The sequence below is a fragment of the Bufo gargarizans genome, chromosome 10, assembly GCF_014858855.1.
Source record: "Bufo gargarizans isolate SCDJY-AF-19 chromosome 10, ASM1485885v1, whole genome shotgun sequence".
Lineage (NCBI taxonomy): Eukaryota > Metazoa > Chordata > Amphibia > Anura > Bufonidae > Bufo > Bufo gargarizans.
Genome location: NC_058089.1, coordinates 117,049,479 through 117,193,657, shown reverse-complemented (window position 1 = coordinate 117,193,657; position 144,179 = coordinate 117,049,479). Strand labels below are relative to the sequence as shown.

The window sequence follows — 144,179 nt, the reverse complement described above, 5'->3', positions numbered from 1 at the left end:
AACAGCTCCTCATATCTCAGCTTTCTAGACACCTGTGAGCATGGATTTTGGGATGTATGGAAATTAATATATATTTTTTTTTATCATAGTTTTTATTAAACAGCTTTTCCAAAATTATACAAACAATAAGGACTCCTTTACAGATAGTAGTGCAGCCGATCAAAGGAATGACATGCGGAGCCATTATTTAAACCCACACAAAACAAAAAGAAATAAACCCTCCAAACGCCCCCCCCCCCCCCCCCCCCCCCCCCCCCAGCGAAGAGATGGTCCGCCATTTGTAATAACCATATCACCTCTCAACATACTGTCCAACAGACATATCCCTCCCATGTACGTGCGTAGGGCCCATCAATAATCATACCTAACCACCTAGGGTCCATTCACACGTCCACAAAATGGGTCCACATCCGTTCCGCAATTCTGCGGAACGGGTGCAGACCAATTCATTTTCAATGGGGCCGGAATGTGCTGTCCACACTTGCGCATCCGTGCTTCCGTTTCCGCAAAAAAATAGAACATGCAATTGCAGACAAGATTAGGCATTTTCTATTATAGTGCCGGCGATGTGCGGTCCGCAAATTGCGGAATGCACATTGCCAGTGTCCGTGTTTTGCGGATCCGCAGAACAATTACAGACGTGTGAATGGACCCCTAGTCAGGACTCTGGAATCGCTGATTAGTCCAACCTGGTTCGTTTCTTGTCATATCAGACTCCTAGATTTCCAGTCACTCATCCCGGTCTGCCCCCCACCAGCATAAGTGGAGTCTAGACCGGACCCGGCCCCAACGGAGAACCACTTATCACAGATTGCTGGAAATTTGGCCTCGCGCTTCCTCTTAACATGTACTCCATTTAGAAAGGGGGGTGTATCATTCATCCTGTTAAGGAATTCAGCTATCAGTTTTCGGGCTTGAAATAGGCGTTGCACCCCAAGACACACCTCATGATGCGCAATGTTCACCACCCCTGGATTTTTTCATTCCAGCCAGGCACCGCTTTTCTGGTTCACGCACTGTCAGAAGATGTGACAAATTTATTTTGGGGCCTGTGTCTCTTAGTTAAAGGGATTGTCTCATCTAGGATATGCTCCCATTGTCTGATTAGGTGCGGGTCCCATTATATCGAGAACAGAGCCCCGAAAGTGGTGGAGGGTGCACTGCGCATGCGCAGCCGCCCTCTATTCATTTTCTATGGAGCCGCCGAAAATAGCCGAGCACTGGCTCAGCTATTTCCTTCGAGCCCATAGAAGTGAATGGGTGCGGTGGCCGGTCATGCGCGGTGCGCTGCCATTCACTCCCATGGTCAGAGCGCTTGGAGGTGGCCGGACCGTAGTCCTCCAGCGACCACTTTGCAGGGCTCCGTCGCTGGGACCCGAACCTATAAGACAATGGGGGCATTTCCTGGCGATATGCCCTCCTTGAGATGAGACAACTCCTTTTATTTGGCTCGTCTTACGCCAATGCACTTCTGCCATATGAATCGCCAGTCTTAGTAAATTCCCCCCATAATATCACCGTCCTTTATCATCTTGTAAGTGACATCCATGACTGTCGCGTCCTCCATTGTTAAAAGGCTTTTCCCATTACAACAACGTATCCCCTACCCACAGGATAGGGCATAAGTGTCTGATCTTCAGGGGTCCAAGCGCTAGGGCCCCCTCCGATCATGAGAACAGGGGCCCATGCTTCTCCATTTGAATGACGCTGTGGACAAGCGCCATGTGGGGCTGCCAGAAACAGCTGGGTTGGCCATCTCCAGTAGCTGCACTTAAATGGAGGAACGAGGCCTCCTTTCTGTTGATAGGCGGTCGGACCCCTGCCGATCAGACACATCCCCTGTCCTGTTGTTGTAATGGGACAACCTCTATAACCCCCTGTTCATACTGTGCAGTTATGTCAGGTTTGTGTTCATGTCTTGATTCCTACAGGTTTCTGTATACGTCTTCTAAGATGTTATAATGTCCGTGTGTGGTCATTGTGTATACGTGATACGATCTTCCTTAATGGTCAGCGAGATGTGACAGCGGGGGGCGCTCCTCTGTGTTTTATGTGATTTCTGCGGGTCTAGCTAATGAGCTGCAACTTCCGACACTCCACGTGTTATAAAACTACAACCCCTAGCATGCACACTCGCTCAGCTGTTTTCAGGACCTTCACGACCATGCATTTCACAAACGGCCCATTCATCTCAGTGACGACGGCGTCATGCTTCATTGCGGCGCCACCACAGTGACCTCTTGCTGACGGCTTCTCCACAGGTGCCTGTTTCTTGGCGTTTAAATGACTGCTTATGAAATCTTTTTCATTTCTTTTCTTTTTTTCTTATAGAGAAACAGGAGAAGGAGGTGGACATGTACGCCAACCTCTCGGATGAAAAGGCTTTTGTGTTTTCTGTGGCGCTGGCAGAGATTAACAGAAAAATTATCAATCAGAGGCTCATCCTATGACCGTGGGGGAGGACCGCCGACCACCGCTAATGAATCCACGTGACTGTCTATACCAAAATCCAGACCTCTGCGTCTCTAGGAAACTATACGAGGACGACCCTGCACTAAAGACTTTAATGTCCTGTTTTTTTTTGTAAAGCAATATTCTAATATTTTACACGTCGGTTTTATTGTTTCCGTTTCTTTACAACATGGTGATTTTATTCTGTTTTAAGAGGCGGAATCATCCTGGCCAGCAGCCAGACTCCATATATTTAAATGCTTGATATAAATAAAGAAAATATATATTGCAATTTTATAAATTAAAACAAATATTGACAAATGTACAGTTTATATACTCTTTTTATATATTAAACAGGTGTTATCACAGCAAAGCCTCGTATTTTATTTAATATCTAATAATGTAATACGGCCCCCAATTTACAAGAATGACTACTATAATACTGCTCCTATGTACACAAATATAACTACTATAATACTGCCTCCTATGTACAAGGATATAACTACTATAATACTGCTCCTATGTACACAAATATAACTACTATAATACTGCCTCCTATGTACAAGGATATAACTACTATAATACTGCTCCTATGTACACAAATATAACTACTATAATACTGCCTCCTATGTACAAGGATATAACTGCTATAATACTGCTCCTATGTGCAAGAATATAACTACTATAATACTGCCTCCTATGTACAAGAATATAACTACTATAATACTGCTCCTATGTACAAGAATATAACTACTATAATACTGCTCCTATGTACAATAATATAACTACTATAATACTGCTCCTATGTACAAGAATATAACTACTATAATACTGTTCCTATGTACAAGAATATAACTACTATAATACTGCTCCTATGTACAAGAATATAACTACTATAATACTGCCTCCTATGTACAAGAATATGACTACTATAATACTGCTCCTATGTACAAGAATATAACTGCTATAATACTGCTCCTATGTACAAGGATATAACTACTATAATACTGCTCCTATATACAAGAATATAACTACTATAATACTGCTCCTATGAACAACAATATAACTACTATAATACTGCTCCTATGTACAAGAATATAACTACTATAATACTGCTCCTATGTACAATAATATAACTACTATAATACTGCTCCTATGTACAAGAATATAACTACTATAATACTGCTCCTATGTACAAGAATATAACTACTATAATACTGCCTCCTATGAACAACAATATAACTACTATAATACTGCCTCATATGTACAAGAATATAACTACTATAATACTGCCTCTTATGTACAAGAATATAACTACTATAATACTGCTTCCTATGTACAAGAATATAACTACTATAATACTGCTCCTCTGTACAAGAATATAACTACTATAATACTGCTCCTATGTACAAGATTATAACTGCTATAATACTGCTCCTATGTACAAGAATATAACTACTATAATACTGCTCCTATGTACAAGAATATAACTGCTATAATACTGCTCCTATGTACAAGGATATACAGTGGCGGAAATAATTATTTGACCCCTCACTGATTTTGTAAGTTTGTCCAATGACAAAGAAATGAAAAGTCTCAGAACAGTATCATTTCAATGGAAGGTTTATTGTAACAGTGGCAGATAGCACATCAAAAGGAAAATCGAAAAAATAACTTTAAATAAAAGATAGCAACTGATTTGCATTTCATTGAGTGAAATAAGTATTTGAACCCCTACCAACCATTAAGAGTTCTGGCTCCCACAGAGTGGTTAGACACTTCTACTCAATTAGTCACCCTCATTAAGGACACCTGTCTTAACTAGTCACCTGTATAAAAGACACCTGTCCACAGAATCAATCAATCAAGCAGACTCCAAACTCTCCAACATGGGAAAGACCAAAGAGCTGTCCAAGGATGTCAGAGACAAAATTGTAGACCTGCACAAGGCTGGAATGGGCTACAAAACCATTAGCAAGAAGCTGGGAGAGAAGGTGACAACTGTTGGTGCGATTGTTCGAAAATGGAAGGAGCACAAAATGACCATCAATCGACCTCGCTCTGGGGCTCCACGCAAGATCTCACCTCGTGGGGTGTCAATGGTTCTGAGAAAGGTGAAAAAGCATCCTAGAACTACACGGGAGGAGTTAGTTAATGACCTCAAATTAGCAGGGACCACAGTCACCAAGAAAACCATTGGAAACACATTACACCGCAATGGATTAAAATCCTGCAGGGCTCGCAAGGTCCCCCTGCTCAGGAAGGCACATGTGCAGGCCCGTCTGAAGTTTGCCAATGAACACCTGAATGATTCAGAGAGTGACTGGGAGAAGGTGCTGTGGTCTGATGAGACCAAAATAGAGCTCTTTGGCATTAACTCAACTCGCTGTGTTTGGAGGAAGAAAAATGCTGCCTATGACCCCCAAAACACCGTCCCCACCGTCAAGCATGGGGGTGGAAACATTTTGCTTTGGGGGTGTTTTTCTGCTAAGGGCACAGGACAACTTATTCGCATAAACGGGAAAATGGACGGAGCCATGTATCGTGAAATCCTGAGCGACAACCTCCTTCCCTCTGCCAGGAAACTGAAAATGGGTCGTGGATGGGTGTTCCAGCACGACAATGACCCAAAACATACAGCAAAGGCAACAAAGGAGTGGCTCAAGAAGAAGCACATTAAGGTCATGGAGTGGCCTAGTCAGTCTCCGGACCTTAATCCAATCGAAAACCTATGGAGGGAGCTCAAGCTCAGAGTTGCACAGAGACAGCCTCGAAACCTTAGGGATTTAGAGATGATCTGCAAAGAGGAGTGGACCAACATTCCTCCTAAAATGTGCGCAAACTTGGTCATCAATTACAAGAAACGTTTGACCTCTGTGCTTGCAAACAAGGGTTTTTCCACCAAGTATTAAGTCTTTTTTTGTTAGAGGGTTCAAATACTTATTTCACTCAATGAAATGCAAATCAGTTGCTATCTTTTATTTAAAGTTATTTTTTCGATTTTCCTTTTGATGTGCTATCTGCCACTGTTACAATAAACCTACCATTGAAATGATACTGTTCTGAGACTTTTCATTTCTTTGTCATTGGACAAACTTACAAAATCAGTGAGGGGTCAAATAATTATTTCCGCCACTGTAACTACTATAATACTGCTCCTATATACAAGAATATAACTACTATAATACTGCTCCTATGTACAAGAATATAGCTACTATAATACTGCTCCTATATACAAGAATATAACTACTATAATACTGCCACCTATGTACAAGAATATAACTACTATAATACTACTATAATACTGCCTCCTATGTACAAGAATATAACTACTATAATACTGCCTCCTATATACAAGAATATGACTACTATAATACTGCTCCTATGTACAAGAATATAACTACTATAATACTGCTCCTATGTACAAGAATATAACTACTATAATACTGCTACTGTGTACAAGAATATAACTACTATAATACTGCTCCTATGTACAAGAATATAACTACTATAATACTGCTACTGTGTACAAGAATATATCTACTATAATACTGCTCCTATATACAAGAATATGACTACTATAATACTGCTCCTATGTACAAGAATATAACTACTATAATACTGCTCCTATGAACAACAATATAACTACTATAATACTGCTCCTATGTACAAGAATATAACTACTATAATACAGCCTCCTATGAACAACAATATGACTACTATAATACTGCCTCCTATATACAAGAATATGACTACTATAATACTGCTCCTATGTACAAGAATATAACTACTATAATACTGCCTCCTATGTACAAGAATATGACTACTATAATACTGCTCCTATGTACAAGAATATAACTACTATAATACTGCTTCCTATGTACAAGAATATAACTACTATAATACTGCTTCCTATGTACAAGAATATAACTACTATAATACTGCCTCCTATGTGCAAGAATATAACTACTATAATACTGCTCCTATGTACAAGAATATAACTACTATAATACTGCTCCTATGTACAAGAATATAACTACTATAATACTGCTCCTATGTACAAGATTATAACTACTATAATACTGCTCCTATGTACAAGAATATAACTACTATAATACTGCTCCTATGTACAAGAATATAACTACTATAATACTGCCTCCTATGTACAAGAATATAACTACTATAATACTGCTGAAAAAGAGAGGAGTGTCCAGCATCAATGTCCTAAAATGAAACGTAGACTTTATTGGAACATATTTAAATATAAACGGGACAGATGTGTTTTTAGCACGAGTTTTGAGTGACAGCAGCAATGTTAGTCTTATCATAAAAACACACACAAATAGTGGATTTATATAGGAAAACTGTGACCCAATGAAGTTGTCCAGATGAAGTCATGTGACTTTTAAATTACAATTGCTTTCAGGTAGGCACAGTAGTTGTCCAGCAAATTACAACCTGTGAACAAATCTCAGCTCCGTAATGAGACGGAAGTTATTTCTTCTCCCCAGGAGAGGGCGCCAGTGTGTCAGTTAAGGCATGAAATCAAGTCCCTGCTGAACATTTGAAAAATGAGATCCCGGTTTAATAGTGAAGAATGAAGCCAGTTTTTCTACTTCTGCCATGTTTTAAAAAAAAAATAACCAATAGGTTTCATGATTAAGAGATTCCTGTTGAGTTCCCTTTTGTTTTAACCACGTAGACTAAGATCTGCCATCAGATAAAAGTAAACTCGGGGATAGAATGTGACCACAGGAGGGGGGGGCACCCGGAGAAACGCGTTAGTAGCCCGTAGATGGTACTTTGGAAAAATCAGGGTCTTGACGTAAAATAAGTAAATACTTGTGGAAAGCTGGCATATGCTGCTCTTCCTGGGGCTTGCTCTACTAAGTGGGCTTCTTATTAAGTGGAGTTAAAAAAACAAGGAGTTCTAGTGCTGTGTGTGGTTTTGTGGGAGTGATTGCAGGTGGCTGAGTGTGGATTGCAGCAGAGATCATTGAAAGCTAAGTGTTTGTATTCTAGTACTGCCATTTAAACCTTTTTTTTTTTTTTTCTCTCTGCTTAATTAAGGGGAGTGCCCTGGGCAACCAGGTGCTATAAATTAACCCACTAAAACTCTCTAGAGCCTGCTCTTCCTGGGGCTTGCTCTACTAAGTGGGCTTCTTATTAAGTGGAGTTAAAAAAACAAGGAGTTTAAGAAAAGGAGTTTGGAAACTAAGGTTGGATATAATTTCCTTGTGTGTTGTTGGCTTGGTTTTGCGTAGCCCTTCGGCTACAGCAGACAGGGTCTAGGTCTGAATCTCATATACTGTTTTACTTTTTTACTGTTGTAATCCCCATTTAGTATGTGTTGCACAATTTACAACGCAGTCCAGTGCACATCTTGCATGATGTATGCAGTCCTGGAACAGGAGTTCAAGGGTGCATATCTTTGTTCTAGATGTGAGCAAATTACCCGTTTGGAATCGCAAATCGAGTCTCTAAACGGGCAAGTTGCAACACTGAGAGGCATTGATAATTTGCAAAAGAGTTTGCTTCTCACCGAGCAAGCACTCTTTGGGGTAGATGAGGGGGAGGGTGACAGAGAGGAGGCTGAGGAAAGTGAGGTAGCTAGCTGGGTAACATTAAGAAAGCGGGGTAGAGGGAAGAGTGTCAGGGAGGCTAGCCCTGATCTGACACACCCCAACAAGTTTGCACGTTTGGCAGATGAGGGGGATGTCAGTCCGGGGACGGCACTGCTGCAGCCGGACACTTCCTCTGCCAGTCAGGGGAATGTCAGCTCCAGTAAGCAGGGAACCAGGAGAGCAGGGCAGGCCAGACAGGTGCTGGTAGTGGGCGACTCCATTATTAGGGGAACAGATAGGGAAATCTGTCACAAAGACCGTGATCGCCGAACAGTGTGCTGTCTTCCTGGCGCTAGAGTTCGACACATCGCGGATCGGGTTGACAGATTACTGGGAGGGGCTGGAGAAGATCCAGCGGTCATGGTCCATATCGGAACCAATGACAAAGTTAGAGGTAGGTGGAGAGTCCTTAAAAATGATTTCAGGGATTTAGGTCAAAAGCTGAGGGCAAGGACCTCAAAGGTAGTATTTTCCGAAATACTGCCTGTACCACGAGCCACACAAGAAAGGCAACGGGAGATTATGGAGATTAACAAGTGGCTCAAGAACTGGTGTAGGAAGGAGGGGTTTGGGTTCCTGGAGAACTGGGCCGACTTCTCTATCGGCTACAGGCTCTATCGTAGGGACGGGCTGCACCTCAATGGGGAAGGGGCAGCTGTGCTGGGGAGAAAGATGGCTAGAAGGTTGGAGGAGTGTTTAAACTAGGGACTGGGGGGGAGGGTAATTACGTTATAGGACGGGAAGATAGCGCAGATAGAGACCGGGGGCAAGGTAATGGGACTGGGGGAGGAATGGAAGGAGGGACTAGAACAGTTCAGAAGGAAAGGTGTAGGGTAAAAAATATACATAAACCTCTCAAATGTATGTATACTAATGCCAGAAGCCTGACTAATAAAACTGGTGAACTGGAATTAGTGATGTGTGAGGAGAACTATGACATAGTGGGAATAACTGAGACATGGCTGGATGATAGCTATGACTGGGCGGTTAATGTACAAGGTTACAGTCTGTTTAGAAAGGATCGTCAAAACCGGAGAGGGGGAGGGGTCTGCCTTTATGTAAAGTCCGGTCTAAAGCCCACACTCCGCGAAGATATAAGTGAGGGACATGAACATGTGGAGTCACTGTGGGTAGAGATACATGGAGCTAAAAACAACAATAAATTACTAATAGGAGTTTACTATAAACCACCTAATATACCAGAGTCCACAGAAAATCTACTACTAAACGAGATAGACGAGGCGGCAAATCATAATGAGGTGGTTATTATGGGGGACTTCAACTACCCAGATATAGACTGGGAAACTGAAACTTGTATATCTCATAAAGGAAACAGGTTCTTGGCAATAACCAAAGACAATTACCTCTCCCAACTGGTTCAGGACCCGACTAGAGGGACGGCCATACTGGACTTAGTATTAACCAATAGGCCGGACAGAACAACAGACGTGCAGGTTGGGGGACACCTGGGAAATAGTGACCACAAAGTAATAACCTTCCAATTATCATTCAAAAGAGCGTTTCTACAGGGAGGAACAAAAATACCAAACTTCAAAAAAGCTAAATTTAGCCAACTAAGAGAGGCCATAGGCCAAACTAACTGGGACAAAGTCCTCAAAAATAAAAATACAGCCACAAAATGGGATATCTTTAAAAACATCCTAAAATCTCATTGTGAGAGGTACATACCGTATGGTAATAAAAGGTTAAGGAACAAAAAGAAACCAATGTGGATAAATAGAACTGTAAAGAAAGCAATAAATGACAAAAAGAAAGCATATCATTCACTGAAACAGGAGGGGAGCACGGAAGCACTGAAAAACTATAAGGAAAAAAATAGAACATGTAAAAAACAAATAAAAGCGGCCAAACTAGAGACCGAGAGATTAATTGCCAAAGAGAGTAAAACTAACCCTAAAATGTTCTTCAATTATATAAATGTTAAAAAGTATAAATCTGAAGGTGTCGGCCCTTTAAAGAGTAATGAGGGGGAAGTCGCAGAGAGCGATGAGGAGAAAGCAAAGCTGTTAAATATTTTTTTCTCCAATGTATTCACTGAGGAAAATAAATTGTCAGATGACATGCAGAATGCAAAAATAAATTCCCCATTAAAAGTGTCCTGTCTGACCCAGGAAGAAGTACATCAGCGACTTAAAAAGATTAAAATAGACAAATCGCCAGGACCGGATGACATACACCCCCGTATCCTAAAGGAATTAAGTAATGTCATAGCCAGACCCTTATTTCTGATATTTGCAGACTCTATACTGACAGGGAATGTCCCACAGGATTGGCGCATGGCATATGTGGTGCCAATATTCAAAAAGGGGCCAAAAACAGAGCCTGGAAACTATAGGCCGGTAAGTTTAACATCTGTTGTGGGTAAACTGTTTGAAGGTTTTCTGAGAGATGCTATATTAGAGCATCTCAACAGAAATAAGCAAATAACGCCATATCAGCATGGCTTCGTGAGGGATCGGTCATGTCAGACTAATTTAATCAGTTTCTATGAGGAGGTAAGTTCTAGACTTGACAGCGGCGAATCAATGGATGTCGTATATCTGGACTTCTCCAAAGCATTTGACACTGTACCACATAAAAGGTTAGTATATAAAATGAGAATGCTCGGACTGGGAGAAAACATCTGTATGTGGGTAAGTAACTGGCTCAGTGATAGAAAACAGAGGGTGGTTATTAACGGTACACACTCAGATTGGGTCACTGTCACTAGTGGGGTACCTCAGGGGTCAGTATTGGGCCCTATTCTCTTCAATATATTTATTAATGATCTTGTAGAAGGCTTGCATAGTAAAGTATCAATTTTCGCAGATGACACTAAACTGTGTAAAGTAATTTACACTGATGAGGACAGTATACTACTACAGAGGGATCTGGATAGACTGGAGGCTTGGGCAGATAAGTGGCAGATGGGGTTTAACACTGATAAATGTAAAGTTATGCACATGGGAAGGAAAAATGCAAGTCAACCGTACATACTAAATGGTAAAACACTCGGTAACACTGACATGGAAAAGGATCTAGGAATTTTAATAAACAGCAAACTAAGCTGCAAAAACCAGTGTCAGGCAGCTGCTGCCAAGGCCAACAAGATAATGGGTTGCATCAGAAGGGGCATAGATTCCCGTGATAAGAACATAGTCCTACCACTTTACAAATCGCTAGTCAGACCACACATGGAGTACTGTGTACAGTTCTGGGCTCCTGTAAACAAGGCAGACATAGCAGAGCTGGAGAAGGTCCAGAGGAGGGCATCTAAAGTAATAACTGGAATGGGGCAACTACAGTACCCTGAAAGATTATCAAAATTAGGGTTATTCACTTTAGAAAAAAGACGACTGAGGGGAGATCTAATTAATATGTATAAATATATCAGGGGTCAGTACAGAGATCTCTCCCATCAGCTATTTATCCCCAGGACTGTGACTGTGACGAGGGGACATCCTCTGCGTCTGGAGGAAAGAAGGTTTGTACACAAACATAGAAAAGGATTCTTTACGGTAAGAGCAGTGAGACTATGGAACTCTCTGCCTGAGGAGGTGGTGATGGTGAGTACAATAAAGGAATTCAAGAGGGCCCTGGATGTATTTCTGGAGTGTAATAATATTACAGGCTATAGCTACTAGAGAGGAGTCTTCCTCTGGATCAACTTGCGGGATAACAGGCCGAACTGGATGGACAAATGTCTTTTTTCGGCCTTATGTACTATGTTACTATGTTACTATGGATGAATATTTAGCTTTATAGGTGGTGGAGAAAATGTAGGAGAATTATTTGATCTTAAAACAGTAGTATTTTTAGTTTGCGGAGGAGAAACTAATGACAAAGTGAGAACAGAATGTGTGAAATCTTCGTTACTTTATTGAAAAGGAAAAACTAAAATTCTGCATTGACATAAGTCTTCAGCCCCTATACTCAGGACATAGGCTACTTTCACATTAGCGTTTTTTTGCGGATCTGCAAAAACGCTTCCGTTACCATAATACAACCACATGCATCCGTCATGATCCGGTTGTATTATGTCTTCTATAGCTATGACGGACCCGTCTTGAACTCCATTGAAAGTCAATGGGGAACGGATCCGTTTTCTATTGTCAGAGAAAACGGATCCGTCCCCATTGACTACTCCTGCTAGTAGCCTTTGTAGAAGGAGATTCTTGCTTGGCTCCTGATATCTTCAATTCTGAACACGGTCTCCATAGCTAGCCTTCGTTATGACACCGCGTGCAGGATGTTTGTTGTGCACGACAGCTACTCTACCACCTTCTGCCACTGGGAGGCGCCGCTGTTACAAGAAAGCTCTTTGCTCTGCTGTTAGGACGTATTCAAGGTCAGCACTGAATGATTCAGAGGCCATTGTTGTGCTATGTAAATAGATCAAATCCATTGCTTTTCTCTCCCTCTAGTCAGCACGCCGCCTTCCTCTGAGGGCTGTCCATCCGGCGGCGCATAATGGATCCCGCTGCAAACTTTGAACAATATGTGCCATAGATTAGATTGACCTGGAGACGATTCAACCAATTCAAGATATACAGGAGAAACACTATGATCACCAGCAGGGGGCAGAAACTAGGGGAACCACTCCACTGGAGCAGTTTAAAAAAAATTAAGACAATTGCTTGAACTGCAATTCCCAAATTTCATCATTCCAGTGGTTGTCTATATCAGTGTTTCCCAACCAGTGTGCCTCCAGCTGTTGCAAAACTACAACTCCCAGCATGCCCGCACAGCCAAAGGCTGCCCAGGCATGCTGGGAGTTGTAGTTTTGCAACAGCTGGAGGCACACTGGTTGGGAAACACTGGTCTATATAAGCTGCCTATATTAAAGGGGTTGTCCTATGAAAAATATTCTACATTTTTAAAACCAGCACCTGGAACTGAATCCTTTTGTAATTGCATTTAATTAAGTACCTCCTGGTCTTTTAACCCCTTAGATGCTGCAGTCAATAGCGATTGTGGCATCTAAATGGATTGACAGAAGGGACTCCCCCTGTTCCTATCAGACTAGCCACCCAGGGTCTGTTGGTTGCCTTATCAGCTGGGGGGCCTAGGAGAGGCCCCTAGGCCTGCGGTGCTATGGATGTATGCCTATTGGGCTGTGCTAGAGGGGTGGCCTACGAATGCCTGTCAGTTTGAGTGACAGATAGCAATGCTATGCTATACTGAGTATACCAAAGTAGCATAGATTGTGAAGTCTCCTAGTATGGACTGAAAAATAAGTTAAAGGGGTTGTCTATCCATAGGATAAAGAGATAATGTGTCTGATCCCTGTGGGTATGACCGCCGGGTTCCATGCAGTCATTCGGGTTCCTCCGTTTGAATGGAGCTACGGTTGTGCATGTTCACTGAGGTTAATGGACAACCCCTTTAAATAAAGTTTCTTAAAAAACTGCTTACGTTAGGTTTATTAAAAGGAAATTACTGTTACCTTCTATATTCTGAGAGTCCAGCAACATAAAGGGTTTGGACCCTTTTCTTAGCCATCAGGCCCTGGCTCTTTTTGTAGTGCACTGTATGGTTCCTCTATTCCACACTCTTCTAAAAAAAATAATAGCTGCCTGTTGTCACCACTAGAGGGAGAGCTTTTCCTATATCAATAGCTATTTCACAGTTGTATGCAGATCGCCCCCTAATGGTGACAAGTGAATGCTGAGATTTGAGGGAGAACAAGGGAACAGTGCGCTATGCTGTCGAGTCTATTAGCAACACCACGTGGCAGGTTTCAAGTGTAGAAAACCCATATTAATGCACCCTATTACGAAATTTTACGTTGATTAGGCAGCGGGTTCTCTGCTCAGGATTCTCGTTACTTGGTGGGGAACGTATACAAAGAACGTCTCTATCTGGAGGACCCGTCCTGTATTACAGAGGCGACCCCATTGATTTGAATGGACATTGTGTAATACTTAATTTTCCTGTGTTGGCGCTGCAGGGAATCTGAACACTTACTGATAGGCCTTCCCACAGATAACAGCCGATCGCTGGGGGTCTAGGCATGGGGGCACTTTCTGATCAGTTTATTGTTGAAGACTAGAGATGAGTGAATAAAAAAAAATTCTATTCGGCCAGTTCGCCCAAAAAATTATATTTGCTTCCATCCGAATTTATTTGCGGCATATTACGTTAAAAAACGGCTATTTCCTGGCAGCAGAGAGTCTTTATAGTGGTGTAGAACACTGCGCCTTGCAGTAACACATAGGGAGTCTGCGGTATAATAATACTGTCAGTCCGTATGACATGCAGATGACAGGCGTCGCTCTTAGAATCACTGCACACTTCACTTATTTGGGCAGTCACGGGGCCAAAACTGACCAAATAACTGAAGTATCAACTCAGCCTTACAGGTCAATGTTAGCACCAAGAAGAAGCGCACTCCTTTTACACCGTCTGCAGCTGATTCCACATAGATGTCTACAGAACCTGTTCTAATAAACGCTTATACAAGTAGAGCCCCCCGACAGAGTGGAGAGGGTGTTAGCAGTAAGTTTGTGTTGACGTCACTGATTATTTTGCCCTTCCTCTGATCCGTCAGAACAATTACCCACAAAAAACGGATCCTGTCTGTGGAGCATACGCCTTCACTCGGTCAGCATTTAGTCAGTAATCCCTCAGTATTGCTAAAGCCAAAAAAACAGGAGTGGATCCAAAACAGAGATGACACGTGAATGGAATATTTGCATGTCTTCTGTGTTTTGTACCCACTCCTGCTTTTGGCTACCAAATCACAAGCCAATTCTGATGGGACCATACAGGCCTTACAGCTGCTACATAGAGAGGATCCGTTGTGCGTCTCATTTTCCCTTCCTTCTGACAGATCAGAAGAAAGGTCAAATAAATGATGATGTGAGCCAGGCCAAAAGCCAAAATAGTGGACCAGTCATGAAGTGGAGAGGGTGGGAACAGCATGAGAAGTCCACAGAGTGGACCTATGACATAGTGGTGAGGTGGAAGCAGCATGAGGAGGCCGCAGAGTGGCCCTATGACATAGTGGTAAGGTGGAAGCAGCATGAGGAGGCCACAGAGTGGCACAATGACAAAGTCTTTAGATGGCAGCAAGGTGACATAGTGTGGATATAGCAGCAGCAGCATCAGGATACCAAAGAGTGAAACCCCTATACACTTTCACCAGAAATAACGGCAACAGTGCAGTGCGTATATATTTTTCTTTTTTTACTGAAATATGCCCCTTTACGCTTTCGCCAGAAAAAAAACGATTCACTAAACTCTATTGAAAACCCTTCTAACAAAGAATGGTAAACCCCTGGAGAACGTCCCCAAGCCATGGCTCTACAGCTGTTGAAAAACTACAAGTCCCATTATGTCAGGGCATCATAGGAATTGTAGTTTTGTAACAGCTGGAGAGCCACAGGTTGTGGAACATTGGTCCAGCCATACTATTAGATGCTGGTGACAATATGTGACCGCATCTAGGCTCCAGCAACACCAGGTACCTGAAATAAGATGATGCACTGACTGGCGCTATTTATGCCATAGAGTTGATGTACACTTTTGGATGGGGCTTTGCAAGGAATGACCTTTAATACTAATCTTTGCAGCAGGCAGCCAGGACCTTCTCCCAGAGATGCACAGTTGGGTGTGGACCACGAGTGCCACCACTGGGATTACTGTTATATCCAGGATCAATTCTGGGGTTAGCAGATCGCGCGGCATTCCCTGCTGGGTGCTCAGTTCTCTCCACTGTGTCCCAGTGTAAGGACCGCTACTGGAAATCTCTGTGATTTATGCTGGTCTCAAACTCCAGATGTCTTCATGGCTGGTACCAAAGACCAAATGTAAGCGAAGGAGATGTTGGGTGAGATGCTGATTTCCCAGTTTTTATGTAATTATATTTAATTAATTGTCATACCTCAGCTTGCTGTCAGTGAATGGGAACATTGCTTCCATTGACAATCTGGATATGTCCTGCTCACACAACTGCTTTGAGTACGACGTGTTCTGCCTATGAAGTCAGGCTGTTTCTATGCACTGACAGCAAACAGAGATTTTAGAAAATGGCAAGGAATTGATACAAACGCAGGAAGTTGCAGAGGTTTTCAGTAAACAATGATTAGGCTTTACGTTAAAGTGAGGCTTTGGATATGATTGTCGCCCTGCTTTGTGCATGTCATCTGGATGAAGTCTAAAAATCTTACAACAGAGACAAAGACTTCCCCTAATATGACCATGATCTGTTATATGTCACAATGTCACACTTATAGCTTCTATCAGTAAGGACAAAGACTAATTTGAAATAAACTAGCACCATATTCATAACTACAATAATACTGCCTCCTATGTACAAGAATATAACTACAATAATACTGCCTCCTATGTACAATAATATAACTACTATAATACTGCCTCCTATGTACTAGAATATAACTACAATAATACTGCCTCCTATGTACAAGAATATAACTACAATAATACTGCTCCTATGTACAAGAATATAACTACTATAATACTGCTCCTATGTACAAGACTATAACTACTATAATACTGCTCCTATGTACAAGAATATAACTACTATAATACTGCTCCTATGTACAAGAATATAACTACTATAATACTGCTCCTGTGTACAAGAGTATAACTACTATAATACTGCCTCCTATGTACAAGAATATGACTACTATAACACTGCTCCTATATACAAGAATATAACTACTATAATACTGCTCCTATGTACAAGAATATATCTACTATAATACTGCTCCTATGTACAAGAATATAACTACTATAATACTGCTCCTATGTACAAGAATATAACTCCTATAATACTGCCTTCTATGTACAAGAATATAACTACTATAATACTGCCTCTATGTACAAGAATATAACTACTATAATACTGCCTCCTATGTACAAGAATATAACTACTATAATACTGCCTCCTATGTACAAGAATATACATAATAATAGAATATAACTACTATAATACTGCTCCTATGTACAAGAATATAACTACTATAATACTGCTCCTATGTACAAGAATATAACTACTATAATACTGCCTCCTATGTACAAGAATATAACTACTATAATACTGCCTCCTATGTACAAGAATATAACTACTATAATACTGCTTCTATGTACAAGAATATAACTACTATAATACTGCTCCTATGTACAAGAATATAACTACTATAATACTGCCTCCTATGTACAAGAATATAACTACTATAATACTGCTCCTATGTACAAGAATATAACTACTATAATACTGCTCCTATGTAACAGATATAACTACTATATCTGCTCGATGACAGAATATACTACTATAATACTGCTCCTATGTACAAGAATATAACTACTATAATACTGCTCCTATGTACAAGAATATAACTACTATAATACTGCTCCTATGTACAAGAATATAACTACTATAATACTGCCCCTATGTACAAGAATATAACTACTATAATACTGCCTCCTATGTACAAGAATATAACTACTATAATACTGCCTTCTATGTACAAGAATATAACTACTATAATACTGCCCCCTATGTACAAGAATATAACTACTATAATACTGCCTCCTATGTACAAGAATATAACTACTATAATACTGCCTCCTATGTACAAGAATATAACTACTATAATACTGCCTTCTATGTACAAGAATATAACTACTATAATACTGCTCCTATGTACAAGAATATAACTACTATAGGACCGGCGTCCTGATCGGCCGCATGTGAGAAGAGCTCTCCTCTCCATGACCCTATAAAGTGGTTTATTTCGCACCCTTTCTAAGCTATGATGGTGAAAATTGGCAGATACACCCCCAGAGAGAAGACTGATTCTCCTAAACAAGATAAAGGACCCTCCGACATGGAGAAATACTTTAACAAGAAGCCTACATCTACTGCACCGGAGCGGCCTAAGATGGCGCCGACAGACCCGGATGAGGGTATTGAAGACGCTGACAGAGCAGACAGCCCTTATGCAGAAAGCTCCCGGAGCTCACAGGCTGAAGCACCGGAGCCTATTTCCAAAAAGTTTCTACAGGAAGCGCTTACTTCGGCGTTATACCCTGTGCTGCAAGAGCTGACAGAGATCAAGGGAGATGTGAAGCATATCGGCCACAGAGTGGAGAAGCTAGAGCAGACGCAAAGCGCCATGTTGGAGCATGCCCGCGTGTTGGGTGATAACTCCTCCGCTTACCTGTCCTCCCTGGACCACGCATACTCCCTGATTGAAGACCAGGAGAATAGGAGCCGGCGGAAAAATATCCGGTTCCGAGGCATCCCGGAGACAGTGCCTCATGATGACCTGCCTGCGGCCGCGACCGCCATTTTTGAAATCCTGCTGGGCCCGGAGTCTGCTTCAACAGTCGCAATTGAGCGCATACATCGCTCGTTACGTCCCAGGCCTAAAGAAGGGGACCCCCCCCGAGATGTGGTTTGTGGCCTCCTGCGATACACAGATACAGCGGCTCTATTTAAGGCAGCTAGAGATAAAGGGGACATTAAATATGACGGTGCTAAAGTGCTACTGTTCCAGGACCTCGCACCCTCTACACTGAGCAAAAGGAGAGCCCTGCGCCCGGTTACAGAGATACTGAAGCTGAACAGAATCCCGTTCAAATGGCTCTTTCCTTTCGGCTTGACCTTTGCCAAAGAAGGAAGAAGGTGCACTGTACGAACCCCCAGTGACCTGCCGGCGGCGTGGGAGCTGCTGAATACTACGCCACAAGTGATACCATCATGGCTGCCATCGGCGGACACTGGGGTCCCACTACCGGAGCTGCCGGAATGTTCCAGATGGACCAGAGTCCCCTCAAGGAAAGGCCCGGGGGCTAAGCAAAGAACCACCTGAACTGTTGCGGCAGGTTGTATAACTCTCTCTTAATCAAAGGCCTCCTGGGTTCCGTTGGTAGAGGAGAGCCTTTGGTCTGGCGGGACTTCTGTTCCTTATCACATTTTTCGTTTGCTGCGTAATGGATGGGACCGGCCGAGACGACTGCCATTGTTGTTTACCCAATGATATCTGCCTCTCTAAGTGCATTAGGGGTTGTCAGGTTACTTTCATGATGTTTTGAACTATAATTATAGCGAATGTATGGTTATGTTGGGGCTAGTACATTTGAGGAAAGGATTAAAGGGATTACGTATGTAATTTACATTTGCACGCTTTATAGAGGTTGGGGTGCTAGACTGTGGTATTGGGAGCAGCACCGACTGTGGTTACACGTTGGGCTGCTTTCACATGGCTACGGGAGGCCCCTATGTCTTGTTCTGGTGTTTTCCCGCCTCGGGTGGGCTCCTCATATTTGGCGCTCTGCATGTTCTGTTTACACTGGCGGTGGGGCCCTGGGGAGCCGCGCCTGCCTCGGGAAAGCACCAGAGCCTCCTTTGGAGATTTTCTATTGGTTTTGTTCACCCAGTTTACCTATCCATGTCTTGTCCTATTAATGCATATGTGTTTCCATGTCACTTGAAGTACTGATGGCTACGGTTAATTGTACCACCTTTAATGTGCGAGGCTTTAACACCCCTCAGAAACGATCACAGGTGATCCGACTTCTGAAGAAACAACACACTGATATTTGTTTTTTTCAGGAATTGCATTTTAAATTAGGACATATTCCTAAGCTCTCTCAATCCTACTTTCAGCACTGGTTCATCAGCGCTCACGTCAAGGCTTCCAGGGGTGCGGGGGTCGCCATATCTAAAGGGACTCCTTTCTCCCTCATTGCTTCTTTAGCGGACCCAGATGGCCGATACATGTTTGTCAAAGGTAAGCTTGGGACGGTTCTGGTGACACTGGCGAGTTTATATAGCCCGAACAGGGGCCAGGGCCCATGGCTTAAAAAGACCTTGCAGGCGCTGACCTCTTTTGCTGAGGGTGTGTGGCTGGTGGGAGGTGATCTAAATGTTGCCCTAAACCCCTTAGTGGATGCATCGGACCACTCCTCACAACTAACCCATGTAGCTCTGAGTAGGATTAATAAACTCCTGGCTAGAACCCAGCTAATTGACACATGGAGGTTGATTCATCCCACAGAGCTGGATTATACATTTTTCTCGGCCCCACATAAGGTATATAACAGACTGGACTATATTTTCGTTTCTACTTGTCATGCTGGGCTAGTGAGTAATTCAACCATTGACCCTATGACTGTGTCTGACCATGCCCCAGTGACGACATCCGTGGTGTTCTCCGAATTGCCGCAACGCGCCAGGCAGTGGAGGCTCAATGAGACTCTGTTGGATGGTGAGGAGGACGTGAGGAATATTCGAACTAAACTTCAACAGTTCTTTCGGGAGAACATCACGGATGACGTTTCCATTGCCACTGTGTGGGAAACTCACAAGGCGGTCATTAGAGGCGAGCTGATAGCCCTGGGTAGCAGGAAGAAGAAAGAGAGGTTTGCAACCTTCCGTTCTTTGCTGGATAAAATCTCAACCCTAGAGTCCCTGCATAAAAAGTCAAAGTCCATTGAGACTCAAGAGGAACTCAGATTAACTAGAATAAAGCTGAAAGACCATCTCAATTATCACCACGCTAAGTCCTATCAACGTGCCCAATATCGCTTTTATGCGCACGGAGATAAAGGCACTAAGCTCATGGCTTCGCTTATCAAGCAGCGGAAAGATGCATCATATATTCATGGGATTAGGGATAATCAGGGACAGCTGAAGCATAAAACTTCGGACATTGCATTTGAATTTCAGCAGTTTTATAGCAATCTATATGGACTAAAATGTGCAGAAGGCGACTCAGAGGTAGATATAGCGCAGGCGGCAGATACGTTTCTAGCGGATCTGACCCTACCGACACTTAGGACGGAGGAGAAAGAACAGCTCCTTGCACCGGTGACTGGGGAGGAATTATCTAGCATTTTAGGGTCTATGCCTTTAGGGAAGAGCCCGGGTCCGGACGGGTTCTCCGCAGGATACTACAAAAAATTTGCACCTTTTTTAGTTCCACACATGACCACTTGGTGCAATGCCTTGTTAGAAGGAGCCATCCTACACAAACAGTCTCTGGAGGCGACAGTCACAATATTGCCCAAAGCAGGGAAGGATCCTAGTCAATGCGGTAGCTACAGACCGATTTCGCTCCTCAATGTAGATGTAAAAGTGTGGGCCAAAGTACTGGCGTCTCGCCTGGCCACGTTCTTACCTAGGTTGATCCATCCAGACCAGTCGGGGTTTGTGCCTGGGCGCGAGGGTTGTCAAAATTCATGCAGAGTAATCTCAGCAATGCAACTGGCCAAGAATAGAGGTACTCCATTGGTGCTGCTGGGTGTGGATGCGGAAAAGGCCTTTGACAGGGTGAGCTGGAGCTATATGAGAAAAACATTGCACAAATTCGGCATCCCCGAGAGGTTCCAGGATGCTATTATGTCCCTTTACAGCGATCCCAGTGCTCGTATCCGGGTAAATGGGACTCTGTCCCAGCCATTTCCAATCACGAATGGGACTCGCCAGGGCTGCCCTCTGTCCCCCACCTTGTATATTATGGTGATGGAGACTTTATTACAAGCTATTAGAGAACACCCCGGCATTAAGGGCATTAAGGTCACCGGTAGCTCAGAAGACTTTGTCACCGCTGCATATGCGGATGACCTCTTGGTAATGCTTTCCAACCCTGTCGAGGCCTTTCCGCATCTTCTATCCCTTTTTAAACAATATGGGAGAATCTCTAATTTCAAGGCCAACTACACAAAGTCGGAAGCTATGAACGTCTCGGCGCCCAAAAATACGGTGTCTATCTTAAAGGATACAACGCCGTTTATATGGCAGACTTCCCACCTTTCTTACCTAGGTGTCAAACTCCCGGCTGGTCTGGATCAGATTTTTCCTTTGAATTATAGCCCCCTATTGAAGGATATACAGACACAACTCCACTCACTCAAGGTTCCTTATGTGTCCTGGATGGGTAGGAAGAACCTTTTAAAAGCATTCATCATGCCCAGGCTCCTGTATGTTCTCCAAATGCTGCCCATTTTTCTCCCCATGTCCTTTTTTGGTACAGTAAGAAGACTGTTTAGAACGTTTTTATGGGGAGGGAAGACTGCCAGGATAGCCCATAGCAGACTGATTCAGAGGAGGAATACGGGGGGATTTGGACTACCGGACGCTCATCTTTATTACCAAGCAATACATTTGAAGAGGTGGATTCAGCTACATGCCACTAAGTACCGTATTTGGGGTAGCGACATGGAGCTTGCCCAACTTTCTCCGGTGCAGAGGGCGGGACTATGGGGACTTAATACTTCTAACCTTAGGTCGCAGGTCTTACTAGGGGGCACGGCTTCAGTGTTTCAGCAACTGAATAAGACGCTTGATCTGTTGAATAATCCCTCGCCTTCTATGCCAGCAGATTTACTCCCCTTTGCCGCACGCCCAAAAGCGAGACAGGTTGCGCCAGTTTGGTCTAAGCTACGTAAATATAAAACAGAAGAGTTCTTGAACCTGTCCTCAGGGGCTCTGACTGGGGATCATCCCCTACACTCATTACTGCAATCATGCAATTTCCTGGAGCAGATTGAGCTTAACTCTGTTTCCAAACCAATCATAGGGAATAACAGACATTGCCTGACGCAGTCGTGGTTTGAGAAACTCCTGGTGTCCGAGACCGTCCCTCGCAAGCTGATATCCTTGTGTTATTTGGCCTTGGTTAGTCCCCGCTCTCCTGGAATGCCGCAATATGCGAGGCACTGGGCCACTGAATTGAATCTGAAATTGAGCGAGACAGATGTGATGCGTATGCACGCACATTCACACGGGTTCTCTAGATGCACTAGGATTCAGGAGCATTCATACAAGGTCCTTACCCAGTGGTATCGGACTCCTAAGCAATTGTTCATTAGAGGGATGAGGCAGGATGATTTATGTTGGAGATGCTTGGAGGGCACTGGAACGTTGTCCCACATCTTATGGTCGTGCCCGAAGATTCGCCCTTATTGGGAAGGGATTTTGTCCACTATAAAGAATATTACAAAGGTTTCCACTGAAGTAACTCCCTCGCTTGTGCTTCTGTGGCTTCCAACTCCTGCTTTTTCGCCTTCTAGAAAATGCTTGATTACTCAACTGCTCCAAGCAGCCAGATTACTCATTCCGCAGATGTGGCTATGCACAGACCCTCCCACAGTAGAGGCGTGGCTAAATAAGGTGGATCATATCTGTCGGATGGAGGAGTTAGCGAGTTGGGAGAATAGGAGCCACAACAAATTTGTGAAAATGTGGACCCCTTGGTTCCTGTTCAGGGGAGTCGAGTAGTGTACATTAGATAGTGTCAAGAGATTTAGGGACACACCGATAGGTCTTTGATGGAGTCGGCTACGAGCTTTCTCTCTCCTGATAGATCGTTTTTATAAAAGTAGCGATCAGGATTTCTCTAAACGCTCCTAGTGATAGGACACCAAACTGGGAAACACTTTCAAGGCGCTAGATATACAGGGCACATGGATGGGTTTTTGTTCTCGTTCCCCTCCCTGCAGTTTCTTCCCTTCCCTGCTCTTCCTTTCCTCCTCTCCCTACACCCTGTTCCGGCCTTCCTATTTTTTCCACCCTCCCTCCTTCCTTAATCTCTAATGTTATTAAAGAAGTGGATCACTTTGCGATACTGATGATGCCTTGAACCATGTGCAGGTACTCCTGCAGGTCGGATCTAGAACTTATGTCATTACTGTGATTATTTACTTCCTGCTTGATCAATATTTTTGTGTGTACCATGGAGCTGTAATCCCGCTCTATTACAGCGGCTTATAGCGTTTATGCTGTATGTGGCGAACTGTGAGAACTGTTCACTTATGATCTGCTTTGATGTTCATATTTTCAATAAAAAGAAAATTGTCAAAGAATATAACTACTATAATACTGCCTCCTATGTACAAGAATATAACTACTATAATACTGCCTTCTATGTACAAGAATATAACTACTATAATACTGCCTCCTATGTACAAGAATATAACTACTATAATACTGCTCCTATGTACAAGAATATAACTACTATAATACTGCTCCTATGTACAAGAATATAACTACTATAATACTGCGCCCTATGTACAAGAATATAACTACTATAATACTGCTCCTATGTACAAGAATGTAACCTTATAATACTGCCCTTTATCTAGTGGACTATAGCTCTGAATAGGTAGCGGAGTAGTGGATATATTGCTGGAAATGTGGACCTATTATTTATAATGTCTGGTTCCTCTGTTATTAGTTTTGTTCTCTTCATTTTTCCACCGTCCTGATTGTTTTATGTCTATTATAACAGCAGTGTGTGACGCCTTTTCCTGCTGACATAGTGTGGGCAGGATTATGCCTTTTGTTCTATAATATAAAAAAAACTTATAAAAGATTTATATTATAAATCGGATTAGGCGGTGTTATTCATGTGCCTGGAGCCTACCCAAAATTATAAATGCATTCATATGTAAGCCTTAGGGCTCATGCACACGGCCGTGTGTGGTCTGCAATGCAAGGGCACCAAACCTGGGGCCGCCGTATGCGGATCGCGGACCCATTCACTTGAATGGGGTCCGCGATCCTCATCCGACTGTCCGCAACACAAAAAAGTAGTGCATGCACTATTTTTTTGCGGTGTGGAGGCACGGACAGAAAACCCACAGAAGCGCTCCGTAGTGCTTCCGATCCGTGCTTCTGTTCCGCACCGCATCTCCCGGATTGCGGACCCATTCAAGATTGACATCACGTGAAGTTCAACATCATATGTTTCATATATATTATAATATTTAATTTAATTAACATTACAGGTTGATTTAACCAGCATTGTCCTCACTTTATTCTTACAGTATAAGTTTTCTTGCCTTCTTTCTATCCGCCTTTCAGATCCCTAGCTCGATGGGGAAAATTGTCCCCCGCTGTTTGAGCCATTGTTACGATGCAGGAGCGTACAGCTCCGGTCATGTGATGCCTGGAGGGGCGTGGCCTCTAGCAGTATGGGGGGAGTAATAGGTTTAAATATCCGCTGCGCCGGCTGAGGCTATCTGCTTGTGTGTGTAGTATTCAGACTCTTATTTGATACATTATAGCTGATCTTGATGTTTTGTTAATCCGCTACATTAGGTGAACTCTGTGTCTGATGGCAAATGGTGCAGATTATAAATAAGGCTGCAGTTGAGGGGCATCAGGAGAGAGTAAGCAGTTGCTTCATTGTGGCTCCATCCTCATTCTGCACTATTGACCAGTTTATATACATATAATAAAATTATTGAGTGTATCCCCTCCCATTTTAATTCTAAAGATACTTAATAAATATTTTTTGTTTTGTCTTAGCGTCCCTCGTTTGTCGTTAGAATATAATTTGCAGGTGGCGCAAACCAGTTTTGGCCCTATCAGCCTTTTGTGAGCTGAAATGTGCTGCGCGCCCAAATGTTTGGTCTCCTGGAATGCACAGCACCGGACAGGCTGAGTCATGGGGAGAGGGCAACACTGCTGGCATCCTCCCGCCGGCTGCACCCCCCACGAGAGGGGATACATAACAGTGCAGAGAAGCCTCGTGGCAGAGGCAGGAGATACAGAGGAGTGCTGGAAGTTACATAGACGTTGTTGTTCCTGCTAGTAGTTAGCTAGCAAGTAGAGGTGAGTGGCACGTGTCAGTTGAGTGCACCACCTAAGGACCCAGACAAAACAAGGTATAGCTAGTGCAGCAGAGGAGTTCATGCCAAAGTGGATGAGCTGAAAAATGCCACCTAGCCAGTGCATCCAGGAGTTCATTATAAAGACCAGCCAGTCATTGTGATCCCTGCAAGGGGAAGGCTGCGATGTGCCTTACTGCGAGCCGAGAGGGACTGCTGCTCGAGGTGGTGCAGAGCGTTCCACCTATATTTCTGCCACTCTGAAGAGACTGTACCGATCCTGAAATATTCCCCAAAAATATATTAGTCAATAGAAGCTCGCAGGTCTTCAGTCTTGACATACGCACAGTATTACACCAGGTTTCCATAACAACTCAGCCATTTTACGTCACTGTTTTAGGTTACTGTCAAGGCGACGGGGTGCTGTGGAGGTCACTTTTAAAAGGGCGAGGTGCTGTGGAGGTCACATTTTAAGGGGGCGGGCTACTATGGGGGGGGGGGGGTCACTGTCAAGGGGGCGGGTGGCTGTGGAGGTCAGTGTTAAGGGAATGGGGCCCTGTGGTGGTCACTGTTTAGGAGGGTGTGGTGCTTCAGAGATCACTGTTAAGGGGGTTCTTATAACCATACACATAAACATTAATGACATAGACAAAATATACCCGTGTAAAGCCGGGTTAGGCTACTTTCACACTAGCGTTAGTCGTCGGAGCTGCCTGCCGGATCCGCCGATCAGTGTGACAACTGACAGCATTTGTAGACGGATCTGGGTGCGGATCTGTCTACAAATGCATTGCAAGAACGGATCCGTCTCTCCGCTTGTCATGCGGATGGACGGATCCGTCTTGCAGTCTTTTTCACAGTTTTCACAGGATCCGTCCTTTAGTTGTTTTGCAATGTCGGATCCGGCGCTAATGCAAGTCAATGGGAATTAATGCCGGCGACTGATCAGGCATTTTGGACGGACATAATACCGCAGCATGCTGCGGTATTATGTCCGGCCAAAACGAATGACAGTGACTGAATGGAAGGCATACTGATGCAAACTGAACGGATTTCTATCCATCCACAATGCATTGGGATACTCTATGCCGGAAAAGAATAACGCTAGTGTGAAAGTACCCTTATCCTGCAAGTATTATATAAGTTGCATAACTTTACATAAAATCGGAAAACTCCTTTTATAAGACATGTTGTGAAGGCAGCCCCTTTATGATGAGAGGAGGGGGGCTGCATGTTTTCTATACAATGCATAAATCTGTCTGTCTTTATGCACTGTATAGTATCGTTACCAGCTGTGCTACTATTTATGCACTGTATAGCAGTATTATTACCAGCAGTGTTACTATTTATGCACTGTATAGCAGTATTATTACAAGCTGTGCTACTATTTATGTACTATGTAGCGGTATTATTTCCAGCAGTGCTACTATTTATGCATTGTATAGCGGTATTATTACCCGTAGTGTTACTATTTATGCAACAGTTCTTCTTCCTTGGACCACTTTTGGTAGGTACTACCCACTACCTAGCGGGAATGCCCCACAGGAACGGTCATATTGGAGATGCTCCGTAGACATCATAATTTGGCCCTTGTCACTCTTGCTCAGATCCTTACGCTTGCCCACTTTTCCTGCTTCCACATCACCTTGAAGACCTGACCGTTCACTTGCTTCCTACTATATCGCACCCCTTGGCAGGCGCCACCAGATCCTCCACGGCTGCCCGGTGTATACACAAGTTCTTTTCTATGCCGCCCCCCATAAGGTTTCTCTGTTCCGCCATCTCCTGCTCTCCGGCTCGCGGTGACGGCATCTCCTCTGCAGGAAGCTGTATTCCGCCCGGCAGGAGATAAGGCCATGACAAGGTGGCGAAGCCTGGAGCGCAGTCTGATAAAGCGAAATTCCAAACACCCGATCCAATCAGACTGGAAGCTTCTGTGGATTTTTTTTTATCTTAAAACATTTGCAGAGATCTTTCGGCTACTTGGTCGGTTCCCGTAGGGAGAGCATGGGGACATTGTACCAGGACTCCCCGCTCCACAGATCTATCCGGCTGGCCACGGGGGGATTCAGCGTCTCCGATTACATCAAGAAGTTTGCGGTAACAGTTCAGTCTATGTCTGTGTGGTTGTAGCACTACAAGTCCCAGCCTCGGGCACACTGACCCCACCGTTACACTGTGTGAGATGTTATATTGTATACAGATGTAGCAGAGGTGAACTTGTCATCAGGCTCTATGTGGTTGAGATTATCTTGTAGTGTGTAGTAGCTGATACTACTTCAGTTCTGCTACATCAGACCAACTGAACTCTGCTACATATACCTATCCGTTCTAAATCAGCTTAGCAGATATGGCTGGACTACAACTCCCAGCAGATGCTATCATTAAATTCCAAGGGCAGATGATGAGATTTTGTGTTTGAAGAGCCTGATCCATTGCACGGTCCTCCTGCTTTGGCCTCGGTTATAAAGGGGTCCTCCAGGAGGAGAAGGTAAATGATGCTTACTTAAAGGGGCCCATCCAGTTTAATGAAGCTTAACTATTGTATAATCAAAAGTAAGACAACTTTTTAATTGACTACATGTTTCAATTCCTCGCCACTGTCAAGATTCCTGCCTGCTGTCAATGAATGGAAATCTACACTGTCCAATTGATGGGTGCGGGGCTACATCATATCAGTGCTGACTAACGTAATATGCCGATCACTCATATCTGTTAGATAAAAGGAAGGGTGGGTCTGAATGTTTTCATTCACTCTAGCAAGCAGAGATCTTGGAATCCGTAAGGAATTAAAACAGTATATTATATAACACTATAAAACCAGAAAACTGCATCTTCTTTATGCAGTCTATTCATGTACTTTATAGCGGTATTCTTACCAGCTGTTATACTTATGCACTATATAGCGGTATTATTACCAGCTGTGCTACTGTTTATGCACTGTATGTATTACCTGTTGTGCTACTATTTGTAAACTGTATAGCTGTAATATTAGCAGCTGTGCTACTATATATGAGCTGTATAGCAGTATTATTACCATCTGTGCCGCTATGTATGCACTGTATAGCACTATTATTACCATCTGTGTTACTATTTATGCACTGTATAGCAGTATTATTACCAGCTGTGCCGCTATGTATACACTGGTATTATTACCATCTGTGCCGCTATGTATTCACTGTATAGCAGTATTATTACCAGCTGTGCCACTATTCATGCACTGTATAGCAGTATTATTACCAGCTGTGTTACTATTTATGCACTGTATGGCAGTATTATTACCAGCTGTGTTACTATTTATGCACTGTATAGCGGTATTATTATCATATGTGCTGCTATGTATGCATTGTATAGCAGTATTATTACAATCTGTGTTACTATTTATGCACTGTATAGCGGCATTATTACCATCTGTGCTGCTATGTATGCATTGTAAAGCAATATTAACAGCTGTGCTTCTATTTATACACTGTATAGCAGTATTATTACCAGCTGTGTTACTATATGTGTTGTGTATAGCGGTATTATTAAAAGCTGTGCCATTTATGCACTGTATAATGGTATTATTACCAGCTGTGTTAATATTTGTGCACTGTATTGCAGTATTATTACCAGCTGTGTTACTATATGTGCACTGTATAGCTGTATTATTACCAGCTGTGCCATTTATGCACTGTATAGCTGTATTATTACCAGCTGTGCCATTTATGCACTGTATAGCAGTATTATTACCAGCAGTGTTACTATATGTGCACTGCATAGCAGTATTATTACCAGCAGTGTTACTATATGTGCACTGCATAGCAGTATTATTACCAGCTGTGTTACTATATATGCACTGCATAGCAGTATTATTACCAGCTGTGTTACTATATGTGCACTGCATAGCAGTATTATTACCAGCTGTGTTACTATATGTGCACTGCATAGCAGTATTATTACCAGCTGTGTTACTATATGTGCACTGTATAGCAGTATTATTACCAGCTGTGCTGCCATGTATATAATGTATGCAGTGGATAGCGCTATTATTGTAGCACTGTTTGGCACTATTATGTCGGTAATGTCTGATACTGTTTTATACCACTGATGAAGCCGCCCTAAATTAGGGCATTTAAGATACACTCTGGTGTGCCAAATCAATGTACCCTCAGGGGGTTAATATCCACGTGTGGTTGAGAGACTGGACACTGACACAGAAGTTGGTCAAAGCAATCTCTAACTTTTATTACATGGGGTAAGCGTATATGAATCTTCAGAAGAGGGCAGTCCTCTCTGAGGCTAAAACATTGTTTCATTGGTCAAAAAGGAAAAAGTGATAAGAGAAACAGAGATAACGCTTCAACATCTGCGCAGTGAGTACCACTTTGGAATGTGAACTAATGTAAACATCTAGGTGTTCGCCATTTTGTAATGGCGGACAATCTAACAATAATACTGCCTACGTCATATGTGACACTTCAAAGAGGTGCTTCTCTTTAGGCAGTGAATAATATATACATATCATCAAGCCATATGATTGGCCTACGCCTTCCACCACACTCTATGGGACACCTGTAGAAAGATCAGACACTTCCCACAGCACAGCTCTTTGCCCCCCTCTCTCTCTTCTCCAGCTTGAGACAAAGAGAGGGGTGGGAGGAAGGCACTTGGAAAAAGAAAAAGTTAACTCATTACAGTCCTAGATATACAAAAAATATAGAATAAAATTCACACATCTTTAACACCACCATATAGAATTATTATTTGGAGCTGAGAGCATTTCATGTTTGGAAGGAGCTGGGCGGAGGCCTGAGTCTCCGTGCGAGATTTAGAAGTGAAAGTTTTGTGTATTTTTTTATTTTGGTGGTTAAAGCATGTTACTAGTTATGCCATCACGTAATTGGTGGGGGTCCGACCTCTGGAAGCAGTCCAGGGAATGAAGTGCTGACTCCGCATCCGCAGCACGGCTCCATGCAGGTGAGTAGGGCCGGTTATAGCTGCTCCCTGTGCAGCTGGATGCCCCTTCATTCTCAGGATCAGAGGGCGTCCCAGAGGTCACACCCCCAACGACCGTAGTGTGATGGCATGTCCTAGCAATAAAGAGAGGCACCCCTTTAAGGAAATGTAATTGATTGAGCGAATGCTTAGGACGGAGGAGTCTATCAAGTCGTCCAGGAGTCTTTGTGGCGGCACAGTAATTATCCCTCCATCCAGGGGCGGGCTGGGCCGGGGGGCAGGGAGGCAATTGCCCCCCAGGCCGCCCTAAAAAAACGGCCAGGCTCCATCTCAGGACTTGAAGGGATAATAAATCCTTCTGATCACAGTCCGTTTATTCCTCGTCCTATGGACTCCTCACAAATAGACCACTCACATCGCTCAAATGGAGCATGCTGGGAGTTGTAGTTTCACAAGAGCTGGACTGCTGGAGGTTGCTGGGCCAAAGCAGAGTATACCTAAGACTCCGTTCTCACATAGTGAACAGAGCATGCTGGGAGTTGTAGTTTCACAACAGCCAGAGTGCTGGGAGGTTGCTGACTCCTTGCATAAGGTGAAGACCAGAGAATACCTAATACTCCGTTCTCATTTCTCCCATAAAAGTTAATGGAGCATGTTGGGAGTTGTAGTGTCTAGCACAGGGTAAAGACCAGAGAAGATCTAACACTCATGTTCCCCCACAGAAATGAATGGAGCATTCTGGGAGTTGTAGTGCTTAGCATAGGGTGAAGACCAGCGAATATCTAACACTGTTCCCCCACAGAAGTGACTGGAGCATGTTGGGAGTTGTAGTGCTTTGCAAAGAGTGAAGACCAGAGAATATCTAACATTCTGTTTTCCCATAGAAGTGAATGGGGCATGATGGGAGTTGTAGTGCCAGATGATGCTGACCACTGCCCTACAGAGTCTGACCCTGTCAACACTGATTGGAGGATGTCAGACAGGGACTCACCCCCAGCTGGTAACCCACTATTATCAATGTATTTGTAAAATTCTAGGAGGAACAACAGAGGAACAGTACAATGCAGAATAATAAGAATGGAAGTTCCAGAATTGTCATTACAAGTGGTTACTAAGGGTGACAGGTCCTCTTTAAGGTGGGAAGTAAGGAGAGATCTGACAACCCCACCCAAGCTTGAAATGCCCGGTCCCTGCTCTAATATAAGTAACGTCCTTTATACGGTGTAATCTCCATAGGGCGATATTTAGGAATAACAGGACATACTCTGTGCACTTAGTACAGGACGGCAGAGATGCCTGGTGGGGGGCTGACAACATGTTTACTTGCTAGGAGATAAGCCTTTCCACACATATGGGTGTCACAATGCTGATAGAGGGGTCAGGTACTCCTCACATTGAATTCCCTCCCAGCGTGTGATCTGGAGCTTCTGCCATCCGGCACAATGGCCGTGCTAGCTGTACATTGTAGTCCAGGGATCAGCAACCTTCGGAACTCCAGCTGCTGTGAAACTACAACTTCCAGCATGCACTATTACTTGTCTGTTCTCCCATAGAAGTAAAAGGTGAATTCTGGGATTTGTAGTTCCAGAACAGCTGGAGTGCCGAAGGTCGCTGATCCCTGTTTGTTTCTCGGTAGTCCACTTGTTTTATAATTCTGGACTTTGGTGCTGGATCTGTCCAGAAATTCTGGCAAAATCTAAAGTAGTACTCTGAGCAAGTACTCCGACCCACTCCTTGTATAGGACACAACTGTGAGAAGTGACTCCAGCTCTGCTGCCTTGTCTGTTGGAGCCTGTGGTAGTCTGACATCAGAGGCTCGGGCTGCTGTCCGTCCCCATACTCTGCCCAGGTTTTCATGGGGCAGTTCAGGTGGACATGAAGTTGCAGAATGAGAAATGCCCTTATTTCGGGGATAAAGTGTAATGGGAACTGTATGGGATTGTCTGCAGACGTCATTGTACCGGTCGCTGTGTCTTCCAGGAGGATATCATAAGCATTAGATGTGGTCTGATGTTGCTCACCTTGGCTGGTACCAGTGCTGTGCCCCAGTAATGGCCGCAGTCCCTGCTGGTGGCCATGTGTGATTGCTGGGCCCCTGGACACTTCCTCTTCTGACCCTCATCTTCCTCCTCAGCCCAGCTCTCCTGCACAGCCGTGGCAACAATTCTAAGGAATCTGGTGCCAGAAATTGGGGAACCATTCGGCCTCGCACTGAGCGTTGATGCTCTTGGCTCTGTCCTTGCTCTTCCTTGTGCCATTATTCCTGGTACTGATTGATCGATCTCTGCCTTGTTCCTGAATTTTGCCTCTGCATCACCCCTTGAATTCTGTGTCTGGTACCTGTTGCTCTACTCCTGGTTATGACCCTTGGCTCGGTTCCTGATTACACTTTTGTCTCATCCTCTGACCGCTTTCCTGGTGATGACACTTGTCTCTGTTCCTGACTATGCTCTGGTCTCATCCTCTGGACTGACGTGTTTTGGCCACTCTCCTTGTGATGACCCTTGAGTCCATTACTGTCTTTCTTCCCACCTCTGGTCTGTCTCATCCTTTGGCCTTACGTATCTTGACTACTTCCCTGGTGATGACCCTTGACCCTGTTCCTTATTACACTCCTGTCTCATCCTTTGGCTTTATGCATCTTGACCACGTCCCTGGTGGTGACCCTTGACTCTGTTCCTGACTACACTCCTGTCTTATCCTTTGGCTTTATGCATCTTGACCACTTCCCTGGTGGTGACCCTTGACTCTGTTCCTGACTACACTCCTGTCTTATCCTTTGGCTTTATGCATCTTGACCACTTCCCTGGTGGTGACCCTTGACTCTGTTCCTGACTACACTCCTGTCTTATCCTTTGGCTTTATGCATCTTGACCACTTCCCTGGTGGTGACCCTTGACTCTGTTCCTGACTACACTCCTGTCTCATTCTCTAGGCTGACACATTTTGACTGCTCACCTGGTGATGACCTTTGGCTCCATACCTGTCTTTCTTCCCACCTCTGACGACCCATCTGTAACTATTCTAGGGACTGACCTGGGGATCTTCCTTGAGCAAGTCCATACCAACTTGCATTGGCATAGGACCTGGGGGGTCAGCAACCAATGGCACTGTAGTTGTTCTGAAACTACAACTCTCAGCGGGATTTTTAGTTTCACAACAGCTGGAGGTTTCTGACCTCTGGTTTAGTGTGAATACCAGTGAATACCTAAGACCCCGCACCCCGATCCTGCCAGCAGCAGATTGCGGCTTAAAGGGCATCTGTCAGGAGATTTGTATCTCATTTGCATCTATTAAAACATCATGAACATAGGACCAACACAGATGCCTTCAGCTGCCAAGCGCACATGTAACAGGTCAGCCGGTGTCATAGGTACAGATCTTCTATGTCTGGTATGTGAAGGTACATCTACATCTGTAGAGGGAGATAATCAGCTACCAGACACACTTGGCTCCGCTTATCTCACGTGATACAAAGGATAAAAACAAGTTATAATCCACCTCGCTGAGTTGCATTTATTTCCATGGTCAGCTCCTTTTTTTGATTTTTTTTTTGCAATCAGTGAATTAATGTGAGGACTTGGCCAAACCCTAATTCTTGTTGACTAGATGTGATAAAAACAGGAACAAATTAATTGTCCTCTTGTATTTGTAGGAGAGCAGAGCGGGGTCTCTCGTCACATTCCCTTCCCGAAGAGAAGGTTATACATGAACCGGGTATACTTGTCATTGTTGTCTATTTATAGACACAAGTCACAGCCGAATCTTTCAGCTTTGTCATTCTCCAAATGTGCCGTGGACTGTTACTGTTCTTACTTCTTACTAAAACACTAAAACTTTCAGGTTGTTCTCCTGGTCCTCGAACAACTTTCTATTCCACGAGTTCCTCTCCTATTAAAGTTTGATATAGGTTGGGTTATGATGCTCCGTTGTCGTCCCTCTTGCATTGTCAGGCAGCAACCCTGCCGAATCTTAACGTGCTTATCCATCACCACCCTCTCAGGAAAGAATTTAAAATGTCCCTGTGACGTCAAAGGACCCCCGAAAAAAAAGTTCAGTGGCCAAGTTTAGACAGTTGTTTCGAGGCCTCACAATGCGAGGGCAGATAGCACCGGTTAAATCTGTTAGCACACAAGGAATTTGACGCCCATTCGCCCATCTAAAGTTACCGCTGTATAAACCTAAATCCTCCTCGTAGATGATAAATTAGGAGAAGGATTACCAGGGGACAACTAGATTAAGAGTGTTTGTCCAAGCCATAACAGAAAAATGAGCAAACAGGATTCAATAGCAACTTGCTTGGCCAAAATGTACGAGAGCAAATTCGACCATTCTACAGAGCCCGGAAAATCCCCGGTGAAGTCTCCCAGAGGAGTCAATTCCATGGATCGGAAACTGAGTCTTCTCAACGAGAAGATGGATAAACTCTTGAACTTTCAGGAAAGTGTCATGGGAAAATTGGAGATAGTTCATCACACGATGGACGTGCTGGAAAAAGGAATGGATAGATTATCAATTTCTCAAGGACCTTATCTAAGGAAGGTGGAAGGACAAGGTACTACCAGAGAAGGCAACGAGCAAGTCAAGGAGCAAGGTGGCTTCAACGAGTTAATCTATTTACTTAAAGTGCTGCATATGGATTCTGTCATCCAACAAGAAAAGCTTGACGGTCTTCAAAAAGTGGTTTCCACCATTGATAAGGTGGTGGAGTTTGTAGGGAACACGCTGAGAAACTCAAAAATTGTGGACTTCATTCTGAAAGGTACAGTGCCTTGGAGAAAAGAGACACATGAAAAGGTTGGTTATATTATTTTCTTGTTTATTTTTAATGCTGCATTGTATAACTATGAAGGCAAGGTTTCAATGCTGGCGACCTCTTAAGGACTCTAATCCTTTAATCTTAAATAGCTATGAATAGAAGTTTGGAATTGTTCTGACCTTTTATCAGTAAAGCAAAGGCCACCAACTCTAAAGTCATAAGAAGGAAAAAGTTCAATTCTGGTGACCTTATGGGACCACAAAATCTTAAAACAGAAATGGTCCAATTCAGGTGACCTTTTTAAGCTACCAAACCTGAAAATGTAATTCTAGTGACCTTATGGGCCCACCAAACCTTAATATGGAAAGGGACCAATTCTGGTGACCTCATGGGGCCACCAAATATTAAGATGTGTAAAGGGTGCAATTCTGGTGATCTTATAGGACCACCAAACCTTAATAAGGAAAGGGTCTAATTCTGGTGACCTCATGGAACCACCAAACCTTAATATGGAAGGGGACAATTCTAGTGACCTCATGGATCCATCAAACTTTAAGATGGAAAGGGTCCAGTTCTGGTGACCTCATGAGACCATCAAACCTTAATATGGAAAAGGACCAGTTCTAGTGACCTCGTGGGGCCATCAAACCTTTTTCTGGTTATCTCATGGGCCATCAAATATTAAGATAGAAAGGATCCAATTCTGGTGACCTCATAGGACCACCAAACCTCAATATACAGTAGAAAGGGTCCAATTCTAGTGACCTCATGGGACCATCAAACCTTAAGATGGAAAGGGGCCAACTCTAGTGACCTCATGGGGCCATCAAACCTTATTCTGGTGACCTCATGGGGGCATCAAACCTTAATATAGAAAGGGTCCAATTCTGGTAACCTCATGGGACCATCAAACTTTAATATGGAAAAGGGCCAATGCTAGTGACCTCATGGGGCCACCAAACTTTAAACTGGAAGGGTCCAATTCTAATGACCTTATGGAGTCAGCAAACCTGACAATGAAACAAGTATAATTCTAGTGACCTCTTGGGGCCACCAAACCTTTAAATGAAATAGGTCCAAATTCTGTTGACCTCACTGGGCCACTAAACCTTTAGTCTGGAATATCTATAAAGGCAAGGCTAAAATTCTGGTTCCCCTCATAAAGGGCTACTAAACCATTAAGAGGTATTCCCAATTTATATTTTATGGCTTATTTTCAGGATATTCCATAAATGTCTGTCATACAGTTCCCACCTCTGGAACCTGCACCTATCCTCAGAATGTGGACCCACTATCTAGTCCCATATGGTGAGGCAGACATGGGCTGCCACGTCTGGGTGAAGAATAATTGGATCTTTGGCCGCATGTGTCCCTGGCTCGCTCCATTTACTTCTATGGGAGTCACGGACACAATCATCCGCACTTACTTGGCTATCTCTGTAACTCCCATATAAGTGAATGGAGAGACTGCAACATCCATTGGGAAGAAGGTTGGCGGGAGCACTGTTTTAGAGATGGCGCAAGTCCAAGGATTGAGACCTGCATCTACCATCATCCCATAGATATGCCATCAACGTCTAAGATGGGAATACCCCATTAAGTCTTAAATATATTAGAAGAATCGAATGGAATTCTAAGAGCGATCACCAGTGAGATGACGGCCAGGAGGTCGACCATCTCCTATCTCCGGTACTGAGAACCTCCAGGAACATCCGTATATGTGACATGAGCTTCTTGTCCTCTACGTTGGCCCTTCAAGGAGTTTTGAAGCTACGTGAATGACTCTTCTTTTGAGGGCCGTTGTTTTTTGTGCCTTGCGGTTCTCATGTCTTCCTAAAAAATTACAACATAGAGACCTAATAATGAGGTATTCAGCCGAGAGCGCCCCTTCTCCTTTCTCGTGTGATTAAGGGGAGGCTCAGGGACCACTTGAGGTAAATGAGATTGATTTAGACAAGCTCAGTGGGAAGGACGCGTGCAAAACAGAATAATCGTACATATGACAGTAGACATTATCATCTAGATCAGGGGTGTCAAACTCTAATTCATCGGGGGCCGCATCAGCAGTTTGGTCACCCTCAAAGGGCCGGTTGTATCTGTAGGACTATGTGTCCACTCTTTATTATCATAAATTATTGTCACTGCATTCAATTATTACTGTTTTTTGTAATAATGTAGGTAATAACTAGCTCTGAAAGCTTGACCTGCAAGCGCTGACTGGGGTCACATAGCATTAGACTGATTTATGATGCTATGTAACCCTTACAGTTCTGGAATGTGTTGGATAACACTGACATAATGCTGTCAGTGTTATCCAACACATTCCAGAACTGTAAGGGTTACCGTATTTTTCGCCCTATAAGACGCACCGGCCCATAAGACGCACCTAGGTTTTTGAGGAGGAAAATAAGAAAGGTGTGCTTTTGGTGGGTTTTGAACTAATTGTGGTCTGTGGGTGGCACTTATGGGGGATCTGTGGGTGACACTTATGGGGGATCTGTGGGTGACACTTATGGGGGATCTGTGGGTGACACTTATGGGGGATCTGTGGGTGACACTTATGGGGGATCTGTGGGTGGCTCTTATGGGGGATCTGTAGGTGGCTCTTATGGGGGATCTGTGGGTGGCACTGTTATGGGGGATCTGTGGGTGACACTTATGGGGGATCTGTGGGTGGCTCTTATGGGGGATCTGTGGGTGGCTCTTATGGGGGATCTGTGGATGGCACTGTTATGGGGGATCTGTGGGTGGCACTGTTATGGGGGATCTGTGGGTGACACTTATGGGGGATCTGTGGGTGACACTTATGGGGGATCTGTGGGTGACACTTATGGGGGATCTGTGGGTGGCTCTTATGGGGGATCTGTGGGTGGCTCTTATGGGGGATCTGTGGGTGGCTCTTATGGGGGATCTGTGTATGACAGTTATGGGGAGGATCTGTGGGTGACACATATATAGCATCTTATGCTATGTGTCATCCACAGATCCCCTCCATAAGTGTCCCTGTAGTAGTGAATGACCCTCAATACACGGGCTGGGGGCCGGCATCTGCTTTTATAATGACAGCGGGGCCCGTGCAGTGACTATTCTACTACACGGGCCCCGCTCACTGTATAATCGTATCTCTAATAGTTAATGGTTACTGTATGTATATAATCGCATAAGGAGCGCTGTGTATTACCGGTACTTACAACTACAATCGCTCGCCGAGAGGAGGCAGGAGGCAGGCCGGGAGGACAGGCGCTGGCAGCGTGAGTCATACGTCATGCGCCCACGCTGCCTGCTTCATTCATAAAGTGGGCGGCGTGACGTATGACTCACACTGCCAGCGCCCATCCTCCCAGCCTGCCTCCTCCCTCCTCTCGGCGAGCGATTGTAGTTGTAAGTACCGGTAATACACAGCGCTCCTTATGCGATTTATTATCACTTCCTGCAGGGGCCGCCTGCAGGAAGTGATAATAAAAGGTGAAGGCTGGCGGCCGGCGGCGGCTACGCGGGCCACATGACGAGGTCTGGCGGGCCGGATTCGGCCCGCGGGCCTTGTGTTTGACACCCGTGATCTAGTGGATATCGGAGGGTCAGTTTAACCCCGCGCTGTGCAGCATCTCCTCTAATCCAAGGTGCCAATTTCCATGGTTGAAAGGACGTAAATTAGAAATAATAGTGTAAAAGATAAATCATTTAAATATTTTGCCCATAACCGCAACTATGGCTGCACCCGTGTACCCTAGACATCACAGTAGTCCTGACACTGTATTTATGAAATACAGGTTCCATCGATGATGGAATGCAAGCTTAAAGAGGTTGGCTGCTTTACTCCAAAAACAGCGCCACTCCTACCCATGGGTTATGCCTGGTATTGCAGCTCAGTTCCATTGAAGTGAATGGGGCTGAGCTGTAATACCACACACAACCTCTGGACAGGCGTCGTGCTTTTTCTGCAAGAAAGCCGCCATTTTTTTCTAGCTCTGGAGAACCTCTCTGGAGCGCCTGCAGACATGCTGTATGTTATCAGCCATTTCAGGCTGCGGAGACTTCAGAAAAGGTGAATGCAGTCTATGGCTCCCTGTTATCAGCCGCTGCAGGATGGGAAGAGACTGGGGTGTTTTTCAATGGAACAAGTAAAAATATTTCCCCCCCCGGCCATGATTACTGCTTTATGCCACATATCTACAGGCGTAGTCCCTGACCAGAAGCTCTCCAGCTGTTGCAAAACTACATCTCCCAGCATGCCCTGACAGCCTTGCGGGGAGCTGCTCCATCAGGTTGCAAAGCGCTAATCTACAGGGTTGTGAATTGTCAGAATATAGAAGCTTCATTCCACTACATCTCCCATCATCCGCTCAGAGTGACGGGGTCCTCCACAGTCCTCGCTTTAAAGAGATTTTCCACGATGCGTCTGTACGTTATCTAAGATGAAGGTGGCCCCCCTCTCCCCAGGACACCGGTGAAATGAGCTTTAAATGCGGCCTTCTAGAGAGAGCGTTCCCCGTGTCCTCCACCCTCCGCACTCTCCAAGATGAAGACAAGAAGCAGGGACAGACTTCTGAGGAATGTGAACCTGTTCCTTGTGAAGATGTCTGATGGCATCTGGCAGCGAGTGTAAATTAAAATGTCACTGAGCGCCGTGGTGCGCCACGCGGTTCTTCACTATTTCCTCAGATGGAGAATGTTGATTTTACAGCACCTGCTGCCTGAACGGATTGGGAATTGAAGGCTATGGATGCCTTGGACATGGATGAAATGACTTTTTTTTTTTTTATATTCACTTGATTTTCAGTTTACATCCTGTTTCAGACTTTTGTCATGTAGACATGCCACCCCAAAAACAAAAAAAACAAATCACTTGCTGGATCTGTGTGCCCAGGATGCTGTTGCCTTCCCTCTGCAGACTGCTTTGTGTGTGGTTTCCTACCTCAATACAGCCTGTATGATATGCCCTCCTTGGATGCTTTACCATCTCTCCACACTTTGGTCTGCAGTGTACTACCTCCTCCCCCTCCCTCCCTGCTGCTATCTGTATCACTGAGAGAAGGGAGGACGAGAGCACAGAGAGCCATCAGATACAGGAGCAGAGCCCTGGTGGATTTATATCACATTCAGCAGCTGGGTGGAGGACTTACACACACTCTGCTGCAGAAGCAAAATGGTAGGACATTTTTAATGAAGACTATTTAGAAAGTTGCTTCAGTTTGTAACTAGGAAGCAAATTAATAATAATAAAAAATCATTACAAAGGTGCCCATAGCCTTCAGGTCTTGTCAACATTAACTCAAAAGACCTAGGACAAATGACCTGAGGCAGTTCTCAGGTACAGTAACTCAGCCCTCTGTACCCCAAATGACACCAGTGCGATGACCAGTGGCATACCTTCAACGAAGCAAGACAAGGCAACTGCTACAGGGACCAGCACTGAACTCCTTCTCCTCCTTCAGACAAGAAAACACTATGTTATCATGCAACTACCACTAGGGGGAGCTCAATGCAAAAAGATCATTTTAGCTTCCAGTAAATGGTAACTGTATACATTCCGGTGCACTGAGCTCCCCCTAGTGGTGGCTGCAGGCAGCCAGCTTTGTACTAGAACAGAAACCGATTTATCAATGTATTTTTGCCAGTTGTCTGGTGTAATTACATAAAGAAGTATGGTTGTCACCATATTTATGAAGCACCTATTCCACCTTCTCCGACATAGAAGTTGGATAAAGTGGGGGCGACTTTTTTTCTTAGAATTTATTTATTTAAGATTTCTTCTGCTTAACTTAAAAAAAATATATAATAATAACTTTGTCAGAAATCTGGGGCATTGCGTTTTGCATTTCCTGGGAGTGATTATCGCATGAGTACTAGGGCAATGGGTGGAGCAGGGTGGCCCATAATAAGTTTTGCTATGGGACCCTGTGAGATCTGTGTTCGCCCGTGAGTGTGACCCTTATATTCCACGTGCTTACACATTGTATTCTGAAAAAGGTCTTTGTAAAATCTCTGATTGCTGACAGTGAATAGATATATTCTTCTTGACATCTGTTGGCTGGTAAGCCATCCAAATCACGTCCAACAGACTCAGGTGCAGGGTTTATTACATGAGAGAGCACTGACACATTGTAACGAGCCATGCTGTTGTGTCAATATGACATGACACGTGGAAGCAACAATGTTTTCCCAAGCAAGTGAGGAATGGAAATGCAATTTGTAAGCTTAGAAGATTACTGCATACAGTTGTATCATGGAGTTCAATAGATAAACTGTATGCGGTGAGCTCCCCCTAGTGGTGGACACAGGTAGCCAGACTGTTATGGAATATTATTATATAATTCTTTGTCACTTTAGGGGATTCAGGGCTTTGTATCAGGAAAATGGAGCTCTGACTACTATAAAGATGTATTAAAAATATAATAAGTACAGAAACTACATAAAACAAATCACTAGTTCCTATTTCGTCCTTTTTTAAGGCTAAAGAAAAATCTGAAGAAAAAGAGACAAAAGCAAAGCATGTGCTCCCCAACAGAGACTCCCAGGCTGAGATGCAGTGGGCCACTACAGGTAATCCTCTGTGTGTGTGAACAGCACTGGTTGCCAGTCTCTATACGGGCCCCTCAGGCGGCTTGCATGGATTATTGCACTAAACCCATTTATTTACCCATGATCCCCTTTTGTCTTCCCCACAGGTGCCCATCAAAGCAACCCATTGGCAGACAATAAGATCCCTCTAAAGACATCTCACTGCAGCAGCCCTCAGAACAAAGTGGACTGCTCGGGTGGACAACCTCTTCTAGATACAGTCCGATGTCCAGAAACATCTCCTACACCCAAACCATGGGCTCAGAAAGTGGCAGGCGAAAAGCCTCAAGAGAAAAACGTTCACGTCGACTCAAGTGTCCCTCACAGTCAATGTTCCCAGGATAAGAAGCTTGAGGAGCACAAGAAGATACCAGAAGAACCTGGGGGGGATCAAAGTGCCCTCAGTAGGACACCAGTATCCTTGATATCTCTTCCTTGTATAGAAATTCAGCTTCCAAGGTAAAGGAAAAAACTTGTATTGGGTTTTTATTAGGATTATGGCTCAGGTCAGACAACAGGGCAGGGTCTACTTCTAATGAAAGGCATTAAGAACCAACAAGTCATCCATGATGTAACTGCTAGGACTAGAGGTGACCTGACAAGAACCAAGTATTGAGCATCAGGAAGGTGGCCAATCGTGGCAATGCCTCTAGGCTACAAAATCTTAGGGCTATATTTTCATGTTTTGATGTGATGGGTCAGGCTGTGGTCTTACAGATCACGAAGGAAGATGATGGGTGTCATTACTTCTACTTGACCTTACGTAGGATATCTACATATAGATGATTGTATTATGTATTTGGTCCCCGTCAAAGGCGAACTGGCCATAGACTCTACAGTAAAATTTCTCGGTGGCCTGATGCCCCCATACGGTTGAATACTGCGGCAGGGCATGGGAGCTCATTACTGCCCCATCATTTACCTTCATGGGCCACTATATGAGGCAGTGTACAAATGGTGTAGAGACAAAGGTGTCTCAGGCTGGAGAAGACCTCTGGTCTGCACTAGAGTCGGCAACTTGGAATGGCGCTCTGGTATTTTATTACTTGCGTCTTTCCTTGGCCACTTGGCGAGCACCCTACTAGGGGCACTATAGGGGTCATTAGAGGGGAAGTCCAAGCAATATGCTGAAGGTAGGACTGGCTCGGTGCCATGGCCATCATCTCACCTCCTAAGCCCTCTGCTCCATATCTTAATGAAAGACAACTGGAGGACAGAACGTGGCAGCTGTTGATGGTCACCTCAGAGGAACAGCTATTGGGACATTATATTGTGCTGCACTGGAGTGTTTGGTTCTGCTGGGGCGGTATATTGTGCTGCAATAAGGTATTTCCTGACCCCTCCTACTTGTGCTGCCCTGCTTTCTGACAATTTGGGCCCACCTCCAACATGGAGCCACTTTTCTTTTTTTTTCCCCAGGACCTCTTTAAAAGGGTTTTCAAAGATTTTCATGTCCTCGGGATAGGTCATCAGTATCTGATCGGTGGGGGTCCGACACCCGGGAACCCCGCCGATCAGCTGTGTTTGTGCCGTGGCCTTCTCCATGCTCACCAAGCACAGCGCCGTACATTGTATAGTGGCTGTGTTTGGTATTGCAGCTCAGCCCCATTCACTTCTACGAGGCTGATCTGCTCCTGGTCAATGTAAATGTAGTCACTGGCCTAGGAAAAGCTGAGAGAAGGCCACGACGCTACTGCGAGCACTGGTGCCTCCTCATACAGCTGATTTATTGGGGTCCCGGGGGTCGGAACCCTACCAATCAGGATAGGTCATCAGTATTAAAATCTTGGAAAACCCCTTTAAAGGGGTTATCCCATCTTAGACAATAGGGGCATATCGCTAGGATATGCCCCCATTATCTGATAGGTGCGGGTCCTACCTCTGGGACCCGCACCTACAAGGAGAACGGAGCGGAGAAAGTTGAGGAGGGCGTACTGCGCATGCGCAGCCGCCCTCTATTCATTTCTATGGGGCCGCCGAAATATTTCCGTTGGCCCCATAGAAATGAATGGGAGCGGTGGCCACGCATGCACGGTGCGCTCCCACTCACTTCAATGGGAGAGTCGGGGAGCTGCGCCTGGCGGTGGACGGACCCCAGAAAACTCGGGGTCCTCCAGCCACCACTCTCCCCGGCTCCATTTTTGTAGGTGCGGGTCCCAGAGGTGGGACCCGCACCTATCGGACAATGGGGGCATATCCTAGCGATATGCCCCCATTGTCTAAAATGGGATAACCCCTTTAATTTCCCAGTCTGCCCCTGGTCCCCATATAGAAATCTACTTGAAGGGCTTCTCTGTTTTGGACAGTCCCTACTTGTTAGAAGGGCTTCTTGACAATAAGCTGATCATAAAGCTGATGGCACCCCTCGCTAGCTGTAATCTGTGAGGAAACTTGGTGGTAAGTGTTCAATTTCCCTGCAGCGCCACCACAGGGGAAATTAAGAATTACATAGTGTCCATTCAAATCAATGGGTTGTCTGTGTAATGCAGGACAGGAGGGTCCTCCAAAGTGAGACACGCCAAGAGATGAGGATCCTGAACAGGGTACCCGGCTTTATTAACTCCAAATTCCCTAAAAGAGTGTATGGAAGTGGGGTTTCTAATCTGGACGATCCCTTTAACTCTTATAGTCCTGCAAAAAAGAGCAAGAACAGCTGCGGCACGATGCCCCAAGTGGGCATTTCTGCGAGCTCTAGGCCGTCTATCTGCAGTAGCATTGTATTTAAAACATGTCTTTTTCAGGGAATCTTCTCAAATTCAAGTGGAAGAAGAACAGGTCCTCTGCCCAGGAATCAAGACTAATGCACACACAGAACAGATGAGCAGGCAGGAACTGGCATCTCATGGGGCAGCAGTCACCGGGAAGGACAAGCCGCTGCCCTCTGCCACCAAGAGTCCAGCAAAGAACAAAGGAGGAGAAGACGTAAGAAGTGATGTTAAAGAAACCCTCCAAGGAGGGAAAAGTGGGATGAAGCACCAAGAAGGAGTCCCGAAGGACGGTGATGCCACCCAGATGAGGGATCAGGCCCAGGCGTCCAGCTCTCCAGGAGATGCCACCAAAGTGCCAGAAGCCTCTTCCCTACATGTAATTGGTGGGTAGATCTGGCAAAGCTGGGTAACAATCAGTTGGGCTGACCAATTACAGATTAGCATCCAGCATTATATTGTGACAGCAGCACAGAGTATTTCAGTAGAGAATCTTGTGGGGAAGAGATCTGTCCAGTCATTGTATGGCTGCATGTGATGGGGGCAGTATCGTGATGTGATGAAGGGGGCACAAGTGGCAATCATGTGGAAGGAGCAGGTCCTCACAGCATCACAGAGTATTTAAGGACAGCAGTGTACTGGTCTTATGGGTGGCAGTGACCTGTCCAGTCATGTGATAATGTTCGTGAGAACAGGACTGCAAGTGACGGGGTAAAGTAAGGATGTGAGCAGGGCAGCACAGAGTATTTCAGGAGAGGAGTGTGCTGACCTGATGGGTGAAGTTTCATGGTGGAATGGAGGCAAGTGGGAGGTCACAGACTGAGAATGGATGGAGCGGGGGTCCTTCTGCAGCACAGAGTATTTCAGCAGAGGGATGGGCTGATCTTGTGTAGGGCAGTGACCTGTACCCGCATATGATGATGTTAGTGAGGACAGGGCTCCATGTGACGGGGGCAGTGTCCTGATATGAGGCAAGTGGAAGGTCACTGACTGAGAATGGATGGAGCGGGGGTCCTTCTGCAGCACAGAGTATTTCAGCAGAGGGATGGGCTGATCTTGTGTAGGGCAGTGACCTGTACCCGCATATGATGATGTTAGTGAGGACAGGGCTCCATGTGACGGGGGCAGTGTCCTGATATGAGGCAAGTGGAAGGTCACTGACTGAGAATGGATGGAGCGGGGGTCCTTCTGCAGCACAGAGTATTTCAGCAGAGGGATGGGCTGATCTTGTGTAGGGCAGTGACCTGTACCCGCATATGATGATGTTAGTGAGGACAGGGCTCCATGTGACGGGGGCAGTGTCCTGATATGAGGCAAGTGGAAGGTCACTGACTGAGAATGGATGGAGCGGGGGTCCTTCTGCAGCACAGAGTATTTCAGGAGAGTAGTGTGCTGAGCTGTCCATTCATGTATTGATATTAGTGAGGACCGGGATACATGTGACAGGGTCAGAGTTAAGATGTGAGGAGGGGAATAGAAACAAGGGAGCGATCACATGGAAGGAGCCAGCAGCAGCACAGAGTATTTCAGGGGGGAGACTGAACATATGGGTGGCGGTGACCTATTTACTCATGTGGTCATGTTAGTGAGGACAGGGATAATGACATGACATTGCCCCTGTCCTCACCTATTTGCAAGCTGCGTGATGTCCACCTTCAGACGTGTCGTTTTCTTACAGATGACTGTCCGCCCCCTCCTGCACCGTTCAACCACCGAATAGTGAGCATCAAGCAAGCCATCTTATCGTCCTGCTACACCGTGTGCCAGCATGAGGTCCTGGGAGGGTAAGCTGCGGCTCATGCACTCACATAGGGGCATGCAACCAGTGGCAGCGCTACAGCGGCCTCCATAACAAATCACACTCAGAAAGCAAAGCCGCCTGTCATAGGGCACTTGTCTCCTCTCCTGACTTGTCTGTTTAACTCAATAGTTGCATCTTACTATCGCCACCTTGTGGAAGTGGCCTATAAGTCATAGTCACAAGGTGGCGTTAGCGAGATGGTTCTCTTTCCTAGGGAGATACCTCCTTGTGGACCTCAGGAAGAGTTGTCAGATCTGGTGCTGCTAAAACCTTGTGGAAGGGAGCGCTGCGGAAACCAGCCCTCTGCTCCGGCACCACGCTGCCCCCTCAGGCGCGTCCAGACGTCAGGGTGCGGTAATGTGGGCGGTGCTCTGCTAGGATATACAGGGCAGCTGCGGTGGCAGAAACGTACTTTTTGTGCATAGGATGTAAGGGTCTGGAGTCTATACAGATATGAGGGTCTGGTCTGGAGTCTATACTGATAGGAGGGTCTGGTCTGGAGTCTATACCGATATGAGGGTCTGGTCTGGAGTCTATACTGATAGGAGGGTCTGGTCTGGAGTCTATACTGATAGGAGGGTCTGGTCTGGAGTCTATACTCATAGGAGGGTCTGGTCTGGAGTATATACTGGGAGGGGGGGGGGGTCTGGAGTCTATACTGATATGAGGGTCTGGTCTGGAGTCTATACTGATAGGAGGGTCTAGTCTGGAGTCTATACTGATAGGAGGGTCTGGTCTGGAGTCTATACTGATAGGAGGGTCTGGTCTGGAGTCTATACCGATAGAAGGGTCTGGTCTGGAGTCTATACCGATAGAAGGGTCTGGTCTGGAGTCTATACTGATAGGAGGGTCTGGTCTGGAGTCTATACCGATAGGAGGGTCTAGTCTGGAGTCTATACCGATAGGAGGGTCTGGTCTGGAGTCTATACTGGGAGGGGGGGGGGGGTCTGGAGTCTATACTGATAGGAGGGTCTGGTCTGGAGTCTATACTGGGAGGGGGGGTCTGGTCTGTAGTCTATACTGATAGGGGGGGGGGTCTGGTCTGTAGTCTATACCAATAGGGGGGGGGGTCTGGTCTGTAGTCTATACCAATAGGGGGTCTGATCCGTAGTCTATACTAATAAGGGGTCTGATCTGTAGTCTTTACTGATAGGAGGGTCTGGTCTGGAGTCTATACTGATATGAGGGTCTGGTCTGGAGTCTATACTGATAGGAGGGTCTGGTCTGGAGTATATACTGGGAGGGGGGGTCTGGAGTCTATACTGGGAGGGGGGGGGTCTGGTCTGGAGTCTATACAGATAGGAGGGTCTGGTCTGGAGTCTATACTGATATGAGGGTCTGGTCTGGAGTCTATACTGATAGGAGGGTCTGGTCTGGAGTATATACTGGGAGGGGGGGGGTCTGGAGTCTATACTGATAGGAGGGTCTGGTCTGGAGTCTATACCGATATGAGGGTCTGGTCTGGAGTCTATACTGATAGGAGGGTCTGGTCTGGAGTCTATACCGATAGAAGGGTCTGGTCTGGAGTCTATACCGATAGGAGGGTCTGGTCTGGAGTCTATACTGATAGGAGGGTCTGGTCTGGAGTCTATACTGATAGGGGGGGTCTGGTCTGGAGTCTATACTGGGAGGGGGGTCTGGTCTGGAGTCTATACTGATAGGGGGGTCTGGTCTGTAGTCTATACTGATAGGGGGGTTCTGGTCTGTAGTCTATACTAATAGGGGGTCTAATCTGGAATCTATACTGATAGTGGGGGTCTGGTCTGTAGTCTATACTAATAGGGGGTCTGGTCTGGAGTCTGTATTGATGGATCTGTGCTCTAGGGTTCTGTATAGATAGTAGGGGTCATTTACAAAGACGTAATTTACGCAGGTCTTTACATTGCCGGAGGATTTGCCTAGTTTATGATAAGGCGTGCACCAACAGTCCGACACCTGGAGTAAAAACTACTCCGCCACATGACTGATGCAGTTATTACTTGTTTTCAGGCATAAAATGGCCCCTGCCATGCGCGCTAAACTGCCAAGTGGTGAGGAAGTCATAAAAACACCCACGCGACAATGTTTAAAAAGTCGCAAAAAGGGGTCTTACGACATTTTCTTACTCCAATAACTGGTGTAAAAATGTTAGTAAATGACCCCAAGTATGTTGCGTCTGGGGTATATATAGATGGGGTCTTATCTGGGTTTTCTTAAGGTGTGGGGGTCGTAGGTTGTGTCTGGAGGTGGTGTCTGGGGTCTGTACTGATGGGGGTGGTGTCTGGTGTCTGTACTGATGGGGGGGGTGTCTGGGGTCTGTACTGATGGGGGGGTGTCTGGGGTCTGTACTGATGGGGGTGGTGTCTGGGGTCTGTACTGATGGGGGTGGTGTCTGGGGTCTGTACTGATGGGGGTGGTGTCTGGGGTCTGTACTGATAGGGGGGGTGTCTGGGGTCTGTACTGATAGGGGGGGTGTCTGGGGTCTGTACTGATGGGGTGGTGTCTGGGGTCTGTACTGATGGGGGTGGTGTCTGGGGTCTGTACTGATGGGAGTGGTGTCTGGGGTCTGTACTGATGGGGTGGTGTCTGGGGTCTGTACTGATGGGGGTGGTGTCTGGGGTCTGTACTGATGGGGTGGTGTCTGGGGTCTGTACTGATGGGGGGGTGTCTGGGGTCTGTACTGATAGGGGGGGTGTCTGGTGTCTGTACTGATGGGGTGGTGTCTGGGGTCTGTACTGATGGGGGTGGTGTCTGGGGTCTGTACTGATGGGGGTGGTGTCTGGGGTCTGTACTGATGGGGTGGTGTCTGGGGTCTGTACTGATGGGGTGGTGTCTGGGGTCTGTACTGATGGGGTGGTGTCTGGGGTCTGTACTGATGGGGTGGTGTCTGGGGTCTGTACTGATGGGGTGGTGTCTGGGGTCTGTACTGATGGGGTGGTGTCTGGGGTCTGTACTGATGGGGTGGTGTCTGGGGTCTGTACTGATGGGGGTGGTGTCTGGGGTCTGTACTGATGGGGTGGTGTCTGGGGTCTGTACTGATGGGGGGGGTGTCTGGTGTCTGTACTGATGGGGGGGGGGGTGTCTGGGGTCTGTACTGATGGGGGGGGTGTCTGGTGTCTGTACTGATGGGGGGGGGGGTGTCTGGGGTCTGTACTGATAGGGGTGGTGTCTGGGGTCTGTACTGATGGGGGGGTGTCTGGGGTCTGTACTGATGGGGGTGGTGTCTGGGGTCTGTACTGATGGGGGGGTGTCTGGGGTCTGTACTGATAGGAGGGGTGTCTGGGGTCTGTACTGATGGGGGGGTGTCTGTACTGATGGGGTGGTGTCTGGGGTCTGTACTGATGGGGTGGTGTCTGGTGTCTGTACTGATGGGGGTGGTGCCTGGGGTCTGTACTGATGGGGGGGTGTCTGGGGTCTGTACTGATGTGGGTGGTGTCTGGGGTCTGTACTGATGTGGGTGGTGTCTGGGGTCTGTACTGATGGGGTGGTGTCTGGGGTCTGTACTGATGGGGGTTGTATTTGGGGTCTGTACTGATGGGGGTGGTGTCTGGGGTCTGTACTGATGGGGGTGGTGTCTGGGGTCTGTACTGATGGGGGTTGTATTTGGGGTCTGTACTGATGGGGGTTGTATTTGGGGTCTGTACTGATGGGGTGGTGTCTGGGTTCTGTACTGATGGAGGGGGATTGTGTCTGGAGTCTGTACTGATGGGGTGGTGTCTGGGGTCTGTACTGATGGAGGGGGATTGTGTCTGGAGTCTGTACTGATGGGGTGGTGTCTGGGGTCTGTACTGATGGGGGTGGTGTCTGGGGTCTGTAATGATGGGGGTTGTATTTGGGGTCTGTACTGATGGGGGGGGTGTCTGGGGTCTGTACTGATGGGGGTGATGTCTGGGGTCTGTACTGATGGGGGTGGTGTCTGGGGTCTGTACTGATAGGGGGGTGTCTGGGGTCTGTACTGATGGGGGTGGTGTCTGGGGTCTGTACTGATGGGGGTGGTGTCTGGGGTCTGTACTGATGGGGGTGGTGTCGGGGGTCTGAACTGATGGGGGTGGTGTCTGGGGTCTGTACTGATAGGGGGGTGTCTGGGGTCTGTACTGATAGGGGGGGTGTCTGGGGTCTGTACTGATGGGGGTGGTGTCTGGGGTCTGTACTGATAGGGGGGGTGTCTGGGGTCTGTACTGATGGGGGGGGGTCTGGGGTCTGTACTGATGGGGGGGGTGTCTGGGGTCTGTACTGATGGGGGGGGTGGATGGGGTCTGTACTGATGGGGGTGGTGTCTGGGGTCTGTACTGATAGGGGGGTGTCTGGGGTCTGTACTGATAGGGGGGGTGTCTGGGGTCTGTACTGATGGGGGTGGTGTCTGGGGTCTGTACTGATAGGGGGGGGTGTCTGGGGTCTGTACTGATGGGGGTGGTGTCTGGGGTCTGTACTGATAGGGGGGGTGTCTGGGGTCTGTACTGATGGGGGGGGGGGTGTCTGGGGTCTGTACTGATGGGGGTGGTGTCTGGGGTCTGTACTGATGGGGGTGGTGTCTGGGGTCTGTACTGATGGGGGGGGGGGGTGTCTGGGGTCTGTACTGATGGGGGGGGTGTCTGGGGTCTGTACTGATGGGGGGGTGTCTGGGGTCTGTACTGATGGGGGGGGTGTCTGGGGTCTGTACTGATAGGGGGGGTGTCTGGGGTCTGTACTGATGGGGTGGTGTCTGGGGTCTGTACTGATGGGGGGGGGGGGTCTGGGGTCTGTACTGATGGGGGTGGTATTGGAAGTGTATTTTTATAGGTATGACAGTGGACAGATCCATGTCAACCTGAATGAAAACCTCCCTCCTTTACACTGCTGCCTGCATCCAGAGAACTGAAAACACAAAGCAAAACAGAAGGGAGGTTCATGTCAGAAGTCACAGAGTGGCGGCTTTATTGGGGAAAACTTTGGTGCATCTAATATATTGGGGTCAGTAATGAGAGTCGAGTGTATCAGGGTCCAGGACGTTCTCCTGAAATCAAACCCCTGAGTTTTCTCGCCGCATTAATTAACCGTGACATTTACGATTTGGCAGCGAAATTGAATTAGAAAACAGAAATGACTTCTCTTAAGATGTTTAATCCCGAAAACCGTCTGTTTCAAAACACCTACATGTTGTTTGTGTTGCGGTGTAAATGTCACGCAGATCCTCTCCTGAGCCAGCCGAATGTTTAACCCCCGGGTGGCGCACAAGTTACCAGCGGCGGGCAGAAATCGCCCAGTGCCAGGAGGCGACTGCTGAGACGTTAGGGAATTGCATAGAAAGCAACTCCCTGATACACGTCTCCCTAATGAACATGAAAACTGCACATCAGTAACAATGTTACTTCTGTACTTAGGGCAAGTTCAAACATGGCGGATCTTCGGTGCGCACCGCAGCAAATGACATTACGATGGAGTTTTATTAATAATAATAATATCAACATGTAAAAAAAACGTTATGATTTTCTTAAAATGTTTTGACGTTCAAATCCGCAGCACGCTCATTGTATAGATTTTCCCTGTGCACGATGATCGCCATCATGTACAAGAGCATGGAAATACGGGAAGGGGCTTTTCCAGAATGTGCATACTCAGGATAGGTCATCAATATCAGATCGGCGGGGGGTCGGACTCTCTGCAGCCCTGCCGATCAGCTGCACGAAGAGGCCATGGCGTTACGTTCATCGGTCACACGGTCTAGGCACAGGTCAGTCCTATTCAAGTGAATGGGGCTCAGCTGCAATACCAAGCACGGCCACTATCCAATGCACGGCGCTGTTAGGGTACATGCAAGCGTTTAGGATTCATGTGCGGAGAATTCGCACTGAAATCCGTAGGTGTTCGCAGGCAAATCTGTGCGGTCAATCAGCATCAATTGGTGCGGATTTTTACTAAGTGAATGAAGAAAATCCAGCCAGGAAAAATAAAATAAATTGACATCGCAGGTCAAAATCCGTGCGGAAAAATATCCGCATCGCGTGCATTGAGAATTTCAAATTCTCATAGAATACAAGGTACATGACCTACAGTGCGGATTTTCCGCGCGCAGTCCTGACCGTGTGCATTTAGCCCTAACTTGCAAGGAGGCCGCGGCCATCAGTGTAGCTCTGACAGCCATTGTTTCCTAAAACAGCTGATTTCCCCCCCCCCCCCCCCCCCCCCGATCTCATAAAAGGTCATCAATATATAAATCACGGAGATGTGTGCGATCACCGTTCTATCTACTGTCCTGCAGACTGACTCTCCACACCACACAGAAGGCATCTGCGTTGGTCCCATGTTCATATGTGCCCGCATTGCTTAACAAAATGATGTTTTAACATATGCAAATGAGCCACTAAGAGCAACGGGGGCGTTACCGTTGCACCTAGAGGCTCTGCTCTCTCTGCACTTTGATTGACAGGACCAGGAATTGAAATCCTCATCACACCTGGCCCTGTCGTATCAAAGTGCTGAGGATCTGACAGATACACTGGAAGGTGTAACGGTAACGCCCCCGTTGCTCCTAGAGGCTCATTTGCATATAATAAAACATCCTTTTTCTCAGCGATGCGGGCACATGAGACCAATGAACCAACACAGATGCCTTCAGCTACCAAGCACATATGTAACAGGTCAGCCAGTGTCATAGGGACAAAGCTGCTGACAGATGCCCTTTAAGCGGAGACTTGTCCAGGACTCTTGCAGCCGTGCTGCAGGCTGCCCCTCGATGGGACACAGACTTGTTTATCTCCTCCTAATCAGTCCTGCAGCTGTTACAGGCCGCCGTGTGCTCTCTGTATACGGATAATACGGCAGCTGGACCGTACCCCCTCTGTGCACGTCAGGATGTTTTTCCGCGGCCGATCTACTTACACCCGCGGCATGTGACTAAGGCGTACGGACAGCACCGCGCAGTGCATTACGCAGCTAGCCGACAGCTGGGCGAGCGGCTAATCCATTGTAAAGCGTGAGAAAGCCGAGATTCATGCTCCTGGTCTTTCGATGGTTTACCATGTCCCGGGGCTATTTATAAGCAGCGATAACAACAGCACTTTGACAAACTCCCAAAACATCTCCGAGGTCTTGCCTTAAAACATATCGTGCTCACAGGACACCCGTTGCGTAACTTTTTCCGTTGCGGCAGAGTGGGGGTTAACCACGGTGTCCTACATGTGTCCCCAGTTAACAGCAGAAACATAAGGATAAGACGGGATGTTATTTTGTATCCACCTTCCTGTGTCCGGCTTCATTTATATTTTTATACATGGATTTTTTTTTTTTTGTAGTCACCCATTTAAAGGGCAACTCCACCCAAAGAGGACCACGTCTCTATTGCTTTTCTTAGGTTATCTACGCAGTAGGATACCATCTCTCTATCTCCGTATGTATTTTGTTGTCCGCAAAAAAATACAGATGACGTCCGAGTGCATTCCGTATTTTGCGGAACGGAACAGCCGGCCCCTAATAGAACATTACTATCCTTGTCCGTAATGCGGACAATAATAGGACATGTTCTATTTTTTTGCGGAACGTAAATACGGACATGCAGAAATGGAATGCACACGGAGTACCTTTATTTATTTTTTTGTGGACACATTGAAATGAATGGTTCCGTAAAAAACGGAATGGACACAAAAAGAAAATACGTTCGTGTGCATGAGCCCTTAAAGGGGTGATCCCATGATTAATGTAAAAAATGAAAATTGTTTACATTAATTTACATTTTTTTATGATCATATAGCACATGACAGTCTCTTTCTAAAAAACTTGGAACCAGCCCTGCATCCCACATGGATCCATAGATCTCCCCATTCTTTGCTCTGCTAGATTTATATCAGGCTGATCGCTCAGGGGCGTGTCCTTTCTGCTGCAGCTAGGGGCGTGTCCTTTCTGCTACAGCTCAGGGGGCGTGTCCTTTCTGGTGGCAGTTGAAGGATGTAACTGAGAATGAGTGTCCATCTCAGTGAGCAAACAGCAGGTGGCGCTATACAGGTAGATTTTAGTGAATAACTCGGTGGCTATAATAAATGTTTAATTACAGGCAATTACAAAAGTATTCAGATCCAAGTGCTGGTTTAAAAAATGTAGAAGATTTTTCGTGGGACGACCCCTTTAAAGTTTTAACCCAATTTGGAATGCTGTTCTTGGAGTCAGTATTTGCCCCTGGTTAAAGGGTTGTCCAGCGGCCACTTACCCCAGCGGTTGCCCATTTGTACCTAGGTGACCAGGAGGGAAGTGGCTGCGGACATATGAGCGATCCATTAGCATTACATAGGAAATGGATCATTAGTCTGGATTCACATGCACAGTTTTTGATGCAGTTTTTTAGCCAGGAGTAATTTTATAGGAATGGAAAATATAAAGGGGCTGTGCCAAGATTTAAACTTATCTCCCATCAATAGGATAGTGATAAGTGTCTAGTCAGTAGGGGTCTGACCGCTGGGACCACCAGTGATCGCACCCAGGGGGTCCTGTGTCCTCCTGAATGCCATTCACTCTCTATGGGACTGACGAAGACAGCACTCGGCGATCTCCGGCTGCAGCAGCGGTAAAGTGCTGATCCATATATACAGGGAGACGCTGGACCCCCTTTCTCATGACCAGTGGGGTTCCCACCGATCAGACAAAGAAAAGATCATAACCCCAAGACAGTAGTCATGCTTCCGAGGAGTTATGGCAGTACCGCAGACTGAAATGGAAATATCTGGCTTTAGGTGGGTTAGTAGACAGCGGGAGCGCAAGAAAAACACACTTCCTATTCTGTACGGATCACTTCTCAGCAGTCATCTCATTATCATCACAGGCAGGATTACAATGACGGGTAACACTTATATAATGACGATAATGTCTGCGGAATATGTCAGTGCCAAATACAGTAAGTGAGTAAAACACTATACACATAACACAGGATCCACCATCAAAATAGAGTGATATCACAGCTCACCCCCTCCCCCTCCCTGCGCAATGATTTCTGCACACAGCACTCTCCCTTTAGAAATCAATGAACATCTCCAGACTACGGATTCCTGTGGCTGCTGTAAAGCAGATGTCTGAAAGCTGTTAGCAGCAGCTCGGGCAAGATGGCCGCCCCCCATAATCCTGCACAAGAGGTAGAATAACTTAGAATTGTTTTTTTGTTTATTAGTTTAAAAAAATAGGCCAAATATTTATTTATTTTTAATTTTTGCCGTCATAGCGCCATCTGGTGGACGTAGAAAATCCAATATACATCTAGGGCAGTGCGGGAATGCTTACTCTTCATGTTGATCCCTAGGGGGCGCTTTGGACAAGTTCACAAGTGTGTGGAAATCTCATCCGGGCTCCGACTGGCTGCAAAAATCATCAAGGTGAAAGCGCCCAAAGACAGGGTGAGTAGGGTGCCACGGGTGCACCCAACAGACAAAAGTTTTTATCTTGTATACCTTGAATCTAATTCCTCACCATTTAAATGACAACTGCTTGCTGTCAGTGAATGATAACATTCCTGTTTGCATCCAGAGACTGAAAACCCGGTACGAACCTAATGTACAGGCAGATTTATTGCGGAAATTTCATTTTGGCGGAGAGAGTCGTGGAAATTTCTGCTGCAAATCTGCTGCGTGTGAATTCACCCGAAGGGTTTGCTACAGACTGACTCCTAATGCATCAGCAGCGCAGATCTCTCTTTTGTCCTGATGGTTTGCTACAGTGTATCGGTGCAGGTAAAATCAGTCATCTTATAATCAGGCATCCTCAAACTGCGGCCCTCCAGCTGTTGTGAAACTACTACTCCCACAATGCCCTGCTGTAGGCTGTTCGGGCATGCTGGGAGTTGTAGTTTTGCAACAGCTGGAGGGCCGCAGGTTGAGCATGCCTGTTATATATGATGCTGTTTTGCAAACTTTTTTTTTGTTTTGTTGCATGATACCGGCAGGGGTCGGCGGTGACATATGAGCCACCGATAAGGGTCTGTTCACATTTCGCTTCATTTCACATTCAGTGCATGTGTTAGGAAAGCTCCCGGCGCATGCGCCAAATGCATCCGCAGGCCGCCATGCACTGTGAGGGACACAGTGTAAAAAAAATAATAGTTTTTTTATTAAACGAATTGCTTTTTACAACGTGAGTCAATGGCCGACAGGTGCCTACGCCCGAAGCAAAAAACAAAACAAAACGTAGAACTCTGAGGGCAGCTTTGGATGTGACTAGAGTATAACACAAGGCTTTTCCTTCCAGGCTGAAGTTTTTCGTGTTATTTTTGCATTAATGGGGGATTTCAGCGGTTTGAACCCCGGTGTGCGCCCTTTACCGCGGGGAGGTGGAATTCATTTGCATATTTATGAGGCTCTTAGCGGGAGAAGCTGCAGGCTCAGATCGGGGGACTGGTAAAGGGCAGCCTGGAAGCGCCGCTCGTCGGAACGACGCCTGCCGGCCTCTAATTATCCGTTTATTTACTCCTTCTCCTCAGACACCTGGATCACCAGACCCTTCATCCTCTTACACGGGGAGAACAAGGAGGAGGGAAATGCCACAGCCGCCGTGACCTGTCTTGTCTTTTTTTCTTCCTTGCAGGACGAGGTGAAGAACGAAATTAACGTGATGAATCAGTTAAATCACGTCAACCTGATCCAGTTATACGACGCCTTCGAGTGCAAGAACGACCTGACCTTAATCATGGAGTAGTATGTATGGAGCCGGCGGCGGGGAGGGGGGGGATGCTGCTGCAGGAATAGTAATAGAAGTCGCTGGGTCGCCCTCTTACTTAGGGCTTGTTTACACGAACGCATACAGCGGTTCCGCAATACACGGGTCACCAGCCGTACGCATTCTGCATCAAGTGAATGGGTCCGCAAATCCGGAGATGCGGTGCGGAACGGAACCCCACGGAAACACTACGGAGTGCTTCTGTGGTGTTTCGTTCCGCAAAAAAATAGCACTTTTATCTTTTTGCGTAACGGACAGATCGCGGACCCCATTCAAGTGAATAGGTCTGCGATCCGCATGCGGCTGCCCCGCGGTAAATGCCCGTGCCTTGCGGACCGCAGCACGGGCATGGAGCCCTTACGTTCTCATGAACAAGCCCTTATTGGAATGAAAAGCATTGAGCAGTTCTGCAACTTTATAATAGGCTTTTGTGTTTCGATTACTGACCATTTCCAAGATCTTGCTGTCAGTGAATGGAAGCAATCCCGTTGTATGCAGTTGGAATAGTTTATCAGTATTTTTTTTAACGGCCCTCTTCATAGTATACCTAGCACAGCGCCCCACATTGTATAGTGGCCGTGCTTGGTATTGCAGTTCAGTCCCATTTACTTGAATAGGACTGAGCTACACAAAGGCCTTGTGACCGATGGACGTGACATCACTGGCCGAGGAAGGGGCCCGAGCCCCGCAACGCCCTCCAACATCTGATCGGCACCCGGACTCAGACCCCCCACCCGTCACATATTGATCACCTATCCTATCAATATTTAAACCCCTTTCATTTTACCAGGAGTCTAGGAAAAGTAGATGGTGGCCATACTGGGGGTCCCCTCTCTTTAAGAGATTTTGTGTTTGCTTCCCTTCAGTCTGGACGGAGGGGAATTATTTGACAGGATCACGGATGAAAGTTACCACCTCACAGAGCTGGACGCCATCATGTTCACCAAACAGATCTGCGAAGGGATTTACTACGTGCACCAACAGTACATTCTACATCTGGACCTCAAGGTAATGTGCTATAACATGGGCGCCATTAAAGGGGTCATCACTACAACCTCTTTTTATGTGTCTAGCTGAGGATGACTTAAAGGGCATCTGTCAGCAGTTTTGTCCCTATGACACTGGCTGACCTGTTACATGTGCACTTGGCAGCTGAAGGCGTCTGTGTCGGTCCCGTGTTCTTATGTGCCCGCATTGCTGAGAAAAGTAATGTTTTTATATATGCAAATGAGCCTCTAGGTGCAATGGGGGCGTTGCCATTACACCTAGAGACTATGCTCTCTCTGCAACTGCTGCACCCTCTGCACTTTGATTGACAGGGCCAGATGTGATGACAATTTCACTGCCCGGTCCAGAGAGAGCGGCAGTTTCAGAGAGAGCAGAGCCTCTAGGTGTAACGGGAACGCCCCCGTTGCACCTAGAGGCTCATTTGCATATATTAAAACATCATTTTTCTCAGCAATGCGAACGTGGGACCAACACAGATGCCTTCAGCTGCCAGGTTCACATGTAACAGGTCAGCCAGTGTCATAGGCACAAATCTCCTGCCATTCCCATATAAAGGGCACGTCCATCATGGCAGTCATTTTTTATATATCTCCAATGCATCTAAAAAAAATAAAAATGAAGTAACAATGCATCTAATCCTGACTAAAAATCTCTTAATGTTTGGTATTTACACTTAATTGTTTCCACGGCAACAGACTACAAACTCTGTAGTCTGACCCTACACGTGGTCGAGATTTTTAAAAAGTCTCGCCCACTTTGCTGCCAATGTCAAAACACAAGTCCTTTGCAGAAAACCCACAGCCTATCCGTCTCGTGTGACGAAGTTATCCCACAAATTAAAAAATAAATAAACAAACATCTGGATGTAACTATCAATACAAAAAAAAAAAAAAGAAAAAATCTTTTTAGCCTGTTTCCTCCCCTCTCTGCAGCTCTGGTCTCTTCATTTTTTGTGGGTGGACAGTAGCTCATCACCTGCATCTCCCAGGAGTGCACTGCAGTCAGCTCTTACTCTGCTCCACACCAAATAGTCCCTCGCACGTAGCCCCAGCGACTCCACTAATTAGTAGCAGTACGACGTGTAATGCAATTTCTTTCTCCGCTGTCTAGAGAGAGATACAGACATATACTCCTATGGGTTTAAAAGTAGGGATAAATGAGTGAAAGGCGTCTGAGCCGCTTCATGCCAGCACTGGGAGGAGGAAGGGAGCAGGGAAGCTACTGAGCATGTGCGTCCACCACTGAATAGAGGAAGTGGACCAGAAGGAGAAACAGCAGGGGGCGCTACCAGAGAGGAATATGAAAGCCATACAATATTTGCATTGCATGTACTGTATATTGCAATAATACTTCATAGGAGACCCCCTTTAAGGGCAACTCATCGACTATGCACCCTGACACTGAACCTTCTTTGCCTCCTGCAGCCGGAGAATATTCTCTGCGTCAGTCGCACCGGGAACCAGATAAAGATTATAGACTTTGGGCTGGCCAGGAGGTGAGTGCTTGCAATCTGTCTCGTCCTCGGGTGGCCAATCGGAGCTGCCATTCATGACTCTGATCATTTGTGCTGATTTCTTAGGTACAAGCCACGTGAAAAGCTGAAAGTGAATTTCGGGACACCAGAGTTTTTGGCTCCAGAAGTGGTAAATTACGATTTTGTGTCCTTCCCCACGGACATGTGGAGTGTAGGAGTCATTACCTACATGCTGTGAGTCATGTGCTGGCTTGGGTGTCGCATGTTCTTATGAGTTCCTGAATCCTCTTTACAAACCTCTCACTGTAGACAATCGGGGGACCGCGGGGCGAAACTGAGCCGGGTCAGGGGCCACCGACAACCCAGTGTGCTTCTATGTTGGTTAAAGGGGCTGCCCGTTTTTCCAAAATCAGCATCAGTCTCTTCTATGGGCCTTGTGTGTAGTGTAGCTGAGACCCACCCAGCTGCAATACCAGACACAGCCCATAGGCAAGGGTGGCGCTGTTTTTGTGCGCAATCCCTTTTATTCTAAAGGGGGTTTTCCAGGCCCAAACATGTTGATGACCTATCCATAGGCGGGGGCCCAACACCCAGCACTCCCACGGATTACCTGTAACCGCATACCCAACCTAAACATATGCCATATAGTGGCCATTCTGGGTACTGCAGCTCAGCTCCCCTTGACTTGAGCTGATCGGTAGGATGCCAGATGTGAGACCCCCCTACCGATCTGATATTGGGTACCAATATGTTGTTTCTGGGAAAACTCCTTTAGGCCTCATGCACACAACAGTATTTTTTTGCGGTCCGCAAAAAGGGGGTTCCGTTGTTCCGTGTCCTTTTTTTTTTTACGTCTTCCTTTATTTTTGGAGGATCTCCAGACATGAAGGAAAGTAAAAAAAAATCTAAGTCAAAGTTGCCATGCAAATAATAGGAAAAAAACGGACGCGGACGACAATCTTGTGTGCCGGGGTTCCGTTGTCCGTGAAAAAAATAGGACAGGTCATATTTTTTTCACGGACTGGAAACACGGACGCGGATGACAAACGGTGCATTAGCCGAGCTTTCCACGGACCCATTGAAAGTCAATGGGTCCGCAGAAAATCATGGAAAACGGAACAACGGACACGTGCATGAGGCCTTAAGGTGGAGTTTACGTGTGTAACTGTTGGTGCATGCTGGGAGTTGTAGTTTCACAACACCTGGAAAGACGCAGGTTGGTGGCCAGTTAAAGGGAGTGTTCAGGGCTAGAAGAGCATGGCTGCCTCCTTTCAGAAATTGCTCCACACTTGTGAATGTGACCTGAGCTGTAATACCATAACTCACCTGTGGACAGGGGTGGTGCTGTTTTTCGAGGAAAGCAGCCATGTTTCTACAATCCCCTTTTAAATGTTACTGACACTGTTTCTCCGTTATCTCCCCGCGCTCAATACCCCATTCTTTTCTAGACTCAGCGGCCTGTCTCCGTTTTTGGGTGAAAGTGACGCAGAGACCATGAACTACATTGTGAACTGTAACTGGGATTTTGATGCAGAGACATTTGCTGAAGTGTCAGAAGAAGCCAAAGACTTTATTTCCAGATTGTTAGTGAAAGAAAAGAGGTAAAACGCCAATGAGTCCTATTACTTTCTTAAAGGGGATGTACAACCACTGCTGTAAATGATTTTCCTAGCTACTCCCTCCCTATAAATCAGGGATGCCCTACCTGCGGCCCTCCAGCTGTTGCAAAACTACAACTCCCAGTATGCCCTAATAGCTGTAAACTGTCCAGGCATGCTGGGAGTTGTAGTTTTGCAACAGCTGGAGGGCCGCAGGTTGGGCATCCCGGCTATAAATCAAGCATTGTAATCAGAGGAGAAGCCGCAGAGAGAGCAGGGACTCTGCACAGCTATAAGGCCTGGGTGACTCTGTGACTAAATGCTTGCTGAAAACGGCTTCGGTATCTGGTTTATGACCTGGAGCCGCCGCGGGACGTCAGGAGAAGCACAGGTCGCAGTGATTCAGCGAGAAGAGTGCTCAGCGGCTCTGTCTATTTATTGAGGACGGTTTCTATATCGTGTCTTCCAGCTGCAGATTGAGCGCCGGCCAGTGCCTGAAGCACGAGTGGCTCGCCGACCTGCCTCTAAAAGCCAAAAAATACAAGGTGCGCCTTAAGTCGCAGGTCTTGCTGCAGAGATACATGGCACAGAAGAAATGGAAGGTCAGTGGAAGAGTCGTGGAGAGAAACGCCAACCTCTAGATCGAGGGGACTAAAGGCGGCATTGCCAGATTGTACTTATACAGGGGGCCACAATAACATTTATTTATTTGCGTGCCAAAGAGTCCTCCCATACACACTGCCTACCATACAGTCCTTTCATACACACTGCCTACCAAAGAGTCCTCCCATACACACTGCCGCCCAGAGAGTCCTCCCATAAACACTGCCTACCAACGAGTCCTCCCATACACACTGCCTACCAAAGAGTCCTCCCATACACACTGCCTAACATACAGTCCTCCCATACACACTGCCTACCAACGGGTCCTCCCATACACACTGCCTACCATACAGTCCTTTCATACACACTGCCTACCAAAGAGTCCTCCCATACACACTGCCTACCAAAGAGTCCTCCCATACACGCTGCCTACCATACAGTCCTTTCATACACACTGCCTACCAAAGAGTCCTTTCATACACACTGCCTACCATACAGTCCTTTCATACACACTGCCTACCATACAGTCCTTTCATACACACTGCCTACCATACAGTCCTTTCATACACACTGCCTACCATACAGTCCTTTCATACACACTGCCTACCATACAGTCCTTTCATACACACTGCCTACCAAAGAGTCCTCCCATACACACTGCCTGCCATACAGTCCTTTCATACACACTGCCTACCAAAGAGTCCTCCCATACACACTGCCTACCAGAGAGTCCTCCCATACACACTGCCTACCAAAGAGTCCTCCCATACACACTGCCTACCAGAGAGTCCTCCCATACACACTGCCTACCAGAGAGTCCTCCCATACACACTGCCTACCAAAGAGTCCTCCCATACACACTGCCTACCAAAGAGTCCTCCCATACATACTGCCTACCAGAGAGTAATTTTTTACACAATGCTTGCCAAAGAGTCCCCCCATACCTGCCAGAGAGTCCTCCCATACACACTGCCTACTATACAGTCCTTTCATACACAGTGCCTACCAGAGAGTCATTTTATACACAATGCTTGCCAGAGTCCCCCATACATACTGCCTACCAGAGAATCCCCCCCATACATACTACCTGCCAGAGTCCACCCATACACACTGCCTACCATACAGTCCTTTTATACACAGTGCCTACCAGTCATTTTATACACAATGCTTGCCAGAGTCCCCCCATACATACTGCCTACCAGAGAGTCCTCCCATACACACTACCTGCCAGAGAGTCCTCCCATACACAGTGCCTACCATACAGTCCTTTCATACACAGTGCCTACCAGAGAGTCCTCCCCATACATACTACCTGCCAGAGAGTCCACCCATACAGACTGCCTACCGTAGTCCTTTCATACACACTGCCTACCAGAGTCATTTTATACACAATGCTTGCCAGAGTCCCCCATACATACTGCCTACCAGAGAGTCCTCCCATACACAGTGCCTGCCAGAGTCCACCCATACACACTACCTTCCAGAGAGTCCCCCATAAAGAGTGTTTGCTAGTCTCCTCCATACATAGGGCATGCCAAAGAGGCCCCCCCATACACACTCCCTGCTAGAGTCATCCCATACACAGTGCCTGCCACAGTCCATGCATACACACTTCCTTCTAGGGATTCCTTTCATACACATTGCCTGCCAAAGAGTACCCCCCATTCAAACTGCCTACCAGAGAGTCCCCCCTATACACAGTGCCTGCCAGAGTCCCCCATAAAGAGTGTTTGCCAAAGATTCCCTCCATACACACTCCCTGCTAGTCAGCCCATACACACTACTTGCTAGGGTGTCCTTTCATATACAGAGTCCCTCAATACACAGTACCTGCCACAGTCTACCCATACACACTGCCTGCCAGAGAGTGCCCCCTTACATAGTGCTTGCCAGAGTCCCTTCATACACCGTGTTTGCTATTCTTGTCCCCAAACACTGTGCCTTCCAGAGTCCCCCATACACACTCCCTGCTAGTCACCCCATACACAGTGCCTACCACAGTCCACGCATACACAGTCCCTGCTAGAGTTACCCCATACACAGTGCCTACCACAGTCCACGCATACACACTTCCTGCTAGAGTCACCCCATACACAGTGCCTACCACAGTCCACGCATACACACTCCCTGCTAGAGTCACCCCATACACAGTGCCTACCACAATCCACGCATACACACTCCCTGCTAGAGTTACCCCATACACAGTGCCTACCACAGTCCACGCATACACACTTCCTGCTAGAGTCACCCCATACACAGTGCCTACCACAATCCGCGCATACACACTCCCTGCTAGAGTCACCCCATACACAGTGCCTACCACAGTCCACGCATACACACTCCCTGCTAGAGTCACCCCATACACAGTGCCTACCACAGTCCACGGATACACACTCCCTGCTAGGGAGTCCTTTCATACACAGAGTCCTTCAATACACAGTACCTGCCACAGTCACCCATTCTATACTGCCTGCTAGAGTCCCCCATAACCAGTGCTTGCCAGAGAGTCCCTTCATACACCGTGCTTGCTGTTCTCGTCCCCACACACTGTGCCTTCCAGAGTCCCCCCATAACCAGTGTCTCCTTCATACACAATGCTTGCTCGAGAGCTCCCACACACAGTGTTTGCTAGTCTGCCTCATATTCAGCATTCACCCCATACGCAGTGCCGGCCACAGTCCCCCCCATACGCAGTGCCTGCCAGACAGTCTCCCCCCCCCCCCCCATACGCAGTGCCTGCCAGACAGTCCCCCCCCCATACGCAGTGCCTGCCAGACAGTCCTCCCCCATACGCAGTGCCTGCCAGACAGTCCCCCCCCCCATACGCAGTGCCTGCCAGACAGTCTCCCCCCCCCCATATGCAGTGCCTGCCAGACAGTCCCCCCCCATATGCAGTGCCTGCCAGACAGTCCCCCCCCATACGCAGTGCCTACCAAACAGTCCCCCCCATACGCAGTGCCTACCAGACAGTCTCCCCCCATACACAGTGCCTGTCACAGTCCCCCCCCCATACGCAGTGCCTGCCAGACAGTCCCCCCCCCCCATACGCAGTGCCTACCAGACAGTCTCCCCCCATACACAGTGCCTGTCACAGTCCCCCCCCCATACGCAGTGCCTGCCAGACAGTCCCCCCCCCCCATACGCAGTGCCTGCCAGACAGTCCCCCCCCCATACGCAGTGCCTGCCAGACAGTCCCCCCCCCCATACGCAGTGCCTGCCAGACAGCCCCCCCCATACGCAGTGCTTGCCAATCAGTCCCCCCCCCATACACAGTGCCTGCCAGACAGTCTCCCCCCCATACGCAGTGCCTACCAGACAGTCCCCCCCCCCCCCCATACGCAGTGCCTGTCACAGTCCCCCCCCCCCCATACGCAGTGCCTGCCAGACAGCCCCCCCCATACGCAGTGCTTGCCAATCAGTCCCCCCCCCCATACACAGTGCCTGCCAGACAGTCCCCCCCCCCATACACAGTGCCTGCCAGACAGTCCCCCCCCCCCATACGCAGTGCCTGCCAGACAGTCCCCCCCCCCCCCCATACGCAGTGCCTGCCAGACAGCCCCCCCCCCATACGCAGTGCTTGCCAATCAGTCCCCCCCCCCCATACGCAGTGCTTGCCAATCAGTCCCCCCCCCCATACGCAGTGCTTGCCAATCAGTCCCCCCCCCATACGCAGTGCTTGCCAATCAGTCCCCCCCCCCCCCATACGCAGTGCTTGCCAATCAGTCCCCCCCCACGCAGTGCTTGCCAATCAGTCCCCCCCCCCCCCATACACATACACAGTGCCTGTCAGCTGCTATTTGTTGGAGCAGTACTGCGCGCTCCTATAGCAGCCATTATTATAGGATGTGGCATCACATTTTATTTCTTAATACATTCTACCCAATTCACGGTCTATGGGGATATAGCAGGTGGTACAGAATAAGATGGGGGCAGACACTGCCATAAATTATATCAACATTATGGATGCGCAAACCAACGATGGACAAAGCAAGAAGAGGACAGATGGCGAGAGTGTGTGTGTTATGTACCGAGTGTATTTGAACTGTTTTTAATAATTTTTGTGCTTGTCCATGAGTGCTCGTCGCTGTATTCACACACACCATCTGCCCTCTTCTAGCTTGGTCTATATAGCGGGAGGTAACACAATGGTGGGGTGGAGTATTAGTTTAGTGTTGCTGTGTTATTTCGCTCCACGGATGGTGATGACCGGTTGTCTGATCACCGCGACACCCTACATTGAGGTTACTCATGCCAGTCTGGGGCCATAGGGCAGTCTAACCCGAAATGTACCAGCTTCTTACGTCTGACTTGTCTCCTCCAGAAACATTTCTACGTGGTCGCTGCTGCAAATCGTCTCAGGAAGTTCCAGCTACTTACCCCGAAGCCTTCCTAAGAGGACGGACCGCGGCTGGGACGTAGGCATTCAGCCGTCTGAATACTGCGAGAGCTGCAGCAACACAAGGACAATGAGGGATCAGCGCCTCGCAGTACAAATGTAGTCATTTTGGATATAGTATATGTAAGTAGCGTTTACGAGCCATCGCGCAGGGGTCTTCGGACGCCAGTCCCATCTTCTCGGCTTTCCACAAAGGACTATGTGAGGACAGCAAACGTCATGTCACACTATGGCCAAGCGACGCGGTCTGAAGCAAGGAAGAGCGGGCATTACGAAGTACCCAACAGAATATTTGCATCTCCTAAAAGGAATAGTCGTCTCACAGTATTGGCACTGGTTTCTTAGCGGCACGGTGTAAATGCTTGGTTCTCCCTGTAGACACTGTCACAGTATGGTTACTACCTTGTAGCAACTAGAAGCTCCGTAGAGACTCATTGCATGCGATTGAGGAGACTGCATGCATTTGTAAGGGAAATAAATTGTGTTCACCCAAAAAATAATTATTTTGTGTTTATTGCATTAGTATGATAATCGCGCTATGGCTCTGTTCACACCTCACATTGGGCGTACTGTCCAAACACCATGAAGTGTTTACAGGCATCTAACATGTGTCCTGCATGTAACAAAAAAATACTATGCAGTGCACATTTTTGGGGGGAATGGGAGCCTATGGGCAAAGTATCTAACTTTACGCCTAGATACTGGGATACGTCTGTCAGATGAAAGGTTCAGTGATTCGCCCAACACACATTGGCCAAATCCACAGATTTCAGCGGGAACCTGAATTCCACCTAAAAGCAGATGCCAGGCTGGAGAAGGATCAACATGTCCGATCATGTCATCCTTTGAGGACACCTCCGGCTGTTCTGAAACTACAACTCCCAGAATCCTCCTTTCACTTCTATGGGAGTTACAAGAACAGCTGAGTAAGTGTGCATACTGGGAGTTGTAGTTTTAACAGCAGCTGGAATGTTAAACTTTGATCCCTAAATTAGGGCCCTTTAACATGGACCGGGGATGCTCGTTTCCCAGTAATTGGCCCATTTAATGTAAGAATGGTGTCACACACAGTTTTTTTTTTTCCACCAAAGCCAGAAGTGGATCTGGTAGGGAGAAGTATACGAGCTTCCTTTATACTTCTCATTCCCTTTCAACCCCTTTCTGGCTTTGGCTAAAAAAAAAACTGCATTAAAAACTGTCACGGTTTTAGCTGCGTTTTTGGCGAATAGGTTTAGTAATGAGAAGGGACATGCTGTGTGCAACTGTCAGACTTAATGATTATGTAAAGGGGGGGGGGCTCAGCAGCATTATTTTAGCTTGAGCCTTGTCCCATAGGCTCCGCTGTAGGAACGAAAAGAACTGAAAATGCAAAGAAAAGTAAAGTAAAGACAAAAAAAAACAAAAAAAAAACACAAGACGTTTCATGCATTTCTTTACAAGCCAAAATAATGCAGCTGAGCCCCCCCCCTCCCCCACAGATGCCAGATCCAGCATTTTTTTCTTCAATGACATGCATTAATGCAGAGTCCAGCCCCAAGTGTTCCAGCAAAACGGATCTGGCTTTGCAGTCTGCACATGCTCAAACCACAAAAAAAAAAAATTGAAAATAAATGCGGATCTGTTTTTTCAGATGACACCGGAGAAACGGATCCAGGGTTTCAATGCATTTGTCATACAGATCAGGATCCTGATCCGTCTGACAAATGCCATCAGTTTGCATACGTTTTGACAGTTCCTGGAATCCTCTGCCGTAAGTGTGAAAGTAGCCTTAGCTGTGCTCCGTAGAAAGAGGCGTGGATACATTTTTACTAGGTCTTTGGAGTATGAAGGAAAGCAGAGAACCCAGAGGAAACCTATGCAAACCCCAGGAGAACATACAAACACCATAGAGATGTTGCCCTTAGTCAGATTCAAACCCAGCTCTGCAAGGAAACACTGCTAACAGCAGGGAGGGGGGACAGTGGGCAAGAAGTTTTGTCATGGGGTTGCAGGCAGGGAAGCACTTTGAGCTGACTGCAGTGCATGTAAAACAAGTTTAGGCTCCGCACTCCTTAGAGACTTTTCTAACTTCGCTGTCATCTTCCTACATCAGACTACAATAAATCACCAGGTCCCCGCCACGATGACAGGGACACCGATTCAGTTCTGTCCAATCAAGAGATTTGCTGGCATTATACAAGACAAGGGCCAGGACATTGAGATCTCCAGAGCTCATCACACAGCACCAGGAGCTGACATTTTATTACAATTCTTTACACGATTTTAAATGTAAAATGTTTATTTGACCACAAACAGCAACAAGATAAAAGATAGTAAATGTACATAAGATCGGAACTGGTCAGACAGCATTTACTGGGCGCACTCTGTATCCAATGTGGCCCGAGATATGTATAAAGGCTCATGCACAAACATTTTCTGTGTGTCCGTTCCTTTTTTGCGGACCGTAAGCGGAACCATTTTAAAGGGTCCACAAAAATTTTAAAAAAAATTAGTTTGGATTGCTAGTTTTTTTGGTGCGGTTTTGGTGCAGAGCATACAGTGCATTTTTTTCTACTTCCCTGGGGGTGCTTGCCCATTGAAGTGAATGGCAGGCTGCTTGGAGTGGTTTTTTGGTGCCAATTCTGATGAGGAAAATGCACAAAAAACAAAACAAAAAAAAAAAAAAAAAAAAACACTTCATGTGAACAGACCCTAAGGCTACCTACACAGAGGTTTACAAACTGTAAAGCGTTTTTGCCTCAAATATCATGTGTTAAGCCTCATGAACACGGACCATGTGATACCGGCCTGGATTTCTTCTGAGTGCAGGAGCGCACGGAGTCATTGGTTGCTATGACGCTGTGCACTTAGGAATACACTGGTATAGATCATACCAGTGTATCACCGTACTGCGGCGGCAGCAGGAGGCACATGGCGTCATAGCAACCAATGACGCCGTGCACTCCTGCACTCAGAAGAAATCCAGGTCGGTGTTCCACGGACGTGTGCATGAGGCTTTACTTGTGTTTTTTGTTGCAGAGTTCATGCAGTTTTGTCAGATTTTGTATTGGGGAAAATAGAAAAATAAAAAACCCAAACAATTGACATGCTGCAGCTTTCCAAATGCAAGAGTAAAAAATACCATAAATAAAAGCAAAGTGTACAACACATTTGTCTAATCGCATTACACTGCAGTTATTCACACAGAACCTGTGCAGGTAGCATCAGGGAGCGCTCACATGAGCAGCAGCCACAGATCCAACATGAAACATTAAAAACATTTTATTTATTTTTTTAAAAGGCATCTGTCAGCAGTTTTAAACAATTTTCCATGTGATTTTGCAGGTAAAACTGCAGACATTAAAGGGCAGCTTTGTCCCTATGACACCGGCTGACCTGTTACATGTGCACTTGGCAGCTGAAGGCATCTGTGTTGATCCCATGTTCATGTGTGCCCGCATTGCTGAGAAAAATTATGTTTTAATATATGCAAATGAGCCTCTAGGAGCAATGGGGGCGTTACCGTTACACCGAGAGGCTCCGCTCTGCAATTTGACAGGCCCAGGTGTGATGACATTTACAATGCCTGGTCCTGTCAAAGCAGAGAGGGAGCAGCAGTTACAGAGAGTTGCACCTCTAAGTGTAACAGCAACGCCCCCGTTGCTCCTAGAGGCTCATTTGCATATAATAAAACATTTTCTCAGCAATGCAGGCACATATGAACATGGGACCAACAAGAATGTTTCCACTCACAGACAGGAAGCAGATATCTTAAAAAAGGTGAGAAATTGAAGCATAAAAAGTAACTTTGTATCATTTAGTTGTTCTAATTAGGGCCTCTTGCACACGAATGTTGTGTGCCTGTGGCCCGCAATACACGGGAACCAGCCAGTGTGCAGTCCGCATCACAGATGCGGACCCATTTACTTGAATGGGTCCACAATCACAGAGATGCGGAACGGAAGCCCATGGAAGCACTACAGAGCACTTCCGTGGCGTTTTTGTCCGTGCCTCCGCACCGCAAAAAATAAAAATTGGAACTTTTTTTCCGTTGCCGACGGATCACGGACCCATTCAAGACCACAAATTGTCGTCCCCAATGCACGGAACGGATGCACAACGTTTGTGTGCAAGAGGTCCAGCCTCAACAGAAATCTGGAGACTCCGAAACCTAAAATCAATTAAGTTAAAAATTAACACTCTACAAAATAATGTACAAGGTCAGCAGCAGAAGAGGTGCCCGAATTGGGGAGTCATGAGGTTTCTGATGTAGGGTGCGCTGTATAAGCCCCCATCATGTACAAAGCTCAAGGTATGAGTCACAGTTATGCACAGAACTGCCATACTACACACCTTACACAGGAGCATGATGGAAATGTAGTCTTTGTAAGAAGCAATTAAAAACTTCTGACCTCGTTGTCAAGGCATCATGTCTGTATTAACCTCTTCCACACAGGAGCAAGATGATAATGTCTCAACTCAATGAACATCCCATCCTATTCTTGCAGGCTACTTGGGTTTTGCAGCTTTGGCAGCGTTTTCCAGTATTTTTCTCTTCCACTCCTCATAGTCCTTCTCCTGATGGGCGGCCTCTGTCTCGGCACGTGCCTGTTTACGTGGGATCTCGTCATCTTCCTCATCCGATGCTGTTCACATAGACAAGAGGTGAGAACACTATCCAGGGATTCCCCTTTTATAAGTATCACATGCAGGACAGTGTGCAAGGATATTGTCTCTTAACCACTAAGGGCTCTTTCACACCTGCGTTCTTTTCTTCCGGCATAGAGTTCCGTCGTCGGGGCTCTATGCCGGAAGAATCCTGATCAGCTTTATCCTAATGCATTCTGAATGGAGAGAAATCCGTTCAGGATGCATCAGGATGTCTTCAGTTCCGGAACGGAACGTTTTTTGGCCGGAGAAAATACCGCAGCATGCTGTGCTTTTTGCTCTGGCCAAAAATCCTGAAGACTTGCCGCAAGACCAGATCCGGAATTAATGCCCATTGAAAGGCATTGATCCGGATCCGGCCTTAAGCTAAACGTCGTTTCGGCGCATTACCGGATCCGACGTTTAGCTTTTTCTGAATGGTTACCATGGCTGCCGGGACGCTAAAGTCCTGGCAGCCATGCTAAAGTGTAGTGGGGAGCAGCATACTTACCGTCTGTGCAGCTCCCGGGGCGCTCCAGAGTGACGTCAGGGCGCCCCACACGCATGGATGACGTGATCGCATGGGGCGCTCTGACGTCACTCTGGAGCGCCCCGGGAGCCGCGCGGACTGTAAGTATACTGCTCCCCCGCTCCTACTATGGCAACCAGGACTTTAATAGCGTCCTGGCTGCCATAGTAACACTGAAAGCATTTTGAAGACGGATCAGTCTTCAAATGCTTTCAGTTCACTTGCGTTTTTTCCGGATCCGGCATGTAATTCCGGCAAGTGGAGCACACGCCGGATCCGGACAACGCAAGTGTGAAAGAGGCCTTAAGAGCAGTTCTAATTTAGGCTTTAAAGGGGTTGTCTTATTTCAGACATGGATGGCATATACCAAGGATGCCCAACCTGCAGCCCTCCAGCTGTTGCAAAACTACAACTGCCAGCATGCCCAGACAGCCTATAGCCATCAGCAAGGCATGTTGGGAGTTGTAGCTGTACAACAGCTGGAGTGCCGCCGGTTGGGCATCCCTGGCATATACTGTAGCTAGGATAAGCCATCAATGTCAGGCAGGAGTGGGTCCCAGAGGTAGGACCTGCAACTATCTCCAGAATGGGCCCCGTTAAAACCGTACATTTAGAGCCACCCTCCTTTCAAACCTATAGCAGTCCCATAGAGGCAATTGGAGAGGTGACAGTGCATGTGTGCTGCTCTCTCCATTCACTGCTCAGGGACTTCCGAAAATAGAGAGTGTTTGCTCAGCTATTTTCAGGTCTTCACTAACAGTGAATGCAGAGCATCAGTCAGGGTACGTCTGGGCCCTGCACCTTTTGGACATTACCCTATTAATGAGATCTTGACGGCAGTGTGTGACAGTTAGCGCTCATTAACTCTCCGCTGTCCACTTACCTTGGTTTTGTTCTATACACTCCAGTAAGGTTCGCTGCTTTTTCCTTGGCTGCTGTGTAATTGCCGTGTTTTCCTCTAGATTGCAAAGAACAAGACGATCTCAGAAAACACTTAAAATCACAGAACAAAAAACAAGGCGGGTTACAGTCTCATCTTTAATCTATGAACCGCTCGTTCTGACGCCAAAAGCCGCAATAACTCGTCCTAAAGTGGATAAAAATCACACTGAACTCACGGCAGATCTGTACTCCAATTTTCTCCAGCTGAACACACAAGCGCTCGAAGATGCTCTTCTTCACTCCTGAGGTGGCCAGCAATTTGTTCTTCTCCACTTTCAGCTTCAGGCACCTAGGACACAATTTGTACTTTATCGACTAGAAAACAAAATTGTATTTTAATCTGCAGGAGCAATGAGAAATTTTAATTATAGGCATCGCCAACCTTCATCTGGTTCTTAAGAATGTTGCTCCCGACCCTCACTTTGGACCCTGCAGCTGCAATGAAGCCACTGGTGGTGATGTGTAGACCTTAGGGTCCATGCACATGACGTGTCCATTTTGCAGACTGTATAGCCTGTATTAAACCTGCCGATCTTTTGGCAGGTGATCGCTATCAAGTGTTCGTATTAACGCTCATTAGCGATCCTCTTGCAGTCTAACACTGCCGCCGATGAACGAGCAAACTCATTCATTGGGCAATCCAAACCTTTTGACATGTTAAAAAATGATCGTTTGTCTGTGGCAGATCGTGGTGTCTAACAACCGCTATACAGCATGGGGACGAGCGATGGCATAGCGATCCATCCTCCCCCGGCTGTGGAGGAAATCACTGCATGTAATAGCAGTGTCTCCTCCGCAAGCAAGTGATTGACGGGAGGGAACGCTTCCTTCCCGACAATTCTCTGCCACATACAGCCTTAAGACACAGATACTGGCCATGTGCACGCCACAGCCACGATCCACAAGATGCGGCAAAGAATAAGACGCAGCTCATTTGTAGTGTGGCACAGACCTGAAAGAACAGAGGCTAATTTGTGGATTGCAATCTGCAGAACGGACCCTTATAGTTAGTGGCTAATGAGAAAAAAAAAAGTAGGCATTTAGTATTTTAAAATTATAGATAGTGACATAGAAAATAATTTTTTTAAATGATGTGGAACATATAAACATTAGGTCATTTTCAGATCACACATTCCCGTGTGTATTTGATAGGAGGCACTCCTACCTGCACGCCGCGTATAGAGCTGCTGTGATGAACAATGGTTTGGATAAATCAAGATCTTCCTGCTGAGCCTGAGGCAAGCTGGACTCATACCTACAAAGAAGGAGCAACCGATCCGGACAAAGGCCATTAGTGGAAATAGAATAAAGGAACAAGCTGAATCATGACCTTACAGAAGCCTGAAAGCTTTTCAAAAGGCATCCCCGTGGATTTACCAGCTGAACCAAGTCTCTAACACCTTAAATGACAGCCTCATAACACTTAAAGGGGTATTCTGGTTGTTAGAAGTAATCTACAGGATGGGGGATAACTATTAGATCGGTAGGGGTCCTACCGCTGGGGCCCCCACCGATCACAAGAACAGGGGGCACTGTACCCCCCCCCCCCTGCTCCATTCGTTTCTATGGGAATTCCTGAGACAGGGGGAGTGCTGTACTCAGCCATCTCTGGAACTCCCTTAGAAAACACTGGTGCGGGCGCTCTGTTCATTCCAGGGGGTACAGGCCCCCCTTTCTCATGATTGGAGGGGGTCCCAGCAGCAGGACCCCCACCGATCTAATAGTTATCCCCTATCCTGTAACTTGAAGCAGCCAGAATACCCCTTTTAATAGGTTTTTGGGCATTTCCACAATAGTGCAGGACCTGCTGAATGGGAAGGTGAGCAACAGTGTTAAAGTGTATATTTTTTTGCAATATTTCACTACGTCTGCATTAAAAACACTTTAAAAAAATCCATTTACAATTCAGGCTTTGCTTTTCATCTTTTCCACAGCAATCAAATACTACGGGTTTGTTCACATCAGTGCTGGAGGCTCCGTTCTGGGCCTCTGTTGTAGATTCTATCAAAGAGCAGACTAACAACATTCTGCATGCAGGAGTTTGGTTAAAAATAAAAATTTACTTGGGATTTAATTTATTTTTTATTTTTCGCCAACAAACTTAAAGGGGTTGTCCGGGTTCAGAGCTGAACGCGGGCATAAGCCCTTCTTCCCTCATTGTCCTGTGCTGAATTGCGCAGGGATTTTGTTTACATTCTCGCTCCTACATGAGGCTTCCGCCTAGCAGTGATCCTGGTGACGTGGCCGTTCTATAACCCTACCCCGATTTTACAAGCTACAGCAGCGCTAAAGACTGCCCATTAGTGTCATCATGGGGAATCACTGCCAGGCAGAAGTCTCTGCCTACCATTCCCATAGAGAGACCTTGTACGTCACCGGATCTAAAGATAAAAATTACTCTTTCCGGTAATTGGATTTCCCCTTAGCCTCCACAATGGCACTTCCTGGAGGGTACCCGCCTCTTCCGGGACAGGAAAACAATGAAGAAGATCAATGTATAAAAGCCCCCTCCCCTTCATCAGTTAATAACCTAGAACTCCGAAGTAGATGCATCATTTAATAAGGTTAAGTAACATAATACAAATGAAAAAATAAAAAAAAAGTCAACTGCCGATCTTCAAGAGGAAGAGGCCCCCTCTGCCCAAGAGGCAGCCATAGCTCACATAGAATGGGCTTTCAGTCCAGACGGAGGAGTCCTCTCTCTCATTGTAACAGATATACAGGACTTAATCCAACGTGTTATGGAAGCCTTGCTAGCTGCTCTACCCCGGTTAGTGCCCAGCTACTGGCCCAATAACCGATTTGTCCTTCTGAAGTCCTTTGTCATCTCCAGATACTGAAGAACACGTCTTACGTCAAGGTTACTGAATCTCTTTTCTTAAGAAGCCTGAGGACAGAATGGAGGGAGAGAAATTTCTTGATGGCAATGAAATTTAGATACCACTTTAGGAAGAAATTCAGGAGAATGTCTTAAAACAATCCTATCTTTCAGTATTGTAAGGTAGGGTGGCCGAATAGAGAAGGCCTGAATCTCCCCAACCCTTCTAGCGGTCATAATGGCTAGTCAAGTCTCAGATAAGTCTCGAATGGGTTCAAAAAGGGAGAATCTGAGAGGACAGAAAGAACTAGATTTAAATCCCATGGAGGGATGGAGGACTAATCTACTAGCACCCTTAAAAAAAATAAAATAAAAAAAAAAAAAAAAACAACTAGGTCTGTTTCAGCCAGTTTCTCTCCCATAAAAAGCACTTAATGCTGGCACTTGTACCTTTAAAAGGTGCTTATTCTAAGACCTCTGTCTAGTCCCGATTGGAGAAAATCTAGAACTAGTCCTAGGTCTGGGGACCTGAACGGGTCCCAGGAAGTCTTAGAAAAGGCCAGGAAGGCTTTCCAGGACCTTAGATATATTTTTGAAGTAACTGGTTTTCTGCTGTGCATTAAAGTATCTATTACTTTTTCAGAGTCCCTTCTGTTACGCTCCATCTCCAGGATGTCAGATGGAGCTGAGGGATGCTGGGATGGGGAACCTGACCCTGGAGTAGAAGGTCCAGATCCAATAATTCTCCCCTGCCAGAGACTTTAGTACTGGAAACCACACCCATCTCGGCCAGTATGGGGCCATTAGTATCATCTGGGACTTCTAGCGTTTTTGTCAGGGCTTTTGAAATTAGATTGAAGGGTGGGAATGCGTACAGGAGACCCATCAGCCACCTGTGCGCTAAAGCATCTACTTGCAGAGGCTTGTCTTTTTAAGAGGGAATAAAACTTGCCGACTTGTTTTTTCTTGAAGCAAACAAGTCTATTAACGGCATCCCCCATCTTGCCAAAATCTGGTCAAATACTATCTGGTTCAAGCTCCATTCTCCTCAGCTTTTCTCTGCTCAGGAAGTCCGCCAGATGATTTTCTTTTCCCTTTATATGGACCGCCGTCAGAGATTTTAGGTTTGCTTCGGCCCAAACAAATATATTTTCTGCCAACACCGAGAGGAGACTACTTGTCCCCCAGTTTGTTCATGTAAGCAACCGTGGTCGAGTTGTCGGAAAGTATCTTTACATGACTCTGGACCAGGGATGGAGCGAAAAATTTTAGTGCTTGCCAGAAGCTCTCAGGCCGGATAGGGCTTTTCTGCCATAGACCCTGACCTGTCCTGCCGTTTAGGTGAGCTCCCCAGCCTTGGCTGCTTGCATCCGTCGTGACCACTAGTGGCTCCGACTACCACTATTCCACGCCTCTGGAAAGGTTCTCTTTTCTGAGCCACCAGGAGAAAGAGCACCTTAAATGGAAAGGAATCTTCAATTTTCTGATCAAATACAGATGTCTCTGGGAGTGAAAATCTCATCTTTGATGGAAGAATCTCGATAGGGTAGGGAAGCCCTTTTTCTCATCGGAGGCCTTCTCTAGGATATCATCCAGGGTCTTCCCAAATAAAACGATCCCCTTCACAAGGGATGGCACAAAGTCTATTTTTTATTTTTTTATGCCGCATCTCCATTCCATGATCTCAACCAAATTGCCCTACGAGAGGCATTTGATAAAGCTGCGGTCTTTGCAGATAATTTCAAAACATCTGCTGATGTATCCTCCGGGAAGTTGGAAGCTTGTTTCAGGACCAGGATGGAGGGTAGAATGTCCTCTCTTGGAGTGTCCAACTGAATATTCTCTAATTGAGTCAGCCATAATGACAGTTCTCGCTGTATAAGTAGCTGAGATGCCTGGACGTAATGTAGCCATAGAAGATTCCCAAGACAAGCAGGGATTCACACTTTTTATCTATAGGATCCTTAAGGATTCCCAAGTCTTTAAAGGGTAGTGCGGACTTTAGAAATTTTTGCACCTGGCGCATCTACTCTTGGGGCTATATCCCAAGAGCTGGAATCCTCCTCAGCAAAGAGATACTTCCTTTTGAACATGCTAGATGCCGCCTGTCTCCTTTCTGGATCCTTCCATTCAAGATTACATTTTTTATATTGGAGTGAACTGAAAAGACCAGTTTCTCCCCCCCCCCCCAGTCCTAGGTTCTTTAGATTCTTCTAAATTTATTGTTGCCCTGATGTTCTTAAGGGAACCTGCCACCTAGATTTTGGGTATAGAGCTAAGGACATATAGGTGATCTAGAAGCCTATGTAAATGAGGCAAGTAAGAAGCCCAAGGAGCAGTCGGAAGTAGGATCTGGGCGCTCTCTGCCCAAGAATGCCCCCCAGCCACTGAATACCCAACACATGGCCCTCTTCTATAGTGGGGAGCCCAGGCCAGCCAGCACACGCTGGACTAACGCCATAAGGGAAGGAGGAGCAGTATCGCAATGGTCCGGGATCCTTCCCCCTGCAGGAGCCCTCCGGAAAAATCGGAACAACTTACCAAAGGCCCTGCGCACCGTCGATCTCCACCTGCCTTTTGAGAGACAGGAAAACTGGTAAAGGGGAGGGGGCTTTTATGCGTTGATCTTCGTTGTTTTCCTGTCCCTCCAGGAAGTGCCGTTGTGGAGGCTTGGGAGGGGGAGAACAGGGAACAAAAAAATAATAATTTCATGCACGATTCAGCACAGGGCAAGAAGGAAGATGCTCCACTTTATGCCGAATGAGGGGAGAAAGGGTTATGTTCAGGTTCAGCTCTGAACCCTGGACAACCCCTTCAATTGATCCATTTACAATGATTGGTTCAATAAAACGCTTTAATATTTCTGTAACCGACATGAATTCTATCACACCCAGCCTTATATCAGGACAGTAGACCAGGGGCCTCTATTAGGCCCACCAGCTACCACAGAAACCCAACACCACCACTTGATCATATTACGTGGCACAGGCTGTGTGACAGAACGAGCCCCCTCCCTGTCACCACTCTGATGTGTGCTCAGAACTGACGCAAGAGTATGTCACATAGTGACAAGGGACTAAGTGCAGGGAAGACATTAAGTGCACAATAACAAGCTGGGGGTGCATAATCATCCAATGAATGACACGCTCCATAGCGCTGTAAAGAACGTAGTGTAAAACTCAACTAATCAGCCAGGATGGATCTAATTCTAATGCATTGATCCTATTATGCCTCATTCACACGCTTTGGTCAGCGATTTCCATCAATGATTCGCAGCCAAAACCAGGATTGGATCCTCCACAGACATGAAGTATAAGGGAAAGATCTGCACCTGTTCTGGGTTTAGAGCCGGACCTGGTTTTGGCTCAAAATCACCGATGGAAATCCCTGACCAAAACAGTGACGTGCGAATGAGGCTTTACATTGTGAAACGAACAACCTGGCTGGACGTGGAGGGACATGTGTACACTTTACCTAGTGCTGTGGCCCTATAATTCATGGTAGGGGGCAGAGGTAGTAATCCCATAGATGATACATCCTACTGTTCTCAATGTTAGTAGCCAACAACCAAAGTAGGGATAGTGACTTTCTGACCTGTTGAGGATTTTGGACGCAGTGTTAATGGCTTCCATGCAGCCGTGCTGAACGGCAAGGTCCCGGATGCTCAATTTGGAATCCACCCCCAGCAGACACTCAAATGACTTCATGCAGCTCAGATAAACCTTCTTGTTTAGTCCAGATAATATAATCAGATAGTCCTGAAAAGGTAATTAAAGAAAAATTTGGAAAAAATAAATAAAAAATGTACACTTAAGACGAGGTTAAAAGGCTCGATTGTCAAGGACGAAGGTTCCAACGCACACTCGTTTCAGATAATCTGCCCGTCTAAAGGTGCAGCCGATCACCTGATGAACGAAATGCTCATCCATCAGGTGAAACAGAAGTTATTGCTTGTGGCAGCAGACCGTGCCCTCTACACAGCACTCTGTGCCGGTATGAGGACAGCAGCTCTGCTACCTCACGCAGCATGGATACAACTATACGCAAGGCTGGATCGGGGACCTTAGTAGTAGGGATAGGTGTGGGGTCAGACAGGTGGGGCCTGCAGCTATCAATTATGACTTATTCTATAGATATGCCATAAAAATCAAACATGAAAAAAGCCCTTTAGGGCAGAAATTCCACACACATTTCCATGCGTTTCTGAACTAAATCCCCATGTGTTAATGAGTGTGGATTTGATACGGTTTGGCCGCCATTGAAAAGGATGAAATACGCACAAAAGAATTGACAAGTCGTGAATTTCAAACTTGGCACTTAAAAAACCAAGTGTACATGAGATCCGTGAAATGCCATCCGCTCTGCTGGTCATGTATTATGCTGCATTTGTCTGCACAATGTATGCAGCTAGCTGAAGTATTTTAAGGGGTTATCCTGAAAATATTGAGGACTGAACCTGTACTTTTTTTTTTAAAGCCTGAGGCATGTGCTTTCTACACCGGTGCAACGTGCCACACAAATTGCAGGTCCTTTCCATAAGAAAAGAGCCCCCAAAAAACCAATTCCAGTCCCTCCGGGCGAGAAGGATCCTGCAAGGGTCTGAGACTAGTGGCCATCCCTCAGCAAAAGCTGGAGAAGCGCCAATCTTTGCTCTGGCTTCCACCCTAGATTTTGGCCAAGAGCCATAGCCTAAGGTCTAGCCTCTCCCTGGAGGGTGATACCAGGGGGTTAGGAACCAGATGGTAAGCTGTGGGAGCTCCAGTGAACGCGGTGGACCCCTGAGACAGTTTATGGACAGTGGTGCTGGGATCCCTGCGGATATAATAAAGCTAAGTAATCCCACCTTGTCAATAGGATGATTCAATGAGGTGGCAGCGAGCTGCAGACACATAACGGCACTACTGGTCGCTGTGGTCAGGGCCGACAGTCCGGTGCACTTCACCTGAGAAAGGCGCAGGAACTCCTCTGCTTTCCTAAAATACCAAAAAGATTCAAGGTTAAGACTGTTCACATGTCTACGGCCTCCATGTAACATACATGCCAGGAAAAGCTCCCTGATGTGTACAGGATTGGAAAAACACAGCCGCTTCCTTCCAAAAATGGCACCACCGCTGTCCACAGGTTGTGCGTGGTATTGTAGCTCTGCTCCACTGACTCCAATGGAGATGAGCAGCAATACCAGACAACCCATGGGGTCGCCGTTATTGTTCGGAAAGAAGCCATTTTTTAATTATTCTTAAGAGCTCCTCTAAATGGATGCCATACAGTGGAGTCTGTCACCTATAGGTGACAGATGCCATATATAATATATAAGTTACGAGGTATGCCGTTTCTTCCTGGACCGTGTATCTACAGCACTGTGCATGCTGGAAATCTGAAACAGTGGCGACCATCTTGAAAATAATTTGGGGGACCAATAGAGGTATGATGAATGGCAGTGACTGAAGGCATCAGGTATACTCGACTCTACACGTGTCAGGTCTCAGCAAATGTTAGATATGGACTGGAGGTTCACTTTAATTACACCCTTTAAAGAGGACCTCTCCCGGCTCCTGACAGGCCCGTTTTAAAAGCTTCATGCATTCCCCATGTAATGATTCTGGAGCATCTATTATGTCTCTATGTTGTGCCGTTCCTTTATTATTTCTGCTAGAAGTTATGAATAAATTGCTAGCAGTCTGCAGTAAGGGTACAGAGGGGAGGTAACCAGTTGGGGGGGGGGGGGGTGTACCTGCAGAGACTCAGTCTATCCAATCAGTGCTGCCATCATTAGACTGTGCAGGTACACCCCCCCCCCCCCAAACTGGTTACCCCCCTCTGTACCCTTACTGCAGACTGCTAGCAATTCATTCATAACTTCTAGTAGAAATAATAAAGGAATGACACAACATACAGACATAAGAATAGATGCTACAGAATCATTATTACATGGGGAATGTATGAAGCTATTAAAGCAGACATGTCAGGAGCGGGGAGAGGTCCTCTTTAACCCCTTCAGGACCCTGCATTTTTCACCTTAAGGACCAGGCCATTTTTTGCAAATCAGACATGTGTCACTTTATGTGGTGATAACTTTAAAATGCTTTTACTTATCCAGGCCATTCTGAGATTGTTTTCTCGTCACATCGTACTTTATGACAGTGGTAAATTTGAGTTAAAATATTTCATTTTTCTTTATAAGAAAATAAATACCAAACTTACCAAAAATTTTGGAAAATTTGCAGTTTTCAAAATATCAATTTCTCTGCTTTTAAAACAGATATTGATACCTCCTAAAATAGTAATTACTTTACATTTCCCATATGTCTACTTCATGTTTGGAACATTTTGTAAAATTACTTTTTTGGGGACGTTAGAAGGCTTAGAAGCAAATCTTGAAATTTAAGAAAATTTCCAAAACCCAATTTTTAAAGGACCAGTTCAGGTCTGAAGTCACTGTGAGGCTTACATAGTGGAAACCACTGATAAATGGCCCTCATTTTAGAAACTACACCCCTCAAGGTACTCAAAGCTGATTTTACAAACTTTGGAACAACTGAAGTGTTAACACAAGAATTAAAGGAAAATGGAGATAAAATTTCAGAATTTCACTTTTTTGGCAGATTTTCCATTTTAATCAATTTTTTTCCTACTAACAAAGCAAGGGTTAGGGTACTGTCACACCAGCGTTATTCTTTTCCGGCATAGAGTTCGGTCAAAAGGGCGCTTTGCCGGAAAAGAACTGATCAGGCATATCCCCATGCATTCTGAATGGATAGAAATCCGTTCCGTTTGCATCAGTATGCCTTCCGTTCAGTCACTGTCAGGAGTTTTGGCCGGACATAATACCGCAGCATGCTGCAGTGTTATGTCCGTCCAAAATGCCTGATCAGTCGCCGGAACGCCGAATTAGGCATTAATTCCCACTGAATTGTATTAGTGCCGGATCCGGCATTGCAAAACAAATGCGCAGACCGGAAAAACTGAAAAAGACTGCAAGACGGATCCGTCCATCCGCATGGCAAGCAGAGAGACGGATCCGTTCTTGCAATGCATTTGTAGATGGATCCGCACCCGGATCCGTCTACAAATGCTGTCAGTTGTCACACTGATTGACGGATCCGGCAGGCAGCTCCGACGACTGAACTGCCTGCCGGATCACACTAACGCAAGTGTGAAAATAGCCTTAACAGCCAAACAAAACTCAATATTTATTACCCTGATTCTGTAATTTACAGAAACACCCCACATGTGGAAGACAGGCACACGGCAGGGCGCAGAAGGAAAGGAACGCCATATGGTTTTTGGAAGGCAGATTTCACTGGGATCATTTTAAGCTGCCATGTCACATATGAAGACTGATGTGTCTTATCTAGGGGCTCATTTCTTTCGGTATGAGATGACGGTTTGATTGGTACTATTTTAGGGTGCATATAACTTTTTGATCGCTTGGCATTACACATTTTTTTACAGTGTTCACCTGAGGGGTTAGGTCATGTGGTATTTTTATACAGCAGGTTCTTACGGATGTGGCGATACCTAATAAGTCTACTTATTTTTTTTATTAAAGTTTTACATAAAACAAAAACAAACTAGTGTCCATATTCTGAGAACAATCTTTTTTTTGGGGGCGATTGTCTTAGGTAGGGTCTCTTTTTGTGGGATGAGATGACTGGGACTATTTTAGGGGGACATACCTCTTTTTGATTGCTTGTTACACTTTTTGTGATGCAAGGTGACAAAATAAATAAATATTGTTTTAGCACAGTTTTTATTTTATTTTTTCTACAGCGTTCAGGTGAGGGGGGTGGATCATGTAATATTTTTATAGAGCCGTCGGTACGGACACAGCAATACCCAATATGTCTGGTTTTCTTTTTCCCCCCCACAATGTTATGTGTTTTATTATTATGGGGATTTTATTTTTTATTTTGTCCCACTCTGGGACTTCAACTTCTGGGGTCTGATCCACTCTGCAATGCATTACATACAGTACAACCTGTATTGTAATGCATTGGCTGTCAGCTTTTATGCTGACAGCCTGCCTAAGGGCTGGTTCTCACAGGCTTCTGTAGGAGGTAAGCCCTGATTCCTATGGAAGGCATCCGGCTTGCCTTCTGCCATCTGGTCCCCGCCAATGCAGCACGTGAACCAGATGGAGGGTGCCTGTACCCTCCACGGTCAGCTTTGACCGCAGCATACAAGGGGTTAATACACCATCAGTACTTTCTATGCAGCGGAGGCCTGGCTTCAGTGACTGCCGGGTCTGTGCAGCTGATCAGGCTGGCGCAGCTCCTGCACCCACCCGATCAGCCCGCCATACATGTACGGCGCTGGTTCTTAAGTCACATCCACCAGCGCCGCACATGTACAGCGGAAGTCCTTAAGGGGTTAAAAGGGCAGCTATCAGCAGATCTGTCCCTATGACACTGGCTGACCTGTTACATGTGCTCCTGGCAGCTGAAGACATCTGTGTGGGTCCCATGGCACAGAGTATAACAAACACCAGTGCACAAAACATTTGATTCAATACTGGGATACAGCCAGGCATAGGTCTGATAACAGGGAGTAATAGCTTACAATCAACTGCAATTAAAACTGCCTAATGGCGGAGGGCCCCTTTATAAGGCCATAGACACATCAGGACTTTACCCATACAGGACACAAAACCATCACTACAGCTGTCACCTCCAACTGCGCGCGGAACTACAAGTCCCAGCATGCACACATACCCCAGGACCCTGCTGGAGGTGATCCCCAGCTTAGGGGCCAGTCTCTTCAGTGTCTCCGACTCCATGACCGGATCAGCGATGCTCTGGAGATTTCGCGGGAAAAACCGAGCAGTCACCACTTAAAAGGGCTTTGATGGCCCCGCCCACAAAAAGTCATCATTGGTCGGCGAGGCAGCCAATAGAAACTTGTGCGGAAGCGTTCGGAAAAGGGAAGTGAGGGCGGTGCGCTCCCAGAATGCACAGCGCGCGGTATGTAAACAAGCGTTCCAAAGCCGTAACGTGATACGTCAGAGACCGGAAATCAGGAGTCATGCGCTCACTGAGCAGCAGGACTGTGGGTGACATGGAGGTTCCTCTGAATGAGGCTGCACTACTGCTGCCAGGGAGGTTTATGTGGAAATACAATTTTTAAATTGTGTCCAGGGCCCCATAAGTCAGTGTACCCCCATAAGAATAATACTGAAGCACAAAACCAAAGTGGGTGCCCCAGACCAATGTCAGGTGTGCCCCACAAATAGACTCCTGAAGCCCCATAACCAAATCCAGTGCCCCCATAGCAATGTAAGACTGGCCCTAGATCTAAATCAATACTAAAGCCTCTCCATAAAATCTAAGAGACCAAATCTAGTGACCCCATAAATAGGCCCAGCCCGTGCCCATTCTGAATTAGGCCCCACTTTTGGGTTCCTATGGCCTTTTGGCTGTATATAAGTGGAGAGGAAACTGTGGGTGAGGCAATCAGGGGTGTAGATATAGGGGGGCAGAGGGCGCAGCTGACATCAGTATTATAGATGACAATTGTTATGTTGGGGCCCCTGTTACTGTATTGCATGGGTGCCACTACCTCTTCAAACAGCTGATCGGCCTGGATTCGGACCCCCCAGCGATCACCGGTCCTGAGGATGGCTCATCAATACCTTTGCACTGTAAAGCCCTGCTCCTGCAGTTCATGCGCCCGGAATGAAATCTATGGCAGTTCGCAGCTGAAGTGGATTTCAGTCACCATTTTACGCCAGAAAAACGGATGGCCGCTCCCGCTATTTTAGAAAAGTGGCGAGGGCGGCAGTACAACGACATTAGCGCAATTACATTTTGTGTGAATGGTGTTCAAAAAGTCGTAACCTGGGGTTTAAGGCCAGAAAACTGAGAAATCTCCACTGTGTGCAAAAAAAAAACACCACAAAAACTGCAGGTAAAAATAAAAATCCCAGTGCATATTATAGCAGCAGCTTTTACCACTAAAGTTCAGGTGCATCAAATTCACAAGCGCAGCAAAAAATGCACAAAAATAAGAATCCATTGTCTGTCCACAGGATGGGGGATAAGAGTCTGATCAGTGTGGATATGACTATTAAAACCTCCAGAGATAACAGAGACTGGGGCAGCAGAGTGAACGGAGCTGAAGTCAAGCATCTGCACTGAGATGAACGGAGCGGCAGTCAAGCATCTGCACTGAGATGAACGGAGCGGCAGTCAAGCATCTGCACTGAGATGAACGGAGCGGCAGTCAAGCATCTGCACGGAGATGAATGGAGCAGCAGTCAACAATCTGCACTGAGATGAATGGAGCAGCAGCCAAGCATGCACACTGAGATGAACGGAGCGGCAGTCAAGCATCTGCAGTGAGATGAACGGAGCGGCAGTCAAGCATCTGCACGGAGATGAATGGAGCAGCAGTCAACAATCTGCACTGAGATGAATGGAGCAGCAGCCAAGCATGCACACTGAGATGAACGGAGCGGCAGTCAAGCATCTGCAGTGAGATGAACGGAGCGGCAGCCAAGCATCTGCACTGGGATGAATGGAGCAGCAGTCAACAATCTGCACTGAGATGAATGGAGCAGCAGCCAAGCATGCACACTGAGATGAACGGAGCGGCAGTCAAGCATCTGCAGTGAGATGAACGGAGCAGCAGTCAAGCATCTGCACTGAGATGAACGGAGCGGCAGTCAAGCATCTGCACTGAGATGAACGGAGCGGCAGTCAAGCATCTGCACTGAGATGAATGGAGCGGCAGCCAAGCATCTGCACTGGGATGAATGGAGCAGCAGTCAACAATCTGCACTGAGATGAATGGAGCAGCAGCCAAGCATGCACACTGAGATGAACGAAGCGGCAGTCAAGCATCTGCACTGAGATGAATGGAGCAGCAGTCAACCATCTGCACTGAGATGAATGAAGCTGCAGCCAAGCATGCGCACTGAGATGAACGGAATGGCAGTCAAGCATGCGCACTGAGATGAATGGAGCAGCAGTCAACCATCTGCACTGAGATGAATGGAGCAGCAGTCAAGCATCTGTAGTGAGATGAATGGAGCGGCAGTCAAGCATCTGCACTGAGATTATTGGAGCAGCAGTCAAGCATCTGCACTGAGATGAACGGAGCAGCAGTCAAGCATCTGTAGTGAGATGAACGGAGCGGCAGTCAAGCATCTGCACTGAGATTAACGGAGCGGCAGTCAAGCATCTGCACTGAGATGAACGAAGCGGCAGCCTAGCATCTGTAGTGAGATGAACGAAGCGGCAGTCAAGCATCTGCACTGAGATGAATGGAGCAGCAGTCAAGCATCTGCACTGAGATGAATGGAGCGGCAGTCAAGCATCTGCACTGAGATGAATGGAGCGGCAGTCAGGCATCTGCACTGAGATGAACAGAGCGGCAGTCAAGCACCTGCACTGAGAGGAACAGAGCAGCAGTCAAGCATCTGCACTGAGAGGAACAGAGCAGCAGTCAAGCATCTGCACTGAGATAAATAGAGCTGCAGCCAACAATCTGCACTGAGATGAACAGAGCAGCAGCCAAGCATGCGCACTGAGATGAACGGAGCAGCAGATGAACGGAGCGGCAGTGAAGCATCTGCACTGAGATGAACAGAGCAGCAGTCAAGCATCTGCACTGAGATGAATGGAGCAGCAGTCAACCATCTGCACTGAGATGAATGGAACTGCAGCCAAGCATGCACACTGAGATGAACGAAGCGGCAGTCAAGCATCTGCACTGAGATGAATGGAGCAGCAGTCAAGCATCTGTAGTAAGATGAACGGAGCAGCAGTCAAGCATCTGCACTGAGATGAATGGAGCGGCAGTCAAGCATCTGTAGTGAGATGAACGGAGCAGCAGTCAAGCATCTGCACTGAGATGAATGGAGCGGCAGCCAAGCATCTGCACTGAGATGAACGGAGCAGCAGTCAAGCATCTGCACTGAGATGAATGGAGCTGCAGCCAAGCATCTGCACTGGGATGAATTGAGCAGCAGTCAACCATCTGCACTGAGATGAATGGAGCAGCAGCCAAGCATGCACACTGAGATGAACGGAGCAGCAGTCAAGCATCTGCACTGAGATGAATGGAGCAGCAGTCAACGATCTGCACTGAGATGAATGGAACTGCAGCCAAGCATCTGCACTGAGATGAATAGAGCTGCAGCCAAGCATCTGCACTGAGATGAATGGAGCAGCAGTCGACCATCTGCACTGAGATGAATGGAGCTGCAGCCAAGCATCTGCACTGAGATGAATGGAGCAGCAGCCAAGCAACTGCTTTGAGATGAATGGAGCAGCAGTCAACCATCTGCACTGAGATGAACGGAGTGGCAGATGAACGGAGCGGCAGTCAACCACCTGCACTGAGATGAATGGAGCTGCAGCCAAGCGTGCGCACTGAGATGAATGGAGCTGCAGCCAAGCATCTGTAGTGAGATGAACGGAGCGGTAGTCAAGCATGCGCACTGAGATGAACGGAACGGCAGCGGACATGTGTGATCGTTACTCCAATGTTTGGGGGCCAGGGGCGTAACTAAAGGCTCATGGGCTCCGGTGCAAGAGTTCAGCTTGGGCTCCCCTTCCCTCAGTGCTTTGTGTGTCTTCTTATGCGGCACAAGTGTCTTTGGGCCCCCTCAGGCTCCTGGGCCCGGTAGCGACTGCTACCTCTGCACCCCCTGTAGCTAAACCCCTGGTGGGACCCAATGGTCGGACTCCCGCCGATTAGGTGATAAGTTCTGGCACACGGTCACGCGGCGGTATAGCGTCGGGGGCGCATCTGCACGTTTCTGATGTATTTTGTGTTTCAGCTTCTCCCTGTTGTCAAGATCTCTGCTTGCTGCTTCCCACAGACCAAAAATCTCTCACAGCTGAGGGTTTGCTACTGTTGTCTCCAGTCAATCCTCCGTCAGCTAAAAGAGTGGGCGGCTCCTGCCCTGATCGTTCGCTGCAATGTATCGGCGCAGGTAAACGGTATGGGGGTCACAGGCTGGATACCACTGTAACAAACCCTCAGCCGTGAGACTTATTAGGTCTGTGACTGTAGCAGTTTTCAGACCACAAGGGTGTCTCCATTCACTGACAGCAAGCACAGGTCTCACAAATGGTGAGGAATTTCATACAGTAATGCACAATTCATTCAACCATATCTTATATCTAACTCTGGGAAAGCCGGGTGACAACCCACACGGCCAGCATGTCCCACAGGGGTTGTCACCCAGCGCCCTGAAAGTCATGTATGGCTACTTATGCATCAACACAGAGTCAAAAAGTTGTCATGGCAACCATTTCAGTCATAACTCAGCTTTCCAGGGGCCCATTAGGCGCCAGTGGTCCTGTTCCTGCTGTTTTCTGTCAGTTACCCCTCTGCCCACATCACCCATTAGACTGAGGGGGGGCACGGCCTAGCTCACGTCTGACAGGACGGTTCCCGCCTAAAGGGCCGGCCAGGGCTACTGTGCGGTGATTGGCTGCACCCGCTGTCCATCATCTGTGCCGCATCCAATCAGCGTAGGGCACTGTTCGCTTCAGAAGCTGGCCAATGACCTGCCCGGTATTTCAGAGGAAGGCGGGGCCGTGCCTGTAAGGTCACATGACTGGAAGCAGAAGCTGAGGCATCATGGTGAGTTTTTGGGGTGTCTGACCCTCAAGGTGCTGAGGGGACAGGTCGGGGGGTGACAGTGGGAGCTGCTGGGCGTTGTGCTGCGGGCTGAGAGTGGTGGTTCTGTCATAGACTGGGAATTAGGCTGCTGGGCGGTGCTGGGCCCAGGCTGCTGTCTGGCTGGATGGCCTGTGCCTGTATTCCGGTTTTGGGGGACCCCCATATACAGCAAGGGGTACAGTACGTGAGAAGTGTGTATAGAGGGCAGCAGATACCATGGCGAGATTCAGATTTTGGGTCCATTGCTGCTATAGGTGAAAATAATATGAATTCTTGTCTGTACTCACCTATACACAGTGTTATATAGTGCAGGCTGCTCTGGAGGCCTTAATGCTGTTATATACCAGTAAAAGGTGTAAAACTTTATTCAACCCCCCCCAGTCAATGGAAGTGTCCCTCCAGTGTTGATTCTATGCACTTTAGCCCTGGAATGTACCATTGCTTACACTTTTTGGGGGTTGACGTGCCTGTCTTCAGGTTTCAGGGGACCCCCACATACAGCAGGGGGTGCAGGACATGATATATGTGTATAGAGAACAGCAGATACCACGAGGAGATTCAGATTCTGGGTCTATTGCTGCTATAGGGGAAAATAATATGAATTCTTGTCTATACACGCCCTATATACCATGTACCCAGCAGTATACACAGTGTATTATACACTGCATGCTGCTCTGGGGGCCTTAATGCTATTCCGCTCCATGTACACTGTGCAAGGTGACGTGGGCAACTTTATTCAACCCCCCCAGGAGTCAATAGAAGTGTCCCTCCAGGGTTATGATTCTATGCACTGTAGCCCTGGAACATACCATTGCTTACACTTTTTAGGGGGGTTTACATGTTATAGACTAATGTATTGCATAACATGGTTCATGGCTAGAGGTGTGATGATGCAGGATGGCTTCCCGGTCTGAACGCGGCTTTACCCTAATACCTGATAGGTGACTAGGGTTTTGTTTTAAAGGGTGACTCTACTTTTTGTGCTCCTCCACGTTTTCATTTGGTAAATATGTTGCATTCTGCTGGTTGCCCTTGGAAACGGACTGCAGTTTAGTTCCGACCAACTGTCAGACATGTGACCTGACAGCGGAGTCGCCAGTCACATGAACTCCCGCAGTGCACTGGTCAGGAACGAGCAGAAAACTGAATGTAGCTTTAGACCTAACTAGAGAAGAAGACATGACTGACAGACGTGGATGGGAACGAATGTAAATAACGTCCTGTGAGTGAAAATTAAAGACGTCTTATTTAAATGTTGAGCATAGATCTGTACAGTAGAATATGCAGGCCCAAAGTCTGAGGCTGCACTACTGAGATCACATCTCCTGACCCAAAACACATCACAATTAGTGCATTCATAAATAACACTAGATTTCTAAAGTGAACAGTAACCTAGAGATAATAGAAGGGCAAAGAGGGGGGAGGTTCTGTAGTTTGGGGCAGGGATTGTAATCATGGGGGGAGAATTAGGACTCAATGAGGGAGATTTATCAAACTGGTGTAAAGTAGAACTGGCTTAGTTAGCAACCAGTCAGATTCCACCTCTCATTTTCCAAAAGAGCTATAAAAAGAGAGGTGGAATCTGGTTGCTACGAGCAACTAAGCCAGTTCTACTTTACACCAGTTTGATGAATGACCCCCACTATCTGTCCTAGAAGTCCTGTCAAAATCCTACTCCAAATCACTGTGTAAATACAGCTGTCGCCTACATAAACTGTGCAGTCACTGTGTACATACATTACATTACTTATCCTGTACTGATCCTGAGTTACATCCTGTATTATACTCCAGAGCTGCACTCACTATTCTGCTGGTGCAGTCACTGTGTACATACATTACTTATCCTGTACTGATCCTGAGTTACATCCTGTATTATACTCCAGAGCTGCACTCACTATTCTGCTGGTGGAGTTACTGTGTACATACATTACTTATCCTGTACTGATCCTGAGTTACATCCTGTATTATACTCCAGAGCTGCACTCACTATTCTGCTGGTGGAGTTACTGTGTACATACATTACTTATCCTGTACTGATCCTGAGTTACATCCTGTATTATACTCCAGAGCTGCACTCACTATTCTGCTGGTGGAGTCACTGTGTACATACATTACTTATCCTGCCCTGATCCTGAGTTACATCCTGTATTATACTCCAGAGCTGCACTCACTATTCTGCTGGTGGAGTCACGGTGTACATACATTACTTATCCTGCACTGATCCTGAGTTACATCCTGTATTATACTCCAGAGCTGCACTCACTATTCTGCTGGTGCAGTCACTGTGTACATACATTACTTATCCTGTACTGATCCTGAGTTACATCCTGTATTATACTCCAGAGCTGCACTCACTATTCTGCTGGTGCAGTCGCTGTGTACATACATTACTTATCCTGTACTGATCCTGAGTTACATCCTGTGTTATACTCCAGAGCTGCACTCACTATTCTTCTGGTGCAGTCACTGTGTACATGCATTACTTATCCTGTACTGATCCTCAGTTACATCCTGTATTATACTCCAGAGCTGCACTCACTATTCTGCTGGTGCAGTCACTGTGTACATACATACATTACTTATCCTGCCCTGATCCTGAGTTACATCCTGTATTATACTCCAGAGCTGCACTCACTATTCTGCTGGTGGAGTCACTGTGTACATACATTACTTATCCTGCACTGATCCTGAGTTACATCCTGTATTATACTCCAGAGCTGCACTCACTATTCTGCTGGTGCAGTCACTGTGTACATACCTTACATTGTGTGGCACAGTGTAGGCTATATGTGTATAACATAAACATATTCCAAATGAAAACTTACAATTACTTGGCTTGGCCCTTGGGGATCTCGGACGCCACTTCCACACTTTGGCTGGGGGGGGGCGGCTAGGTCTAAGAAGATGCCGTCCCCTCCTTTTGCCGCGCTGCACATGTTCTCCTCTTCCAGTAGCAGCAGCGCATGAGGAAGGAGGCGGGGCCAGCCTGGAGCGCCGCACAGGAACTTCCTGACACTGGATAACGTCAGGATGTTAAGGGCACTGTGGGCAGTATGGTGGGTGCCTGTTCCTAGTTCTAGGGCCACCCACTATAACAATGCACACAGTAAAAATTGTGTGCATTGCCAGGGTGGGCTTCCCCAGAGTACATAGAAACATAGAAACAGAATGTGTCGGCAGATAAGAACTATTTGGCCCATCTAGTCTGCCCTATATATCTGAATCCTATGGATAGCCCCTGGCCCTATCTTATATGAAGGATGGCCTTATGCCTATCCCATGCATGCTTAAACTCCTCCACTGTATTTGCAGCTACCACTTCTGTAGGAAGGCTATTCCATGCATCCACTACTCTCTCAGTAAAGTAATACTTCCTTATATTACTTTTAAACCTTTGCCCCTCTAATTTAAAACTGTGTCCTCTTGTGGTAGTTTTTCTTCTTTTAAATATTCTCTCCTCCTTTACCGAATTGATTCCCTTTATGTATTTAGCAGTGTCTATCATATCCCCTCTGTCTCGTCTTTCTTCCAAGCTATACGTGTTAAGGTCCTTTAATCTTTCCTGGTAAGTTTTGTCCTGCGATCCATGTACCAGTATAGTAGCTCTTCTCTGAACTCTCTCCAAAGTATCAGTATCCTTCTGGAGATATGGCCTCCAGTACTGCGCACAATACTCCAAGTGAGGTCTCACTAGTGCTCTGTAGAGCGGCATGAGCGCCCCCCTCTGTCTACTGGTAATGCCTCTCCCTATACACCCCAGCATTCTGCTAGCATCTCCTGCTGCTCTATGACATGGTCTGCCTACCTTTAAGTCTTCTGAAATAATTACTCCTAAATCCCTTTCCTCAGATACTGAGGTCAGGACTGTGTCAAATATTCTATATTCTGCCCTTGGGTTTTTACGCCCCAGGTGCATTATCTTGCACTTATCCACATTAAATTTCAGTTGCCAGAGTTCTGACCATTCTTCTAGTTTTCCTAAATCCTTTTCCATTTGGCGTTTCCCTCCAGGAACATCAACCCTGTTACATATCTTTGTGTCATCAGCAAAGAGACAAACCTTACCATCGAGGCCTTTTGCAATATCACTTATGAAGATATTAAACAAAATTGGTCCCAGTACAGATCCCTGAGGTACCCCACTGGTAACATGACCTTGTTTTGAATGTTCTCCATTGACTACAACCCTCTGTTGTCTGTCCCTCAGCCACTGCCTAATCCACTCAACAATATGGGAGTCCAAGCCCAATGACTGCAGTTTATTGATAAGCCTTCTGTGTGGGACAGTGTCAAAAGCCTTACTAAAATCTAGATATGCGATGTCTACTGCAACTCCACCGTCTATTATTTTAGTCACCCAGTCAAAAAAATCTATAAGATTAGTTTGACATGATCTCCCTGAAGTAAACCCATGTTGTTTTTCATCTTGCAATCCATGGGATTTTAGATGTTCCACAATCCTATCCTTTAGTAGGGTTTCCATTAATTTGCCTACTATTGATGTCAGACTCACTGGTCTATAGTTGCTCGATTCCTCCCTACTACCTTTCTTGTGAATGGGCACACACCATTACGTGAAGTGTGGGCTGCAGAGGTCCTGAGCAGAGGCATAAAGGAAGCTGCACGGCCTCGCGCCTGCGCAACTTCAACTTACAGGGAACACTGGTCACAGGTGGCGGGCAGCACACCGTTACTTGTAATGAATAATTATTCATAATTACCCAAACTCCAGAAATATTTGGTTGTTTTGTACATTTCTAACCTATAACTGTTGTTTTTAATATATATATTTTTTGAAGCCCAACAATCACCTCCCTGTGGCGGGGCGGCCAGTGCCGGAGCGGATTTATGTTCAGCCGGCAGGTCTCCGAGCCATAAACCTCCTTGTGGTGGTTGTTCTTATTCAGAACGGGTGTTTTTTTGGGCACAGTAAGGGCATTGACCCAGCAGACATGTGATTGAGGCATTTAACTATGGCTAGCTTTAAAGGGTATCCGTCAGCAGATTTGTCCCTATGACACTGGCTGACCTGTTACATGAGCACTTGGCAGCTGAAGACATCTGTGTCGGTCCCGTGTTAATATGTGCCCGCATTGCTGAGAAAAAGGATGTTTTATTATATGCAAATGAGCCTCTAGGAGCAACGGGGGCGTTACTGTTACACCTAAAGGCTCTGCTCTCTCTGCAACTGCCGCTCTCTCTGCAGTTTCATTGACAAGACCAGGCATTGTAAATGTGATCATGCATTTCTGTCCCTATCAATCAAAGTACAGAAGGGGCAGCAGTTGCAGAGAGAGCAGAGCCTCTATGTGCATTGGCAACGCCCCTGTTGCTCTTAGAGGCTCATTTGCATATATTAAACTTGATATTGCTCAGCAATGCGGGCACATATGAACAGGGGACCAACACAGATGCCTTCAGCTGCCGAGTGCACATGGAACAGGTCATAGGTACAAATCTGCTGACCTATTCCTAGGATTTGCTATCGGTGTGTGATTGGTGTGGTCTGATCTCCACCAATCACGGGATCGAAGGGATAGATAACAGCGCCGCTTTTGTGTCTGGTCAGCATGTGCTACTGCAGTTCAGCTTCACTTCGTTGAGGCTGACCAAGGACAGCATGCGGATGATGGGGGTGTTTCTGGTCTGGTACATGATCAAAAACTCCTGCAAACCCTAGTAGGAAAATGCTGCAGCACTGAGTTTGCAGATCCCACTGAAAGGTACATTCATTTCAGGGTTTCCTGCACTATGTCCAGCTTAAAGGGGCTCTTTAGTTGTAAAAACTGATGACCTATCTCTAGGATTGGCCATTGGTGTTTGATTACTGTGGTCTGACCTCCTCTGATCACTAGAGCAAAGTTCATCAATGGAACGACCTTACCTGGATACAGCTCCACTCTTCTTCGTGGGCAGTGTCAGGTACTGCAGCTTAGATGCACTACAGTAAAGCCTAGATGTAATACTGGGCGCAGCACACAGATGATGGGGGTGCTGTACCTGGTAAATGGTCTATGAAAAATTCCAACAATCTTTAGAGGCCGAAGTGTATGGTAAGAAGACCCCAAATAATGTGGCAGATACTCTCACAGGACATATTACCATTTTTTATTTATTTGTATTGTTTTTTTCCCCTCTCCAGCCAACCACACAGCAATCCCCTCAGGATGAACAGGAAAAACTTTTGGATGAGGCGGTCCAAGCAGTGAAAGTTCAGTCCTTCCAGATGAAGAGATGTCTGGTGAGTGGAATGTACAAGAGGCGACACTTGGGTTGTGGAAAGGGTCAATATTACACTGACCTGAAATTAACACCGACATTCCTCCATTGCATACATTACATTACTTATCCTGTACTGATCCTGAGTTACATCTTGCATTATACTCCAGAGCTGCACTCACTATTCTGCTGGTGCAGTCACTGTGTACATACATTACTTATCCTGTACTGATCCTGAGTTACATCCTGTATTATACTCCAGAGCTGCACTCACTATTCTGCTGGTGCAGTCACTGTGTACATACATTACTTATCCTGTACTGATCCTGAGTTACATTCTGTATTATACTCCAGAGCTACACTCACTATTCTGCTGGTGCAGTCACTGTGTACATACATTACTTATCCTGTACTGATCCTGAGTTACATCCCGTATTATACTCCAGAGCTGCACTCACTATTCTGCTGGTGGAGTCACTGTGTACATACATTACTTATCATGTACTGATCCTGAGTTTCATCCTATATTATACTCCAGAGCTGCACTCACTATTCTGTTTATGGTTATTGAAAACAGTCAGCAAGCAACCCTAGCATGTTAGCGGAGCTCCTATAGTGTTGACTGACTAAGATGACCAAACAGAGATGAGAGCAGCGATGGTACCACACGTCACAGGAGGCGCTCTGTGCAGATGAGTGATGGGTAGTGATGAGCGAACTTCTGTTTTAAGTTCGGCGTCTAAAGTTCGGCTTCCGGTTAGCGGAGAATCCCGATATGGTTCCCGATATGGATTCCGACTTCCGTTGTGGTCCGTGGTAGCGGAATCAATAATCGGCCATTATTGATTCCGCTACCACGGACCACAACGGAAGTCGGAATCCATATCTGGATTCTCCGCTAACCGGAAGCCGAACTTTAGACGCCGAACTTAAAACAGAAGTTCGCTCATCACTAGTGATGGGTGATCGTCCTCTCACCCTGTTTTTGGGTCCTTTATGCTGTTAGTTCACGCTGCCCCAGGCTGTACTAGAGGATATCCTCCCTCGTCAGCTGTGATATTTGCGTCGGTGACAGAACTGATCTCTCACCGGTGAAGTGTGGGAGAGACGATTTGTTTCGGGGTTGCTCCTTAGAGAAGTGCTGCCGTAATTTCTGATGGTTTTCTGCAGCATTCAGTCCTTCGGGACCCTTTACGTGTCTAAATCCTGTTGTATTTGCTGCCTCGGCAGTATTACCCGCTGCAGCCGTAAAACTTTGTATGACAAGTGAACTGATAGGAGCAGGAAAACCTGCCTACCGCCCTTAAAGGGACAGTACACCTAACAATGTATTGGTGATAGTTGTCCTGTTAGTGGGGTCTGACCACAAAGCTGTGGAATGTATGGTAGAGCTGCCCCCCTCTTCAATGGTCAGAAAAAGTTTAGAACTAATTCCATCCGTTTTTGTTTTTTTTAAGCGGAGTGTTTTTCCTGGACATCCAGTGCCATCTTGGTTGGACGCAGCTTATTTTCCTGTCATTGATTCATTGATTAGAATAAATTCTCCAGATTTATTGTAAACAGCTTTGCATATTGATGAGCGGACCCCTGTGCGGGCGCCTGCTGTTCAGATTTTCTAGTATTGTTAGAAAGCCGTCTTCTCTGCAAACCCATCGGACCTTTAGTAACGTAGGGCTACGGTGGCGAGCCTATTTATTTTAATAGAGCGCAATGAATTAAACCACTAAACATGCTGAAATCCAAGCCTGTCTTATCAATCCTCATCTGCCTAATTTCCCACGGGACAGCGCCGAAAATTGTTCTCCTAATGAATGTAAATCACTGTGCCAGCGTCTATGCTGGCAGACTGAAATTAACCGCCATGAGATATAGCCGGCGATCAGCCCAGCCTGTCGCATCCCACCCCCCAATACTTTTTGTTTATTCCAGTAGTGTCTGATTGCGGGAATATATATTTAATATGTCAGGTAATTAGAAGGGAACTACAGCCGCAAATGATGCCAACAATAAGCAGCAAATATTCTCAAGAATAACTACAGTAATAACACTCCCTGGGTACAAGAACCTAATTACTGTAATAAATAATACTGCTCCTGTGTACAAGAATATAACTACTATAATACTGCTCCTATGTACAAGAATATAACTACTATAATACTGCTCCTGTGTACAAGAATATAACTACTATAATACTGCTCCTGTGTACAAGAATATAACTACTATAATACTGCTCCTATGTACAAGAATATAACTACTATAATATTGCTCCTATGTACAAGAATATAACTACTATAATACTGCTCCTATGTACAAGAATATAACTACTATAATACTGCTCCTATGTACAAGAATATAACTACTATAATACTGCTCCTATGTACAAGAATATAACTACTATAATACTGCTCCTATGTACAAGAATATAACTACTATAATACTGCTCCTATGTACAAGAATATAACTACTATAATACTGCTCCTGTGTACAAGAATATAACTACTATAATACTGCTCCTGTGTACAAGACTATAACTACTATAATACTGCTCCTGTGTACAAGAATATAACTACTATAATACTGCTCCTATGTACAAGAATATAACTACTATAGTACTGCTCCTATGTACAAGAATATAACTGCTATAATACTGCCCCCTATGTACAAGAATATAACTACTATACTACTGCCTCCTATGTACAATACTATAACTACTATAATACTGCTCCTATGTACAAGAATATAACTACTATAATACTGCTCCTATGTACAAGAATATAACTACTATAATACTGCTCCTGTGTACAAGAATATAACTACTATAATACTGCCCTCTATGTAGAATAGAATTCTTCTTTACCTATAATACCAGCTACCCCCCTCCTCTCTTTACGGCATATTACTATGACATCAGGCGGTCAGTATTTCTCATGTATATGATGACTTCTTCCTCAGGACAAGAACAAGTTGATGGATGCTCTGAAGCACGCCTCCAACATGCTGGGAGAACTCCGCACCTCCATGCTGTCTCCGAAGAGTTACTATGAGCTTTGTATCCTTGCAGATTATTCTCAGATGTTTTTTGTTGGTTTGTCTCCTAGGGTTACATTTGGCAGCGGCATCAGAGTGAAGGTGGAGTGGCCCTTCCCCCCCCCCCCCATTTTCTTTTTAACCTCTTCCTTTCCTCTCTGTTCTTTCCAGTTTGTTTGTTTTCAGCCATGCTTTGTCTGAGATCACTCTCCACCCGCAGCGACACTTTGTTGACAACTCTTCATTGCTGATTTGCAGGTAATTGTAGGTGTCGAGCCGTGCGTCTTGATTGCCGTTGGGTCCATCATGCTCTTGAAAACCGCAAAACCGCCCTCATTTCTTCAGTTGTTACGTTCTGTGCGTCAGTCGGTGATGGCGTGTTACATTATTTTTATCCGTGTAGCCTGGGGCCCTGAGGATGTGGCGACTTTTGCTTCGTTGTAGAGGTCGGGGTTACATCTTTCATACCCCCAGTGTGAGAGATGCCAGCACAACGCCATGTATCGGTAGTGGCTGTGCTTGGTATTGCAGTCTTATTCTTTTTAATGGGACTGAGTGGCCCAGAGGCCACGTGGGCGATTGATATGACGCCAATGGCCGAGGAAGAGGTTGTTGCCCTCGGCGCCTTCCGTTACCATCTAATTTGTATGTGGTACTCCCTACTATCCCCTGACAACATGGTGTCCCTATCGTGACCGAATCGGGCAGGTAGATTTATCACATGTGATCCTTTTGTTCTCAGGGGAGATATGCCACCACCTCAAGTGTCTGTAACTTTTCATGGCGATCACGTGCACACTCAGCCAAGCCGAGTATGCATGTGTGGAGGAATGTATGTTGGCTTGGTGAGTATTTGACCACAGCTGTCTCTTTTGACGCTCTCCATACACTTGTATGCATGGCTTGGTGGAGTGCATTTGTTTTGTGACCGAGTAGAGGGGAATATATAGCGATAGCTCTGAGAACAAAAGGTTCGGGCACAATCCAATTTTCTCCGCTGTTTCAGTCCGGAGGCCCCCCCCGATGCCCATTAGATGATGGGCCGGTCCCGCGAAAATTGGGTTTGGCTTATACTTGCATGGTCAGCTGAGTTTACCTGCAGCACCCCCACAGGGGAAATAAAGCATTACACCATAGCTGTCCAAATCATTGGATTGTCTGTGCGATTCAGGAAAGGAGAGATTCTCCACCGCGAGAGGCGCAGCAGAGGAGACCTGTGCCGAGATGAGCCCCTGGGCCCTTTGTCATGAACGTCTTTGGGGGTCCGAGCCTTGACACGTCTTTGATCCAACAGAAGTTTTTTTGGCCGAAGTAATTATACTGTACCTGAAATGTGAGGACCTTAACGTGCCCCACCACAGACATGGCCATCTCCGACGAACTCCATTACCTGGAGGTGTATCTGACGGACGAGTTTGCCAAAGGCAGGAAAGTAGCCGACCTATACGAACTGGTCCAGTATGCCGGGAACATAATCCCCAGGCTGTGAGTATGACTCCCATCATGTTTCCTGTCCTGTGAATGTCCGATCACACTGCCTGAGGGTGTCATTCAGCATTGGCGGCCCGTGTCTTGGCTCCCAGAACCCATCTGAGGTCCCCCGTCTATAGGTGGATCTGCACTATCCAGATTCCAGGGTTAGTTTTTTGACCTGTCTGTCTTGTGCTTTCTCTCCAAGTTATCTGCTGATCACTGTTGGCGTCGTCTACGTGAAATCCTTTTCCCAGTCAAGGAAAGACATCCTGAAGGATATGGTGGAGATGTGCCGCGGGGTCCAGCATCCGCTAAGAGGGCTGTTTCTACGTAATTACCTCCTGCAGTGCACCCGGAATATCCTCCCAGACGAAGGAGAACCAGTCCAGTAATGAGAATCTTAATTATAGCAGTAACTGTGTTCTTAAAGGGGTATTCCCATCCTATAAAGTGATGGTATGTTATGATTGGTGAGAGTCCAACCTCTGGGACCCTCACCGATCCTGAGAATGATGGGGGGACGTATCGCTGGTTTTAGTGCTTGCTTTTTCCTGCACGGCTGTGAAGGGAGTTATAGACTGCCGCATTCACTTCCTATACCGGGGTAGGCAACCTCCAGCGCTCCAGCTGTTGTGAAACTACAACTCCCAGCATGCATGCTTGCTCTGCTCCTCTCAGAACTTTCATAGAAATGAATGGAGCATGCTGGGAATTGTATTTTTACAACAGCTGGGGTGGCCAAGGTTGCTGAGCCCTATCCTATACAGACAGTGACCAGGAGCGCTGCTCTGCAGGGAGAGCTTGGGAGGTAATGCAGAGCTCAACCCGTTTTGAGGACACTGATGTCCTTTGTCTTGCAGCGAGGAAGTTACAGGTGACATCAGCGACTCCATGGATTTCGTACTGCTGAATTTCGCTGAAATGAACAAGCTATGGGTGCGAATGCAGCACCAGGGCCACAGCCGGGACAAAGAGAAGAGGGAGCGGGAGAGGCAGGAACTGCGGATTCTGGTGGGAACCAACTTAGTCCGACTCAGTCAGCTGGAGGGAGTCAATGTGGAACGGTACAAGCAGGTGAGTAGTGCGTGCTTTACGTCTGCAGTCTGACGCTAGGGATTAGATGGCGTCCTTCAGTAATGGCGTCTGTTTTCTCGCTCAGATTGTGCTCCCTGGGATCCTGGAGCAGGTTGTGAACTGCAGAGATGCGCTGGCACAGGAATACCTCATGGAATGTATCATACAGGTGAGCACTGAGGTGATGACCTTACTCACCTACTGTTCTGCTGTGTTAGGCTACTTTCACGCTCACGTTTGGTGCGGGTCCGTCATGGGTCTGCACAGACGGATCCGTTCAGATAATAAAAAACGTCTGCATCTGTTCAGAACGGATCTGTTTGCATTATCTGTAACATAGCCAAAACGGATCCATCTTGAACACCATTGAAAGTCAGCGGAGGACGGATCCGTTTTTTTTTTTGTGCCAGATTGTGTCCCCATTGACTTACATTGTGTGTCAGGATAGATCCGTTTGCCTCAGTTTCGTCAGCAGCGTTTTGGTGTCCGCCTCCAGAGCGGAATGTAGACGGAACGGAGGCAAACTGATGCATTCTGAGCGGATCCTTTTCCATTCAGAATGCATTAGGGCAAAACTGATCCGTTTTGGACCGCTTGTGAGAGGAGCCCTGAACGGATCTCACAAACGGAAAGCCAAAACACCATTGTGAAAGTAGCCTTAAAGGGGTATTCCAGTTAGATTGTATTATCCCCTATCCATAGGGTAAGTATTAGACCAGTGAGTTTTGACCATTGGAGCCACCACTGCTCATGAAACCGAGGAACCCCATCTCCTAAATGAATGGAGACACAGGTTAACCATGTGTTCTTCCACTCTTCATCTCTGTGGGGCTGCGGGCGATAGCCGAGTACAAGCACTCACCTATCTCTGACAGTGATATGCTGTATGCATTCCCGACCTACCGCTCCACCGATCCAGTAGTTACCTTGTGGATAGGAGATAACGTGATATAAACTGACATTTCCCCTTCATCCCCCGCTCAGTCCCTCTGACATAAGCATCTAAGCATTTCATACTCTGATGCTCTCTCTTGCCCTGCGCAGATTTGTGCAGTGCAAGGGCTGTTTGTTAATATTATTAAACTGCTAGGCAGAGGCTTCCGCCTAGCAGTGTTCCCCGTGACATCACTGGTGACATCAGCTGCTCTAGCTGTTTTACAGGCTAGGGCTGCGCTAAAGCCCGCCTCTTAGTGCCAGTGACGTCACCAGGCTCACTGCTACGAGGAAGCCTCTGTTTAGCATGCCCAAGGGGAGCCCGGTATGTCACCGGATCTCCAGAAAAAGTCCTTGCAAGACAAGGGAGAGCATTGGTGCTTGAAATGCTCCGATGCTCATGTCAGACGGGCTGAGTTCAGGAAGAGGGAGATATGTCTGGGTCTGACCTGGACAACTCCTTTAAGGTGACCATTTCACTTCCAGGATCTTACAAGTAGTCATGTAGCAGAACCCTGTATATCTTCCCTTATCCTCACTTTTTGACAACATTTCAGGTTTTCCCAGATGAATTTCATCTCCAGACACTGAACCCTTTCCTTCGCGCTTGTGCAGAGCTCCACCAAAATGTGAACGTGAAAAACATAATCATCGCTTTAATCGACAGGTAGGAGTACAGCCGCCTGCCTAGCATGAGTCGCTCAGTGGGATCTCTCTATGGGGGTGCAAAATAGAAGATAGGTGAGGGTGGGGAGATTGCTGAGGAATACGAGGGCTGTTCTTCATGGGTCTCCATCTTCATTCGTTGCAAAGCAAATCTGCATCAAAATCCTTACGTAAGACATGCATGTCTGTCTGTAGCGGAAGATTATACTACATCTGAGGGCACCCCTGTTGACCTAAAACGGAAGAACCTTTCAACCCTATAATAGGTTTTCTCCTGCGACCTCCACATCTCTGGACCTCACGGCGCTGTGCCTCTTCTGTCTTTTTTAGGTTAGCCCTGTTCGCACATCGAGAAGATGGACCTGGGATCCCATCAGACATAAAACTCTTTGACATTTTCTCACAGCAGGTGGCCACAGTCATACAGGTGAGTCAAGTAGAGCCATTGTGGATCTGTTGGCGCCCCTAAATGGCAGATGTATGGTTAAAACATGGCTTAGTGGCACTGTCAATAAATAACAATTTTTCTGAAGTGCGTACCTTTCCCCCCCCCCCATGGACAAATCATTAAAGGGGTTCTGCAGTTTGTTTAAACTGATGATCTATCCTCTGGATAGACCATCAGCATCTGATCGGCGGGGGTCCGACACCCGGGACCCCTGCCGATCAGCTGTTTGAGAAGGCAGCGGCGCTCCAGCGGCCTTCTCACTGTTTACTGCCGGCCCAGTGACGTCACGACTAGTATCAACTAGCGTGGGCGGGGCTAAGCTCTGTTCACTTGATTGGAGCTTAGCCCCGCCCACGCTAGTTGATACTAGTCGTGACGTCACTGGGCCGGCAGTAAACAGTGAGAAGGCCGCTGGAGCCCCGCTGCCTTCTCAAACAGCTGATCGGCGTGGGTCCCGGGTGTCGGACCCCCGCCGATCAGATGCTGATGATCTATCCAGAGGATAGATCATCAGTTAAAGCAAAGTGCAGAACCCCTTTAAGGTGCTGGATTATCTAATAGTCTGGATTTTTGGGCCGTCATAGAATAGCTTTAGCTATGCTTGTGATAGGGTGGAATATGGAATGTTACTGTAAATGTCATGCAACGAGAGTCTCCGGATCTGGTTTTAGACAGTTCTAGATCACTGTGCAGTCCGTCGTCACCCATAGTAATGCTACGAGGACACTGACAGAGATATGTGCGGGACATTTTGCCGCCATATGTATTCTTCTCATGGCAGGGCCCACACACAGAAGGGTTTGCCAGAAATGTCTCCTCCAGATTACAACACCTCCTTTATTGCCAGATTTATTGCCAAACCAGCATTTATTGGACCATTTGGGATGCCAACTACACCAACCTGCGAGTGTGCAGGATGTACAGGCCCAGCTGTAACCTCTGTGCTAGAGGATACTATACAGAACATGTATGCCTCCATGACATCCTCATCTCATCCTCTATCCGGTCTAGAGGCCTCAACGCATCTTGTATCCAAGCTATAGAGGCTATATCTGACCTTGCATCCAGGCTGGAGGCCGTAGCTCGTCCCGCGTCCGGGCTGGAGGCCGTAGCTCGTCCCGCGTCCGGGCTGGAGGCCGTAGCTCGTCCCGCGTCCGGGCTGGAGGCCGTAGCTCGTCCCGCGTCCGGGCTGGAGGCCGTAGCTCGTCCCGCGTCCGGGCTGGAGGCCGTAGCTCGTCCCGCGTCCGGGCTGGAGGCCGTAGCTCGTCCCGCGTCCGGGCTGGAGGCCGTAGCTCGTCCCGCGTCCGGGCTGGAGGCCGTAGCAACAGGGTCCTAGAGCCTCCCTTCCTTTTATCATCATTACAGTCGCACAGAGAAAGCTTCATCCCAACATCTTTCTCGGTGCGGGATTTTTTTGTCAATGAATGTACTTTACTATGAGTATCGGATTAAACTGACACCTTTCAAGTTCCCTTAACATAATAATACCTCATAGGTAGCTGTCTCTCCATGATGTGTGAGGGTGATGGTGTGGGCACTGCTGTAATACATGGCCGCACTGCCAACATTCGCCATGGCTGCTGGCTTTCCTCTACCCTTTTAGACATGACTGACTGCCCTGGTGGCTTGATTAGCGGGACTGGTGTCCCTGGGGAGACAGCCGAGGACCAGATACAAGAGTGTCCCTTGTGTAAAGCCTGTGGGGTCGTGTCACTGGAACTACAATATGACCCTAAAGAAATCTGGGGTTTTAGTTACTGACATGAAAATGAAAAAAAAAAAAAAAAAAAGTGTGGTCCTTAAGGCCAACAATAGCCTGGTCCACAGGGGGTTAAAGAGGTTTCACCGTGACACATTCCGTATATTAATAGATTGTAATTGCGTCCTGTGTCTTCATCTCGATGCTTCTTCCCGCAGTCTCGGCAGGACATGCCCTCAGAAGACGTTGTGTCCCTGCAAGTGTCTCTCATTAACTTGGCGATGAAGTGCTACCCTGACCGGGTGGATTATGTGGACAAAGTGCTGGAGACGACGGTGGAGATCTTCAACAAGCTCAACCTTGAACAGTGAGTAGAATAACGGAGCGTATGTGAAAGCTTGTGATAGGGCGAGAGTGCCCGACATCCCCTCCAAGTGTCTCATTATAAGTGGTGCTAAATCTTAATAAGACGGTAAGAGCCTGACACCTCAAGCGGCTGTCATGAAAAGTCCTGCAGCTTTGTAATGGCCTCACCATATCTGCTAGCTTTCAGGGAATAGGAGCATACAAGAGCTGTGAAAACACACATTGACAAATTACTCACAGCAGAGACTTTGTTACAGTTGTTTCCAGACCATTCTTAAAAATCCTGCATTGTGAATGTGCAGGTAGTATCGTCCTGAACCTCAGGGGTTCAAAGCAGGCAACCTCTTAGCAGATTGCGGCTCCCCCTAACGATGTGTTAAAACAATCTGCTGCCCAATGAGCTTAAAATGGCCGAAGGCGACTCAATGCACACTGCGGTAATAGTCTGATACCTAGCGCTGCTCATAGGCGAGGCACCCTGAAGGAGGTCAGCAGGTTTAGGTAGGCATTGCATAATTACGGAAGTGGTCCAGTGCTGGGATCCCCCTTTAATCAGTCATTATCTCTTTGGGTACACAGCGCCCGTAGAATCAATCAAGCCGCATCCTCCTCTAAGGCTGCTTTCACACTAGCGCTTTTTCTGGATCCGGCAGGGTTCAGCAAAACCGCTTCCGTTACTGATAATACAACATCTGCATCCGTTATGAACGTATCCGGTTGTATTATCTTTAACATAGCCAAGAAAGATCCGTCATGAACTCCATTAAAAGTCAATGTGGGACGGATCCGTTTTCTATTGTGTCATTGTGGGTCACAACTGATCCGTCTTGCTCCGCATCCCAGGACAGAAAGCAAACCGCAGCATGCTTCTCTCTGGTATGAGAACACAACCAAACCGAACGGAATGCATTTTGGAGCACTCTGTTCTGTTCAGTTACGTTTTGTCACCATAGACAATAAATGGGGACAAAACGGAAGCGTTTGGCTGGCAGAAAACAGGGCAAAGTTATTTTTTAGATCACTGTGTGGCAATATTTTATCAAAGGGGCACTATTTGTATGGTAACAGGGTTTTCTGGAGGACTAGCTGGTTCTACAGTGTAGTATTTGGGAACATTGGGGAGGGCATTGTGGATTCGGCAGGATAGCACTGAGGGGAACCGGGAGGCAGAGTCAGTGTCGAGAGGTTGGTAAGGATGTTGGAAAAGTGAGCATTGAGATGAGACATGGCTGGAAGAAGTTGTCATGGAGGTCTGGACTAAATGGAGAAGAGGAAAGAGAACAAGAGGAGATGTCACCGGATGTAATAGGTATGTAGTGCTGTATTCTCCTGTATGTTTGGTAGTGCTGAACGTAGTTTTAAAAGTAACAGCCCTCAATCATGGGTCCAAATCTCGTGTCTGCCATTTTGACAGAAAGATCATCTCCGTTCTTTCCATCAACTGCTGACCTAGAAAGGGAACAGAATCCGACAGCGGCGTGAGAATATCCTTATTGGTTAACTTTTATCACTGGTCGCTTCCTTTTGGTGTACTGCGTTGGATTTAGGGGGTCCTTGGCTTGAAAATATTGGGAAATGCTGCACCATGACAGCCATATTTATAACGACCTGACTTAATCAGAAAACCCTTTTAACAAGCCCATCCTCCTGGCAGGTTTTCAGCACCGGGGTCAAAACAAGAATCTATCCTTTCACTGACTTAATGGGGACTGCATGTAGATGAAATCCTTGCCTCTGAAGGTGACCTGTTTTCCTCCCCCCCCTCCGTGTGCAGACAGCGCCATGTCGTGTACGCTGCCGCTCTGCTCCTATTAGGCGCTCACCTCCCCATTCTGCGTCCTATCCAGACGGGCGCCCGTTGACCTCTCTTCGTGCCACAAACAAGGGAATAAATAGCTGGTATATTTAGTTCTCTGCGGCTGAAGGCCGCGTTGCCCCAGGGTCAGATCTCTTTTTATTTTATTTGTGAGCCGTTCTGTCTGTTCTCGAATCCTTTCGTAATTTTACATTGATAATGGGAGAGGACAAAAGAAAGTGTTGCTTAGGAAACCATCTTCTAACGAACTGCCGTCCTGTCTCGTTATATGGTGATGATTTTCAAAGGGAAAGTAGTTCCTGTATTGTAATGCAGCATTTCTCAGTCGTTCCCTGTCAGGTACCCCCTGGTTACTAGAAGTACCAATAGAGTACATTCAAGGAAACGATCTGTCAACAGTTCTTTAAGATTTGACGGAAAGAATAGCACTGCACGCAGAGCGCATCTTCCTGTCAAAATGACCGACACATTTGGACCCACAGTGGAGGACTGTTACTTTTTTAAATTGCATTCAGAACCGCCAAACATACAGGAGAATACAGCACCACATACCTATTACACCAAGTGATTCTGCTCATCTTTTATTTTCGGCCCAGACCACAATGATGACTTCTTCCAGCCACGTCTTGTCTCTGCAGTGTTCGCCACACAGACATCTTATGTTCCTCACTTTCCCATAGTCTTTTCCACCTTCTCAACACGAGCTCTCCAGCGCGGTGCCCCACAGTGTCTTCCTGCTGCCCCCCCCAATACTGACTAATCGCCGCCTGCAGACAGTGCGGCTAACAGTGGCTATACGTTTACCTTTCAGCATCGCCACAAGCAGCGCCGTCTCTAAGGAGCTGACCCGACTTCTGAAGATACCGGTGGACACTTACAACAACATCCTGACGGTGCTGAAGCTCAAGCATTTTTATCCGCTCTTCGAGTACTTTGACTACGAGTCCAGGAAGAGCATGAGCTGCTACGTGCTGAGCAGCGCTCTGGATTACAGCACCGAGATCGGCTCTCAGGATCAGGTAAGTGTCTGTGGCGTCCTCCTGCGCTGTCTCTTGTACCCTGTGGGCTTCTTCACACCTTGCTTTGGCTCTTTATTGACAGGTGGATGCCATCATGATGTTGGTATCGACGCTCATCCAGGACCAGCCAGACCAGCCAGCCGAAGACCCTGACCCTGAAGACTTTGCTGATGAGCAGGGGCTCGTGGGCAGGTTCATTCACCTTCTGAGGTCAGATGACCCCGATCAGCAGTACCTGGTAAGGAACATCGGCAATCGGCCTACATACTAAACGGTGGAAAGCATACTAAAACTGCCGGAGCCACCTGAGTACAGCACTCAGGTGTCTCCAGCAGTCCCATAGAGGATGAATGGAACAGCAGTGGGCAGGCTGTACCCGCTCCTCCCCACAAACTGCTCCATTTGCACAAGGGCAAGGAACCCCTATTTTTGGACCCCCCCCAATCAGATACTTATCCTTTATCCTGTGAAATCCAAACCTGTTGGATTTCAGCTTGACCACATTCATTAGCAGCGATTTTCATAGCGCAGCATTGCCATGTTATGTCGCACGCCCGCAAGGTGCCATGTAGCCCTAGCCTTATAGAGCTCTGGCCGCTTGTGAAGGCTTGCTGCAGTTTCACAATTCATCTACAGGGGACACTGTTTATTAGGGTAAAAGATGGAGAAGACTTGACTACTCCTTTCGGATCTGGGGGTCACAGTGATCCTGCCGATAGAAACCCCCCATACCCTGGTGGGCTGTTTGCTGTGATGTTGTACATACAGTTCATAGACATCAGGTTATAGCTTCACGGCTATGCCCTCCTCCACTTAGAGATTTTCGGGTTTGACAGTGTTAGACCTTCTAATAAACTTTGTGTTGCACGATTTACAGTATGCACGTTTGCTGTCAGTGAATGAGAACACGCAGTAATCCTGTACATAACTAACCCTGCTCTCTGCTGAAAGGTTAGGTATGATTGTTTCCAGTCTAGACAATGCTCTGTGAGCTAAACAGCCTGGACTCCAGACTGATACATTGTAGCAAACTACCAGGGAGACTTGAGCAGCTGCTGCTGGTGTGTTCCGCTCGCAGAGTGTTGTCAGGACTGGATACAATTCTATTCTCTTCTCATCTCGTAGCAGGGATCGTTATGTCCAGGATTACCACCTCTGAATGTAAATTTTAGTGTTTCCGTTCACCGACAGCAATCGGATAGTGCGGAATTATAACGTAAAGAGGGTTGGCTAATCAAAATGCACCAGAATTCTGGCGCAATTTTCAACAATGAGACTGGCGCACAGAGCATGCTCTGCTGTTTCCGGCACTCCGTAGCGATGACTGGGACTTTCCGGATTGCCGGAAAAAGCAGAGCCAGCGCTGAGCTATTTTCAGAACTTCCATAGCCGTGAATGAAGGGTGGCCGCACTTAAAGGGGTTGTCCAAGTTATATTTATTGATGATCTATATCATACCCTATTCAGCTATCTTAAGGTCCCCGTTGCTTACAATTTGCATAGCTCTGAATGTGGGTTTCGTGAATGACCCACCAGTACGACCACGTTACTCCTTCTTTGGCACTGTCACCCATAGTCCCTATAGAAGGGTAAAGTAACGAGGCATAATTGGCACTCAGGACGACTCTTGCGGTTGGAATGACGACCATTGTGATAGATGGCGACGGTATTATTTTCCACTTGATTATAGTGACGGGCTTTGGATGGCGTATCCGGCAGATGGCTGCGGACGGTTCCAGCTCTGACTCTCTCACTTTTCATGTGTATAATTGCTTCCATTGTGCGCATTTCATAGGATATTGGAAGCCTCGAAAGGAAACGTTTGTGCCGCCGTCCCGATTCTCCTTCCTATTAATTCAGATTTAATATCCCTTTATCACTTTCTGGAATCGTAGTGTGAGTCATCACAGCGCCGTGCCGGTGACACCAGTAATAAAGTTGTCCACAGCGGCCGCCCTTTACCTCAGAGGTTCCTGAGCCCCTTCGCGTGCAGATGCCATTTTTGTGTATTTAGCTATAATTTTATGTAGTGCTCCCCTCCCCCATAGTTTGCAGCCGCTGAAGATGACGGTGGGCGTATTCCTCCACTTTTCTTTCAGTCGTCCCACAGGTCCATGTTTTGCTCCTCCGTTTTAAGCATTCTTCTATCTGGATGGAACCCATAGTGCTATTCATTCTAATCCCTCTGGGTCTTGAACCAAATTTTAGAGCTGCAGTGAATACCGGCACAAGCAAAGCCATAGTATGATTTGTATACCGGAGATGTGTGCTGTGCAGAGTCTCTGAAAAGCTGGGTGATATCGCCTATGGGCAGAGTGATGGCGACCATTACTGGTTATACTGTGGTCTGCACATCGTCTGGCACACTGCTATGTCTGCAGGCTGCCAGAGTTTGTTGGGAGTTATAGTATCACAATATCTAGAGAGCCATAGGTTGCAGAAACTACAACTTCCAGCTAGGGCTGAAACGATTACTAAATTTTTGCATCGAAGATTCGTTTGTGTCACGTGACCACGGAGCGGGAGTGAGGCGCTTGCTATTGCTCCTGCTCCGTGGCCTCCGGACAGCACATCCATGGTCCCTCACTGCACTGACCTCTTGACGTACGCACTCCGTGACGTCTGACGCAGAGCAGCGCGGAATGGAGTGTCGCGGCGCCCCTGCTGGAAAGGCAAGTTGCTGCGACTAAGGCTGGGCGCACGGAGTGCACAGCGTCATAGCAACCAATGCCGCTGTGCACTCTGGGTGTCAGGAGGAGCAGGGCACAGAGAGCTGCTGGCACAAGGAGGGGAGAGAGCTGCTGGCACAAGGAGGGGAGAGAGCTGCTGGCACAAGGAGGGGAGAGAGCTGCTGGCACAAGGAGGGGAGAGAGCTGCTGGCACAAGGAGGGGAGAGAGCTGCTGGCACAAGGAGGGGAGAGAGCTGCTGGCACAAGGAGGGGAGAGAGCTGCTGGCACAAGGAGGGGAGAGAGCTGCTGGCACAAGGAGGGGAGAGAGCTGCTGGCACAAGGAGGGGAGAGAGCTGCTGGCACAAGGAGGGGAGAGAGCTGCTGGCACAAGGAGGGGAGAGAGCTGCTGGCACAAGGGGGGGGGAGAGTGCTGCTGGCACAAGGGGGGGGGAGAGTGCTGCTGGCACAAGGGGGGGGGGGAGAGTGCTGCTGGCACAAGGGGGGGGGGGGAGAGTGCTGCTGGCACAAGGGGGGGGGGGGAGAGTGCTGCTGGCACAAGGGGGGGGGGGAGAGTGCTGCTGGCACAAGGGGGGGGGGGAGAGTGCTGCTGGCACAAGGGGGGGGGGAGAGTGCTGCTGGCACAAGGGGGGGGGGAGAGTGCTGCTGGCACAAGGGGGGGGGAGAGTGCTGCTGGCACAAAGGGGGGGGGGGAGAGTGCTGCTGGCACAAGGGGGGGGAGGGTGCTGCTGGCACAAGGGGGGGGGAGTGCTGCTGGCACAAGGGGGGGGGGGAGTGCTGCTGGCACAAGGGGGGGCTGCTGGCTCTGGGGTGGGGGAGAGCTGAAGGCACTGGGGAACTGAAGCACTTGGGCTGATCACACGGGGGGAACGAAGGGTGTTGGGCACTAATGGCAGGGGGTCTGAGTTCTTATAGGAAAACAGTCTATTAATTCATTTTTTCTTATTAGATTACTCTATTAATCGTAAAAAATAATCACTAGAATACTTGATTACTTAAATAATCGTTTACTGCAGCCCTACTTCCAGCACATACTGATGTCCTTAGGCTAGTTTCACATTTCCGGTCCTGTGATTCAGCAGCCAGTTCTGGCAGAGAATGCCGGGAATCGGCCAGACACAAACTGCAGCATGCCGCGGTTTCTGTCCGACCGATTCTCGGCATATTGGCCGGATTGCGGCATTCCGTCTGCATCTGGCAGTCCCGGATCTGGAGAGTTCCGGCAGAGAGCAGAATTGCTGCCTGAGATGTGAAACGAGCCTCAGGCTGCCAGGCCGTACTGAGAGTTGTAGTTTCAAACTGCTGGCGATGCGCAGGCTTCAGAAACTACAAAGCCCAGCATGCATTGATGTCCTCAGGCTGCCAGGGCTTGTTGAGGGTTGTAGTTTCACACTGCAGGTGAGTCACAGACTTCAGAAACTACAAGCTCCAGAATATATTGATGTTGTCAGGCTGCCAGGGCTTGCTGAGGGTTGTAGTTTCACACCTCCAGGGAGCCAGTGTCTGCAGAATCTACAAACCCCAGCATGCATTGATACCGTCAGTCTGCCTGAGCTTGTTGAGGGTTGTAGTTTTACGCTGCAGGTGATTCACAGGCTGTAGAAACTACAAACCCCAGCATGCATTGATGTTGTCAGGCTGCCAGGGCTTGCTGAGGGTTGTAGTCTCACACCTCCAGAGAGCCAGTGTCTGCATACCGTTACCCTGTTTAGCTTTGTCTGTTTGTAACTCGTATCCACTTCCTTGCGCCGCTGATCAGCTTGTTATTTGTAAAGTGAGAGAAGTGTCGCGGAGGAAGCGGGACTGAGCGCTCGGATCCCGGCTGTAGTGTTAACGAGGTCACAGTCTGTACGCCGGCACCTCTCATCTTGCAGCCGGAAGGTTTGGACTGTCACCTCCTACTTAGACATGCTACTTCGCTGGCGGTGTTTTTAGCTGCCACCTCCGACACAGCCGACAGCTCGTCCTTGTCATGAAAAGAAGCAATTTCTCCAAAGTGTCCTGTGCGTACCGAGGAAATGACAAGACGTAATGCACACCGCGTTCTGTCTGGTCCAGCCGGCGACCTGTGGGAGGAGAGATTCCAGCACGTACTGTATAATGGAAACCGATGAGCGGGTGTTCACTGTTCTGTACCACTGTCCGCGCCTAAATGTGCGCTAATGAGTCTGTCGGGATTCTACAACCGTGTTCAGACATGAAGGTTTTGCCTATGGCCAATGTGTATTTAGCAGAGGATCCTCGGCGCTCGGATTTCTGCTCTGGTGATGTGGGATTAATCTTATTCAGTGGGACTAAGGGATGACGTAATGTGCCACTTACTTTGTTTTTTGTGCGGCATGGATTGAAATCTGGAAGTGGAAGTTTTTGTTTGCCGGTTAGCGAGGTTGTGGAAGCGCCATTCATTGCATTGGAGGTGGATTGTTACCGGATTTGAGAAGGATTTTGGTTCAGAATCTTGTCAAATCCTAAAAGCAAGTGAATGGGGCCTCAGGGCGTGGGAGCACGGTTGGTGAATAAACCATAGATGACTGAAGACAGAGAGTGCTGCGATAATTATTCTCTTCTTTGGATTGCTGGGGGCCCGTCGGGCTTGGACCTAAAACCGCTGGCACCGCCACCATTGGGACAGATTTTTTTTGAATACATCCAGTGAGTAGTGCTGTTTTCTTCTCTAAATAAACCGCATATAGCAGCAGCCGCGGTGCAATTTTAAAGTGGATTATGAATGACCAGGTTGCATGTACAAGTTGCACTGTGGCTCATTCTGCTGTAAAGGTTGCAGGAAGTCACATGTGCAAATTTCATTATGGCACACCATGCTATACTTGTACGTGAATGTTGCAGGAAGTCACAGGTGCAAGTTGCATTATGGCACACAACGCAATATTTGTATGTGAAGGTTGCATGAAGTCGCATGTGCAAGTTGCATTATGGCACACAGCGCAATATTTGTATGTGAAGGTTGCATGACGTTGCATTATGGCATACTGTAGCCTACTAGCATGTGAAGGTTGCATGAAGTTGCATGTGGAAGTTGCACTGTGGCACAGTAGGCGGTCGTACCATGATGCAGTCATCAGATATCGGTATCTGTGGTTTACAATAAATGCCTCCAGCTGTCACTGCCGCTATAATTACCTGTGCTGATAGCCGTGGCGTCTTACAGCGTCTCCCTAAAGGAACCGCGACTTGTACCTCTTCAGAGATCAATCCTCCCGTATGTAATCCAGCCGGGGAGCGGAGGGGCCTCTTCTGAAAACGCTAAGTGATTCATTATCTCGTTCATTACTTATTTAATTGACTTGGATTGAACCAACGGCAACAAGTGGGAAACAACATGGCTTCCAAGCCCCTCTCGGACCACGCCGTAATTAATTCCTGTTTTTTACCTCCTCCTTTACATTAGCGCGCCTCAGTTTCTTGGATCGAAGACCACAGGGGTTGGCTGCGCGCGGATGTCTTGTACATGCAGCCGAATTCCTTATTCTTCTTACAATTAATCTGCCTCACCAGGGGAGATTGTGCTTTATCTTGGCTCTCTGAAGGCTGAATGGAAGTAAACCTTTTGAATCCCATGCATCCATGCGTGAAGTATCCCCAGGAGCTGCGCTCTTGCATTCTTAATTGCTTCATTTAGCGCCCCCTTAAGATGCGTAGACGTGGGTTTAATGCCAGAGAAGGCTGCAATTTTCCTTTAGCGCTATAGGGTGTTTGTCCCATTATTTTTGTATTAATCTTTCAATAGTTCCTTTTATGTGGAAAATGAGCATGTGTGTTGTTTTTTTTTTTTAACTAAGAAAATTGCAGAGCGCTTGGCACCTGAACAATGTGGATTCCTGGTACATTACATGGCAGATTTTATACTCAAGCCACATTTGCTGTGTTCTCTGCTAAAAGCTACAAGATGGGCATCAAAAGGGATTTTTGAATTCTACATCTTTTCAATTAACCGCATGGAGCTTAAAGGGGGTCTTCCTGTAGGTAGGGACCGCTACCGCTGGGACCACCACGATCACGAGAATGAGGGCTCCGTACTCCCTGCAGCCCCCCTGAAAAGAACAGAGTGGCCAGTCGAGCATGCGACTCCATTAATTTCTATGGGAATTCTGGAGATAGGTGAGTGCTGTACTCGGCTGTATCTGGAACTCCCATAGAAATGAATGGAATGGCCACACGCATGCCCGACAAGCCGCTCCTTTCTTTTCAGTAGGGATGCAGGGAGTACGGGGCCCCCATTCTCGTAATAGGTGGGGGTCCCAGCGGTAGGACCCCCACCGATCTCATAGTTGTCCCCTATTGGGACAGCGTGATGCTAATGTGTGTAAAACACTGCGCAATATAGCAGCGCTATATAAGTGCGTAAAATAAAATAAATATCCAGTGGATAGGGGATATTTTTTTCCCTTTTGGAATACACGTTTAACTGCTGGGACTTCCTGCTGTTAGAGAGGGCAGAGGGAGCTGCTGTTAGCAAATAAATAGATTTATACATAGGGAAATACTGCAAAAGAACCAGGAAGACACAAGTCTCATGTTCCCATTTTTGAAGTCTCCTGCTTTTTAGATTGTTTTTATGGAGCTCAACTGCTGGGACTTCCTGCTGTTAGAGAAAGCAGAGGGAGCTGCTGTTAGCAAATAAATAGATTTTGTACATTGGCAAATACTGCAAAAGAACCAGAAAGACACAAGTCTCATGTTCCCATTTTTGAAGTCTCCTGTTTTTATGGAGCTCAACTGCTGGGACTTCCTGCTGGTAGAGAGGGCAGAGGGAGCTGCTCTTAGTAAATACAGTCATTATACATAGGGACATCCTGTTAAAACAACCAGGAAAACCCAAGTTTCATGTCCCCCATTTGAAGTCTCAACAATTTAGATTGCATGGAATTTAACTGCTGGGACTTCCTGCTGGTAGAGAGAGCAGAGGGAGCTGCTTCAAAAACAACAAAAAAAAACATGTTTTGTGCCCCCCTTCTCTTTTATGAGGGGGGGGGGGGGGGGCAATTTTTAGGTAATGGATTAGTGCCATGTTCTTCATCTTTCAATCTTGTGCTCCATTGCTGTGGTTCTTGGGCTGGGTGATATAACGAGTTCCAGTCCCCCGGTGGTCATTAGTACAATGGTCAGAGCTGATGCCGACGACTCCTTACATTTTCGTGACTTAATGAGCAGGCTCGTATATTGCGGTCATTGATTAGCGGGCGTCCTGGGTAAGAACTGACTCCGGCTTTTAATAAGGACCTTTTCTGGAAGGGCACGGTGCAATGGCGGTTCGTTTATATAGCTGTAATTGCCCTCGGCGGCTGCTGTAGGTTGGAAGAGATCTAAAAAAATATTGAGGCATAATGCAGCGGAAATCCTGTCCTCTGGAAAGTATGAAAGTCCTCCACTCCGTGGTGCCAGAAAGGCGCAGTTTTTTAATACAAAATGTGAAAATTTTTGCCCATTTTATGTCGGCTTTCTGAAAAAATGGGTGGGCGGGAGCGGCCCGATGGATTCATCAAAAAGTTCATCCAAAATGTGGGCCAGCTTGTGTTAGATTTCAGTTTCTGATGCCTGGACCTTCAAAGACACGGAGAAATTATTAAAAGTTGTGCCTCCCTCACTTAATAATTTTGATGCATCTTATGCAGGGTATTTTATAATTTTATTTTATTTTTTTACAATCTACTGTGTTTCTCCGGTTCCATTTCTGACGGATTAAAGGGATTTGACTATATATATATAAAAAAATAAATGGCCATCATCGTTTCCAACATAATTTGGGTCTATGAGGCCGTGCCCCGGGACTGCCTGGAAACGGCTGGTTAATTTGCACAAGATAATTTTCTATGCATTTAAGTCGGGCAGATTTATGAAGACTATCTAAAAGAAAAATTGCCAGCGTTGCCCGTAGCAACCAGTCACTGGGCACCGTTGCGCTGAGCTTGGTTGCTATGGGCAACAGTGGGTTTTGCATTCGTGGGGATCCACAGGCCGCAGGAACTGCCAGCCCTGTAGTTTCATTATATTTTTTTTTCAACAGCTCTATAAGAAATGAAAGCAGCTCTCTGGTTGCTATGGGCCAATAAAGACCGTTTCACAGAGCTGAAGGTTGCAGAAACTACAAGCCCCAGCAGGCTTTGAGGTCCTCAGGCCCTGCTCAGAGTTGTGGTTTCTTAAGCACCGGAGGGCCGCAGATAGCACAGGCCCCGGTAGTTGCCTTGGTCACCCATAGCAACTAATCACAACGCAGCTTTCATTTTTCAAGAGCACTAGAAGAAATGAAAGCTGCGCTGTGATTGGTTGCTGCGGGCAGCAAAGACACGTGTATGCCCTGTTGTATTCCAGCTGTTTGGCAATGATTTAAAGGGGCGTTACATTCATTATAAGTTGCAGCACGCATGCCTGACCTGCAGCTCTATACATTTGGGGACACGTGACCTGTGATTATGGGGGTCCCAAGGGTTGGATACAGAGTAACATGCTTGAACTATTTAAGTAATTGCACCCGACAACTTTACTTGGAGATGTCCACATGACATGACAACTGTCCGTCTATGATGGTCACTAGGAATTCTTCCCTGGGAGTAATTTTAACGGGTTGTTCAGGATTCATTAAAAAAAACTGCGCCACCCATGGCCAGTGTTTAGTATTGCAGCTCAGTCCCACTGATCTGCTAGAAATGTGTCAGTAAATAAGGATGAGCTGTAATACCAGCGGCTGGCCTCTGTGCGCGTGTGAGCCGGGCCTCTGTGCGCGCGTGAGCCGGGCCTCTGTGCGCGCGTGAGCCGGGCCTCTGTGCGCGCGTGAGCCGGGCCTCTGTGCGCGCGTGAGCCGGGCCTCTGTGCGCGCGTGAGCCGGGCCTCTGTGCGCGTGTGAGCCGGGCCTCTGTGCGCGTGTGAGCCGGGCCTCTGTGCGCGTGTGAGCCGGGCCTCTGTGCCCGCGTGAGCCGGGCCTCTGTGCCCGCGTGAGCCGGGCCTCTGTGCCCGCGTGAGCCGGGCCTCTGTGCCCGCGTGAGCCGGGCCTCTGTGCCCGCGTGAGCCGGGCCTCTGTGCGTGCGTGAGCCGGGCCTCTGTGCGTGCGTGAGCCGGGCCTCTGTGTATACTGGTCTTTGGTCTCTGTATTTACCAGTCTCTGTATTTGCCTCTTTTCAGATCCTGAACATGGCTCGAAAGCATTTTGGGGCTGGTGGGAACCAGAGAATCCGCTACACATTACCGCCCCTGGTGTTCGCAGCGTATCAGCTCGCTTTCCTATACAAAGAAAACGCCAAAGCAGTAAGTAATTGTCTTCTTGCATCCTTGAAGGGGTTGTGCCATCTTTCCTGTGCAATATGAGAATATTCACAGTGAGCATTGGCCCGGGTGGGGGGTGGAGTTACGGAAATGGGTGAGCGCCCGGCAGTGTGCGGTTTCCGTAACTCCCATTTTAATAAATGGGAGCTACGCTGTTTACATAGCTCTCATTCACTGCTGTGGGAGTTATGGAAACAGTAGAGTGCTAGCTGCTCGGATCTTTCTATAGGTTCGTCCGCCCCTGGCCATCGCTTACTGTGGTTACTCCCAGAAAAGGCAAAGATGGCGGAATCCCCTTAAGTAGATATCAGCCTTAAAGGGGTGGTCCTGCTATAGCAACATATTACCTAGAAACAGGAAAAGTGTTTTAACACTAGAACCCCCCACGATCACAAGAAGGGGGTCCTGTGTCCCCTAGAGTGGTGGGTGGTGGTCCTGCAGGTTCATTCAGTGTCTGTGGGACTGACTGAGACCGACTATAGACAGGGAATAGTAGTGTCTGTGCATGACCAGCACACTAGTCAAACGGAGGACACTGGACCCCCAGCGATCAGACACTTCTCCTGTGGGTAGGTAATATAAGCTAATAAGTTGCTACTGGACTTAAAGGCAGTGTTCAGTTTTATTGAAATAAAGCGTAATAATTTTTGCGACTTTCTAATATATCGTATTTTTCGCTTTATAAGACGCACCCGATAAGACTCACCCCAAATATTTTTCATCAGACCTCAGATCAGACCCCCAAAAATATCAGGAAATCACATCAGACCCCCATAAATAGGACATCACATTAGACCCCCCATTAGACCTCAAATCAGCCCTTTGTTTCTGACCCCCATCAGACCTCAGATCAGAATAAAGTAAAAAACTCCTCTTCATCTCCGGCAGAAGTCACCCTCCCCTGTCTTCCCTGGCCCACACTGCACTGTCACCTGACGGCGTGCAGCGTAAGGTCATGATGCTGTACAGGGTGAGGACAGTGCAGCGCTGGCACCAGCAAATAATACCAGGGAGGGTGAGTACCGGAAGCGCTTGGGGCGCTTCTTCCCCACTCCCGACACTTAATGTATACATACTAGTGAGTGCTTTCATAATGGAAGCGCTCACTAGTATTCGCTTTATAAGATGCACAGCCATTCCCCCTCCCCCACGTTTTTTGGGGCAAAAGTGCAATTTATAAAGCGAAAAATAATGTACTTTGGTTGTCAGTTCACCACCATTTACAAGATCTCTGCTTGTTGTCAGTGGGTGGGAATATCCAGAAGCTGAAAATCCATACAGCTATAAGGGTAGGTTCACACACAGTTTTTGGAGGAGGTTTTTAGGCAGATTTTTCTGAAGGCTTTTCAACCAAAGTCAGTAGTGGATTCGAAAGGAAATATAAAGGAAGGACGACTTCTTACTGGATCTACTTCTGGCTTCGTCTGAACAACCTGCAGGAAAATTTGCCTCAAAATTGGAGGGTTTAGCATGTGAACCTACCCTTATATATTGGAGGGTTTGCTACAGTTGTGTCATCTTGTCTGCAGGTCAATGCATGTAACATGCACTGATACATTGCACCAAACTCTCAGATTTGTGCTCCCGATTTCTCTCACAGCGTGTTGTCTAGACTGGATGGATGTAACTGCTAGCTGCTAGGTCTGTTCATATTTCAGACTCTGTTCACCGACAGCAAGCATAAATCTTGATAAAGGAATTAAAAATCGAAAAACAATATGGCTGCCCGTTTTTCCCAGGGTCTTGTATGTTGACTTTTCATTTTCCCGGGGTTAAATATCGATGACCAATCTTCAAGATAGGTCATCAATATCTGATCGCCGCCCGGCCCTCCCCATCAGCTGTTTAAAGTGGCCTAGGCTCGGCTCAGTCCTATTCAAGTGAATGGGGCAGAGCTGCAATACCAAGCACAGCCACTATACAATGTAGGGCGCTGTGCTTGGTGCGCTCAAGAAAGCGCCGTGGCCTCTTCGAACAGTTGATTGGTGGCGGTGGCGGACCCCTACTGATCAGATATCGATGACCCACTCCCGGACAACCCCTTTAATGATGCAGTGATCTTCCCCATGCTTTTTTGTCACTGCATTGCTAAAGAGACCTACCACTTCAAAGTCTGGAAAGGCAAGCGGCGGCCCCTGTAGGACCCATATTGGTGGCCACCTCGTCTGCTGAACAGGCTCTGCAGTGCTTGCCCCGTGTAATGACTGATGTCTCTGTGCAGGACGACAAGTGGGATAAGAAGTGTCAGAAGATCTTCTCCTTCGCCCACCAGACGATCAGCGCCTTGATTAAAGCCGAATTGGCAGAGTTGCCCCTAAGACTGTTCCTTCAAGGCGCTTTGGCAGCTGGAGAAATTGGATTTGAAAACCACGAGACGGTGGCCTATGAGTTTATGTCTCAGGTAATGAGCCGCCCGCGTCTGTCATTCTTTTTCTTGTTGCTTGCTGCCACTTCGCTGATGACCCCGCCGTCTCGCTTTTCAATTACACCGGCCTGTCCGTGGAAATTGCTCCTCTGCAGAACAGCGACTCCTGCTTCTCCATTCCTGGGTCATGGCAGAGGTTGATCAAGACCTGTAAATGAGAAAATGGGATAAGATGTCCTCCACTAGACCTTCCCCCTCCAGCCGCACATTAGTGGCTGTCACCGGGGGCCGCCATCTCCATCTGGCAGAGAATATAGCAGATCTCTAGGATGTGCTGTCGGTGGGGGTCCCGGAGATCCTGAGGATGAAGGGGTTGCAGCGCTGGTGTTGTGCTGCACCCACTTAGCAGTTTGTTTGTTTTTTTGTTCCTGTAAGGTGGTCCCCGGGACTCCCACTGTTCTGGAAAAGGAGTTTTCTGATAGGTTTGTTAGGTCATCAACATTTTATCTGTGGGGGGTCCGATACTTGGCACTGGTGAGAGCCGTACGTTGTATAGTGGCTGTGCTTGGTATGGGACTGAGCTGGGCCTACGCCATGTGACCAGTAAAAGTGGGGTCAGCGCCGCGGCCTCTTCAAACAGCTCATTGAGGGGGGGGGGGGGGGGGGTCAGGAGACGGACCCCCACTGATCCGATATTGATGACCCCATAGGCCTTCAATATGGAAATTTAGAAAACCCCTTGAAGACCTTGCAAACAATACTATCCTAGACGGTAAGTGCCATGTGGAGCTTTTGAGCAGTTTTTCTATATATCTGCTAAATGCTGGCCTCTGCTTGCTGTCATTTTTGCATTCTTTAAGGCTTGTTTCACATCTGCGTTAAGCAGATCCAACCAGGAACAGCGTGCCGGATCCATCGCCGACGAGCGCTGCCGGAATTCAGTAATCGGGGCCGGCAACCAGAGTGGCCGGACAAATATCGCTGCGCGCAGCAGTGACGGATCTGACGGGGTGTTCCCGGTCGGAACAGCCTGCCGGATCTGCTTAAACGCAGATGTGAAACAGGCCTAAGGCTTTATTCACACAGTCAGTATTTGGTCAGTGATTGAGCTAAAACCAGGTGCACGACGAAACACGGAGGTGTAGATCTTTCCATCGTACCTGATGGGAAAACACTGACCGTGTGAATAAGGCGTAACTCTGTGCTGGTCCTATGTTAATCCCACTGGAAATATTTAAGTAAACTGACCACTGCAGGCGTGTGTACGCTCTTTGATAAGTGCTATCTGTGTAGGAACAGGAGAAAAGATGACACCCAGTTGTCAGTTAGTCATATATTTCCAGGAGGCATAACAGAGGAATGACACATTGTGGACGTCTAAGGCAAGACAGTCCTGAATTGCTATTTTGTGGGGAATACAAACATTTACTAAAACGGACTTGTCAGAAGAGCTTTAATACTTTCATCCCCTGTGGAATCTAACATGCCTTGGTTTATAAGTGCTCTTCTTGCGCTTTTGAGTCAGTCTGAACAAGCAGAGCTGCAGTGTAAAGAATGGTTCAGGGATAGATCAGCAGCCTATGATGAGTAGGTAAGTGGATTTCAGACTCCTGCTAGACAGTGCAGTGACGCTTGAGTCCTTGGTCATTTTTTTTGATCTGTGTGGATGTTTGCTTCACAGGCGTTTTCACTGTACGAAGACGAGATCAGCGACTCCAAGGCGCAGCTGGCGGCCATCACCCTAATCATTGGGACCTTTGAGAAGATGAAATGCTTCAGCGAAGAAAACCACGAGCCTCTGCGGACACAGAGCGCGCTCGCTGCCTCCAAGCTGCTGAAGAAGCCGGATCAGTGCCGGGCTGTGAGCACCTCCGCTCATCTCTTCTGGTCGGGACGCAACACGGATAAGAACGGCGAAGAGGTGAGAGCTTGGTTTAGGTTGCTCCGTTTTTTTAGTTGTTTTTTTTATTATTATTTTTTTTTTAATGAAGCGCATGCAGCAATCTGTAAATCATATGATGCTGGGTATGTTGACAGCAGCACAGAGTATTTCAGGGAAAGGGGTGTCCTGATCTTGGTAGGAGGTGACGACCTGCCTTGTCGAGTGATGGCAGCGAGGACAGAGCCAATGTCATGATGTGAGATCAGAGAGCCAAAGCAGCACAAAGTATTTCAGGAGATGAACCTGCTGGCCATAGGGCCGGAAAGTACAAAGAGCACTTTTTTTTTTTTTTTTGGCTAATGAAACGCCCCAAAAATTGCAGCAGTGCTTCTGGCCTAAAGTGTTCTGCAACTGTCCAAACTACTTTGTGTTTGAGTGCCTCACCCTTTTCAAGATCTCTGCTTACTGCCAGGGAATGAGAATGGGGGCACATTTTTAATGCTGTCTGAAAATTTTGGTGCATCTTTACACTCCTTTTCACGCAAACATTTTGCTGCACATTGATGCATCTTAAATGGGTTGTCCAGGATTTTGGGAAGAAGAAGAAGAAAATCCCTTTATTGTCCCTCAGTGGGGAGATTTTGGCGTAACAGCAGCAATCACATTCACAACAGGAGCAAAAATAAGAGTAATTAGAAATTAAAAAGTAAAAATAAAAGAAAAACACAACACAGAATTTACTTTAAAAATTCACTACTGGGTTTCTGGGAACAGTGGTGGTTATAAATCCTAACCGCTGACCTCCGATAACGTTCCTTCGCGCACCTAGGATGCAGCAGTCTGTCACTGAAGGAGCTCTCCAGCTCCACAACAGCTTCGTGCATGGGGTGGGAGACATTGTCTAACAGTGATGTTAATTTTGCTAGAGTTCTTCTGTCACCCACCTTCTGCACTGGATCAAGGGGACAACCTAGGACAGAGCTGGCCTTCTTAATGAGCTTAGCTAATCTCTGTCTCTCAGCCACAGGTAAGCTGCTCTCCCAACAAACCACACCATAGAATATGGCTGATGCCACCACTGAGTCAAGGAAGGTCTTTAGGAGCATCCCCTGCACTCCAAAGGACCTCAGTCTCCTCAACTGATGGTCTGCTCTGACCCTTTTTGAAAAAAGAATCAGTGTTATGGCTCCAGTCCAGTTTGTTGTTCAGGTGAACACCCAGGTACTTATGAGTCCACCCCCTCAATGTACGTTCACCAGAACCAAAGCAGAAGGCCTGTGTCTGCGGATATCCACCACCAGCTCATTTGGTTTTGCCCGCGTTGATCTGGAGCTGGTTCCGCTGACACCAGTCCACAAAATCATGTGTCCCCTGTCTGTACGTGGAGTTGTCCTCACCTGTGATGAGTCCGACTATGGCAGAGTCATCAGAGAACTTCTTTAGGTGGCAGCCTGGAGAGTTGATGGAGAAGTCTGCAGGCTAGAGGGTGAAGAGTAGAGATGAGCGAACCTCTGTTTTAAGTTCGGCGTCTAAAGTTCGGGTTTGGATTAGCGGAGAATCCCGATCTGGAACCGGATATGGATTCCGACTTCCGTTGTGGTCCGTGGTAGCGGAATCAATAATGGCCGATTATTGATTCCGCTACCACGGACCACAACGGAAGTCGGAATCCATATCCGGTTCCAGATCGGGATTCTCCGCTAATCCAAACCCGAACTTTAGACGCCGAACTTAAAACAGAAGTTCGCTCATCTCTAGTGAAGAGGAACGGTGCCAGAACAGTTCCCTGTGGTGCCCCCGTACTCCAGATCAACTTGTCGGAGACACAACCCTGAGATTTACCAAACTGCATTTCGAGGGTCTTCATCAAGTGTGAGGTCAGTGCTACCAGCCTGTAGCTGCTGAGGTCTTTTGGGTGTGAGGTCTTTGGCACTGGTACTGTGCATGTTGTGATTAAGCCTGATTTCTTGGGGTAGGGCATGCCAGAGAACCGGTGCAGCTCGGGAGAAATCTTGGAGCCGGGAGAGAGAGGTTAGGATTTTTGTGGAAGTCACTCGTAAGTCATTGGCTGAACGGAGAGCACGGGTAGGGTGGTAGACAGAGATGAGGGAAGATATGTAGGGTGGTGCAGCACTGTGGAGGGCATGGGTAGGCTGGTAGACAGAGATGTAGGGTGGTGCAGCACTGTGGAGGGCACGGGTAGGGTGGTAGACAGAGATGTAGGGTGGTGCAGCACTGTGGAGGGCACGGGTAGGGTGGTAGACAGAGATGTAGGGTGGTGCAGCACTGTGGAGGGCTTTGTGGGTGAGGTTGAGCAGTTTGAATTGGATTCTATAGTGTATGGGTAGCCAGTGCAATGACTGACACAGGGCGGAGGCATCAGAGTAGCGGTTGGACAGATAGGTGACCCTGGCTGCTGCATTAAGAATAGATTGGAGAGGGGAGAGTCTGGGGAGGGGGAGGCCAATTAATAGTGAGTTGCAGTAATCATGGCGGGAGTGGATCAGGGCAACAATGAGAGTTTGTTGTTTCCATAGTGAGAAAGGGGCGAATATAGAGATGTTTTTGAGGTGCAGGCGGCATGAGCGGGAGAGAGATTGAATATAGGGGGTGAAAGAAAGATCAGTGTCAAAAGTCACCCCGAGACAGCGGGCGTGCTGCCTCGGAGTGATGGCGGTGTGGCACACCGAGAGGTCAGGTTTAGGTAGGTTAGTAGATGGAGAGAACACAAGAAGTTCAGTTTTTGAAGGATTTAGTTTCAGATAGAGTCCGGCCTTTATCCTGTCAGCCATGTCTCAGTCAGAATGAGTAAACTACGCTCTATAGACGCGCTGATGCTTCGTTAGCGCCGCAAGTTCATCCGCTTTGTTTTGGAGCGATCTCACATTTCCCATGATGATGGAAGGGATGGCTGGTCTGTTCCTTTTCCTCCGATCCCAACGTCCTCTTCCCCCCCCCCCCCCCAACTTGTTGAAGGAGCCGAAGCTCTGGTGAGTGATGCAGGCTCCCGGCTGCTTTCCAAGGACAGCGCCGTACATCGTCTAGTGGCAGTGCTTGGTATTGCAGTTCTGAGCTGTAACTAGGCCAGGTGACGTCAGTGGCCTAGAAAGAAACCTAAGCGCTCACGGCCTCTTCTAACAGCTGATTGTCGGGGGTCCCGGGTGTTGCAACCCAGAAGATCTGATATTAATGACCTATCTTGAAGATGAGGCTTATATTACGCACACAGATCAGCCAGGCGATTGTCGGGAGAGAAGCGTTCCTTCCAGGGTATCGCCTGCTTGTCAGCCGAGGAGACCGCTGCTATTACATGCAGTGATCTCCTCCACAGTATGGGGAGCAGGGATCGCTACGCCATCGCTCGTCCCCGTACTGAACCATTGTTTGCCGGCAGCAGAGCGTGCTTGCACAGAATGATCTGCCGCTGACAGACGATGATTTGTAAGCGTGAAAGGTTACGATTGCCTCAAGAACGAGTGTTTGCCCATTCATCGGGTATTACACTGCCAGATCATCGCTAACGAGCGCTCCTACTGCCCGATTATCTGCTAGTGTAATATAAGGCTAAATCCTAAATATCTTTTCCCGGATAACCCCTTTAAGGTGACATTTTGTAAGGATGAATGGGCCAGGATGGACAATATGTTCTCGCTCTTCCTTCCTGTGCCCCGGGGGCAGATCCAGAGCCATTATTGTTACTCCATTAACGGCAAAAGCGTGAGTGGAACTATATCCAGGACCCCCGCACACTGCCCCCGCCGCACTCCGCTCTTTGTTGTCTTTGCCGCTCTTCTCGCTCTTTTGTTTGTGCTCAGGTCGCTCTTCAGACTTTCTTGTCTGTAAAGTGTCTCCAATATTTCGGAAGCCACTTAGATAATGAAAGTGTCTGACTTCTTCACAGAGACGATGGCACACCTAAAAGGCTGAAGCCGCCTCTCGCTTCTACTGCCAAATAAAGGCCGCCCCCGCCTTTATTTGTAAATGGCCATCGAGCTTCAGACCTAGGACGATGTTCTTTCATACAGGCACTATTTTTCTCTTCATTCAGATGTCCTAACATAATGGTCTCTAACCTCAGGTTCTCCGGCTGCGGTAGAACTCCCAGCATGCCCTGATATACATAGTCTGTCTGGGCATGCTGGGAGATGTAGTTTTGCAACAGGAAAGCAGTTGTTTAACTGGTAGGTGCCTTTACAGCCGGTAAAGGGGCTTATGCAAGTTTAGACAATCATGACTGCCGCCTTCCATAAAATAGTGCCACCCCGGTCCAGAGTAACAGCGCACCCAGAGTAACAGAGACAACCCATGGACAGGCGTGGTGCTGTCTCTGGAAGTTATCAGCCACGTTTTTCTAATCCTGGACAACTCCTTTAGAGGGGTGGTCTGACTGTTGTGGAATGGCAACCGCTATCAACTGTCCGCTGCATTGCCGGCACCCAATGCCCACTGCAAGCTACTCGCTGTGCCAGAGAAAGCTGCGGCCAGCCACACGTTCAGACAGCTTGAGTATGTCCAGCATGGGGAAGCCACTTGTACAGGACAGCTCTCCATTCTGGCTCATAAAGTTGGGGGGGGGTAGGACATAAGAAGGCAACCCTTAAAACCACCTCTTATCTGCCAGATCGTCTCCCGTTCTTATATAGCCCCATAACGAGTCCTATTTGGGGTTCAGGGGGCAGGACACACTGGGCCCATCCCATATTAGAGCTGTAGGAGCATTACACAGGCTCAGGCCAGTAAAGAGCGATATACAAGTTGATCAGCGCTCCTTTAAATGGCCTTTCACACTGCCCAACGCAAAATGTATGGGGGTTGAACAATCGTCATTACGATCGTTTGCACCCTCCCCCATTCAGTTTGCATATTTTCAGGCCCACAGGGCGATATTCTGCCTTCAAATGACTCTGTAAAAAAAGATCAGGTCACCCAAAATACAAGGTCGCTTGTTGGGTGTTCTGCAGAACCTTTGCTTGGACCAAGTATCGGGACAGAACGTTGGATCGAACGAAGAAACGGCTGAATCCCCGTCACTATTGAGATGTCCGCTCGTGTCTCCTTCGTGTCCTTGATTTAATCCCAACTTATTTCTCCTGGAGAAAACATTGTCTGCTACAGTATGTACAGTTCTTTTTCTTTGTCGAGTTCTAATGGTGAAAGAAACAGAAGTTTATACCATTCGTTATGTCTACTGAAGGCCCTGCCTGAGACGCGTTGGAGCTCTGCAGTTATTCTATGAGTCACCCAGGCTTCTTAGAAATGCCCAGTCTTCTCTCCCTCGGTCTCCTCCTGTAAGGTCAGGCATTGAATTTGCTACTTAAAGCATCACTGAACTTTCAACAGACTTTGCATTGATCAGTAGCAGGAGTAACACTATTCGTGACCATTATATCACTTGTGTCTGGCACTTTTTAGCACCTTTCCTCTGTGCATGCTGAATATCTAGTTTGCACTTCTCTCCGACATGGGTGGAGACTAGCTGCCATCCACTACACACAGAAAGTAGAGGAGAATCTGCTTCCTATCCTTCTCTTATGCGCTCAGAAGCAGCCTCAGGATCATGGAGGACATTACAGAGAGTGGCTGACCTGTATAGTTGTGAATAAAGCCCATGTAGCCCCAGCAGTCTGATTGTCGGTGTGTGCTCTTGAACATTCCTCCCCTCTCCATAGACTTGCATTGACATGTATAATAGGATCCTCGTGTGAAGCTGGTTCACTTGTACAGGGTTAAGGCATTTATTTATTTTTTTTAAAGTGAAAAGCAATTAGCAAGGTGTGTGGACATTTCTCACTGATGAGAAACATTACAAAGTTTCTTGTGGTTGCTTGTGCATCCCACCGCCGGGATCGATAGAGGCACCACCGCTACTCCATCACAGTGATCATTTATCTGAGAACATTGTAAAAAAGCTTCTGTCTTCTCCCCAGGGACCCCGGCAGTCCCTGACATTGAGGGTGGGCCCTGACATCCACAGTATATACAGCCAGTGGTCATTTAAGTTAAGGAGCATTGAGACCCAATCCCGGCAGGACACCATTACACGTTCAGTATACAGATTCCAGGTCCGTCAACAGCATTCCATTCTAATTAACAGCTGTCTAACATTTGACAGTCCAGAACGTGTGCCGGATTAAAGGAGCTGTGCTGTATCGGTACTCTCGGCGATTGATGACAGACATAATCTTCTTGTCCTCAAATACAAGAGCGCATTTCTGAGAAACGAGTGACTCTTTGAATCCTTTAAGCCGCCCGCCGCCCGTCATGAGTCACCGTCGTTGCCTCCTGAGTATTTCATTGGATGCAGGACAATAGAGATGAGCGGCAATTACTTGTGTATGTCGGGGGTTAATGGTTTGCACACTCCACTTGACAGGAGTCCTTGTGTCATCCACCCCCGGGATGTCCCCCATCATCCTTTGTCTTCCAAGCTTTACACAGTCACCTTGTATGACATGGCCCACGCGTTTCTCCGCTATAAAGGAGATATCTGCCGTCAGACTCTTAAAGGGAACCTGTCGGCACCAAAATGGATCATAAACCGCCAGTAGTACCTCAAAGCTGTTAACATCCGCCTTCTAATGATGTTTTTGTGTAGGATGTCTGAGGCGCATGATCGCTGTAAAACAACTTTTATTCCCCCGCAGGTCGTATGCGAATGAGGCTTCCTTGCTTCGAGTCTAGGTAAGCACGGCCCCCCTAACCGTCCCCTCTTTTGTTAGATTGACAGCCTGCAGCGCAGCCGGGATGGCACAAGTCTCGCTCATGCGCAGCGTGCCGCTGAAACCCGGCTAACAGCGGAAGCCGGAGACAGGATCGCGCCTTACCAAGGAGCGCGCACCGCGCATGCAGGAGGCTTATGCGATCCCGGCCACACTGCAGGCTGTCAATCTAACAAACAAGGAGACGGTTAGAGGGCGTGCTTACCTAGACTCGAAGCAAGGAAGCTCACGCAAGAATTTATCTGTAGGGGTGTTTCTTAGGCGGAGCTGAGGAGCTTGACTCGGAGAAAATATGACTCTTCTCTGGTCAAGCATGCAAGATATGACTCTTTTCTGTTAGGGTACTTTCACACTTGCGGCAGAGGATTCCGGCAGGCAGTTCCGTCGGCGGATCCGTCAAAACGCATGCAAACTGATAGCATTTGTCATTTCGTGGGGGGGGGGGGGGGGGGGCGGGCATTAATGCGTGTCAATCGGGGAAAAAATGGAAGTGTTCCGGAATTTTGGACTGAGATACAACCGGTATTATCTGCGTCCTGAAAAGTCAAAAAGACTGAACTGAAGACATCCTGAACGGATTTCTCTCCACTCAGAATGCATGGGGATAAAACTGATCAGTTCTTTTCCGGTATTGAGCCCCTAGGACGGAACTTGGTGCCGGAAAAGGATAACGCTAGTGTGAAAGTATCCTTAATTAGCATAAAAGGCAGGAAAGCGTTGTAGGACGATAAAATAGGACAGGTTAGTCCTGAGAAGATTATGGATCGATCGCTGGGAACGGTCAGGGTAAACACTGGTTTTCTATGTCAGAACATGGTGACGGGTTCCCTTTAAAGGAGAAGTCACTTTTGTGCCTGCGGCAATCTTCTGCTTTTTCCAGTGTTGATTGCAGCTCAGTGTTAGGAGTAATAGAGGTGTCTCTTCAGCTTCACGGGGTGGTCTGACCAGGCGGTGACCCTGGGTTGGTCACCTAGGGGTGGTAGAGCCAAGCCATGCGCACTTCTGACCATAGACTGTAGATATGTGATGGCAGCACCAGCCCATGTTGGTGGCATCTGCTAGCAATCTCATGCCTGCAGTCCACCTATATTGTCTGGTTCTGCCCACATTTTTGAATGTGTCGGCAGGGAGCAGGTGAGTATGATTCTTACATTAGGCACCACACACTATCGGGGCTAATTAAAAAGGAAAACCCCTTTTAAGGTTGGAGGAGGTTTTCCAGGACTTATATTGATGACCTATGACCTCTGTTTGGTGGGGTCCGATTTCTGGCACCCGCGTCAATCGGCTACTGGAAGGGGCCCGACCTCTTCCTCGGCCAGTGATGTCACATCCGTCAGTCATATGACCTTTTGTGCAGCTCGGTCCCATTCAAGTGACTGGGACGGAGCTGCAATACCAAGCACAGCCACCATACAATGTACGGTGCTGTGCTCGAAATAGTATGACAAAGCCACTGCCCCTTCAAACAGATGGCCGGCGTAAGTGCCATGAGTCGGACCCCCACCAATAGCATATTGATGACCTATCTTGAGGATCGGCCATCACTATTGAAGTCTTGGATAACCCCTTTTAAGGTGGTGGCATTTGGTGAGATTTATGTAGAGGACATGGACAGTTATGGGGGGGGGGGTTGGCAGTGGTTAAGTCTTAAAGGGGTATTTGACATTTTTGGACCCATGTCTGTGATGCACAGTAGAAGTGAGACGACTACCTGCAGGCCTTATCAAAGCTGATTACGTCTTTAAACAATAGCCACTTAAAGGGGTATTCTGGTTAGATGACAAGATAGGAGGTACCTATTAGATGAGTGGAGGTCTGGCTGCTGGATCACCCACCAGTCGACTGGTCGAGCATGCATATGTCCAGTCCATTCATCTCTGTGGAACTGCTGGAAATAGCTGAGCCCATAGAGAATGAAAGGAGCATGCTCGACCACTAATGGTGATTGCTGAGGGTCCCAACACTTGGCCTCCCACCCATTGGATAGTTATTCCTTATTCTAACGTCATCTATCTGGAATACCCCTTTAAGACTTGGCATTTACTCAACACCGTAATTCTATGGGGCACCTTTAAACTTAGCAGCACCCATATTTTATTTTTGTGAAGTTTCTCTGAGCCTCTTCTGGATTTCTTTCCTAAACTCCATGTTTATTAGTGGGTATAGGAGAGCCCCCCCATCAGTAACTGTGTGTCCCTGGTTCTGTCTCCTTTCAGATTCACAGCGGCAAACGGGTCATGGAGTGTCTGAAGAAGGCGCTGAAGATCGCTAATCAGTGCATGGATCCCTCCCTTCAAGTGCAGCTCTTCATAGAAATTCTCAACAGATACATCTACTTCTACGAGAAGGAAAATGAAGCGGTACGTGAACACCTCTCATCAAGCCTGCCTTTCTTCTCTCCCACACCCTCCCTCCGCCCCAATCATCTCTCGAGGATGTTTTTGAAGACGTGTGTTCCTCGGAATGAAATGCTGGTGATTAGGGGGGCTGTAGGAGACGGAGGCATAGTGTCCTCAGATCTGGAGAGGAGTCCTTTAATTATCTATCTTCTGTAATGTTTTATGGATCGGTGTGGAGGTGATGACTCCGAAGGGGAGCTGCACATTAACCTCTTCTGCAGGTCCAGGGATTTGTGGTCCTTGCTGCTGCGGTGATAATTGCTCGCTGCTTGTACGGTGATTACTTTGATGATGTGGCGTCTTGTCCAAGGAAATCCTCAGATCTCACATTCCGCCAGTTCACTTTACATTGGTATCTGGCTGTAACGATGTGTGTACATCTGGAGTCTGTGCTTGTCGGTGGCACCTCAAGTCCTCACGGTTGTAGAATAGGGGTTCTGTGAGAAACCTAGCTCACTATGGGGGGGGAGAGGCCGTGGTTTTCCCATGCTGCAAATACATCTAAACTGGATGCAGCTTTTGTCAGTATCCCCAGCATTGCTGGTGGGGATTCAGGGGGCAGTAGGGGCTACTGTGGAGATGTAGGGGATCACTGTGTGAGCAGCCACTGGCACGTGGGAGTAAAGGGGCTGAAACAAGGGTGTAGGAAGCTAGGGAACAGGCTGGCACAAGGGGGCTCAGTGTGTGCAGCAGTTGGCACATAATAGGACAGGATGGCACAGTAAGATGGAATCTAGGCAGCAGGGGCTGGCAATGGATGGGTTTGTGTGATCAGGAGTTTTTCACGTAGGGATGGAGAACAAGCAGTTGAGGCTTGCACAAAGCAGGCAGAAATTGGCTCAGGGTGTGCAGCTTTTGACACATTGCTTTCGACGGGGTTGGCAGAAGAAGGCTGGTAAGCAGGGGCAGGCATAGGGAAATGAAGACGGGGGTTTGCTCAATGCTTGACACATTGGTGAGCGCAGGAGCTGGGATAAAGGGGGCAAGAACTGGCTCAGCGTGAGCAGAAGTTTGCACATTGGGGAGGACAGGATTGGCAGTGAGATGGCAGCAGATGAACAAGGGATGGCATAGGGTGGTGGGGGTTAGCTCAGAGTGATCAGCAGTTGGCTCATTGGGGAGGAGAGGACTGGCGGTAAGATGGTGGCAGGTGAGTAGAGGCTGGCATAGCGTGATGAAGGTAGGGGGTGGTTCAGAGTGATCAGCAGGTGGCACATTGGGGAGGACAGGACTGGCGGTAAGATGGTGGCAGGTGAGTATTGGCTGGCATAGGGTGATGGAGGTAGGGGGTGGTTCAGAGTGATCAGCGGTTGGAGCATTGGGGAGGAGAGGACTGGCGGTAAGATGGTGGCAGGTGAGTAGGGGCTGGAATAGGGTGATGAGTGGGGGTTGGTTTAATGGTTGGCACATTTAGAAGAAGCTGATTCGGGGATAGAGGATAAGGAGCAGAGGTTTGCACAGAGGGGGCAGAAACTGTCTCAGGAGCAGCATTTGATACATTTCAGAGGATAGAGGCTGAAACGGATGGAGGCAGTGATATTTCAGTATGATACGTGGTATGATGCGGTGGGCTGGTGCTGGCACAGGCGGATGGGGACCAGTGAGCAGGCCTTGGCACATGGGTATTGGCACAGTTCTGGCTCGGTGACATCGGGACTGATGTGGGAGGATGAAAGGCTGGCATGGGGACTGCAGGCTAACCACTACTGTTTGCAAGACTGTCCAGAGGGAGGAAATGACCCATTTTTAGGAGATCTAGTGATGCGTGAGTGTATATTGTAATCCGTCCTGCCGTGTACAGTAGGCTGACCCCACCGCGCTGTCTTTCAGGTCACCGTTCAGGTACTGAACCAGCTGATCCAGAAGATCCGTGAAGACCTTCCCAACCTGGAGGCCAGCGAGGAGACTGAGCAGATAAACAAGCACTTTCACAACACCCTGGAACATTTACGTCTACGGAAGGAATCGCCGGAAGCCGAAGGTCCCGTCTACGAGGGTCTCGTTCTGTGAACCCCATTCATCCCGTCCGTCACCCCCTCCCCCATCCTTTTCTGTTATTCCACTGCGATTTTTATTCTATAAATTCTGTTATTGTTTTTCCCCTTTGGTGATAGTTTGTGCCTTTTGGAAATGCCAAGTATTAAAAAGATCATCCACATCATTTCTGACGGTGACCATGAAGGTGCGGTGCGCAGCTTGCCTAGATATCCCACCGCTCTCATCCTATTGACCCCCATTCTATTTTCAGCCTCTTTGCTGACTACTTTCACCCCAATATAAGGGAGAACCCCAGTATCTTAAAGTCATTGCCCACTTTTTAACATCCTGTCTATCCAATAGCTTTGCTAATACCGAACCTCCAAATGCTCTGCAGAGTCGTAACAACATGATTACATTCTGGCTGCCACCACTAGAGGGCGCTCAGTGCATACTGATCGCTTTTCTGCACGTTTTTATTTTTTGTAGTTTAAAAAATTTCAGTTACTAAAAATTCAATGAGTGGCCTAGAAATTTTAGAAATCTAACAACCGAACCGGCTGACCATCTAGTGTACTTAAGAGTTGGCCTGACCCTACTTCCGTAACAGATGCTGGAGGCAGGGAGGTTACATTTCAACATGTCTGATCCTTGTATTCTCAAGGGAGATAAGTTGCCACCAGAGGAGTCTCACAGCGGCTCGCCTCTAAATATTGAGAAGACATGCATGCTTGGCCAAGCTGAGGGTGCATGTGTATGGGTGAGCAAGCGTTCTAAGTTGTATGCCAGATTAAAGTGCGCCTAAACGTTCAGAAAACTGTAGACAGGTTTTGATTGGTTGAGATCCGGACGCTGAGACCCCACAGATCGCTGAGGGGTAGAAGCTGTGAACTGTGTGTGTGTGTGGGTTCATAGAGTTTCTATAAGGCGGTGCACCATAACAGACGGTGTTATTCTGGAGCTCAGTGTATAATGTATGCAGTAAGCTGCGGAGCTCCCTCTAGTGGTGACTGCAGGCAGACAGAATTTATCCAGTCTTTGTCTATGCAGGGTCTTTGGAGCTCTGTATCAGAAAAAATGGTCCCCAACCGTTATAAAGATAATTAAGAGATAAACTAAACTAAAATGTTTCAGGGCAGATATTCCGTACAAAGAGGTTGTATCTGTATCTGGAAAGCTGGGTGAATGCCATTATGGTCACTACAATTCCTACAGTCCCAGACTCCTGAATCCCATTATTTGCCCCCATCTCCTATTTCTGCATTACAAGGGGTATTTGCTGAACATAGGAAGCAGAACCCGGAATATTCGTCACCCAGACACAGATACAACTGCAGTAGAAACCGCTAAAATTGAACTTTTATTTTTTATTTTTTGAAGGTTTGAAGACGGCTCTAATTTTGCTAAGACGGGACTCCCTTCTTAAAGGAGTTTTCTGGAATTTGGGAAATATGGACACCGCCCCCCTAATACCTCTCCCTCTGTAGATTTGGTTTGGATGAGCATGCATGAAAGTGAAGAAGGAGAAGCAGGTTCCTCTAATTGCTGGATCGGTGTGGCAGCCATATTTCCTAAATCCCAGCTCTGTCCCCCTGTGGAGTTTACTGGGTGACTGTGCGATAGTTTTATTTTCACACATCCCCCCCCCCCCCCCCTTTTTATTTTTTTATGCAGCCCCCGTTCATTTCGGCTCGTCTCGGAGCATACCTTGGGACTTATACAATTCAGGAAGTTTTCTTTTAGTGAGCGGGGTTCTGTGTTGTCCAGCGAGGACCAGTGACGTGCGCAGAGCTCCTGTATCATCCACGTTCGACATCTGTGACCGTCTATATAGTGTATGTATAACCAGTCTTGTAAATTTAGATATAAATGCCGTATGCACATGTATTCAGTCTCATGATTTGCACCCGTGGCAAAATAAAATGACTATTAACCGTTGCATCGATGCCTTTTCTGCATGGCGACCTTAGGGTCTCGAATTGGGGGAGAGTCCGTCTCTCTTCCGTTAATGCATTGTGGTTACAACCAATGTGGCTGCCAGCAGAGCGCTGGTCACTCAGCCTTTCCGGGCTCCTGAATGGCAAATTTGCTTAGTATTTCAGCAGGGAGGATGCACTACTGCATAACTAGACTGATGGGGAAGGTGGCGGCAATGGCGGACATATTGCTCCACATCCAGAAAAATATGACCTTGAAGCGGGGGAGTATTTAAAGGGGTTGCAGAGAGTTAAAAAAATAAATAAAACATGGCTGCTGCCTTGTAAAAACAGCGCCACTCCTTTCCACAGAGTATATGCGGTACTACGGCTCAGTCCCATTCACGTTGATCGAATTGAGCCGCAATACCACATGTAACCTGTGGATGAGCGTGGCGCTGTTTCCTGGAAGAGAGCAGCCACTTTGTACAGTCGAGGATGTCTGAAGGATTTTTTTTATCTATAAGGCCTCATGCACACGACCGTATGTATTTTGCAATCCGCAAAAAATACGGATGACGTCCTCGTGCATTCCGTATCTTGCGGAACGGAACAGCTGGCCCCTAATAGAACAGCACTATCCTTGTCCGTAAGGTGGACAATAATAGGACATGTTCTATTTTTTTGCAGAACGGACATATGGAAACTGAATGCACACGGAGTAACTTCCGTTTGTTTTTGGAGGACCCATTGAAATGAATGGTTCTGCATACAGTCCGCAAAAAAAACGGAACAGACACGGAGAGAAAATACGTTCGTGTGCATGAGGCCTAAATTTGAGGATGTTGACTCTGCAGAAACCCATGCAGCTGCAGCGTGCTCGCCTCTGTTAATCGGACACAGCCTAAAAGCTTTATTTCTCACCTGAGTTTCCCTTTTAATGGAGGTTTAAGGTTGCACGCCCCATTACAAATGTGAAAAACGTTTTTTCAGTATCTCGCTCCGATGCTGAGATATGGCCACTTAAAAGTTGTAGGCCCAAAGCTTGAGGCTGCTCTACTTAAAAATTTCCAATGAACTGTCTCTACTGATTTGTCAGGTGCAGTGTTGTCCTGCAGAACTTGTGTGGATCCATACATCCGTGTTTCCCCACATCTGCACGAGCGTTCTATCTCAAAATCTCAGTAGTACCGCCTCAGGCTTTAGGCCTGTAACTTACAATGATCATATCTTAGTTTAGAAGTAAGATATCAAAAAGTGGTTTTCACCTTTTTAATGTATGCCGAAGACACCTTTTAAGGTCCCGCATGCTGTAAAAGTCTCAAACACTTTGAGGACAAAGTTAAGGCGTTCACCCCTCGCCCCCTTTTATGTCTAATCTGCACAAGGCACGCCAGCGATTGACGCCATGGAAAGGATCTGACATTTTCAGTAGATCCTTCAGGTCATTTTACTTGCCTACGTCTCTGCTCGCTCCGACCTCCTCAATCAATTTTTTTTCATCTGGAGCACTTCTAAAGAGGAATAATAAAGTCTCCGATTTCACGCTGGTGTACGGCAGAGACGGCTTCAGGTCAGCCGCAGGAAATTGAATCTGTGCCGCGTCTCCTATCTCTTCTTATTACTTGGCGATGTAATTTACACTGAACAAGTCGCCTGCGAGGATATTAAGACTTGCCTGTGGTTCTCCTGCAGATGATTCCTCAGCCCACATCTGGATAGGCGAGCGGCAGCATCATCCTTCATACAGGCCGATTCCTTGAGATTTTCTCTTAATTGATTACTAATAATAATAAAATGTATTTATATAGCGCCACCATATTCCGCAGCGCTTTACAAGTTCATAGGGTTCATGCACAAAACAAAAGTAACTGGCTAATATGCAACTGAAACACTAGGAGTCAGAGCCCTGCTCGCAAGAGCTTACAATCTATGAGGGATTGGGCGTGACACATAAGGTAGTTGATTGTGATAAGTAGGATTTAAGGCCATTATTGAAGTGATAGGAGCGGTGCCGGCCAATCTGCTTCGGGTTTGGGACTACTAGAGGATCGAGTTTAGGCCAGAGGAGTTGGGGGAGAGGTTTAGTCTAGGAAGTCAGTTTAGGTAGCTTGATAGGCCTAAAACACAGAAATATAGTGGCAAATCTGGGGGAGCTGCTCAACCCCTAACACTGTAGCGTGTTTTTCATTGGGGGAGCAGCCCCACCGCATGTGGACCGCAGCAAACGGCTATCCCCAGCAAAAAATGGTAGGACCCCTTGCCATGCTGAGAGCCGTGACGTGGTGCATGTGGGCTCCGATATCTTCCTGACAGGAATATATTGGCAAAAGTCTCAGCTTTTAATATCTGCTTTTATGACTAGCCAGTATAGTCAGTGGCATATCCGTTTGGTGCATTTTTTCTGTGATTTAAGCTTGATAGGCCTGCCTGAAGAGATGTGTTTTTAAGGGACGTTTGAAGGTGGAGAAGTTGTGGATTGACCTAGTATTCCGGGGCAGAGTATTCCAGAGAGTAGGTGCAGCTCAAGAAAAGTCTTGTAGACGGGAGTGAAAGGTGCGAATTATGGAGGTTATTAATCTTGGGTCGCTAACAGAACAGAGAGCAGGAGTAGGGTGGTAGATGGAGATGAGGGAGGATATGTATGGAGGTGCAGCACTGTGGAGAGCAGGAGTAGGGTGGTAGATGGAGATGCAGCACTGTGGAGAGCACGATTAGGGTGGTAGATGGAGATGAGGGAGGAGATATATGGAGGTGCAGCACTGTGGAGAGCAGGAGTAGGGTGGTAGATGGAGATGAGGGAGATGTATGGAGGTGCAGCACTGTGGAGAGCACGAGTAGGGTGGTAGATGGAGATGCGGCACTGTGGAGAGCACGAGTAGGGTGGTAGATGGAGATGAGGGAGGAGATGTATGGAGGTGCAGCACTGTGGAGAGCACGAGTAGGGTGGTAGATGGAGATGAGGGAGGAGATGTATGGAGGTGCAGCACTGTGGAGAGCATGAGTAGGGTGGTAGATGGAGATGAGGGAGGAGATGTATGCAGGTGCAGCACTGTGGAGAGCACGAGTAGGGTGGTAGATGGAGATGAGGGAGGAGATGTATGGAGGTGCAGCACTGTGGAGAGCACGAGTAGGGTTGTAGATGGAGATGAGGGAGGAGATGTATAGAGGTGCAGCACTGTGGAGAGCACAAGTAGGGTGGTAGATGGAGATGAGGGAGGAGATATATGGAGGTGCAGCACTGTGGAGAGCACGAGTAGGGTGGTAGATGGAGATGAGGGAGGAGATGTATAGAGGTGCAGCACTGTGAAGAGCACGAGTAGGGTGGTAGAGGGAGATGTATGGAGGTGCAGCACTGTGGAGAGCAGGAGTAGGGTGGTAGATGGAGATGAGGGAGGAGATGTATGGAGGTGCAGCACTGTAGAGAGCAGGAGTAGGGTGGTAGATGGAGATGAGGGAGGAGATGTATGGAGGTGCAGCACTGTGGAGAGCACGAGTAGGGTGGTAGATGGAGATGAGGGAGGAGATGTATGGAGGTGCAGCACTGTGGAGAGCACGAGTAAGGTGGTAGATGGAGATGAGGGAGGAGATGTATGGAGGTGCAGCACTGTGGAGAGCACGAGTAGGGTTGTAGATGGAGATGAGGGAGGAGATGTATGGAGGTAGAGAGCACGAGTAGGGTGGTAGATGGAGATGAGGGAGGAGATGTATGGAGGTGCAGCACTGTGGAGAGCACGAGTAGGGTGGTAGATGGAGATGAGGGAGGAGATGTATGGAGGTGCAGCACTGTGGAGAGCACGAGTAGGGTGGTAGATGGAGATGAGGGAGGAGATGTATGGAGGTGCAGCACTGTGGAGAGCATGAGTAGGGTGGTAGATGGAGATGAGGGAGGAGATGTATGGAGGTGCAGCACTGTGGAGAGCACGAGTAGGGTGGTAGATGGAGATGAGGGAGGAGATGTATGGAGGTGCAGCACTGTGGAGAGCTGTGAGGGTGAGAAGTTTGAACTGTATTCTGTGCTGGATGGGCAACCAGTGATGTGACTGGCACAGACTAGTGGCATCAGTGTAGCGGTTGGATAGATAGATGAGCCTGGCTGCAGCATTTAGAACAGACAGAAGGGGGGAGAGTTTAGTGAGAGGGAGACCGATTAATAATGCGTTGCAGTAGTCAAGACGAGAATGAATCAAGGCGACAAGAAGAGGTTTTGTTGTTTCCACTGTAAGAGAAGGGTGGATTCTGGCGATATTCTTGAGGTGCAGATGACAAGAGCATGTAAGTGATTGACTATGGAAAACAAAGGAGAGATTGGAGTCAAATGTGGCCCCAAGACAGCGGGCATGTTGCACAGGAGTTATGATGGTGCTGCAGACCGAAATTTAATATCAAGTTTAGGTGGGTTAGTAGATGGGGGAAAGACAAGAAGTTCAGTTTTTGAGAGGTTCAGTTTTAAATACAGAGAGGACATGATATTAGAGACAGCTGCCAGACAATTACTTTTGTTTTGGAGTAAAGCAGGGGTGATGTCAGAAGATGAAGTGTATAGTTGGGTGTTATCAGCATAGAGATGGCATCCAGAGCCAAATCTACTGATAGTCTGTCCGATGGTGTCTGTATAGAGGGAGAAGAGTAGAGGACCTAGTACTGAGCCCTGAGGAATGCCAACATCAAGAGTAAGAGGAGGAGAAGAGCAGCCAGCGAATGATACACTAAACGACCGGCCAAAAAGATAGGAAGAGAACCAAGAGAGAGCAGTGTCCTTAAGGCCAAATGAGTGGAGCATGGTGAGGAGGAGTTTATGGTCGACAATATCAAACGCTGCAGAGAGATCCAGCAGAATCAGTAGAGAATAGTCACCATTTCTTTTTGCTGTTAGGAGATCGTTAGACACTTTAGTAAGGGCAGTTTCTGTAGAGTGAAGAGGGGGGGAAAAGGCAGATTGTAAGGCCTCTTTCACAGGGGCGTCATGTTTTTGGCCCGGATAAGATGCGGGTGCGTCGCGGGAAAATGCGCGATTTTTCCGCGCGAGTGCAAAACATTGTAATGAGTTTTGTACGCACGTGAGAAAAATCTGCATGTTTGGTACCCAGACCCGAACTTCTTCTCAGAAGTTCGGGTTTGGGATCGGTGTTGTGTAGATTGTATTATTTTCCCTTATAACATGGTTATAAGGGAAAATAATAGCATTCTTAATACAGAATGCATAGTACAATAGGGCTGGAGGGGTTAAAAAAAAACGTAACTCGCCTTAATCCACTTAATCTACTTGTTCGCGCAGCCCGACTTCTCTTCTGTCTTCTTTGAGGAATAGGACCTTTTGATGACGTCACTGCGCTCATCATAGTCCATCACATAATCTTCTTACCATGGTGATGGATCATGTGACTGACCATGTGATGCGCCATAGGTCCTCTTTCTGTGCACAGCAAAGATGAAGACAGAAGAGAAGCCGGGCTGCGCGAACAAGTGGATTAAGGTGAGTTAAATATTTATTTATTTTTTAACCCCTCCAGCACTATTGTACTATGCATTCTGTATTAAGAATGCTATTATTTTCCCTTATACCCACGTTATAAGGGAAAATAATAATGATCGGGTCTCCATCCTGATCATCTCCTAGCAACCGTGCATGAAAATCTCACCGCATCCGCACTTGCTTGCGATTTTCACGCAGCCCCATTCACTTCTATGGGGCCTGCATTGCGTGAAAAACGCACAAAATAGAGCATGCTGCGATTTTCACGCAACGCACAAGTGATGCGTGAAAATCACCGCTCATGTGCACCGCCCTATAGAAATGAATGAGTCCGGATTCAGTGCGGGTGTTATGCGTTCACCTCACGTATTGCACCCGCGTGGAAATCTCGCCCGTGTGAAAGGGGCCTAAGGGGTCAAGAAGAGAGTTTGCAGAGAGATGGCTTATTAAGCGAGAGTAGACAAGACGTTCAAGGAGTTTAGAGATGAAGGGGAGGTTAGAAACAGGTCGGCAGTTAGCAGCACAGGTCGGGTCAAGAGATGGTTTCTTTAGTAGTGGGGTTATAGTAAAGTGTTTGAAAGAGGAGGGAAAGATACCAGAAGAGAGAGAGAGGTTAAAAACTGTAGATAGGCGAGTGATGACAGCCGTGGAGAGGGACTGGAGGAGGTGTGATGGAATAGGATCACTGCTACAGGTCGTGGGTCGAGAAGAAGAGAGAAGCCTGGAGACTTCTTCCTCTGTTTTAGGGTCAAAAGAGGAGAGAGAGCATTTGGAGGAATTGGAGGGAGGAGGATTGAAATTATTTGAGGACTGGGAGATTATTTCCTGATGGATACTGCCAATCTTGTCTCTGAAGTAGGTGGCCATGCTATCACCGCAGAGGTCAGAGACAGGTTCAGGAACTTTAGGGCTTAGAAGGGAATAAAAAGTGTCAGAGTCGTTTTGAGTTATTTGAGAGTGAGGAGATGAGAGCGGTGACGTACTTTTGTTTGGCAATGTTAAGAGCCGAATTGTATGTTTTGAGCATAAATTCATAATGGAGGAAGTCTGCCACTATTCACGTTTTTCTCCATAAGCGTTCTGCACATCTGGAGCAGCGCTGGAGAAAACATGTTTCAGGTGTGTGCCGGGGTTGCCGTGTTCTGTGTCAAGAGGGACGGATTGATATCAGAGCAAATTCATCTAGGGTGGTTCTGAGGGTCTGGTTGTAATGATTGGCAGCCAGGTCTGGACTGGAGAGGGAAGAGATTGGGGTAAGAGCTAGTTGTAGGGTGTTAATAAGTTGCTGGCAGTTAATGGTGTGTAGGTTTCTGTAAGTGTGAAAAGTAGGATTGTCATGAGAAAAGTGAGAGGACTTTATGGTAAATGAAAAGATTGTGGTCAGAAAGTGGGAATGATGAGTTACTAAAGTTTGAGACTGAGCAATGACGGAAGAAGACTAGATCAAGTATATTGCCCTGTTCATGCTCGGCAGAGGAAGTAAGTTGTGAAAGGCCAAGAGAGGAGGTTAAAGAAAGAAAGTGACCTGCTGTTGGGGAGATGGGATCATCAATGGGGATATTAAAATCACCCATAATAAGAGTTGGTGATTCAAAAGATAGGAAGTGAGGAAGCCAAGCTGCAAAGTGATCCAGAAATTGGTGGTTGGAGCCTGGGGGACGATAGACAACTGCAACTCTCAGGGGGAATGGATGGAAGAGTCTAATGGCGTGAACCTCAAAAGAGCGGAATGTGAGAGAGGGTACAGGGGGAAGGACCTGAGGTGCACTGTGGAGAAAGTAGTATGCCTGCTCCTCCACCGTGCCTGTCATCAGGTCTGGGGGTATGGGAGAAGTGAAGTCCACCATAGGATAGGGCAGCAGGGGAAGCAGTGTCAGAGGGTTGAAGCCAGGTTTCTGTAAGGGCTAGCAAGGTCAGAGAATGTGAGAGGAAGAAATCATGGATTGTGGGGAGTTTGTTACAAACCGACCAGAGTGCACAGTTAAGAGACTGGAGAGCATGTGCACTGAACATTAAGATTTTTGGGGTTTCTGTGTGTGGCAGAGGAGAAGTTAGCAACAGAGAGAGGGACAGGATTTGGTGAAATATCCCCTGCAGCTAGTAGGAGAACAGAAAGACACAGCAGGTGGTTCAAAGATTTATATTGGTGGAGGAAGATGGGTCAGTGTAATGTATGAAGTGTATGCGAACTGAACAAGGGTGTCTAATGTCTTAATCCACGATCAAAAGTGATTTGCTTTGTGCTCCACTCTTTTCTACTGTCTGTGGGTAAAAGGGTTTTTTCGGTACTTTCATATTGATGGTCTAGCCTCAGGATAGGCCATCAATGTCTGCCGACACCCCCCCCCCCCCCCCACACTTTCCGATCAACTCTATGGGCGTAGCATTGGAAGTGGACAGAGCTGGATAGGTCATCAGTATGTGATCGGTGGTCTGACACCCAGGACCCCCACCGATCAGCTGTTTGAGGAGATGGCAGCACTAGCGCGGCGGCCTTCTCGCAGATTTCCCTAGGCTAGAGATGACACGTTCATCGGTCACGTGGCCTCGGAGCAGTTCTGCCCCATAAATTTGAATGGGTCTGAGCGCAATACCAAGCACAGCCACTATACTATGTACGGCGCTGTGCTTGGTGAGCTCAGAGAACGCCGTGGCGCTCATAGAGCACAGGTGCCTTCTCAAACAGCTGATCGGCAGAGGTTCCGGGTGTTGGACCGCCACCGATAGGATAGTGATAGATAAGTCATCTGTATTAAAGTCTCGGAAAACCCCTTTAACCATAGCAGCCATCAACAAGCTGCTGTTGACTGATCTGATCAAATTATTAATTAATTTTTTTTATCAGTCGTCTCCAACTGGGGCGTCACCTGGGTACAGTTAGAATTGAGGGCCTGGCCCTTGTTTTTTTTTAATTTTAATTTTATTTTATGTTTCTGCTGTAAAAAATAGTAAGTGGCCGCACAGCACACTACTACATCGCGTAAACCCGGCCTTACAAATCACGACTTTGTACTTCTTCTGCCCTCCTGCATTCCCGTCCTGCCCTGTATATCGCCATTTTAATTCATTGTGAGTTTTTAAACTCCTCAGAGCTGCTGCCTTTGTTTCCCATGACTTATAGAATGAGTTAGTGACGCAGCCTACTTGTTGATGGTTTCCATGCAGAAATGACTATGCAGCACAGCAAAAGCCAATGAAAAATAAGAGTAAAAATGTCAGGCTTGACGCTGCAGCTTTACTGAATGTTCATGAGAGTCCGCCAGGATCTAGGTGCAGATCCATGGCTATTGCCTTGGGGCAAGCTGGGAGTTGTAGTTTTTCTTCAGCAGGAGTGATTGGGAGCCATTGATAAAGGACTATATTGACTCATACTGTGATAAAGCTGATGGAAGAAGGCACCGCTTATCCTCAGGGTGTTATGGCTCTGTTAAAACACTCGCCTGCGGCTTCCCCCATGGTGTCCTTCATATAAGAAGATGAATGATGGCGAGGTTATAGGCACTGTTATTCGTAAGAGTCATACACTGTGGGCGGCGGGAAGTCTTCTCTGCTTCACAGATTCACATCCATCTACAAACCCCCCCCCCCCCCCCCCCCTCCTTGACTTCATTGAGGACAGAAAATTGTAAGATGATTGTGAAAAAAAAATTAAACAGATTACTGCAAAAACCGCAGGTATTATTGTGCTGTTCATGCTGCTTTGATTTTTTTGACCAGTCAGATAGCAAGCTTCTTGATGGTTTCCAATGACAGCATGCAGAACTGTGAGTGCAGCTCTGGAGTATAATACAGGATGTAACTCAGGATCAGTACAGGATAAGTAATGTATGTGCACAGCGACTGCACCAGCAGAATAGTGAGTGCAGCTCTGGAGTATAATACAGGATGTAACTCAGGATCAGTACAGGATAAGTAATGTAATGTAATGTACACAGTGACTGCACCAGCAGAATAGTGAGTGCAGCTCTGGAGTATAATACAGGATGTAACTCAGGATCAGTACAGGATAAGTAATGTATGTACACAGCGACTGCACCA

General features: G+C 47.1%; 4 protein-coding genes across 8 annotated transcripts in view; 3 read left to right on the top strand and 1 right to left on the bottom strand.

Moving 5' to 3' along the window:
- The window catches only part of C10H16orf87 (chromosome 10 C16orf87 homolog), an 18,350-nt gene extending 15,526 nt beyond the window's left edge, over nucleotides 1-2,824 (top strand). For all 3 annotated transcript variants that reach the window (XM_044270844.1, XM_044270843.1, XM_044270842.1), the window contains one exon: nucleotides 2,332-2,824. In XM_044270844.1, the coding sequence (XP_044126779.1) occupies nucleotides 2,332-2,450 (119 nt within the window). In that variant the 3' untranslated portion in view covers nucleotides 2,451-2,824. The remainder of the gene's footprint in view (nucleotides 1-2,331) is intronic.
- Nucleotides 2,825-27,314: 24,490 nt separating this feature from the next.
- On the top strand, nucleotides 27,315-66,641 carry MYLK3 (myosin light chain kinase 3). 3 transcript variants are annotated; one of them, XM_044269993.1, is made up of 13 exons: nucleotides 27,315-27,767; nucleotides 41,811-41,901; nucleotides 42,027-42,378; nucleotides 44,661-45,010; nucleotides 46,303-46,408; nucleotides 55,664-55,757; nucleotides 56,941-57,050; nucleotides 57,939-58,080; nucleotides 59,505-59,575; nucleotides 59,660-59,788; nucleotides 61,003-61,155; nucleotides 61,622-61,754; nucleotides 66,077-66,641. In XM_044269993.1, exons 1-13 carry the CDS (start codon nucleotides 27,669-27,671, stop codon nucleotides 66,146-66,148), a joined length of 1,902 nt encoding a protein of 633 aa, XP_044125928.1. In that variant the 5' UTR covers nucleotides 27,315-27,668; the 3' UTR covers nucleotides 66,149-66,641. The 3 variants fall into 3 exon arrangements, with proteins under 3 accessions (XP_044125928.1, XP_044125929.1, XP_044125927.1); XM_044269994.1 differs by having other exon boundaries at nucleotides 27,319-27,761; XM_044269992.1 differs by lacking the exon at nucleotides 27,315-27,767 and adding an exon at nucleotides 34,258-35,396.
- Nucleotides 66,642-70,145: 3,504 nt separating this feature from the next.
- ORC6 (origin recognition complex subunit 6) lies at nucleotides 70,146-83,960 on the bottom strand. The gene is made up of 7 exons (XM_044270490.1): nucleotides 83,778-83,960; nucleotides 79,910-80,039; nucleotides 78,661-78,824; nucleotides 73,414-73,503; nucleotides 72,425-72,537; nucleotides 72,190-72,264; nucleotides 70,146-70,776 (listed from the first exon to the last, which is right to left on the bottom strand). The coding sequence occupies exons 1-7, from the start codon at nucleotides 83,840-83,842 to the stop codon at nucleotides 70,640-70,642; spliced, it is 774 nt and encodes a 257-aa protein (XP_044126425.1). The 5' UTR covers nucleotides 83,843-83,960; the 3' UTR covers nucleotides 70,146-70,639.
- Nucleotides 83,961-88,567: 4,607 nt separating this feature from the next.
- On the top strand, nucleotides 88,568-134,687 carry VPS35 (VPS35 retromer complex component). The gene is made up of 17 exons (XM_044269754.1): nucleotides 88,568-88,659; nucleotides 94,841-94,939; nucleotides 97,870-97,966; nucleotides 99,306-99,429; nucleotides 99,623-99,805; nucleotides 100,278-100,491; nucleotides 100,577-100,660; nucleotides 101,982-102,091; nucleotides 102,421-102,517; nucleotides 104,456-104,604; nucleotides 107,231-107,438; nucleotides 107,521-107,676; nucleotides 117,264-117,386; nucleotides 119,626-119,805; nucleotides 121,451-121,690; nucleotides 130,590-130,733; nucleotides 132,603-134,687. The coding sequence occupies exons 1-17, from the start codon at nucleotides 88,657-88,659 to the stop codon at nucleotides 132,780-132,782; spliced, it is 2,391 nt and encodes a 796-aa protein (XP_044125689.1). The 5' UTR covers nucleotides 88,568-88,656; the 3' UTR covers nucleotides 132,783-134,687.
- The last annotated feature ends 9,492 nt before the right edge of the window (nucleotides 134,688-144,179 follow it).

Excerpts from the sequence above, each read along its gene's own strand:
- MYLK3 (XM_044269992.1), top strand. The coding sequence starts at position 34,869 with ATGAGCAAACAGGATTCAATAGCAACTTGCTTGGCCAAAATGTACGAG. Across the intron at positions 55,758-56,940 it reads TGAAAGCGCCCAAAGACAGG|GACGAGGTGAAGAACGAAAT; the intron begins GTGAGTAGGGTG and ends TCTTCCTTGCAG. Across the intron at positions 58,081-59,504 it reads TTCTACATCTGGACCTCAAG|CCGGAGAATATTCTCTGCGT; the intron begins GTAATGTGCTAT and ends TGCCTCCTGCAG.
- ORC6 (XM_044270490.1), bottom strand. The coding sequence starts at position 83,842 with ATGGAGTCGGAGACACTGAAGAGACTGGCCCCTAAGCTGGGGATCACC. Across the intron at positions 72,538-73,413 it reads GCTCTATACGCGGCGTGCAG|GTGCCTGAAGCTGAAAGTGG; the intron begins GTAGGAGTGCCT and ends ATTGTGTCCTAG. Across the intron at positions 72,265-72,424 it reads AATTGGAGTACAGATCTGCC|AGGAAAACACGGCAATTACA; the intron begins GTGAGTTCAGTG and ends TTTGCAATCTAG.
- VPS35 (XM_044269754.1), top strand. Across the intron at positions 99,430-99,622 it reads GGGAACATAATCCCCAGGCT|TTATCTGCTGATCACTGTTG; the intron begins GTGAGTATGACT and ends TTTCTCTCCAAG. Across the intron at positions 102,092-102,420 it reads ATCATCGCTTTAATCGACAG|GTTAGCCCTGTTCGCACATC; the intron begins GTAGGAGTACAG and ends TGTCTTTTTTAG.